The sequence below is a fragment of the Abrus precatorius genome, unplaced genomic scaffold (assembly GCF_003935025.1).
Source record: "Abrus precatorius isolate BTA unplaced genomic scaffold, Abrus_2018 Scaffold10, whole genome shotgun sequence".
In the NCBI taxonomy this organism is placed as follows: Eukaryota; Viridiplantae; Streptophyta; class Magnoliopsida; order Fabales; family Fabaceae; genus Abrus; species Abrus precatorius.
In genome coordinates, this window is record NW_020874292.1 from 1,209,659 (window position 1) to 1,353,837 (window position 144,179).

The 144,179-nt window shown below is 30.9% G+C and overlaps 12 protein-coding genes across 26 annotated transcripts; 6 read left to right on the forward strand and 6 right to left on the reverse strand.

Annotated features, from left to right (window-relative positions):
* Positions 1–1,320: 1,320 nt before the first annotated feature.
* LOC113873004 (ethylene-responsive transcription factor RAP2-4) lies at positions 1,321–3,155 on the reverse strand. Its single transcript, XM_027510941.1, has 2 exons — positions 1,844–3,155; positions 1,321–1,804 (listed from the first exon to the last, which is right to left on the reverse strand). Exons 1-2 carry the CDS (start codon positions 2,654–2,656, stop codon positions 1,634–1,636), a joined length of 984 nt encoding a protein of 327 aa, XP_027366742.1. The 5' UTR covers positions 2,657–3,155; the 3' UTR covers positions 1,321–1,633.
* Positions 3,156–25,852: 22,697 nt separating this feature from the next.
* On the forward strand, positions 25,853–27,800 carry LOC113867096 (transport and Golgi organization 2 homolog). Its single transcript, XM_027502095.1, has 5 exons — positions 25,853–25,935; positions 26,027–26,210; positions 26,912–27,118; positions 27,386–27,577; positions 27,666–27,800. Exons 1-5 carry the CDS (start codon positions 25,853–25,855, stop codon positions 27,798–27,800), a joined length of 801 nt encoding a protein of 266 aa, XP_027357896.1.
* Positions 27,801–29,844: 2,044 nt separating this feature from the next.
* Positions 29,845–35,053, reverse strand: LOC113867805 (uncharacterized WD repeat-containing protein C2A9.03). 5 transcript variants are annotated; one of them, XM_027503300.1, is made up of 9 exons: positions 34,808–35,053; positions 34,566–34,733; positions 34,381–34,467; positions 31,398–31,532; positions 31,198–31,305; positions 31,022–31,113; positions 30,834–30,939; positions 30,652–30,738; positions 29,845–30,558 (listed from the first exon to the last, which is right to left on the reverse strand). In XM_027503300.1, exons 1-9 carry the CDS (start codon positions 34,949–34,951, stop codon positions 30,154–30,156), a joined length of 1,332 nt encoding a protein of 443 aa, XP_027359101.1. In that variant the 5' UTR covers positions 34,952–35,053; the 3' UTR covers positions 29,845–30,153. The 5 variants fall into 5 exon arrangements, with proteins under 5 accessions (XP_027359101.1, XP_027359093.1, XP_027359108.1 ...); XM_027503292.1 differs by having other exon boundaries at positions 31,198–31,308; XM_027503307.1 differs by having other exon boundaries at positions 31,198–31,308; positions 31,398–33,708; positions 34,808–35,049.
* A 2,072-nt stretch (positions 35,054–37,125) lies between these two features.
* LOC113867121 (probable beta-D-xylosidase 7) lies at positions 37,126–45,923 on the forward strand. Its single transcript, XM_027502161.1, has 7 exons — positions 37,126–37,290; positions 41,315–41,749; positions 41,896–42,195; positions 42,374–42,543; positions 42,639–42,736; positions 44,207–44,980; positions 45,334–45,923. The coding sequence occupies exons 1-7, from the start codon at positions 37,126–37,128 to the stop codon at positions 45,921–45,923; spliced, it is 2,532 nt and encodes an 843-aa protein (XP_027357962.1).
* A 5,483-nt stretch (positions 45,924–51,406) lies between these two features.
* On the forward strand, positions 51,407–55,501 carry LOC113846991 (phosphatidylinositol transfer protein 3-like). Of its 6 annotated transcripts, none has more exons than XM_027475803.1 (6): positions 51,407–51,545; positions 52,777–52,872; positions 53,001–53,177; positions 53,521–53,619; positions 53,822–54,064; positions 54,978–55,404. In XM_027475803.1, the coding sequence occupies exons 1-6, from the start codon at positions 51,513–51,515 to the stop codon at positions 55,275–55,277; spliced, it is 948 nt and encodes a 315-aa protein (XP_027331604.1). In that variant the 5' UTR covers positions 51,407–51,512; the 3' UTR covers positions 55,278–55,404. The 6 variants fall into 6 exon arrangements, with proteins under 6 accessions (XP_027331604.1, XP_027331634.1, XP_027331621.1 ...); XM_027475833.1 differs by having other exon boundaries at positions 51,423–51,586; positions 54,978–55,501; XM_027475820.1 differs by having other exon boundaries at positions 51,423–51,564.
* Positions 55,502–55,956: 455 nt separating this feature from the next.
* On the reverse strand, positions 55,957–59,736 carry LOC113846985 (2,3-bisphosphoglycerate-dependent phosphoglycerate mutase-like). The gene is made up of 9 exons (XM_027475792.1): positions 59,640–59,736; positions 58,801–59,074; positions 58,394–58,617; positions 57,956–58,074; positions 57,701–57,857; positions 57,284–57,385; positions 57,080–57,199; positions 56,139–56,196; positions 55,957–56,062 (listed from the first exon to the last, which is right to left on the reverse strand). Exons 2-8 carry the CDS (start codon positions 59,069–59,071, stop codon positions 56,152–56,154), a joined length of 1,038 nt encoding a protein of 345 aa, XP_027331593.1. The 5' UTR covers positions 59,072–59,074; positions 59,640–59,736; the 3' UTR covers positions 55,957–56,062; positions 56,139–56,151.
* Positions 59,737–63,915: 4,179 nt separating this feature from the next.
* Positions 63,916–65,343, reverse strand: LOC113852566 (protein DOWNSTREAM OF FLC-like). Its single transcript, XM_027482880.1, has 2 exons — positions 65,080–65,343; positions 63,916–64,552 (listed from the first exon to the last, which is right to left on the reverse strand). The coding sequence occupies exons 1-2, from the start codon at positions 65,234–65,236 to the stop codon at positions 64,221–64,223; spliced, it is 489 nt and encodes a 162-aa protein (XP_027338681.1). The 5' UTR covers positions 65,237–65,343; the 3' UTR covers positions 63,916–64,220.
* Positions 65,344–70,617: 5,274 nt separating this feature from the next.
* Positions 70,618–71,625, forward strand: LOC113852663 (FCS-Like Zinc finger 5-like). The gene is made up of 2 exons (XM_027482997.1): positions 70,618–71,041; positions 71,219–71,625. Exons 1-2 carry the CDS (start codon positions 70,713–70,715, stop codon positions 71,373–71,375), a joined length of 486 nt encoding a protein of 161 aa, XP_027338798.1. The 5' UTR covers positions 70,618–70,712; the 3' UTR covers positions 71,376–71,625.
* An 11,565-nt stretch (positions 71,626–83,190) lies between these two features.
* LOC113867435 (acetyl-CoA carboxylase 1-like) lies at positions 83,191–99,516 on the forward strand. Of its 3 annotated transcripts, none has more exons than XM_027502763.1 (33): positions 83,191–83,582; positions 84,022–84,085; positions 84,626–85,004; positions 85,363–85,569; positions 85,647–85,808; positions 86,030–86,122; positions 86,211–86,306; positions 86,389–86,562; positions 86,917–87,010; positions 87,108–87,295; positions 87,377–87,427; positions 87,506–87,545; positions 88,494–88,618; positions 88,702–88,818; positions 88,912–88,986; positions 89,083–89,139; positions 89,265–89,369; positions 89,639–89,725; positions 89,808–89,999; positions 90,072–90,260; positions 90,417–90,527; positions 90,625–90,711; positions 90,793–90,969; positions 91,839–91,916; positions 92,008–92,130; positions 92,352–92,621; positions 94,320–94,660; positions 94,905–95,142; positions 95,251–95,606; positions 95,700–95,913; positions 96,342–96,518; positions 96,672–98,825; positions 98,936–99,516. In XM_027502763.1, exons 3-33 carry the CDS (start codon positions 84,657–84,659, stop codon positions 98,990–98,992), a joined length of 6,783 nt encoding a protein of 2,260 aa, XP_027358564.1. In that variant the 5' UTR covers positions 83,191–83,582; positions 84,022–84,085; positions 84,626–84,656; the 3' UTR covers positions 98,993–99,516. The 3 variants fall into 3 exon arrangements, with proteins under 3 accessions (XP_027358564.1, XP_027358583.1, XP_027358573.1); XM_027502772.1 differs by lacking the exon at positions 83,191–83,582 and adding an exon at positions 83,681–83,813; XM_027502782.1 differs by lacking the exon at positions 84,022–84,085.
* Positions 99,517–99,961: 445 nt separating this feature from the next.
* LOC113867461 (tRNA modification GTPase MnmE) lies at positions 99,962–103,695 on the reverse strand. Its single transcript, XM_027502816.1, has 7 exons — positions 103,094–103,695; positions 102,677–103,002; positions 102,498–102,557; positions 102,182–102,320; positions 101,583–101,701; positions 100,812–101,042; positions 99,962–100,414 (listed from the first exon to the last, which is right to left on the reverse strand). The coding sequence occupies exons 1-7, from the start codon at positions 103,671–103,673 to the stop codon at positions 100,220–100,222; spliced, it is 1,650 nt and encodes a 549-aa protein (XP_027358617.1). The 5' UTR covers positions 103,674–103,695; the 3' UTR covers positions 99,962–100,219.
* Positions 103,696–104,717: 1,022 nt separating this feature from the next.
* Positions 104,718–109,637, reverse strand: LOC113867449 (sulfate transporter 1.3-like). Of its 2 annotated transcripts, none has more exons than XM_027502794.1 (14): positions 109,564–109,637; positions 108,988–109,340; positions 108,827–108,875; positions 108,519–108,726; positions 108,172–108,352; positions 107,953–108,018; positions 107,739–107,852; positions 107,523–107,639; positions 107,306–107,432; positions 106,717–107,003; positions 106,430–106,620; positions 105,722–105,807; positions 105,540–105,616; positions 104,718–105,403 (listed from the first exon to the last, which is right to left on the reverse strand). In XM_027502794.1, exons 2-14 carry the CDS (start codon positions 109,312–109,314, stop codon positions 105,260–105,262), a joined length of 1,974 nt encoding a protein of 657 aa, XP_027358595.1. In that variant the 5' UTR covers positions 109,315–109,340; positions 109,564–109,637; the 3' UTR covers positions 104,718–105,259. The 2 variants fall into 2 exon arrangements, with proteins under 2 accessions (XP_027358595.1, XP_027358603.1); XM_027502802.1 differs by having other exon boundaries at positions 109,532–109,628.
* Positions 109,638–125,607: 15,970 nt separating this feature from the next.
* LOC113866041 (low affinity sulfate transporter 3-like) lies at positions 125,608–129,996 on the forward strand. 3 transcript variants are annotated; one of them, XM_027500934.1, is made up of 12 exons: positions 125,608–126,104; positions 126,212–126,260; positions 126,373–126,580; positions 126,667–126,859; positions 127,231–127,296; positions 127,383–127,613; positions 127,725–127,851; positions 128,119–128,405; positions 129,106–129,299; positions 129,379–129,464; positions 129,553–129,629; positions 129,734–129,996. In XM_027500934.1, the coding sequence occupies exons 1-12, from the start codon at positions 125,784–125,786 to the stop codon at positions 129,875–129,877; spliced, it is 1,983 nt and encodes a 660-aa protein (XP_027356735.1). In that variant the 5' UTR covers positions 125,608–125,783; the 3' UTR covers positions 129,878–129,996. The 3 variants fall into 3 exon arrangements, with proteins under 3 accessions (XP_027356735.1, XP_027356737.1, XP_027356741.1); XM_027500936.1 differs by having other exon boundaries at positions 128,140–128,405; positions 129,734–129,928; XM_027500940.1 differs by lacking the exon at positions 126,212–126,260 and having other exon boundaries at positions 125,965–126,104; positions 129,734–129,995.
* Positions 129,997–144,179: the final 14,183 nt, after the last annotated feature.

Genomic DNA, 144,179 nt, shown 5'->3' on the forward strand with positions numbered 1-144,179 from the left:
ATGAAAGATAAGCAAATTGCAAGTGTGCTCCTTTTCCCCCTTTTTTTGTGAATGACATATTATCCTCGCTAACTCTCTCGTATAACGCTATCTTCTTATCTATGGATTCCATTGTGCAATCGCCTTCCTTCATTTTAAATAAAAGCTACTTCGGATTAACTCACCACACATTTATGAGAGTGGGAAGATAAGATATTTGACGCGGAGTGAGAGGAAACCCTCATTTTTTTAATAAAAGTAATCCTTTGTGTGCTTAAACAGTGTTTTCCCTCGTGTTTGACATTTTCAAAGAGAAAGTAGCTATTTTATTTCACATCGCTGGTGTAAACATGAGGGAAAATGAGTAATACAAGTAGGTATTTAAATGAACAGCAATTTTTTTTAAAAAAAATGAATGACTCGCATTAAAGGACATGAAAAAAATATTCTATAACACTAAAGAGAGAAATTTAGAAAAAGAATGATAAATTTCGGTTATCGGGGGAGGGGAAAGGTGCGAAACAGCGAAAGGCTTGAAAATAAAAAATTGAATATAATGGTTCTTGAGCACTGGAAGGTGTTTCTTTGCTATAGCCCAATTCAATGAATTCAACAACTCGAAAAAGAGTTTTACAGCACTTCATTGGATTCCCGACTCCAAGCTAGAATATTATTGTGCTTCGAATTTTTCGTTGAAACCTTTGCCAACTTCCTTTTTTTTAAGGTTTCAAACGAAGAGAAATTATATTTCCGCATTGCTATTCAGTGTTCAAAACGTTGTTAAAAAAAAAATTAATATCCTACACAGTGGTCACCGACGCTGTCTGATTGAATGTCACATGTTTAAGAATGCATTCATAGCCAGTTTAACGTGTGAACGACATTAAGAACTGGGAATGCCAAAATCAAGAGCAAACCTGCTACTGCTACCAGGCTACCCCGTTAAATGTAAATATTTTTTTTCTTAATAAAGGTGTTAACGTGGGAATCACCCTCCTGTAGGAAAATTTTAGATTGTTTTCCAGTGTTTACTCTCGGAGAAGATATCATACGAGAGCACTATTATTGCTATTACAACCCGGATTTGAATCACTTGTGCTTACTCCTTTCAATAGTTTAATTATGACCTGTTTGTTCGATACGCATATGAAGGGAATTGGGGGCTAACGGAGATCTTCAGTGGCTGGCATCAACATATATTTAGAAATTCAAACGTTTAATCTGGCTATAATTTGTGACGGCAGTCTCATTGAAACGTAGTAAAGGCAAAAGTGGTGAAACAACTACCAGACATGCATTTAAATAAGCGTTTATACATCAAGAATATAACTAGAACCAAACTAGTACAAAATCCATATTTCATAATATGAAATGCAAGTAGATTACATGAAGACTTGAAACATAACTGGAGTAATTCTCCCCGGGCAAGCAAGAAAAAAACCAGCTCTGACCCAAGGTAGAGAGAGATTATACAAGATATTAACAGAATATTTATATGTAGCCCTGCAATTGTCAAAAATTCCATTGCAGTGGCCACCTAAGACACTAGACACTAAGACCTACAAATATACTATACTACTAAACTAGACGACGCATGAGAGACCCTTTACTAGGAAAACATGCTACAAACCATATAGAACTACCAAACACGGCTTCACAGAGAATCCCAGTCGATCTCATAAGAGGGGTACTTATGGAGATTAAAATTATCCGAATCACCTTCCCACTGTGGTTCACTCACATCAGCAAAAGTAAGATCCGAAAGGGGAGAAGAACCTTCAGAGCCCTCGCTCTCGGTCGCAACCGGAGACAAGGAAGCTTCAACCTTACAACAGGTTTTCTCCAAACCCTTGTTCGAATCAACATTCTCAGGCGGAGGAAGCTTCGATCGCGACCTTTTGGAAGAGCCCGAAGGCTTCTCTGACTTCCCCTGTTTCTGCAACTCAGCCAAGCCTTCGCAAATGGCTTGAAGCTTGGCATCAACAGAGGAATGAAGAGGCTTGTACTCCCCGAAGTCTCCACCGACAGAGGATCCTTGGTGTCGGAGGTTGGGGAAGTTGAGCCTAGCAAAGTCACCTCGGAGCTTGTAAGCGGCTTTGTCGTAAGCCAGAGCAGCTTCTTCGGCAGTGTCAAAGGTTCCCAGCCAGAGCCTTGTGCGGTTCTTTGGGAGTCTGATCTCAGCGACCCATTTTCCCCAGTGTCTTTGCCTAACCCCTCTGTAAAGCTTTGTGGGTTTTGGAGGCATGCCCACGTGCTTCATTGGGATTGGCTTTGGACTGAGGAAGCTTAGGGTGTTGTGATTCTGCTGTTGCTGCCATGATATATTCTGAAACTGGAATTGAGCCTGGATCTGTGCGATCTGAGATGGGGTTAGGTGGTTGAGGCCAAGCACAGAGCTTGGTTGCTCGAAGCCTATTAGGTTTTGGCTGTTTGATAACCCTTCTGCAAATACATGGGCCATCGATGTTGAGCAACCATCTGTGTAGAAACTAGGGAGAGAAGGAGAAGAGGGGAAGAAAGAAGTAGAAGGTAGATATGAGTTTGTAGAAGGAGAAGAAGAAGGAGAGGGGGTTGAGGAAGGACTTTTTATAAAAGGTTCAAGAACTTCCATTAGTTCACCCCTGAAGGGATCTGAGTGAAATTGTGCGCTGGTGTAAAAATCCATCATAGCTGCCATAATTGTACCTGCGTCTTTCTAAAACTGAAGAACAGGTTTTATGGTTAATTAATTAAGACTCAAAAATTAAACCCAAAATAAAAATCTTTTCTACAACAAAGCAAGGATGATAGAGATTTCTAATAGACAACCTCTTCAATCCCGGGATTTTAAAAAAGAGAAATGCTTTGAGGGATCAAAAATAACCCTCTTGGCTGATTTCAAAGTTGAGAACAAGATGAGGAAAAAATTAAAAATTTTAGAAGCAGATTACGAGAATGATGCGTAAAACCTGGATCTCGTTTCTGAAAACACCTGGCTTTCGAGAAATTCTTCTGGATGAGTTAAAAGACAGACCCAAAAATCTTAGCTTGAAAGACAGATGATTAACAGAAAGGGATTCAGAGAAGCGGGGTGTTACAGAATGGGGGAGGATAAGGAGAAGAAGATGAGAACAAGGATCAACCACACAATCTGAAAGCTCTCAAGAAAATGGAATAAAATAGCTGTTTGTGAGTACCTCTCGCCACTCTTGCTTTTGCCTTTGGGACTCTCTCTCCCTTATATAGCACCTTGTCACCTTGATTACTACTGTTAACCACACAATTAATCCCCTAATTATCGCTGTCATAACCACGGGTTAGTTTCAGCTAAATGCTGGCCATGACGGAAGACACTCACCAATTGATTAAGGTACAGACCAATAAAACAAAGACATCTGTCCCTGACAATGTTGTAATGGACACGTGCCCGCTCAGAACTGGCAGGTGTCGGTGTTTATAACGTTGTCATTTTCTTTAGTTTGTCGTTAAGGATGTTGACCGTATTTAGTGCGCGTTCAGACCAACTACTTATCCTCCTAGTTTTGAATTCTAAATTTCTAATGCATCCGGCTCCTCCACTTTTTTCTATTGCCTCCATTGTACGCTTCCATTCTTCAGTTTAATTTAATTAGCTTGGAAGTTTGAACTTCTGCATCTTAGTATATTATGAAACTCTCTCTGAGTCCACAAGTGAAAAAAACAAATGAATAATTCATTCTTTGAGTGAGTATTGAAATAATTAATCTGATGTTAATGAGAGGAAGATAATATAATCTTATGAGGAGGGCGTCAGTGTCCCAATAGAGAAGTGGGCAGCCGTTTTCTCTTTTGTTTATGGCCAAATAATGAATGCTCAGATTAATTTGATATATGTATCGGTTTGTGTTGGGTTGTTTAATTAATAATTGAACCAGCTTGTGCACTCAAACACTGCCTACTGTTTTTGTTTTTTTTACTTTCAATTGTTTTTTAACGTTATATCAGACTGGAAAGTTCCCTCTTGTAGTAGTTACTGAGAGAATTAGGTCATAGTACTGCTCTTTGAGCCCAAACAGAAAAATGAATGATGGAGGGCCAACCCTGTAAACATGCACGCTATCTTCCACTATCACATTTTAAAAAATTCTTCCAATTTCAAACTATGTAACACACGTATAGATATTTTTTAATCGCGTTAACTAGTTTAATATAAAAAATATATTAAAAAGTATAGTGAATTATTTTAAAAATTAAGTGATGTATTAGACGACAGTAAAAATAATTAATGTTTAAAAATATAAGATTTTAAACGTGATTACGGAAAAATAAGTCATAGAATCAGTAAATGATCATTGATTAAGCATGTAAAAATATTGTATATGTACTAAAAATGCAGTTGGTTGTGGTTTTAATTTGCAATGAATAACATTAAAACCCTAAGATTGAGGTGGGCACGAGGGAAAATTTTTTTGTATAATGTAGCACTAGGTTAGTCTTGACCAATTATACATCTACATTTCTATGTTTATTAAAAAGAAAAATACATAGTAACATGTGAGTGATACTCTGTTAAAATTAAAATAGTGCAAGTGTAATACTTGTTAAAATTAAAATTGTCACATTTATTCCAAAAATGATACTCTATATGTGCTTGAGATGATTAGAAGATCAGTAAGCTTCACTTATATAAGAGGCAAAATTTACAAATATTAAAATTTAAATATGACAATCAAAAAATAAGTGTGTTAAGTGACACAATTTAAGCATATTTTATATTTGTAAGGATGAGACTAATATTGTCATATGTAAAGGCCTAATATGCTAAGATAATGACATGTGGCAAAAATATAAAGAATCATCATTACTTTCTTTTTCTTCTATCTCCCTTCACTCATCTTTTTTTTATCTTTCTAATTCTCCTGGCTTTTCTACTTTTTCACCCTTTCCTTTATCATAAAATTTAATTAATAAAATTACTAAAGAGTGAAAAGGGGAGAAAAAAAGGAAAAAGAGGAAAGAGACAAAAAATGAGAAAAGATAAAAGGAGAGGAGAAGAAGAAAGAGGATGACTATTGATGTTTCTCTCATATGTCACAATTTGAGTGTGTTTTGCCTCTGCAAGGAGGCATCAAATTCTCTCTTATTCTGGTACAAATTGGATGTTCAATTTCATTTTCACTTAAACGAATTTGCATTCATTTGAGCAAATTCTTACACTGCACATCAAGTTTTTTTGTATTAAGTAAACTTTATTTGCTTAAATGCTTTTAACATTTTTTCTTTCTTTGCGGTAAAACTTTTCTTTACTTTCTTAATTTGCATGTCATCCCTTAATGTATTTAGCTACAATTGTGGATGTTCAACTACAAACGTCAACCATGCAGGTATGTTGTTTTGTTTGGGTTGATGTTAATATTAACGAAGGAAATACATGTGTTTAGAGGAAAGAGAAGGAACAAAGTTTATAAAAGTAAGTTTTAATTTGCTTTTAAGTACTCAGCATGATAAGTAACACCCTTATGTAAAATTATCTTTCTTTAACCCTTCTTTCAAATACAATTTTGTTAAGGTCATTTTTTATGCATTGATTTATTAGATTTTTTTTTTTGTTATTTTCATTAATTTAGGCTTACAAATTTTTTTAGAAACAAAATGTGAATCCATTTCATTTCTACCTTCCTTTAAGGCAACATTGACATACATGAAAGTAAAGAAAAAATTTCATGACAAAGAAGGAAATAAGTTAAAAGTGTTTAAATGAATTTTACAAAATCTTGACGTGCAGTACATAAATTCACTTAAACAAAAAATGAAATTAAATATCAAGTTTATATTAGAATGAGAGATAACTCAAATCAACAAATTTTGTCTTATCCTGGCTGAGGCAAAACACACTCCAATTATGTCAAATGATGCAATTATTTCTCAAAATTTCATTTGTTAGGCAAAACTTATTATTTTTTTTACACTTGTTATTCACAAACAAAGCCTTATTTCAATAGTAGGTAAGATTTTTTTTTGGAATTAATATTATACTTGCAGGATCCAGATCCTCTGCAGTTTTAATGGAAATTGCAAACTCATATCTTCTGTAATTTTGATGGAAATTGAAAATCCGGATCCCCTGCAGTTTTTGTGGAAATTGCAGATACAGATCTTCTGCAGTTTTTGTGGAAACTGTAGATCCAGGTCATCTGCAGTTTTTGCAGAAACTGCAACTTACAGTGTAAATTCATTAAGTGAATTTTATTTTGCTTAGCCGAATTTGACAAAAAATGATTTTTATTTAAGTTAAAAAAATTCGCTTAAGGCAGAAAAATTTAAAACTTCATCTCCTTCCTCTTTGAACTATAGAATTTTTTAAGAACCTTTATTTTTTTTCAATGACTACCTAGTTACCAAAAATTCTTACATATATTGTCTCATTAAATATTCTAAATATATTATCTAGTGTGCTACTTGTATTAAGCATTAATGAGGTAGAATCATTTAAAATTGAGTTAAATTATTAAAAATAATGATTAAATTATAAGAATGATGACTTTGAAAAATAGTTGATCACATAATTTTGTACAAATTTTTTTAAATTTTCTATAGTTTAGTGAGTAAAAAGATAAAGTTTTAAATTTTTTTATAATTTTAACTTAAGAAATTTTTTATTTAAACAAAAATCACTTTTTTATTAATTTATTTATGCAAATGTTTTTAACTTAAACAAAAATAAATTTTTTTCTCTTAAATAAAGTTAAATTGTAGATTATAATTTTTGCTTAAATTGCAGAGGATCTGTATTGATACTTGCATGGGGTGATACTTTTCACTAACCCTGAAAAATGAAAATAAAATAAAAATAATTATGTAAATATATTATTTTAAGAATTTGTTTTAAAAAGAATAATTTTTTATAAAAAGCCGGCAGGAGGGGATGAAATCAGAGGCGTTGGTTGACAAGATGGAACTATTACGAGACGATGATGTCACGGTTGCGTAGAAGGGATAGTGAGTGTTAGCGGAGTGGAGGTGGCTAATAATTGTTGACGACCTGGCAGATAGAAACGGGCGGGGCCACTATAAAAGGGTCACTTCACTCATTCACTGATTACCCAAAAACCAACTAACCAAACCAAGGGTGAAGGGTATTCACAATGAACTTGCCTTGCCGCATCTTTAACCATGGTTAAAATTTGCGTTGACCGTGGTTTGGGGTATGAAAGACGCGGTTTACGGCGTAGGATTGAAGCAATAGAACATGGGAGTGGCACGTGGGCACGAGACAAACTCTTGAAATGCGGCGCCAGTAGGTGTGAGTGTGAGCCGCATGACATGGATGGAATCTTGGATTCCACGCTTTGCGTGCATTTCAACTGCTAAGGTACTCTCCGCGCCTGTCGCCTCGCCCATTCATTCAATATTTTTCCTTATGTTTATTATTATTATTATATGTTTCTCCAACCTATTTTTATTAAATATTATTCCCTCAATTTTTTAATTTATCTATGCTTTAATTATTATTTTATTTTTTCAGACTTTTTCTAAATGTTATTCTTTAAAATTATTATTATTTTAAAACATATTTTCTGTTCATTTGTTACATAAATAAATTTTAAAATAAATATTATAAAAATTACAATATTTTTAATAAAAACAAGATAATTAAATATATTTTATTTTTTATCAAAGTTTTAAACGATTATTTTTTAAAGATAAAATAAGTCTAATATTTAGCAATGTTAATATATTAAGTTATATATTTTTATTACAATTATTATAAATATATACATCATTTATAATATCATACAGATTTTTTAAAAAATATTATTGTTATTTAGTCACAAAAATATAAATTCAAATTAGTGTTCTTAAGTGGTCTTAAAAAATGTTAAGTTGGATGGGTTTGAAAAGATTTAACTTATTCTTAAATCGAGGGTCTTAATTTAATTTACTTATTTGTTAACAATTATTCGCTAATGTTCGATTTTTCTAAAAAAAATTTAACGAAACAAATTTATTCAGTTTAAATATTATTATTTTATTTATTTAAATATTTTTTGTGTCACTCTTAGGAATTTAGGATACTGTTAGTTGGTTAAATATTTTTAATTTCAGTTTTTATATTTAAGTTTCAGTATGTAAAAACAACATTTTTTAAAAAAGTATTTATTAATATATTAGATATACAAAAATATATTAAATAAATTTTTATTAAAAAATAATTTAATTTAACTCCAAAGGTTTAACAAACTTTATTAATTATTTTATATTGTTGATATTTTTAATGTATGTTTAAGGATAAACAATGAATTAATAATAATCTTTTAATATTATAAAGTAATTTTTAATATTTTAAAATTTGTGATCTTTAATTTATAAAAATTAAATGTACGTCAATTATTATTATATATTTTGATCATGCATTAAAAAAATATTATAAACATTATACCATTGACTTAAAGGATAAAACATAGACACAATTTTTAAAATTTTAATGCTACTTTTTACAACTAAAAAAAAAAATCTCAATATGTTTATATTTAATGTTGTCATGGAATGATTGTATAAAATTTTAATTTGATTAAAAACACAACAATAAAGTACTTAAATCTTTTTATTAAATAAAAAATTAATTAATTAACAAGAGCGATAGAGAAATATGACCAAAAAAAAAACTAAATGATAATTTTAATAAAAATAGAACGTAAATTAACAATATCTTGTTATAAAAAAGGAAACACTCGTATTTTTCTTCTACATAAAAGTGTAAATTAAGGAAAGACTTGCCTCCATATTAAGTTAGAGAATATTATCGAACTCAATAAAACTGATGGTAGAATTAAATGTCACCTACTAACATATTAATCAGCAAATAACCCAAATTCTGAATTTTCAAGAACAAAAGACTCTTCAAATAAGACATTATTTTATTGTTTTTTATATATAAATAAAGTGAAATATCTTTGTTGTTTTTATTAGGTTTAGAATATAAAAATAAAAATTACAAAGACAAATATACATAACATTACATACAATGTTAATTTCTTTTATATTTTTTTCCCATAAAATTAGTCATGCTATTTATTTTCTTCCCCTATAAACCTTTAATCTATTATTTCATATTTAAACATCTGGTTATTTTAATCGATTTAGTATATAAATTTAGCTGAATTTTTATATAAATTTTTAAAAAATATGATGTAAGATTATAATGTTTAAACAATAAATATTGATATTTTTTAGATAAATGTAGATATTCTAAATGAAAAATTCCGAGTGGAAAAATGCTCGAAATAATTAAATTCGTTAAGTTTTTGAATAAAAAAATAAGTTTAAAGTTACATACAATACAAAACTAAAATAAACAAATAGACTTAATTAATTAGCAATTAAAAATCACATGCAATACAAAGCTAAAAAAAATGAAAATTGCGATAAGTTTTTGTGATCAATTAAATTCCACAAGGTGATCAGACTTAATAAAGATGTTAACTATTAAAATATTTTTTATAATATTATTTTATGAATGTTTTTTTTAAATTAAATATTTTTATTGGAAGTAATTTTTTTAACCGATGGATAAAAACAACAAAATTCTTCTTCAAATATTTAACATTATACGTTAAATTCATAATCACAAATAATCTTGAAATAACAAACTACAATTTTCTTCTGTAACTGTATGCAGTTAGTGTATTCTTTTTATCGTTTAAATAATTTTTACTTAAATAAAAGTATAAAAAAAATACTAATTATAGAGTACAAACTGCGCTTAAAAAATGAGAGAATCCTGATTCTAAAACAACCTTTCCAATTGTTAGTAAATATTTTTACTTTTTTTTTAGTCTTTTTTATTTCACTTATTTTCTAAGCAAAGGATAAAGTAAGATGTGGAATAGGATTCCGCGCAATCATTAGTTCCGATTAGTGTCAGGACTTAGCGCAGACTTTACGAGGTTATTGTTTAGTAAATATAAATTTTAGTATAAATAGTTTTTTAAAATGAGAATACGAAATAAAATATTGCAATATCTTCTCAAACTTTACTTGTTACTATTGCAAAGTATGCAAAGTAAGTTAGTTGATCGAATTAGTTGATAATAAAATATATTTTACAATATAAATTTAAAAGTTATTAATTTGATAGAACACACAAAAGAGAGCTTATTATTATTTTAATTAATCAGAACAATATAAAGGTTTAAAAATTGATTATAAATATTTTACTTTTATTTTGGTAAATATAATAATATATCTTACTTGCAAAGTTGTAGTTGATTAATTTTGTGAACAAAGTAGACAGAGTTTGTAATTTTTAAAATGTTACCTAGTATTTTTTTAAAATTTACTTAGTTATTAATAATTTTTAATGTTTTCAAATAATTTATATTTACATATTTTTAATAATTTAATATATTTCAATTAATTAGTTGATTGAATTTATCAGATAATTCTAATTTAATCCGCTAATTTTACGTGTATTAACTTCTAATCACAAAATAAGAACTTAATTATTCTATCGCATGTGTTTTATTTTATATTATATACTTAGCTGTAAAAATACACATAAATGATATTTTTTAAAATAAAATAATCGGGTATGTCGAATGAAATTTTGGTTAAAAAAATATTATTAAATAATATATATAGCATTTTTTTGGGGGTCCAGAGTAGCATAACTCTGCAAGTTTAGTAATTAGTTTCAAACAATATTTTTTTTCGTTTAATTCCCCCTTAATTGTTCCCATATGAAGAAAGAACAAATGCTGCAGAGTCCACTTTTCTACTGCACGCTGAATTATACAGATTCCTTTCATATTTGTCCTCTTATGAGTCCAAGTAGACCGCACGAGACAATAATTAGAATATTTGACGAGAGCAAAACAAAAAGGTATTAACAACATATTTGTATTACAATTTCAATTAAATTGTATTGTAATTTTTAATACATTCTATTTTAATTTTTTAATTATTATCTTTAAGACAGTAATTTATAAGACCTAATCAATAAATACATGTGAGTCAATTATAGTTTGTTGCAACGATTTTCTAAATATATTTTCTTAAAGAGAAATCTAATTTTATAAATTAATTTTAGTAGTGTGTTTTGTCGCTACCATATTAACTAATTAGAGAGATGATCATCCACTAAAAAAGCTATTAAACCTCGAGAGTTAGCTGCGAAAATTCATTTAGCATAATTTTTTAGTTAATTATTAAAGAAAATTAGCAACAGAGCTTATTTAAACGTATGGGTCAATAAATTTTACACAAAATTATAAAATGACGAAAGAAAGAGAGAACTATCCTTTATAAATGATTAGTAATTTTTTTACACTATATAAACATTATTAAATTAAACAATTTAAGATATATTGTATGATTATCTTTAAAATTTATAACTTTGAAAATAATAAATACAATAAAAGTATAACGTATCGATTTGTATGAATTAATAATAAAAGATATATAAAACATTTAAATAAAAGCATTACATAAAATATATTTTATTTTATATATCTTTATAAATTCTTATTAATTATTAGATTGAATTTTAAGATAAAAATTTAAAAAATTGTAAACATTAAGTGCAAGTAATTAATTTTATTAGATAAAGTAAAATCACACAAAAGATAAAAATATTTTTAATTAAAAATACTATTAAGATAATTTCTTTTAAAAATCTATAAACTTAGAGTTCACTCAAATTAATATATTAAGTTTGTATATTTAAAACATTTTTATTTTATTTTTGCTATGAGAAGGGATTAAAAATCTTAAAACAAACAAACAAATTAAGTTAAAGGCTCAGCAAACCACAAGTTGTTAGTACCCATACTTAAGAAAGAAACAAGGGAGTATAGAAGAGTATCAAAATAAGAGGTAAGAGATAAGAGATCAAGTTCTATCTTAGCTAGACAATTAGCATAATGATTAGTCTCTTTACACATAAATAAATTTAACAAAGTTAATAGACTTTAAAGTCTCTCTAATATTACAAATTAAATGAAACAAAGGGTAAGAAGGCTACTAGATATTCAAAATAAAACTAATAGTCTATTTAGAGTCATTTTCTATCTAAATGGTCGCAATTTATATTTAATTACCAACTGAGTATATTAAAAAATACTCTATAGCTCAGTTACAATAAGAGAAAAAAGTTATAAACTACTGTAAAAATTTGAAATAAATCTGCTATAATTATTATAAAGCAAACCTATAAATAGTAGTCTTATTGACTTTAGATACAGCTTTATTAATATTTAATTTCAATTAGTTTAAGGGAGAAAGCATTTATCTGATTTTACTATAATCAAATAATAACTTAAATATAAGTTTGACTTTGTCTCTACAACAAACCAAACAAATCAGTATAATAATTTTTTTTAACTAAATTGTTAGGAAGGACAATAATTTAAAACTATATCTCATTGATGCATTGTTGATAAATATAATCATAAAGCCTCTTTGAATATGAAATCATATTCTCATTTTGAATAGAAAAAGTCCCTCCCCATATTTTTTATCAATTATATTATTATTAAAAAAAACTCTATATAGGGGATGCACCAGTAAAAATAATACTTTATATAGACAAGTTTATTAATTAATTTTTTCGGTAGAATCTTTGTTTACCACCGCAACTTCAATTTGCTTTTTCTTTTAAAATACAGTTATTTTTTCATCCATTTAAAAAGTTTTTTGAGAAAAAAATTAGAAAATAGGAGAAAACAAATTTTATATTTTAAATAAACATATTTAAAATTAGTATTTTTAAAATAAAATATATAAATTTAATATACTAATTATATATTTATTATCATAAATTATATATACTTTTTTATTTTAAAATTAAAAAATATATCCTTCATTCTTTTCCCCTCCAAAACTCTCACAGTAAACATAAATAAGTTTTCTACTTTTGAAAAATCCAGGGACAATTTGCTTCCCGTTATTAATGCACATGGCGATAAAAATTACAGCTATATTTGTTGTAGCTAAGTGATATATAATCAATGACTAATTAACATATTTACTATAATAATAATAATAATAAGGTCAGATGCATGAATCAAACATTCATATATTTGTTTTATTATTATTCTTAAGAAAAGGGCAAAACAAGCCGAATGAGAGCTGTATTCTGGTTGGTGGGTTTATATATTGTTTTTGATGGCTACATCATATCAATTATCAATTATCACGCAATTTGTTGAATGTCGAACACCAAGGGTGTAAAAATGGATTGATTTCGACGGACTAGATGGAGCCGTTCGATACGAATTTTAAAAATTAAATTTTGATTTTGATTAGGCGTAGAATGTATTTTAAAATTCATATTTTTTTATTATCAACCAACGTTGTCAAATATATTATTTACTTTATTTAGTATTTATTAAAAATTAACTTATAATTTTTAATTAATCTTAATGGGAAAAAAACCTGTTTTATATTTAAAAATTGAAACTTACGATAAAAAAAAAAACATCAATTTAATTTTATTTTTATTCTGTTTTCAATAACTGATTATTTCAATAGCAAAATCAACTTTTTAAAATAATTCAATATTTTATTTTGTAAATTTTTAAAATAATAGTCACTTTTAATTTCAAATTAAAATTAAACTTTTTCTTCTAATTTTATCCTTAAAATAATTATTATTTTAAATTTGATTTTCTTAATTCGCTCTATTTATTTATTACATAAATGAATTTTAAAATAAGTATAATAAAAAATCCCATAATACTTTTAATAAAAAAATTAAAATAAATTTTAATTTTTTGTGCCACAACTTTAAACAATTATTTTTTAGAGATGGAAAAAGCAATTATTTATTCCTTACAAACAAATTCTTTCAATCATAGTCCATTGGCGAGGCTTCTATACATGTTTTGTCTTATAAGTACCTATGTGATTCTGGCACTATGAGATCGAATAGAATAGCATGTTGTGATATTTAGAAAGACTAAAAACAAATTAAAAAATACAACTTAATAAATTAGACAAACATAAAACTAAGACTACATAAAAAGTATGATTACTATATTACAAGTTTTTTAAATAATAAATGAGAGTTTAAATACTAAAATTATGATATTTTTGGAGAGACTAAAAATATTGTTTAGCTTTAATAGTAAAACACAGAAAATCAAAAGATTTAAGGCACACATTCATTTGTGATGAACTTTGTAAAATTATAAACACGTTAAAAAATAAAATATTGATAATAGTATATTGGTGCTGCAGAATGATAATATTAGAATATAATAATAAATTTTTAATTTTATAAAAATATTAATAAAATTTTGAGAGATGAGTTTTTTTTTTTTTAAATTAATCTATAGATTAGTTCATTTGTCATGATCGCAATATATTAATCTACAACTAAATTAACTAAGTATAACTCAAGTTTTTTTTTACTCGCAATAAATAGATTGTGCTGACCAAAATTAAGCATCTTAATAAACACATATACTTTTTAAGTCCAAAATAAAAAATAACATAAAGACATATAGTTTGAATGTATTTTTTACATATTATTTGTAGGCATAATAAATAAAAGCCTAATGTGAAAAGGACGATAATAAAATATTTATAAAATTGTATTAATACTTTTATATTGTCATAAACTTTTAATTAATTATACCTCCCATTTACTCATGCAAACATTATTCTAAGTAAGAATCAGAATAAATTAGAGAGCTGGTTAGAGACTTATCGCTTTGTTCACATTAAAGCTAGGTCAATCCTATCTCCACATAACCCTTTTTGTTTATATTAGCTTCAAAATTCTAATTCCTTTCTCTATGTGGTCCACAATTTAATTTTCATGGGATTTTTACATGGATGATGATTTATGCCCAAGAGATGTTAAGTCGATCTGAAGCATTATAAAACCTCAAAACTTGCAATAAGTAAAGATGGAGAGCATGAATAATGAAAATCTTAATAAGAGCAGGTTAGAATCATTAGTACTAATTTAATTCAACTGGGATATTGATAGCCACAAAACTCACTTTCTTCTGGTTCTTTACCAATCAAGCTTCACCGAGCACACGTTCACAATCGCAACATGCAGTATCTGTAGTGAACAGTTAACGACGTCATCACGAAACGCTAAATTTAGGCAATTCACATGCTTAGCCATCTTTCTTGAAACATGTCACAAGAATTATTGTAGTAAATTACTCCACAACATTATATGGGTTCTTCGTCTTACTAATCGTGGTACCCATAGTTATTGATTGAGACCAAACAATGTCGTTCAATTATCATGTCTCTCTGAAAAAGAATGTCAACGTAATTGTCAAGACAAATACCGACTGAATTATAGGAAGTTTTTACCAAAAACATCTTGAATTTTACTTTGAAAGCAGTACCTATCTTCATCCGAGTTCGAATTTGAGGTATGAATTCGAAGACAGAAGAGATTTATGCAATTCACTATAGCGAGTCTGGATTCGTATTCCATGACCAGTGTTTTAAAATTTATTTGTGGGCCTCACTAGCAACAAGTTGATGGAAATCTAGGACACAATGATACTGTATAGTGTTTAGCAACCACAGAACTGAAGACTAGTTAAGCAAGGAAAGAAAATAAGCAGCAAAATCAAACAAAAGCAGGTAGCCCAAGTCACGAGTACGTCATAGCATGATTGGTTAACTTTAACTTTCATGGTTGATTTTAAGCACTTATAAATAATTTATTTTTTTTTACAAAAATTAGAAAATTTATTATATTTTGAAAATGGTAAATAATTACAATAAAAAATATTATTTTTATTTATTTATTATTTGAAAAGCTGAAATTAACAAATATTTTTTAAGTGAGCAAGTCCAATTGATGGAAGTGTACGTTTCTGGTTAAGAATTAATTGACTTTGTCATGTTGCAACCCGATTTTCAACAATTTGAGCTGGAAAGGTGGGAAGATAGAGTAATGGGTAGCATTGATTGGGATGCTTGCGTTGTTGAGAAGTGTAGGCATTGAAATTTTTGGAGCATTGAGGAAATGGGGTGACAAATCCAGTGGAACCGTCGTTGTCAAGTCACAGGCAGAGATATTTCGATGAGATTTGGTGGGGGCGCAAGTTACTCCAATTTCAACTTTTTCACGGCACTGCACATGCTTCCACATAATCATACCATGTCCAATACCTTCCCCCATTCTCTCTCAAAAGCCTTAGGAGGAGGGGGAAGAAGATGGAGTGGGCTCTCATTGAATGGTTTTGGTTGGAATTCTGAATGTAGACGTAGGACACAAGGCCCATTGTTGAGTGTTGGCAGAGGGAGAACCAACCTTAAAGCTTAATCCATATTTTTTAATCCATGTTGAATTGAGGGCCATGCTTGGAATGTTTCTCAAGAGAGAGCAAGTACCATGCGCCTAAAGTGCTCTTTCTTTGTCATTCTCCTCTTTTCACCACTACTTTTCCTTTGCCTTTTCCCTGTTTCACAAGGAAATGCAACCCTTTCTAGACTAATTTATTTATGACCATGTCCATCGGCTACTTCCCCCCACAGCGTCCCTTTGCCATATGGGATTCACTGGTTAACGGCTTGATCCAGAATTAGCCATTCAGGAGCATACTGTGAATCAATTAAAACATATTATAAATGTAATTAAATGATAATACAATCATTTTCATATTATTAAATATTTATATTATTTAATAAATTTTCATGAAAGATTAATTAACTAACATTTAGTTAAAAAGTTATCATCAAATAGATTAATTTTACAAAATTTTATATAAAAATAAAGCTATCAAATTCCACTACATTTCTTTATTTTAAGGATAAAATATTTTAAAAATATAAATAAATATCATATTTTCTATAGCATATATTTATAAATATTTAAATTATGAAAATTTTACTATTTATAATCGTGATAATGAAATTAATATAAGATGATTTGAAAAAAAAGTATATAAGAATATCACTATTCAAAAATTAAGATAGAGACAATCAATAGCAAACATCACCTATACATACAATTATCACTGTTTTTTTAAAGAAATTAAATCAATCAATTTTTTACGCATAATACGAGGAGTATAAATAAAAATAAAATTTTCATTAACTATTTGAATTCAATTTATTAAATGAAATTTTATTAGATTAACTTAAATTAAGAACAAAGATTAAAAAAATAAATAAAACTGATAGAAATAAACATACACCACTAAATACGTGTATTAACTTGAAGGAAATTGTTTTATCTTAACTTGTGATATCAAATTCAAGTTTTAGTGAAAACAATTATATTAAATACTTAAAAAAAGAAAATTTAATCATTCATTGTAAATAGAAAGTGTGCGCAAATGTACATGTTATACTTGAAATGAAATAAATTGATTTAAACTATTTGTGTGAAATTGAATGGATAGTATCAATTTCTTACTTATCACTTTTTTACGTAATACAGTTATGTATTATTGAAACTATGAATACTCATAAAATAAGTCAAGGTAAGTTTATTTTAGTCCTCTTACACGTTTAAATTTTTTAATTTTATTTCGATTTTAATCTAACATGACTATGATTGAATAATACATAAGACAGTACAAATTAATTGGATCTATTGATATAATATATAACTTTTAATGATATTTATAATTAAATTATAAAAAAATATTTTCCAATAATTAATCGAGTGGAGTAACACAATTTCACATCTAATAAGTTACATATTTAACTTTTCACCTGTCTTCTTGAGATAAAATAAATATCAATCCTCTTCAATTTTAATGACTTTCCTTATCTTGAAATGAATTCGCGTAAACACCTCTTACAATTCTGTAAACAACAAAAAAGCATAGATACAAAGTCAATCTTGATGATTTCCGTATACACTACAAAGAGTTAGAATAGAAAGAGGCACTTAAGTATATCTGATAGTTCCGTATACACTACAAAGACATAGGTATATCTTATGGAGTACTTGAGGTGAAAATATTAGATTGGCAAAGCTTGTGGGTTTGAATGACCATCTTTACATATTTCGGTGTTTTTAAAGAGAGAAGGGGTTTTGGTCAAGATTCAAGAACAAGAGCAAAAATGCTGGGACCATATATGGGAGAGCTTCTTTCCCCATTGGCATAGTAGTTTCAAAGTGGGCCCTGAGGCTTGACCCAAACCTTCACGACAATATGCTCCAAATATGTGTATGTTTTTGGACAAATGCTACTAATGTGCCCATGAAATATTAACATAATCTTTTGGGTTCTTTTGTCAGCATAAGTTTATGAGAAGTGTGTTGTAAATGTATTGGGTTGGGCCAAACAAGAAAGTGGATTGAACTTATCAAGCAAGGTTACGTAAGTTTGAAAGTATAAGTGGCATTTATCATTTCCAACAAAAATGAATCGCATTTATGTAAGACTTTAAATGTCTCATGTGAGGAGCATGTGACTTGTCTAGGGTCTAATAAGTAATTAATTAATCATTAAGGGCTAAATTGTAATTGAATAAATGAGAAGCAGTTTTATAAATTTTAAATAATTGTTGTTTGAGGAAAACAGTGATTGAAACGGTTACGATTAAGAACGTGTGAAACGGGTCCTCTTTCTGACTGTAACGTATTCTCTTCATTCACCATCAATAACGTAGAGAGAATAGAAGGATAAGTACAAGGAAGTAGAAACCGCGGTTTTTCTCCAACATTGAAGAAAAATCATCAATATTTAATTGTTTCTTTAACGATGGACATATGTTAGTCAATTCGTTTATCTGAGAATCATGATATTTCAAGTTCCAAATAATTATATACCTTTTATGTTAAAAACTTACATGTGGTATCAGAGCATCAGGTTTTGAAATTTGTGATTCTTCATAAATAATTTTCCCAATTTTATAAACCCTTATTTTGAAATTGAGAATTTTAATTTTTGCTGCACGTATGAACCTGAACCCGTGATTGTGTATTTGAAATCAACATTTTCTGAGTATGGTTGCACGAAATTTTATGGCAAATAATTTGTTAAAATATTATTATCTGCATTATTAGCCATTCAATTACCGCATATCGATGTCGATGACCTTTGCTCAACGTAACATGTATTTCATTGGCATTGAAATAATAGAATTTACTTTGTATGTTAATTGGCATGCACAATATGATTTCATAATTATACAATTGAACGATTGTCGATTTCAATGTGTCGTACAATAATCATATTATAATTATTTTTTGTGAGGTTTCAAAGTATGTGGTTACGAGACGTTGACTGAATTATTTGATTGGCAAGAGTTCTGGAATTTGTTTATGAAATTAATTGATTGCCAATAGCAGTATATTTCCATTATTGATTAATCGTTAATTACTAGTTACTGATTGTTGTATAATTCAAAGGTTCATTATATGATTATTGTGATTGAAAGTCAATTTGTTTTGGGATTATAGTATGTGATGAATTTTGTTAATCACCAAAGTGATCAAATTCATAAATTTTATTTAATTCCAAATTAATGATGATTCATTTTAATTACCTATAGAATAATGGATGCTAAATATATTATTATTGGCTTATAAGTATGTATTGAAATTCATTATTATGAGACATTTCTGGATCACCCAAAGGTTGATTAATTGTTCTTATAATCAATGAGAATAATTATAAGTAATTTGTATGTGCCATTAATTTATTTATATACCCAAAGGTAGTAGATATTTCTAATTGATACATGTTTTATTGCCAATTTATTGTGTATTGTTAGCATCATTAAATGTCATGTATTCTGATGTATCACCCAAATGAGAACATTAGTATGCATTTAATATTAAAATGTTTTGTGTGTGTAGTGTGTGTATTTATGTCTCAAAACACTTATGTATGTTTTAATTATGCAGTAAATGTTCCCAATATTCTACACTCTAGCATTTCGTCTGTGCCAGTTTTTAATGGGCTTAATTTCTCTAACTGGAGTGAGCAAGTTCAATTTCACCTTGGTGTTTTGGACCTTGATCTTGCTCTTCAAGAAGAGAAGCCTATTGATATTACTGATACTAGCAGCAATGAAGAAAAGACCCATTATAAAGCTTGGGAAAGATCAAACAGACTTAGCCTGATGTTCATGCGAATGAATGTAGCAGAAAATATAAGGACCGCTCTTCCCAAAACTGAAAGTGCGAAATAATTTATGAAAAATGTGGAAGAGCGCTCCCAAACTGCTGACAAGTCTCTTGCTGGGACATTAATGAGTATACTAACCAACATGAGGTTTGATGGTTCGCGTACTATGCATGAGCATGTCGTTGAAATGATGAACATTGTTGCAAGGCTTAAGTCCTTAGGCATGATTGTGGATGAAAGCTTCCTTGCTCAGTTTATTCTTAACTCATTACCGACTGAGTATGGGCCATTTCAAGTGAACTATAATGCCATGAAAGATAAATGGAATGTGCATGAATTGCACAGTATGTTAGTTCAGGAGGAAACACGGCTAAAGAATCAAGGAAGTCATTCAGTCTATTACGTGAGTCATAAAGGACATCAAGGAGCTGGAAAGAAGGTTGTAAAGAAGCATGATAAGGGCAAAGGGCCATTGAAGATTAATGAGGCCTCTGCACAAATCTAGAAGAATAATGATAAAGATAAATGTCGTTTATGTGGAAAATCTGGTCATTTCCAGAAGAATTGCCTGAAACGAAAAGCTTAGTTTGAGAAAAAGGGTAAGCTCAATGCTTATGTATGTTATGAATCAAACTTAACTGAAGTTCCACATAATACTTGGTGGATTGATTCTGGATGTACAACTCATGTTTCTAACATAATGCAGGGATTTCATTCGATCCAAGCCATAAACCCAAATGAAAGGTTTGTGTTTATGGGGAATAGAGTGAAAGCTCCAGTAGAAGCTGTCGGGACTTATTGCTTGATTCTTGACACTGGATATCATTTAGATTTAGTGGAAACTCTTTATGTACCTACTATATCTAGGAATTTAGTTTCATTATCTAAACTTGATGTTATTGGATACTCTTTTAATTTTAGAAATGAATGTTTTAGTTTATTTAAACATAATTATCTCATTGGTACTGATACTCTTTGTGATGATTTATATAAATTAAATTTAGATGGTTTGTATGCTGAAACTTTCTTAACTCTGCATCATAGCATTGACACTAAACGTAGTTTAGTGAATGAACGTTCTGCTTACTTGTGGCATAGACGTTTAGGCCATATATCCAGGGAAAGAATGGAAAGACTAGTAAGAGGTGGAGTTCTTCCAGACTTGGATTTTACTGACCTAAATATTTGTGTGGATTGTATAAAAGGAAAGCAAACAAAACACACAAAGAAATGAGCCACAAAAAGTAACCAGCTTCTTGAAGTTGTGCACACTGATATTTGTGGACCTTTTGATGTTAATTCTTTCGGAAAAGAGAGATACTTTATTACTTTTATTGATGACTATTCCCGTTATGGTTATGTCTATTTGCTGCATGAGAAATCTTAAGCAGTGGATGCCTTAGAAATTTACTTGAATGAAGTGGAAAGGCAATCAGACAAAAAGGTGAAAGTTGTTAGGTCTGATAGAAGTGGTGAGTATTACGGAAGGTATAATGAAACTGGACAACATCCAGGTCCATTTGCTAAACTCCTTGAGAAACGTGGTATTTGTGCTCAATACACAATGCCAGGTACACCACAACAAAATGGTATATCAGAAAAGCGTAATAGAACATTAATGGATATGGTTAGAAGCATGTTAAACAATTCTTCTTTACCCTTATCTTTGTGGATGTATGCTTTGAAAACTGATATGTATCTGTTAAACAAGGTTCCTAGTAAGGCTGTTCCAAAGACACCTTTTGAACTTTGGACTGGTAGGACTCCTAGTTTAAGGCACCTGCATGTTTGGGGTTGCCAAGCAGAAATAAGGGTTTATAATCCACAAGAAAAGAAACTGGATGCAAGAACTATCAGTGGTTATTTTATTGGTTATCCAGAAAAGTCCAAGGAGTTTAGATTTTATTGCCCTAATCATAGTACAAGAATTGTTGAAACTGGAAATGTTAGGTTCATTAAAAATGGTGAAATCAGTGGGAGTACAGATCCACAAAATGTGAAAATTAAAGAAGTTAAAGTACATGTTCCTGTGACTTGTGTTTCTAGCAATAGAGTTGTTGCTCCTTTTATTGCTACACCACAACATAATGAAGAAGAGCAACATAACACTGAACCAGTGATTCAAAATGAACCTATTGTAGAAGAACCACAAGAAATAACATTAAGGAGGTCTCAAAGAGAAAGAAGACCTGCTATTCCAAATGATTATGTGGTATATCTACATGAGTCAGAAGCTAACTTAAGCATTAATGATAATGATCCAGTTTCGTTCTCACAAGCCATAAGTTGTGATAATTCTATTTGGTTAGATGCCATGAAAGAAGAGTTAGAATCCATGGAACAGAATGGTGTTTGGGACCTTGTAAAATTGTCAGAAGGTTGTAAGAGAATTGGTTGTAAGTGGGTCTTCAAGACCAAACGTGATTCTTATGGTAATCTTGAACGTTACAAGGCCAGACTTGTTGCTAAGGGTTTTACTCAAAAGGATGACATTGACTATAAAGAGACATTTTCACCTGTCTCACGAAAGGATTCCTTTAGGATTATTATGGCATTGGTGGCCCATTATGACTTAGAATTACACCAGATGGATGTGAAAACTGTCTTTCTCAATGGAGATTTAGAAGAAAATGTTTATATGGATCAACCAATGGGATTCTCAGTTGAAGGAAAGGAACACATGGTGTGCAAATTAAAGAAGTCAATATACGGACTCAAGCAAGCTTCTCGTCAATGGTATCTAAAGTTCAACGATACTGTTGTATCCTTTGGATTTAAGGAAAACACTGTTGATCAGTGTATATATCTAAAGGTCAGTGGGAGTAAGTTCATATTTCTAGTTCTGTATGTTGATGATATCTTGCTTGCAGCTAATGATCTTGGTCTTTTATATGAGACTAAGAAGTTTCTTTCTAGTAACTTTGAAATGAAAGATATGGGTGAGGCAAGCTATGTGATAGGGATAGAAATATTCCGTAACAGATCACAAAGACTATTAGGTTTGTCTCAGAAAGCATATATCAATAAAGTACTAGAGAGATTCAGAATGAAAAAGTGTTTAGCATCATCTGTTCTAATTCAGAAAAGAGACAAGTTTAGTCTCGCACAATGTCCCAAGAATGATTTGGAACAGAAACAGATGGAAACAATTCCGTATGCATCTATGGTTGGGAGTATTATGTATGCTTAGACCTGTACCAGGCCAGATATAAGCTTTGCAGTTGGGATGTTGGGAAGATACCAGAGTAATCCTGGATTGGATCACTGGAAAGCTGCGAAGAAGGTTCTGAGATACTTACAGGGAACAAAAGAACACATGCTTACATATAGAAGGTCTGATCACCTTGAAGTGATTGGGTATTCAGATTCAGATTTTGCTGGATGTGTGGATACAAGAAAGTCCACTCTTGGTTATGTGTTTCTTTTAGCTAGAGGAGCGGTATCATGGAAGAGTGCAAAACAATCAGTTGTTGCTGCATCTACCATGGAAGCTGAGTTTGTAGCATGTTTTGAGGCTACAGTTCAGGCTAACTAGCTGCGGAACTTTATTTCAGAACTTGGAATAGTCGACAGTATTGCCAGACTACTGAAAATTTATTGTGATAATTCTGCAGCAGTGCTTTTCTCTAAGAACGATAAGTACTCTAAGGGTGCTAAGCATATGGAGCTTAAGTACTTTTCTGTGAAAGATGAAGTACAGAAACATAGAGTATTAATAGAACATATTAGCACAAACCTTATGATAGCGGATCCTCTGACAAAAGAGTTGCCGTCCAAGACATTTATTGAGCATATTGAAAATATGGACATTATTGTTTATGATGATTGTTAGATGTAATGATTACATTTTATGTATTATGCACTTGATACTCTGAGCTCACTTATGGATATGTTTCTGATTACCTGTTTTCTTATATGCATACATGATTGTATTGTGATGATGATGTAAACAGGTACCGTCTTGAATCAAGATATTATGTTTGACCAATTTTGTACTTCTCACTTACTGGTCACATTAAGGAGAATACTAATTTTGTAGTACATGGAAGGAAATATGTCGATTAAAGTGATGTACAACCGCCATGACTCAAATTAGTTCTTATTCTTAATTATGATTTATGATATACTCAATATATGAAATAATTTAGTCATGACAATGCGCATTATGATGATTTAATCTTTTATTTATTAGACCATGATATTAGATAATGTCACATGAGCCAAGTGGGAGAATGTAAGACTTTAAATGTCTCATGTGAGGAGCATGTGACTTGTCTAGGGTCTAATAAGTAATTAATTAATCATTAAGGGATAAATTGTAATTGAGTAAATGAGAAGCAGTTTTATAAATTTTAAATAATTATTGTTTGATGAAAATAGTGATTGAAACGGTTACGATTAAGAACGTGTGAAACAGATCCTCTTTCTGACTGTAACGTATTCTCTTCATTCACCATCAATAACGTAGAGAGAATAGAAGGATAAGTACAAAGAAGTAGAAACTGTGATTTTTCTCCCACATTGAAGAAAAATCATCAAGATTTAATTGTTTCTTTAACGATGGACATATGTTAGTCAATTCGTTCATGTGAGAATCATGATATTTCAAGTTCCAAATAATTATATACCTTTTATGTTAAAAACTTACAATTCATCGTAAAAGAGTGTGTTAGTATTTAATTTGTCTATTGATTGGCATGTGAGTTTGATGTTGGCAATTGGATTGTACCGGGCTAATCTTACGTAGATCTAGCTAGGTTGAGAAAATTCCAAATTAGCTAGTTTTTGAAGTCTCAAATATAAATTCTTCCTGAACCACCGAAATAAATATAATTCAGAGTACCATGAAGAGAGAAAGAGAGAGAGAGCAGTCGTAAAATACAAACACATTACCATTTGGTTTACTGTTTCATCTTCCGAATATGGTAGCTCATTATAGGACTAGCCGAAATATCATATCAAAATTAGGAGAGAGGAGCTGTCCTCATTATAGTTGTATTCAATTCAACATGCGCTCCCCTCACTGGGGGCACGTGCGTATGTTCACCGTCCATTCATTATTGCCGCTTAGATAAATCTTATAATGCATACTTAATGCCTTTTAATTCTCTCCACTCTTATCAAGTGCTTTCCTTCGCCACAATCAGGCTATTATGGTATTCAGAAATGTTAACACAGAGTTCACGTAATCGATATGTTTTTAAAACTGACTATTTATTAAAAATGTGTAGTTAACATTTTGGAGATAACCCACAATATCAAAACTAATATAAGTTTGATTTGGATTGATGCTACTGCCTTGCTAACATAGTAGCAGGTACAGTTCTACGTACTGTCATCTTTTTTAGCTTCAACTTTTAGAGAGACTCAATCACAATATTAAGTTGATAAAACTTGCAAGTTTTAGAGAATTAATTCACTATGATTTTAACTTTTGACTCACTTAATGAACTATTTTTTGAGGCCCACATTTTCCTTTCAACCTAATATCCCAACTTGTAGAGTTAGCAGCTAGCAAATAAAGACTAGGATGCAATTGAGGAATATAAGATGTAACCAAACTAATCGGTTGATCAAATAGATAATACTACTTTGTTATGCTCCACCGAGATCATAAGTGCTTACGTTGGTTGAGTAACGGTGATGTGTTAAGATCAGCTACTTGCTTTAATGAAAACAAATGAATAGAACAAAATTGCCAACTTAGCTGGGTAGCTTATAAAGCCATTCTTCACTAAAATACCCAATGCGTGTATAGAAAATTGCTTGTTGATCTATTGCTGAAAGCCTTGAGGTGGGATATACTGTTCTATTTTATCAATATTGCTATAGTTTATTTCAGAACAATGTGTATTGCTTTGTTTCTTTGGCAATGCCATCCAGTGTACCCTTTTCTTCTTCTGAATAACAGAGATGAGTATCACAATAGGCAAGTTCTTCTTTACTTTATAAAAGTTTTTAGTACTAGTTTGATTTGTGGAATATGTATTCATTTGGGTGTTATTATTATTTGGATGAAGGCCTACAAAGCCAATATCTTGGTGGGAAGATTGTGATATTTTGGGAGGAAGGGACGAAATAGCAATGGGAACATGGTTGGCTTGTTCAACAGAAGGAAGGGTGGCTTTTCTTACCAATGTTTTGGAGCTTCATACCCTCCCCGAGGCCAAAAGTCGTGGAGATTTACCCGTTCTATTTCTCAAGGTATATTTAGACACACTCACACCCTTCAAGACTCTCTTGTAAGTACACCGTACCTAACATAAAATAAGTGTACATGAAGAAAGCGACAAGAGATAAGTGGATCCCTTGTCACGTGCTAATTTAGTCGTTTGGTACATCAAAACATCACTGTCACAAGTCACTGCTTCAACTGAATGATTTTGTGTACAACCAATTTGCACTAAGCTTAAGTCAATTAACATTATTGTTATAAATTTTTCTCACGTTATATTTGAAGTGATGATGTGTGTTATTACTTCCTAGTAGTTGGTAATATACAAAAATTGAGTAAGCTAATCACCTCTATCCAATTTCTAACTCACTTCAATTAACCGCGCATGTTTCTAGTTTCAATAACACTTCGATAATATCAGCAAAAAACCACTATCCTTATTTCTGATGCACTTTCCACGGAACTATGACTTCGGTTTTCATCTTTCCAGCACAAAGAAAAGAGAACAATGAATAAGAATAATGGTAAGCTGGGAAATTTTTGCTTTGCCAAGAGACTCATGGTACCGTTTTTGGCTCTAGTTTACATCTTAAGACACCCCAATTCTTCTCATATCTCAATCTTATGTATCAAGTATAACTGTGCAAATTAACTTCCAAACTGAATATTGTTCAAATTTACTAATTTTTTTGGTTTTATTTTTTGTACCCATGTTGATGAATAATGGCAGAGCAGCAAGCAACCCCAAGAATTTGCAGAAAGCCTAAAATCTGATGCTCATTATTACAATGGGTTCAACTTAATCGTGGCCGATGTTGTGTCCAAATCAATGGTGTACATATCCAACAGGCCAAAGGGACAACCTATTACCATTCAAGTGGTTCCACCAGGGTTGCATGTACTTTCAAATGATAAGCTAGATTCTCCATGGCATAAGGTTAGTTAATATAGTTATTACACCATCTCTTTATATTAATAAAATAGAAATGTCATTTTCTCATAGATTGGGAGAGGAAACATGAAAAAACTGTACCTACTAAAGTTTTTATTTGGGGGCATTTAGGTTTAGTTAAGCACTTATTTATTAATTTTTCTATACGTGGACTTATATTATAAATATGAAAAATAATAGGCTCCATTGATATTGACACATGGAAAAAAGAAAAAGCAGTAAAAAATGCTAATTTGAGTAACTTTTTTGCAGGCTCAGCGCCTTGAATTCAGTTTCAAAGAAGAAGTTAGCAAATATGGGGAAGCTGAGATACCTGTGAAGGAGGTGATTCAAAAGCTGATGAAGGACAGAGTTAAAGCTGACAAAAGCTTACTACCTTGTATATGCTCACTTGATTGGGAATTTAATCTGAGCTCCATTTTTGTTGAAGTAGAAACACCATTGGTAAGTTAAAAAGTGTACCAATGTTAATTCATTATTAATCATGGAATGGAACCATTGACTTATTGACCAATCCTTTCTACATGTATAGGGTCTATATGGCACTAGAAGTAGTGCTGCCTTAACCGTAAGATCAAGTGGGGAAGCAAGCTTTTATGAGCATTATCTCGATAACGGCAAATGGAAGGAACATGTCATCGATTTCCATATCCCCAAGACTATATAGAGCTGTGAAGGATGAAGTAGCCTAGGCATAAGCAATATGTAACACAATGTTAGCTTTCCTATGCTTCAGTGATGCAATTTATTATTCATATTTATATAATTGATAAGATATGCCATCAATAAGCACGGCTAGTAGAGTGCGTGTAACAAGATTATAATGAAATAGTCTTAATGATTCATAACATGTAAAAGAAGCAATTTCTAATGGGAGCCTTTGTGGATTTTGCTAATAATGTCTCATTAATAGCAGCAGCAACGAGCCTCACCGATTTTGAAGTTGGGGGTTATTCTAACTTTGCAACCCAACACCTACAAATGGGCCCTATCAATTTAGATCTCCCACAAAACTCATTTCCTTCAAACTAAAATGGAGCAAAAACGCAAACTATAAAGGGCCTATGTTCACATCACATTAATATAGCTCCGCAATAAGCCTACAAAATAGGAAGAGTGTGGCTTGTTCCCTTTGGAAATTTATTTTCACCAAAAACAATATCGACTTTGTCTAATGTTATTTTAAAACTTCTGTCATTGACATTTATATTTATTAGTTTTTTAAGGATTTCTCATATTTGTTACTAATGCCGAAAATGAATCGAACAATACGAGTTTCAGAAGAATACATTACAAATTGAAGGAAACAAATCACTTGCCGTTGAATGGTGATTAGTTTTATATTTTTTTTTATATATTATCAAATACAAATGTTAAGATAGTAAAATACAATGCATTTGGCATTTTCGAATGGATTTATTTTAGTACTCTTGGAATGTATATTTCCGCTCTTTTAACGTAAGACACTTGACCAATATGAGTTCTATTTTACTCTCCCTTAATGGTTTCGTGAGGTCTGAGAAGGATAGCACAGGTGTAATATCGTGAACTAAATTAAAACTAAAATAATATCTTTATAGATACCAATGAATCACGATGCAATACTAGTAAACTAATGAGTCGCTTCCACCTGTTGTGAATTAAGAATCAAACTTGGGCTTATCATCCAGGAACGGAACTCGTTCGTTCCAACGATACAAATGTTAATTGTTTGCAAAAGCAGGACGGTAGAATCCTAAATCCTGACGAAGATTTTGCCACCACCTCGCGTATACCTAATTATTGCCCATCTATCATTCTCTTGAAAATGACCGCTCGTTCTTAAGTCGGTTTCAAAAGGGACTCAACAACTAGTCAATTTTACAATTTATAACTAACCATCTGCTATTATAACTTCGACTTTTGAACAGATTCAAATCTTTCATTCACATTCCTCTAATCAGATATGGATTTACGATTACAACATTTCCCTTTGGTCAATTTAATTTGATGATATCTACAATAAAATTTTCGTATAATTAATGTAATGGGACATCAAAAGGAACAGGGTACTCCTAAATATTAAAATTCAGCCATTCGCAGGGGTTAGGGGGTTTCTTGCATGACTTAAATTATTGTCGTTTGCATGTGGATGGGACCTCTATTAGCCAGTGACTTCATCTTTCATGACAGGGCCATCAAAGTTATTGAATGAACGTCAATTCTTTATTTGTTTGGTCGGTAGTAAAATAATCAAAATTTGACATTTGGACACACAACTGTTCGTCGGCTTTAGAACAGTCATAAGCCAATTGAGTCCAATATGAATAGTATAGAATATAGATATTTAAAATGAATTTAAGGTATACCACGTTGCCTGCATCGACGGGACTACGCTTGTTTCCTTTTCCATCCACCGCCCGCTCCGACCCCTAAAAAAATGAGCTTAGGATATTACCCGCTTCGAATGTATTCGGTCTGTTTAATTTTCTCTGTTTTTGGTCAAATTGATTTTAATTCATATATTTACATTTAAATAAAATATATAACGACGAAGACAAGAAGAATAGTGGTCTTCGAGACAGATGCAACAGAGCTTGTTTCAACGATGGAAAAATGTGTTTTGGTGGGATGAAATTGAGCAACATCTGTTATTTCAACCTCGCTGCTAGTGGTAAAAATGTCAACTGCCTATCCATTCATTACTCAAAGAACAGGAAGACATTCATGTGGTAAAAATAAGTTTAAAGCAAAATAGAACGCTTGATTCCATAGTTTTTACAAACAATAGCAAGCACGGAAATTCATACAAAGGCAAAAATTAATCTATCATTTGAGCTCTAACTTTAAAAAAAAAAAAAAAAGCTCACAAGAGCACAAATTTACAATTGCTTCTCCACAAAATTTAACAGAAAAATAACCCTGTAAAACATCTCGACAAATCAAATTTTCAACCTAGTCAAGAAATCCTCTGATGGATATGCACGTGGAGCAGATAGCTGTACATCTTGAAGGCACTCCACTCCATTAAAACATGCAGTCTAGATAAGATAACTATTGTGGCGTTTTCTGATGAACTCTAACAAGCTACCATAGGTTCGGTCAGCAATACCCACAAATAGAGCCTCTGTGTCCGGGCTAAAGGATACACCAGCAATCTCGCCAAATAGATCTATTTCTTGACCTTGTACATAGCCAGAATGTGAGTCAAAAATATGAACGAAGTCTGCTGGCTCAGCCATGGCCAAAAACCGTCCATCAGATGTGAATTTTAAGGCTCTTATTGCACCCATTCTTCCCTTTAGCACAGCTATAGACTCTGAAGGATTCCTTATGTCCCACAACCTACATGTTGTGTCCTGATTCCCAGTGGCCAATATTCGTCCATCTGGGTGCCAAGCCGATGCAAAAGAGTAGTCTAAGTGCCCTTTTAGGCTCCCTGTAACCTGAGTAATTCCATAAGATATATAAAAAATCAGAAATCGAATAAAACATTAACGACAGTAAAACCTAAAAAACAACTGCAATATTGAACGTACCTTTCCGGTGTTAGCATCAGCTATCAAGCACTCCGTACTGTCCCCAAGAACAGCCAACAGCTTTCCATCCGGACTAACAGAAGCATTCTACAGAGTGACGTACGTAAAGGTAATTGTTATTTGCATAAAAGACTTTTAGAGTTGAAGACTACGTAGCAGGAATATCAGTTAATGACACTCACATTAACAGACCAATCATACTTGAAACACCCAAGAGAAGAAAAACTCTCCACGTCAAAAACCCGAACTTGGGAATCATTATTTGCCGTGATGGCCCTCAACGACCCACTGCAAAGTGAAGGTTCGGTTAAACCAAATCAAAACGAAAAATCAAAATTTCAAACTTGAGGTTCTGCATTTAGCTGCTTACATTGGATTGCGGTAAACATCAACAGCATTGGTTATGGCATTATCATCTGTAGTTATTTTACCGCAGAATGCTACTCCCGGATGACTCAAATTCTGGTCCACAAATAATTCACACACATTTAAAAAAGAGGCCTTCATATAGTTGATTATTATATTGAAAGAAATGATCTACCATACCTTGCAAATCAGCTCACCCTGAAAACCACCCGCCACCGTCAGGTTTTCCTTAACGGTCATGGTGCTTATTTGCACTCTGGAGACAGGCTGAGCCAAAAATCCATGACGCTTCTACAACAGAACATAAGAACACTCATATCCAAATATCCAATGCATTGAGTAGAAAAGAAACACATCTGATTAACTAAGTGGTTACATACAAGGGTTGGAATAATTGGTTTGGCTACATTAAGCACTTCTTTACTCCTTCGTAGTATCGAGGACCAATGCATCACTGAGTAGTTTTGCATTAGGTATACATCATGCTTTGAAGTTGCCCACAGCAAATTCCTCAGCTGCACAGACGTGAAAATGGATGACATCAATATCGACACCCAATTGGAAAAGAGAAAGAGTAGCATATAATTATGGTAAACAACCACCGATATCAATCTAAGCCTCATACTCCAGCATTGAACATGACCCGTTAATTAGAAATGTTTCTATCAAATAATATAACTGGTAGAATTAAGAATAGTAGTAGGGTATACCATGTCAGAGTATCGTGGTATGAAGTTATTGTATTAGTACATTGATTGTGATTTGTCTTTGTTCGTATGTCTATAATTTGTACTTGACTTAGATTACCAGTGTAAAAAGAGATAAAAAGGTCAGTGTTTTGCACAGCAAATTCTCTTTTCCCTTGTCCATAATAATCACTAAAATTTCAGCACTCTATATTCCGGAATGAGTTACACGATTACAAAATTATGCACTTATGAGTAACTGAAATCCTATTTTGTTAATTGGATGGCAGGAATTTTAATTGTGGCAGATGATATTGGTCTTAAAGCACAGAATTATATAGATAGTGGAGAAGGCCTTGTATCTATGAGTCAAAGATGGACATGAGGACGTCATGTGTGCCAGTGAGAGAACAAGGAAAACAGACGTAGAACAGAAAAGGCTTGGGTTTTAAAGTGTAAATACCAGAATGGTCGTTCCAGATTGAATATTACAATGTCATGGAAATAAATAATCACCAATATATGCAAAGTTTATGATCCCCGACAGGAAGGCAAACAAGAATACAAAACTTTCAGAGAAAACTTGACCATAAATGTTTCCAACAAATTAACCCAAGGGCTTTACTATGATTTAGGAACATCTACGTACTAGAGCAGTAATTAGGTAATAGGCTATAAAGGAGGAAAAGAACTACATAAAGTAAACAGTAAATCAGTAATTAAATGATAACTAATCTATATACAAGATGATCCTAGAAATATACGGCCAAGCATGAAGAGGCAAGGCCTCTTTTGACAACAACGAAATCAACACTAACTAATAACAGATATTGTTAGAGCCCTCTCAAATGTGGTTAGATATTTTCCTATCATACCATAAAATAAGGTCCTGCCAAGCTGCTCACTTTCCACCTGCTTTAAAAGCTGACAGAGAGAGAAATAGAAGGCCTAAATGTAGAAACAGGTTAAGCAATAAATTAAACTGCAGAAACAAATAATGCTACAGTCACTACGTTAACAGATATATATGAATTACAAAGGCAAATAAAATGCTTGTATAACGGAATGATCATACATAAAAAGTAGTAAAATAATAAAGTGAACCACCCATGGAGGTTCAAAATTATTTGAAGGTACAGAAAATGGTACAGACTATGGACACCTTAGCTTAAGAATTATTAACTCACAGTTGTTGCTGCATTGTTGCAGTTATAAGGGGCTATTCTACAACTGTATAAGCATAGAACTTACCAATATTACTTGTAAAAAAAGAAATAAATCCTTGTGACACAACTGCTGATGGCATTGCCCTAAGTTTTATTTGTAAAACAAGAAATAAATCCTTTTGACACAACTGCTAATGGCATTGCCCAAAATTTTATCTCTTGTAAATAAATTTTGAGATAAAAGGAACTCGAGACGATTTTTCGACCATGGAAACCTTTCCCCTCCCAGCTTTCGATAAAAGAGAACACCAATCCAGGACTAAAATATTGGGCTTCAGAATCCAAAATAGATTGTTGATTTAACCAAAATTAAAGTAACGTGGGCCAACTTTTACAGGGTAAGACTGCTAATTCCACTCAAAAGCAGTACAGGTATTATACATTACAATGAAACGTGCACGAAATCATTATTAGCAATCCATTTCAAACGTGGGAGAAGGTGGTGCAAAGTCGACAAAGCTCTGTTAGCATGATTCAAGTTGTTGCATGTGGATGTGGATAGGTGGCTGTGTGTGCACCGTCTTTATGTTGCAAGAAAACACATAATATAGATGGACCAAAATCTTTTCACAAGAAATCACCAAAAATTTAAGAATATCAAATCATACCATAGCCTTGATGCATCCATATCCATAAATTAGCATGAAACCGTCTTGTCTGTAGAAAAGAATATCCGGTGTCTATTGGAGATAATTCTTTTGAAAATTCTTTGTTTCTTAACAAAGAAAGCTGAATAACAACTAGGTTGAATAAGGCAAAAAAAATCCATTGAGAAACATCTGCCCAAAAAAACGAGGATTTCGGAATAAAAAAATAAAAAATCCCAGATTTAAAAGCCTTCAAGTACGGCAAAATATAAAGACCCTGCTGAAACATAAAGTAGATTCGCATTTTTTTATAAAAGACAAATCCGGGCATTGCATAAATTAAACCAATACAGAATTGTTCAAAACAGTTATTTACGTAATTATCTTACAGATTTAAGTGAGAGAAAATTATTTTCACACATTAATCTTGAAAACACATCAAACACCAACTTGGTTGGGAGTTTGTACATATAAAATACGAAAGAGATTAAATCCTTTTATAAAGGAGGAAGCCTTTAATTCCATCCGTGCGTAAAAGAACAACACAAATTCCATAATCCTGCAAAACTAGAATACCAAAATTATGCATCACAAAACTTTTCACCGTCAAAGTAATTAAAGCAAACAATCCATTTATCTGATAAAAACGGTTCATAAAAAAAAATAGAAATAAAAAAGTCAGCACTATAAGAAAGATAATAACACATCAGACAGATGAACGCAAACTTACGATGTTTCGTTATTCAATGACAATAATATATGCGTTTAAATGGAACAAGTAGCAGCTAATGGCAAATGAATCATCCCAACACCCCCAAATGTCCTGGAATTAACATAGTAAGTGGCGATGAACAAAGTCTCTACCTGGAAATGCACAATTGTCGATTTGACAAGCCTTGTATTGAACTGGAAATCATAGAAGGCCTCCCCCTTCTGCACCTTCAAACACTCCTGCAAACCCAGAAAAAAAAAAAAAAGGTTTAGCAACACGACACGAAGTGGTATTTATTTGTAACAAAGGCGTGAAACCAAAAAGCATAAAAAGCGACCTTATCGAGGTCCTGACGAGAGCGCGAAAGGTTCTCGTAGTTCTTATACTGCTTCAATCGAGTCTCGCGATACTTGTCTCTGCTAAAATTAAGCCTCTCCCACGGAATTCCCTGAATATCTTTCCCGTTTCTCGCTTCCCAAGCAGACGTATCCGTCTTCGCATTAGTCTGTTACAAAATCTCACCATCATCTCACCGATAGACTAAGCAAAATCTTTGAAAGAGTTGAGAATGAAATTTACCGTTGCAAAATCATCTTCAAAGTCGGAGTCCTGAGAATCGAAATCGGAGGTTGGTTGAGGAACAATGTCGTCGTCTTCGAATTCAGCGACGTCGAAGTAGTCATCGAAGACGTACTCGAGATCGTCGTTGTTAAAGTGCTCCATGATTGTTTTATGTTATTTTGATAGACACAGAAAGAGTACAAGGAGAAGTGATAACGAAAAGAAAGTGAGAAGAATATTTCGTTGCGTAAAGGGCGGAGAGCGAGAGGAGTGAGGGGTGTTGTACTTATAGACAGTGAAAGAAGGTTAAGGAAGTAGGAAGAAGAAAGGAGGTTGAGGGAGTGGGGTCCATTGGCCTTGCGGTATTAAGAGGAAGTGGAATCCGTGGGCTGTGCTGTGGGCTCCGTTTAACCGCCCGTTACTGTTCCTCCTCTGCCGTTACTTCTCATCACCTCCACGCCAGGGCCTTGGGTTGGCTTTCATTGGTGTGAACCCCTGGGTTAGTTAACCTAATTAGATATGGATAAGTTAACCCATCCCATTTATCCTTTACATATACTAGTCAATGAGACTTGATAAAATAACACAAGTTCATTAGCTTATGCATCCAAAACGTAAAATTCAACACGCACTAAAACCGTCATAACCCTATCTAACTTCCATGGCATCACTGCCGTACATGTGTATGCGTGTGAATCAAAAGTCACGCAGAAAGTGTTTTGAATTTTTCAAAACTATATTAAGGACACGACTTTGTACGTGGATGATTTTTTTTAAGTAAATTACCATATTTGAGTTTTACGTATAAAAAATATTATTAAAAATTTTAATCTCACCAGAATTTTATGTAGTCGTATTTTAAAATTTTAAACTTAATTAACATAGAATGCTCTCATATAAGCTGATTTGTGCTTTTAGACATAAATTTTAAACCTTTATATTCATTGATTATTCATCATGCATATTCATTAAGATGAATATTTTTAAAATAATATTTATTGAGCATATTATACTTTATTGATATTTGTTACAACAAACACAAAAAATAACATTATTATAAACACTTATTGCCAAGTATTATAAAAATTGTGGAAAATCAAAGGAAACTGCCACTTTGGAGTTCAACTCAAGATAGTCAATTTTTAGGCTTATGTTAATTTTATTTGAATTTTTAAAATTAAAAAAATTATAATCGTATTTTTAAATAGGAATTTTTTTAAAAATCAGTTAAAATATTTAAATTAAGCAATAAATGCATAATCATAATGCATTATAATAAATTTTAACACGACAATAATAATATAAATGAATGCATTATTATTATTATGTTGATGAAGGGAAGAAATTGAGAGAGAAAAAAAAACAAGAATATTTAATAAGAAATATAGTGAAAAACATTATGTTATTTAAATGAATAGAATTAAGACAGAAAATACAGAAGAATCACTTGTTTAGATAAATGAAAATTAAGTGTAAAAAGAAATAAATAATTGTCTAAACATATTTATATATTTTTTAAAAATTAAATTGAACAATTTTTTTATTTTTATGGTGTTATTTTTTATATTTATTGTTATAAAAATATTATTTTATTTTTCAATAAATTTTTTATATTTTAAAATAAACTAAAAATGTATAAAACTTGCTATTAGATAACAGCTTTGTTTCTATCAAAATCGCGCTAATCGAGGCGATACAGTATTTTGTTAGATTTCACAAAATTATTTTCTTCATTTTTCACTTCGGACAAACTTACAACACCTAAAAACAAATTTATTTATCTTCTTATCTTTCCGAGTCTCCGACATGTCAAACAAAGCATATGTGTAAGCTTGAGACATACAAAGTAACCTCCTCATCCCTGTCACGGTGTCTTCTCGCTGCATATTAAACAAAATAACATTTGGATTTTTCAAAATATACTTGTCATTTGATACTTTTAAAAATTACGCTAATGTATTATCATTAAATTACAAATAATTTTAAAGTTACTGACTTTACAATTATCTAAATCATCAAATAAAAATATTATTTTTTTATATTTTAAACAATGAATATATTTCAAATTTAGCATTTACTTTATACAGAAATAAAAAAAAATCTAAAAATATATGTTAAAGATAAAAGAAACTCTTAAAATATTTAAATTATTTAATTGAATGTAATTGTAAATATGGAGAAAGTGTTAGCAAATGTAAATAATGAAAACATAAATAATCTACTAATTACAATTTTAGTATATGAAAACTTACGTGAAAATTGTGGGTGAAAGAAACGTTTGAAAACAAGTTTAGCATAGATTGGAAAAAAGTTGAAGAGTGGTCCCCATTGAACCAATGGTTACTTCGGAAGGGGAAATGGAATCCACGAGTGGCGATTTGAGCAGTCCACGTGGCTGCCTGAGAGCACAGTTGAAGAAGCCTGGCGATCAGAGGTTTCGCCACGTGGCCGAACGTAGAACGGCTGGTCCACATACTTTGATTTCTCCAACAGCTAACACCGTTTACTCAGCGTTTATTTAACCATGATTAGTTTTGTTGAGTCGTTGACCTTAAAATCACGCAGCTCTGACCTAGTCAGTTAGCCTTTGTTTCACCGCCTCATCCCAGTTAGTACGAGGACCTTAGTATAATCAATTGTTTATTCAGCTATATCTTTTATTTATTTTTAAAGTGTTTTTTATATAAATATTATATATAAATGTTAAATATTTTCATCATTTTATTAAGAGAATTCACAAAATTAAAGGATAAAAAATATTTTTTTAAAATTTGACCCAAATTGTTTGAAAGAGTTACACTAGAAATCGATAAATTTTTAAAAAATTGCGGAATTCTCTTAAATTAATTTAGTCTAGTTCAATTTTTTGATATTAAATATTATAATTTTTAGAAAAAAATATTTTTAATATTTTAATATACATTATTAGACACATGTTAAAAAATATATTCAAAATTAATGAACAGATTAAAAATAATTAATATACTAATATCTTATATAAGTAATATAATAAAGTTGTCCATTAAAAAAATAATTAATTCATCCAAATTGTTTCGTTTTGATTTAAGTTTTATACTACAGTTTAACTAAACTAAATTGAACTGGAAGTATTTTTAATAGTCCAATGAAATAAAATGAAATGTTGTTTTAAATAGTCTAAACAACAAAATAGTTTTAAAATCATTGAATGATAAGCTTTTCTTCACTTTTAAATTAAGGAATCAAGGATATTAAGGCATGATTAAAATGCAGCTATGTGAAGGTCTAGTGCCATATGTAGTCATCTTGATGCAATCAAAATAAAGTTGATTAGCTAAAAGTAATGTTTAAATATATCGTTAGTTTTTAATTATTTATGTCGATTTTAATTTTTTATATTTTAAAGAATTTGATTTCTTTTAGTTTTCACAATGTTAATTTTTTAAAGTTTTGTCATGATACAATAAAAAACATCACTATATCAATAAATTCATTGACATAACTCATCAAAATATTTTTTATTTTTATTTGAATAATTTTTATAAACAAACTTATATTCTAGGAGCCATTTGAGTTTCTTAAAATAAGTCTTATGATGAATTTTACGACATAAATTATTGTATGAAAAATGAATTAAATATTAAAGGTATCCAAATTTGTTATGTGAAAAAAATTACTAAATCAAAATTGAATTAAATTATTGATCAAAAACGTATTTTATTAAATTAAAATTTTAGTTTTTACTAAAAATAGCACTGAAATATTTTTAAAAAATTACATTTAAAATTTATTATTAATTAAGTATTTTATTATTTTGCGGTCCAAAACGTACATAAAATCACATTAACGGAACATTAAACAAAACAAAAAAAGTTAGGGAAAAGCGGAGGTTCCTTGCGATTCACGGAAGAGAAACGGTTGGAATGAATTAGTTTTATATATATATATAAAATCAAATAATTTATCCTATATGATAATATATGAGTGTACTAAAAGATTACTTGTTATAATTATTTACAACATTTTAATAACCGACACTGGAAAGCACTGCCAACTGCCTAATTAGATAAGGTAACGAAGAAGATTAATTAGATAGGGAATTTTAATTAATTTGGAGTTGATGGGACACATTGCACTCAGAGGGGGTATTTTATTCAATTAATATTTTAACTTTTCGAGGCAGATATTTTTGAATAATAGGTTAGTTTTCAAGGTGTCGTCTCATAAGAAACTGTCTCAAACTGTTCTAATGTTTGATTTTTTTCAGAAGAGTGATGGTTCTGGTTCCATCAAATATCATTCATTACTCTAATTTGATTAACTTTCAATTTTACTTACGTTAAAGACAAGCTTTCTATTAATTAGAAAAGAAAGCGTGTCATTCTTTCTGAACTTGAAAATGGTAGCAATAAGATAAAGTGTCAGCAGCAATTGCTACGAGTCCATACGTTGTCATTTGAATAAGATAAAATTTAAAATAATGGATTTTTCAAAAATAAAATAAGTTGAAATGTGAAAAGTAAAATAAACCTTATTTTAGTTACATATTGATGCTGCATTTTTTTTCTCTCGCATCAACCTGATTTTTTTTTTTATCCAAAGTATTAAGGAATAAAGGTGGCTGACATGGGCCACTTTTCATCATCTTTGGGTTTAAACAGTTGTAGTCACTACCAACTTCCATGCCCAAGCCCGTTCGTCGCTGGAATTAAATTATTGGCTGAAAGCCCACTCTTTGAAAGGAAAAAGAATATTGACAAAAAAAAAAAAAAGGAAAGGAAAAAAATAATTATCGTTCTTTTCTAGCTCATTGGCATTTACAAAAAGTAGTTTTATCTAAACCAAATTTATCAAATATTCAAATTGTAAAATGCTACAACATTTTGTAGATTGAGATATAAAATAATAAATAAGCGGTGATGATAAAGTTAATTTAAGAATAATTATTGTCAAATTTTTTATTTAATATTTATTTATAAATATTAAATTTCATCAATATAATTAGTTGATTATTTTTTATTAAATATATTAAATTTATAACAAATTAATTAACACTTTACAAATAATATTGTATACATTTTTAAATATAAATAAATAATTACAAAATTACATATTTTTAATCGTATATTTTATCAAAATTTAGTAGACATAATTAATGTATTAGTATCATATTATTTAATAGTTGAATTAATACAAAATATTTTTATAAGAAGTTTTTGCTTAAAATAATTATAACAGAAGTATTCTTTTATGTCACTTAATTTCTATCTTAAAAAAGTATTTAACTTAATAGTTTAAGTTTCACGAGATTTGATCCTCGATACAGTATCAGAGTTTTAATCAATTAGTCAAGTTACAGAAGTCAAGTTAAATTACAGTGTTATTTATTTAAATAATTACTCATGTATTTCTTATGAACTTTTTCGAGTTATAAAATAATAAATAAGTTTAATATTTTTAGAATTTAAATGAAATGCATTAATAGTTTTTTTTTTTTATATTGTATCAAAATTACGTTCACAGACAGAATCACAGTTAATTTTTTTATGATATACACACAATTTATATATACAATTTCACTATAAATTCACCTCTATTTTATAATTTTGAATAATTATTTTTAAATAATAATATTTTTAAGAGTTACTCTTATGGTTGTTAAATTAAATTTTTTCCTATATTAATTTTTTTTTTGTTAAATTAAATTTAAATTAACTATAATTAATACACGTGATGTGAAATAATTAATATAAACAACTTTTTTTTTATTAATATCGATTAAAGACAGTATATTACTCAAAGCAATAAAACAATATCCCTGACATTCTTAACTCGATATATGTTAACGTATGTACATTGCTTTTAAATTTTTCTTCGTTAGACAAACTAAAATAGTTTACTGCTTTTAAAATTTTTATATATTCATTCACGTCATTATCAATTTTATTTATCCCTCTCAAACAACATATCTGATAAAATTTTAAAGTATTAATATATTTATTTGTATTTATAACTATTATATTTTAACTTCTAATAAAGTTTTACCTGTTGATTATACATTACGATTTATCCATAGGCATGAAAAATAGATATTCTTATAACTTTATCATAAAAATATTTAATAAATTGATTCAAATTTATAATGTCATATTACATAACAAATAAGACTTGTAAAATGCACGTGGCAAGAGTTAACACACGAAACACTTTTCGTGTACGACTTTTGGAGACAATTTAGTTTTGTTTTATTTTATTTTTACTATACTTTTGGGATATACAGAGTACAAATGTATATATGATCTCAATTTTTAATTATTTAAATAATAAAACTGAATTCAGTATTTCATATCATAATATTAATTTGAATCTAATGTTTACAATTAAAATGAATTTAATAATTTAACAAACAAAAACAAACAATTCTATTGAAAAGAACTGTACCATAAAATATGGTATAAAATGAAAAGAACAATAATTGAGAAAAACAACTGTAACACCACGTTATAGCTTGACATTGAACACCGATAGGTGGGTGCATTACTGCAGTATCGGTTTGAGGGTATGGCCCTCTCAGTCTCAGTCTCAGTAGCCTTTACCTTTACCTTTGTACCATTAATTTTCCTAACTCTGTTCCACGCCAATGCCCAGTTATCTGAGCCACCATTCGCTTGCGATTGGTCGAACCCATCCTCCAGATCCTACCCCTTCTGCAACCCAAAGCTTCCAATCTCTCAACGCACCAAAGACCTTGTTTCTAGACTCACATTGGATGAAAAACTCTCCCAACTCGTTAACACAGCCCCTCCCATTCCGCGACTGGGTATTCCCGGTTACCAATGGTGGAGTGAAGCACTGCATGGCGTTGGAAACGTTGGTCGTGGCATTCGCTTCAATGGCACCATCTCCTCTGCCACTAGCTTCCCTCAAGTTATCCTCACTGCAGCCACCTTTGACTCCCACCTCTGGTACCAAATCGCCCAGGTCAGGACTCACTCGTAGTTACCATTAAACTATGTTAGAATTTTAATGCACAATTTTAATTTGTCATTAAGGAAGTAACGTGTGGATTTGTTATCTAATTAATTATTTTTTTAAATTTATTTTGAATTTGATGTTCTGTGTTGAAGGCAATTGGAGTTGAAGCGAGGGCTATCTACAATGCTGGGCAAGCTATGGGAATGACATTTTGGGCTCCGAATATTAACATATTTAGAGACCCCAGATGGGGGAGAGGACAAGAAACAGCTGGCGAAGACCCATTAGTGTCTTCTCACTATGCAGTTTCCTATGTCAGAGGCCTTCAAGGAGATTCCTTCAAAGGAGGAAAATTCAGGGGTCATCTTCAAGCTTCTGCTTGTTGCAAGCATTTCACGGCTTATGATTTGGACAATTGGAAGGGCGTCGATCGCTTTGTTTTCGATGCTCGCGTAAGTTGTCATGTCACACACACACTCTAGTAATGTTTCAGGATTGTATATTCAATATTTGCAATGGTGGGTCTCTGATTGATTTGTATATGATGATCATGGGGTGGTTAATGCTTGTTTACTTTATCTCTTTTTGCCTTTTTCTGAATGTCCGGTATACATTATTATTATGATGTAGGTTACTTTGCAAGATTTAGAGGACACATATCAACCTCCATTTCAGAGTTGTGTACAGCAAGGACGAGCCAGTGGGATAATGTGTGCTTACAACCGCGTCAATGGGGTTCCAAACTGTGCGGATTTCAATCTCTTAACCAAAACCGCCAGAAAACAATGGGGTTTCCATGGGTGATTAATTAGTCCTTTGTTTTTATTTTCTAATTCTTTTAAAAGCAAGTGTTAATTCTTTCATAAAATGGAAAGTTTATGGGTGAAACAATCAGGTATATTACGTCGGATTGTGGAGCAGTGGGGATCATACATGACAAGCAAGGGTATGCAAAATCACCAGAGGATGCTGTAGCTGATGTTCTTCGGGCTGGTATGGTGGCACCCAACCCTTCGTTGTCGTTATCATTTATCTTTCATTCCCTTGCTTTAGGTGATAATAATAATAGCCATCATACTACTAATTACTAAATCTTGGCTATAATTGAAATCACAAAGTGAAATGGGTAATTTGTAATTACCTGATCGCAAGTTCCTTTTATGCTTTAAGCCTTTTTTTGTCGGTTATCAAGCCTTTGGATTTTATCCTTAAGCCTAAATTAATGGTAAAGTCTTATGGTTAGGCCCACACTACCAGGCTGGCCCCAGTGCCACTACCCATTATCTCATCTTGGATCTCTTTTATTTTGTGACAATTATTTTTTTATTAAGTTTAGGGAAGGGGAATTATTCTTTTTCACAATTATCCCTTTTTAAAGTTTCTTATATCAGTTTTCTATTTAAAGAACGACCAATTGCATAACTTTTACTTTACTTTATATTCAAATATATGTTTTTCTTTTAAAGCATTTAAATTTTATCTCTTCGGCTCAATCTGTTCTTGTCTATATGTCTTTCTTTTTCTCGATTTCGCCTACATCAATGAGCCCCCAAAGAAGACTTCCTTTCAGCTAACCTTCCACAGCCGTGAGTGTCGATCATTCTTCTTTACATGATGACACTTACGTCCTTACAAATTAAAATATTTACACTTGTGCACAGTAAAATGTCCAATTGGAGAGATAATCACGAGTCATCATTGGACACGATTCCACAGTTAACACTCTTTACACCCAAACAGAAAAAGATAAATGTCATTTTTGGGCCATGATTTTCGTATACATATTTTATAAATCACACACACTCTTGAAACTGGCCCAATTAAAATTGGGCCCAAACCCTTTCTCGTGAGTCCAGAAAGAAACGAAGAACCTGCTGTTCTCTCTTTAGACATGCGGTTGACAAAAAAAAATCTTTAGACCTGCGCTTTTTTGTTTTTTGGTCGTGGACCCACGCTTCTTTCGTGGAGCTGCTTGATTGCTTTGGACCGAAAAGACCAAAAACGTATTATAGTATTTATACAACTAAAGCTATTCAGGTATAATACTTCCATCGACTTAAATAAGTTTTTGTTCTAATAAATATTGTGTTTTTTAGAATTGATCTCTATAAAAAAGATTTATTAGTATTTAGTCTTTAATAAAAAAACAAATTTTTTATCCTTTTAATTTAAATACTAATAATTTTTTTATAAGAACTAATTTTTAAAATAATATATATAGGTACTAAAAATTCTTTTAAACTACCTAAATCTATTGAAAATGTTAACTAGTACCTTAAGAGTACTGCTTAACAAATTATAATTTTATTTTTTTTGAAAAACCAAAAAGTACACCTACTCTATGATTTTCAATGCATTTCAACACAATTTCTAACAGACCATAAATCTGTTAGAAAAGATATTAAGCAATTAGGTATGTATTTTCTAGATTTCATGCGATGCTTAAGTTTATCAAATTTGCAGGGATGGATTTGGAATGTGGTTCTTATTTGACAGACCATGCAAAATCAGCAGTGCTGCAGAAAAAATTACCTATATCTGGAATAGACCGTGCTCTTCACAATCTGTTTTCCATTAGAATGAGGCTAGGCCTGTTTGGAGGAAATCCAACCAAGCTCTCATTTGGCATGATTGGTCCCAATCATGTGTGTTCCAAAGAGCACCAATATCTAGCTCTTGAAGCTGCAAGAAATGGCATTGTCCTCTTAAAGAACTCTGCAGCACTTCTCCCACTTCCAAAAACAAGCCCCACTACTTCCTTAGCGGTGATAGGTCCCAATGCCAATGCTTCTCCGCTAACTCTTCTAGGAAACTATGCTGGCCCTCCTTGTAAATATGTCACAATATTACAAGGGTTTCAGCACTATGTTAAGAATGCGGTTTATCACCCTGGCTGTGATGGTGGACCAAAGTGCTCTTCAGCTCAAATAGACCAGGCAGTTGAAGTTGCAAAAAAAGTTGATTATGTGGTGCTAGTTATGGGGTTGGATCAAAGCGAAGAGAGGGAAGAACGTGATCGTGTTCACCTTGACTTGCCAGGCAAGCAACTGGAACTCATCAATAGTGTTGCCAAAGCCTCTAAGAGACCAGTTATTTTGGTGATCCTTAGTGGAGGGCCAATAGATATCAGTTCTGCCAAATATGACCCCAAAGTTGGAGGCATCCTCTGGGCCGGTTACCCCGGGGAACTTGGAGGCGTTGCACTTGCACAGATTATCTTTGGTGACCACAATCCAGGTGAATTTTCCTTTTAATTGTATTATAAATAAGGGTCTCTTATATTTCAAACGTCTTTCATTTTAACTTCTATATCAAACTTTTCGTCACTGACTCTGTGAAATTTTGTTTACTTTTTTAATTTTTTTTCACTGTATTTTTACAAGGGCATCAAGGACTGAAGTAAATGATGTTTTGAAACATTTTGCAAAGATAAGGATTAAAGTGACTAATAGTTGTAATGCCAATGAATTAAGTGGAGGTTTACTTGTATTGTATCCATGAACTAATGAACAAACATTAAAAGGCCTAGTAGTTTACATATTCAAGTTTATTATTCAAATGTTGTGCTGTTTGTCATCAATACAATGCAGGAGGAAGATTACCAATGACTTGGTACCCAAAAGATTATATCAAAGTACCAATGACAGACATGAGGATGCGAGCTGATCCTTCAACCGGTTACCCTGGGAGAACTTACCGATTTTACGAGGGTCCAAAGGTGTATGAATTTGGCTATGGACTAAGCTACTCAAAGTATTCCTATGAGTTTGTTTCTGTGACACATGACAAGCTTCACTTTAACCAATCATTCACTTATATGATGGTCGAAAATTCAGAAAACATCAGATACAAATTAGTTTCAGAGTTGGGTGAAGAAACCTGCCAAAGCATGTCAGTCTCAGTCACGGTGAGAGTTGAAAATCATGGAAGCATGGTGGGGAAGCATCCTGTGTTGCTATTTATGAAACCAAGAAAACATAGAACTGGAAGTCCCGTGAAACAGTTGGTGGGTTTCCAGAGCGTATTGCTAGATGCTGGGGAGAAAAACCATGCCAGATTTGAGCTAAGTCCTTGTGAGCATCTTAGTAGAGCAAATGAGGCTGGTGCTAAGGTAATAGAAGAAGGGTCTCATTTGTTGCTCGTGGGTGATCAAGAATACCCAATGGATATCATTATCTGATGCTACGGATTTATTCTTCAATAAGGTAAAGCATGATTCACTTTGGGATTATGAGACCATGAAATGTATTATAATTTGATTCCTTGGTCCACGGTATTCGCATATGAAATTCAAATGAACAAAGCACCATTTCAGTATTTTGCATGTAAAAATTGGTCCTCTTGGATTATGGACCCCGGATAAACCCGGTCACTGAAATGAACCCTATGCATCATCTAATAAAATTCTTTTATCCTTTTCATTTCTGGATACTGCTTCATTTGTATGGTCACAATATCGTGGACATTCCACGATACTTGTGTTCCATTGTTCATTCTGAGGAGAACAAAATTCCGTTTTCTATCTGTTGTAAGCTTTCGATCTGTTGTAAGCTTTGTTAAAAGTGATGTTAGATAGGCCCAAGTTCCCATGAAGCAAATATTATTACGTTTATTTAACTAATTTGTTTGTATGTAGAGCATAATTCAATCTTTGAATATATTGACTTGTTTTTAATTTTGTGCTTTCGTCAACACTCAACAAGGATAAAAACTACACATGTATTAGGCTAAAAGTCATGTGATTAGATAATTTGATTTCTAAATGTTGTTTTTTTTTCTTCCAGATTTGGCCCTAAGATATTTTGAACGGTTTGAATTTAAAAAAATATTTTTAGTTTTACTTCCAATTACAAAAATAACACTTTTTTTTAAGAACTGAACAGCTAAGGAAAAAACGAATTACGCTAAAAAAATTGAAGATATGCTGAATGTTCAAAACTATTGCGGATGATGGATAACGATGCAGTAGTGGGGAGTGTAACACCAAAGTGGTGGTGGGAGGCCTCATTCAGGAGTTGAGAAGGTTTGGTGTCTGTCGGTGAATAAACAAATACATTATCTTACTATGTCCATATTTTATCGTTTAAATTATAATTATCGTTATATATATAATATGACTATGATTTGGTTGAATGGAAAGAGAAACATAAATAAGGATGCATTTTTTTATTTAATTAATGAGTAAAAAAATATTTTTAAAGTAAAAATTTAATTTTTTTTTTCTCTTCTTATTCTCTCTTCAACTTAAATTGTAATTTTTTTTACTCTCCTTATTTTCCTTTTCTATGAAACAAGGCGAGCGTTGGTCTTTACTTTTCTTGTAGCTGACATAGGAAGACAAGAGTGACACATATCCGTATTATCTTATTTTCCTTTAAGGTGGTCGAGAAAAAAAAAACACATACACTTTTAGCAAGTATCCAAATAAGATTATCACTCAACATAGAAATGTTTAGACGTATTATTATTATTATTATTATTATTATTATTATTAAGTAGTTTAGATACCCTACATAATCTGATTAACATTTGACATACAGTCTTTAAATTGAATATAGTGGCATCTATAGTTATACTATATCGTACATTCCCAAGAAATTAGACTCCTGTAAAGTAAGAATTGCACTTTTAAAAAGTTTAAAACTATAACTATTAATTACAAAATTAATAATTATAATTGTGGCAAAGTATAATCACATACTAATTCTGTTGCTATTTATTTGCAGAAGAGAAGAAAAATATTGTTTTTATTTATGTTTATGTAAAAGTTTTAAATAATACAATTTGTTATTTTTTTTCCACTAACGTCCTTTTGTTTATTTTTAAGTAGTTTAAGAGTTAAAAATTTACTAATAAAAGATAAATTAAAAAGATTAATAATTAATTCTAATAAAATAATTATTTTTAATATATATATATATATCTTTTTTAAAAAATAAATAAGAACAAAATACTATATAATAAATTATAAAATTTGAATTAACGATTGTAATTATGCACTTTCTTCCTTAAAATATATTTGCATAAGACAAAAGTCTCTTTTTCACCGTGTTTTCAATATAGATTAATGTAATAATTTAATAACATATTTAAAATCATGTTAAATATAAATAATAGTTAAAATAAATATAAAATTATAGCTAATTAAATGTGAATTTAAATAATACTAAAAACTTTAATTATTTCTGCATTTTGAACAGATTAACAAAAATAAATCACATGTATCCAAATCAAAATTTAATGAATTAGAAACCCAATTTTCCACGTATGACCAAACAAATGGTTACATTACAGAAGAAATTTCTCCTCCCCACGGCTCTATCGTACGGTGACAAACCAGCCACGAGAGACTACTAATAAACTGGTAGATGACAATTACGTCATTTATGGCTTTAACTTCAGAAAAACGAAAACTCAATGAAACACGTATTGTTGAGTGGTACTCCATTCTGCGTACCAAATCAATGGAACATAGGGAAAATCGCAGAGTAGATAAGGATTTATTACATTTATTAAAGCTGCACCGATTAATCAGTCGAGTTTTGAAAAAATGTTTAATCTTTTTCTGTTGCTTTTAGTTTTATTAGGAACTATACTTGTTTTAAAGTTCACTATACTTCCTTAAGCGCCTGATTGATTTTTCATTGAAAATCATGAAAATTGATTATTTTATAATGAAAAATTTGGAACCTTAATAATCGATTTGTAAATCATGATAACCTTTGATTTTAATTTTGAAAACTCGATCCATCGATCGTATTGGATCATCCGAAAAACAATCAGGCACTAAAAGCATTTGTCAAAGACGATATAGAGAAGTAAAAAATTTCAACCTATAAATAGGTGTTGTATTTATGGTGCTGGATTTTGAGAGGAAACCCAATTACTCTGACAACAACTCAGGTGATAGATATTTAGTTATTATCAATGTAAAATTGATGCTTTTTTTGGCAAAATTTGAAATAAAGTTATATTGTTGTTTTTTAAAATAAAAGTGTGTCAGTGCACCAACCTTTTATTGTTATTTTTAGTATGTATTTTGACTTTTTTTTATTTTTCATATTTTTAAAAATATTTTTTAGACATAGGTAATTCCACACATGTACTTAATTTGTTACCCGCAAAAAAATAAAAATAAAAATTCTCTGGTAAATTATTAATATACAGATAAATTGACACAGTCTAACTGATAATGTGTCGGTAATGAACCAAAGGCCCCAAAACAGAATTTATTTATGAATAACAAGAACCCCACTAAAAAAATAAAAAAAAAACTAGCAGAGATAGAGATGTTTAAGAATTGATTCAAACACTACCAAATGATTCAAAATTTATCTAAAACCTGATTTAGATTGAGCCTTAAATTTTCTTAGATGAGTCTAAACAAAGCATGAATATATATATATATATTGGTTCCTATAAAAAAAAATTTAGTGCATACATATTTCAAAATTATTAACTTTAGATTTTATTTATAGTTAAATGATAATATGACTAACTTAGATACTGTTATGTGTCACTTTTCCATGAAATAAAATTAGTGAAAGGAACTACAATCAATATATATTTTTAAAATATAAAATAAAAATTATAAAAAGTAAGGTTAAAATTTAATATATTTTAAGGAAAAAATATTTAAATTACACATATACAAAACTTTAAGAATTGGACTCAACAAGCCCTGTGCCTTTTCTTTTCCTTTCAGAATCTTTTAAAATATTTTCTTAATTTAACTAAGAATACTTGATAAATGTTTTTGAGAAGTATAATTTTTTTAAAAATTTAACATATTCAAAACTTAAAATGTATCTATTATATTTTAAAAAATTAAACTATTTATCAAAAAAATATTAATAGTATTTGTTTGCATTTTTTTTAAAATATTTTTTAATTTAAAAATGCAAACAAACATGCTCTAAATATTTTAAAATCTTAATAATAACTTCATTTTTGTTTTACCATTACGTTTCGATTCAAGTAATGACGAAGGCACTGAAATTTACACTTAAGTATATGCTTGTTTATAAACTAGATAAATAATATTGGTCCAGCACATAAAGTGTTACAGGTTTTGGATGTTGCACGTGGAGACTTCACCACAGGAAATCAATAAATATACCTGAAACCTACCAACAATTATCCATAAAAGTTAAATGCATAATCAGTCGGTCTTTGTAATATTTTTTAATTAATTCCTCTGAGTAAAAATAAATATGAGAAGGTTAATGGATAATTTTTCTTTAATCTAAAATATACTAAGTTTAAGAGGTATTTGAAAAAATTATATATATATATATTCTGTTCATAGATGTCACTGGCCCATAAATGGTGAGGTTTGAACACAAAACACCTAATAAAACAATTCAACACACACACGAATACAGTGAAACTTTACGTCACTGGGTCAAATTTTTTGAGTTAATTTTATTATTTTATTGATTATATATGAAACGTATGACTTAATTTAGTTAATATGTTAATTTGAACACATATTATCCTAAAAAATATCTAATGATATTTAAATATATTATGAGATGTTTTGTGTCTTCGAAATAACAGTGACACAATATACATAACAAAAACAAGTTGAATGATAATTAAAAAAATTTAAATTATATTTAATATTTTTCCTTATAAATAAAAAATGAATTTGCAATACTATAGTATTTAATATTTGTATTTATTATATTTCCTACTGATACGTGTAAGAATCATAATTTTGTTCTTATTGTATGTAAAGTAACATAACTTAGTTTTTTAACATTTAAAAATCGTATAAATTATGTAATATACATATTTTCATTTTTTAATTATTTATTGTAAATAAAATTAATTTATTATAATGAAATGCATGAAACAAAAGTATAATTAGCAAATAATAAGTATCGTGATTACGTTTCAACAACCACTTAATTATACAAACTGGTTGATGGACAATTAATGTAGTTTGTACACAGTTTAGGTCTTACTATTAATTAGTATCTTTAGATTTTTGGCTAACAAATTATTAAATAATCTTTTTCTATTAAAATTATGGAGTGTTAAATGCATATTAAAAAATTGATAAAAATATATTAATAATATGTGAAATCATTTTGACACTGAATTTCTTAACTAATAGACTAATTAATACTTTATAATTTGATCTTCAAGAAAATTGAAACTTATAGTGTGTGATACGGAGTACAAGACATTACTGGATGAAGAGAATGCATTTGTGAAATTCTTGCAAAAAGAAAATATTAGCAATATATTTTTAACACAATTTTAAATATAAATTTTGTAATTAACTTATTTTTTAAATTGTTAAAATATTTATTATATATATTAATTACTTTTAAATATTATTTTAATTTTTTGAAATAGTCTAGTCACATAGTTTATGTTGTATTGTTAACATTCTTTTAAGGTGATCCTTAATATAAATAAACAAGTAAAGATGCATTTATTGTTAACTATTTTTGAAATGTATATATCACAATCTTAGTCAATTCTATAAATTTAAAGGTAAAATATACTTTGCTAATCATTTTGTAGGGTTTATATAGGGTATAAGACAACCAGATATACCCATACTGTTCTGAGCATTTCAACCCATAACTTTCAACTCACAAGACATCTATCATATGGTTGTGCCATTAATCACTCTCAATTCCAATAATACTAACTACTCATTTATTATCTTTTGTTTTCACATGCTGAACACTGATTGAATTGGGATCACATTAAGATCGGGTCGAGTTATGAATGTAACTGTGGAGGTGGCATAATGCATTTAAGGAGCAGAATCACTCTCCAAAATGTGAGGACGGAAGCACAAGGTTCACTGTTTATTGTTTTCTGGTATCCACTTTCTAAACATTGTATCGCTCTTAGCATTTTATTTCCATTTTTCTCTCTACTTCTTTCCTACAAGACATTTGGTTTGTATCTACCATCTCCATTTACATGCTTAGTAGTTGGGCTCTGTGCTTAGTTTAGTCTTCAATATTACGTTAATCTTGTCTTGTTTTTGGCCTAAGAACCCCACATAAGATGTATTTCAATTGTACTATGTATTGCTGTTGTTAGTTTGTTTTAGTTTAACTTTGATTTTCTTATTGGTTAAGTTTTTCATTCTGCGTGCCTTACGTTGCAAAGGGTATACGTTTACCTGTTAAAAACAAAGTACGAGCGAAATGTTGATAAAATGTTAAGATTCAGAAGTAATCTAAAATTGATTGTATCTAATATACTTGAATAGTATTGAACGACTTGTATCTGTGTATGCGTGTTTGATGTGGTTTTTTTTTTTCAGTTGTCAAATTTTTTATTTTGATTAAAAAATTGTATTATTTAACTATATAATCGCATATAATTTTTTAAAAATAGGTAAATAAACTGTTGGAAAACACGGTAGAGAGGAGAAAATGAAAGAAAAATCTATTATTGTCTGAAGGTGAGAGCATGCATGGAATGAATTGTGTATGGGGGAAGCTCATATACTACAAGACATCATCGAAGACTTAGCCCATAACCACTTCTAACAAATGAAACGAACTTGCTAACAAAATTGACCAAACTAACTACGGGTTAACCGCTAAACCACTAACTATGGTAATATGAACTAATTAACGGAAGTGGCTATAAAATGAATGCCATATTTCAGTAAGCAAACTATATCCCAAGAACCACTTTGATTCCTCAAAGTTTAGCTTCGTTGTTCCGAGGATGGCTTCCATTTCCTTAAAGGTAAACTTAGTAATGTTTATAGCTTGTAAGAGAAGCTGTAGAAACACACTTTTAATTAAAAACTACAAAAAGTATGATAGAAAATTATTGAATTATTAGTTAGAATTAATAAAATAAGTGTGGAACTAACGTAATTTTTAATAAATTTTAGTGTGTTAGATGGTTTGTGAGAAGCGTGTCTTTAGTTTGTAATTAAATAGGAATTTCAAAATGAGGTATAAAATGTAGCACTTCTTCATTCTTGGCTGTTGTTATTGCGATAAATTGGTACTGACATTGCAGTGTTCATTGTTAATTTTTAGAAAGTCTCTACAGTGAACACTATGAGTGAAGGTCTTCAAAAAACTGCTACCAACGGCCACGAGAAAATGTTAATATCACAAGAACAGCAGGCAATGGTAAGTCCAATTTATTTTGCATTCTTAGTATATTCAGAAAGGTACATATATTTTTGTTGCTTTTGAAAACATCACGTTACAATGTTTTGGGTAAAGGAAATAGACTATAATAATTTGGTTTTTTCCAGATCAGTGAGATGCGAAGGTTGATAGGGCCGTTATCAGATAGGGCATCTCTGTATTGTTCTGATGCAACCATCTTAAGATATTTAAGCTCGCGAAATTGGAATGTCAAGAAAGCAGCTCAAATGTTGAAACACAGCCTAAAATGGAGAAAAGAATGCAAACCTGAAGAGATCCGCTGGGTGAGTTACTGCATGTCTTCACTTTCTCTTATTATTACTTTCAAGGGTTTCGAGAGATCACATCTATTGATGCGGTCAAAGAAAAGCTTATATTGCATGTTGATATGTGTCATAGTTGTATAGCTGCTTCTGATGATGTTGACACATTGTTCAGCCATATTTACTTGCCTTGTTTTGGTGACGATATCTATTCAATATTCTCATTGAACCAGCAGTAATTGATTATGTTGACATACTGTTCGTGATCAACCGAATCTGGTCCATTATTGTCTCACTAGGAATGCGTGATTTGGTACTTTATTCTGTTAAATGTTGTTTGACGTGTATTTTTCATCAAATGCAGGAAGAGGTTATTAATGAAGCAGAGACAGGGGTAATGTATAGAACAAATTATTGTGACAAGTATGGGAGACCAGTGATCGTAATGAGACCTTGTCGCCAGGTGTCTTACGAAAATCGCATTTAATCTCTGTCATGTTTAATTTAATGAAGGTGTAATCATATAGAAGTCAGCCTCAGTGCTTGTAATGAGTGAAAATGGAAGAACTACCTTGTTCAGTTCAATTTTCAGTTGTAGAAAACACACTTGATCCATGTTCTTGTTTCATTTCTAATATCATTTGTGGCATTTATTTGTACTGCAGAACTCAAAGTCACTAAAAGGACAGATGAACTATTTTGTATACTGCATGGAGAATGCGATTTTGAATCTTCCAGCACACCAGGAGCAGGTGGTCTGGCTGATTGATTTCCACGGTTTCAATTTGTCACATGTATCATTCAAGGTGGCACGTGAAACTGCCCGAATACTACAAGAGCATTATCCAAAGCGCCTGGGTTTGGCAATACTCTACAATCCACCGGCAATCTTCCAACCATTCTTCGCGGTAAATAAATTAAAGGCCTTTCTACCACTTGTATATTCTTGATCATGTCTATATAATGTCCTGCTTTGCTACAGGGTACGTTTGGGTATAATATTTAGGATAATTTATACATTTACTTCGGTTACATATTTATAAATTAGTTTTTATATTTTAAAAAAATTAAATTTTAAAATATATTTGATTTCTTTTCTAAAATAGTTTTTTTTTAAATCAAATAAAATATATATTTGCACTATATTTTATTTTTAATAATAATTAAAAAAAGAAATCAAGCATGCTCTTAGTTTTTAAACTAATATTTTGTTATGTTTTAGTTTTTGTAATTTATGTTTTAATCTATGCTAATATAATGACTTTAGTGATGTAGTAGAACAAATTATAACAAAATACTTATGTAAGTACTAATACATAAATTTTTTTTAAGCTTTAAGGAGAAAGACTAATTCATAAACATGTCAGATATAATAACTAAATATGTATCTTGACTAATTATAATTTTAAAAGAAGTTGCATAATTTGAATTTAAGTATCCTAATTAAACATTTGTGCAATTTTTGTAAGGACAAAACCTATATTTTTAATATAATATATTAATTTTATAAGATTTTTTATTATATTTAAGATATGAAATTACATTATTATTTAAAGATGGGTAAGTATAATTTGGTCTCTAAAATTACACTGTTGTATTAATTTTGTCTGTAAAATTAGAATTTTATCTTTGAAATTTAAAATTTTGTTTAACGTTAGCCGTTTATGTTATTTTGCGATAATTTTTGCTAGTACATACTGTTGATCATTAAGTTGTGATGTTAGCTGCTATTTAAGAGTAATCAATAATAAAGAGTGAATATTGTTGCTAGTACATATTGTTGATCTTTAAATTGTAAAGTGAAAGAGTGAATTGCTGCAGATGGTAAAGCCCTTTTTAGAGTCTGAGACCTATAATAGAGTAAAGTTTGGTTACTCCGACGATCCCAACACAAAGAAGATTATGGAGGATTTGTTTAATATGGATAATCTTGAATCTGCATTTGGTGGGAATGGTGGCACAGGAGTTGACAAAATTAAATATGCTGAGAGAATGAAAGAGGAAGACAATAAGACACGTTCGTTCTGGACACGTGCAAACTCTCTGTCATCAGTCTCACAAAATGCAGATTCTGATGCTTCTAATGTCGAGAAAATAGACCGTTCCCCTGTTCCTAACTGATAAATACATCTTGGTTACTCAAAGGGACAGAAATGTCGTGGCATTGGAATGAGAAATACATGCCTAAATCTTTTTCACGAATTGTTTAGTCAACTGTAATGCCACAAGATGCTATGACATTCTAGTTAGAAACCTAGATAGATTCAAGACACCTAGTATCAGCTTCATGTATGATTTATGATGAGATCCTAATGGTTTGAAAAGCTTCGGAGCTTTAAAACAGGCATATGGAATGCATGCTAACCCATTGGCTTCTTATGTGATTGACAACATTTTTCCCCAAAAGCAGGTCTAAATTAAGTAATTTTAGTATGCTAAAAACAAATAGATAAAACCTGGTGCTGCAACTTGTGGCATCAATATTAGTTTTCGTATCATCATTGTATTGTATATGAAAGGAGGGAGAAAATGAGATGGGTTAGATAAGGGCAATCACAAATAAGTAGGATGTTTCCATGACAAAACTTTCAAAATATCCAATAAAAATCACATTATAACTAATTTACAATTATAATAACGGACCTGAACAAGTATTACAGGGCTTCCACATTTATAAGATGCCTCAACCACGGGCTTATGAAAACCATCACTCTCTCGCAGTGAGATAATTATACCTAAAAAATGGGAGCTTGTCTCCAAATATACTGTCTGAAAACTGTACTTAAACAATCCAATAGAACCTAAGTGCAAATATTCTTTGTACTTAAAAGAGTGATGCTAAGAGCATCTCCTCCGTTTGATTGTGATTCAACTGTGACGCTTCCGATTAAAGATAAATGTATCTCCTGAAACAATCAAAGATAACGGAATGTAACGTATTAAGAGAGAAGCAAGAGAAGAAAAGAAGAAATGGGTGGTTACCTAAAAATACATATCATTGGAACATCTCATCCAATTTCTGCCTGTAAAGAGCTAAACGCTGTGACAAAGTAAAGATGTCAGCGCCTTGCCAAATTAGTTAAAAAAGGAATGAACAATGGAACGTAATTTTAACATTATAATGGAGCATCAATCCAAATAGGAAATGATTAATGACTAATAACAGATCAACGCTGCCCGAAAGTTCCAACTTCATCCATACATGACACATATATTTCTAGTACTCACTATCAAAAGGCAGTCAGAAAAATGAGGAACGACTGTCACTTTTTTCTGGTTCGAAAGTAGTCTAGAAACTCAGATACAACTCACTTTGTTATCAAATTTTTGTACTTATTATTTTCAGTCACTATTACGGATTACCCATGCCAATCAGCCGCACTAGATGAAGACAAAGGAAAGATTTTAATCAAGAAAATCAATGGGTGACGATGCAAAAACTTTCTATCAGGATTTGATTTATCATTTATCTATGGAATTCTTAGAAAGATGAAGCCAACAATTTCTCCTAGGAAGAAAAGGGGATTCAATTCAAACTATTAGCCATCAATAATGAAATTCAATTCATATCTATCTTGTAGGTTTTCCCAGTATAAGATCCCCACCTTCAGTCTTATACCTAGTTGTTGAGTTCAAGGAGATTAGCAAAGAGAGTTTCTTAGTTAAACAATAAGAACACATCAATACAATCGTAATAACATAGCACATAACAATCCAATAACATAAAGACACAAAACAAATAATTTCACAAGCAGAACTATTTTGGTGTTCTATTCTTTCTATTGCTAGAGGACTGCAAGCGCCATTGGCCATTGCAGTGTTCCAGACAAACAATATCTATTCTTAAATCAAAACTTCTATAATTCATTAAAACCAAGCATCCTAAAAGGGATGAAATATAAAAGCTGATATAAACTGCATACCTTAGTATAGGCATAAACTCCAGCTTCAGAAGGTCCTATGGGACTACCCCTCCTAATGAATCTTCCCTCTTTGAAAATATAAAGCATGGGAATTCCAGTTGATAGTTCCAAACTAATGACCTGATGAAAGGTGAAAGGAAAAGAAAATGACTATATGTCATGAGTGAATTGAAGAACCACAATAATTCTGAATACTACAGTCACCTCTTGGGAAGTTAATTTGTCGAGATACATGATAATGGATCTCAATGAATTACCATGGGCTGCAATCATAACATTCTTTCCTGATAAAAGTTGAGGTTCAATCTGCAAGATTGATGTCAATGGGATCAGTCTCTTGTCAGTTTAATATGATCACGATCACTTCAACCATACCAGAAATTTGGCCTTATATCAAGCTACATACATACTTCCTCCACAGAAACATATAGCAAATATATAACTGAACTATTAAGGCAGAGCTAAGTTGAGAGGAACATCTAGTTTAAGGATTCACCACATTTGCTGGAAAACATAAACATCAAACTTAATGCAGAAAAATGAGGGGAGGGGGGGGGGGTATGTAATTCTGCTAATCATAATTTTTTTTAAAAATGAAACAAAAACTAAATTTCCACCTACTTGGTCTTTGAAATAGGCAACCGCTCTTTGAGCACACATTTCCAAACTTTCACCATTTGGAGGAGGAATGTCATAACTCCGTCGCCACTCATGGACTTGTTCTTTCCCATATCTGTCTGCTGTTTCTTGCTTATTGAGGCCTTGTAGTTCTCCATACCTGAAAAGACAACAATTATAATATGCCAATCATTTTATGTTATTCATAACATTCTACAGCAGAAATTGAAAACACCGGAAAAAGAAAAAGATCATTACATTCTTTCATTTAGTTGCCAAGCTGATATGACAGGAATGGACTGCTTTTTTGTGTCTTCACTATAAACTTGACTCCATGACCTTGCCTGTTGACTCTCATCGTGCATAATGATAGGGACCTGCAGGGAAGTTGATTGTTAATATTTAGAAAATGACATTTGAATACTATGTTGCAGCAGATAAAAATATTTATTTGAATGATGTATATGTTTAGTACGCTACTAAGTTCATAGTCAGCTATAAAAACGGCAAAACCTGTCAATTTTGCCATTAACTAATTTTCTGCATTACGGTGCAAGACTGCTAGTATCTTTTCAATTAAGCACCACTGATTTGGAGTATGGCAGGCTTACTACTATGCTCTAAGCTTTCTAAGGAAAAAATAGCTACATATTGTGTCACTTTTGACACCTTAAGATAATTATCCATTCATCTTACCTTTCTACGACGATGTTGGGTCATGGCAAGCATAGCTGTCATTTGTGCACGAATCAAAGCAGATGTAAATATGACATCAACAGGAATGCTGCTAATTCTTTTTCCAGCTTCAATTGCCTCATCTATACCCTTCTTGCTTAGCGGGACATCAACACAACCCGTGAATAAATTCTTTTCATTCCATAACGACTCACCATGTCGAATAAGGATCAAAGATGCTTCATCTGAGTTGGAACATATTGAACAGCTGTTAGACAAAATCCTTAACAACTTGAACTTCTTGAAGGTTGTTGCCACCTCAAACTTTGGTGAATCCAACTTCAAGAAGCAATCAACATGGACACGTTTGGCAAAGAAGGAAGTCCAGCAACAAATATAATTGACAGACTGAGTAGAGTTTATCTTACTTGATTTCTTGTAAGTGTCTCCGGTGTTTCTTCTTGAAGGGGATGACACTGGATCAACCACTGATGTTTGGGAAGCTGAAGATTGACTTACACTACAATTCCTCTGGCCAGAGTGATTACTTTCTCTCCTTGACAAGCCATTACTACTGATAAAATCCTTTGCCACCAATCTTACTGAAGTTTTGCTAAGCTTTTGGTGATGATTAGACTTATTCAAATAAGAACAGGACTGCAAAGTGCCAATACTCCGGTGATATACTTCAGCAGCCATTATCTGAAAGGTTGAAAACAAACAACGGAGTAAGACAAAACAACTTAATGTTGCCAATTCAAGATCAAGGCGCCAAAGCCAGGTTGCTGTGGTGCACAATAGATGCGGGTAGAATGAAGGTTTAGTTAGTATCATGATGCACCCTCAAAAGTTTGAATAAAGGAAACAAGAAAACAAACGCACACTTGCTTGCTTAGAAGAATGTTCAATGCCAGATACAAAAACTCTACCTAAAATCACAATCTAAAACTTCATTGGAAAATTAAAATTCTGCCCGGCATTCAAACATCCCGTATTTATTTAAAAAAGGTTTCAAATAAAGATATTGCCGATCTATAAAAGGAAGAAACAGTGAAACAATAGAAAGCCCACATAGAACTTAGATACGTATATTTAAAAAAAAAAACGAAAAAATGAATTTTTATTAATTTGAAAAAAGTACTAAGTCGAAAACCATGAAAACAAATGGAATCAGCATACCCCAGATGCAAACAATCAACGAAAAAAGCGAGAGAGGAAGATAATATAATGCTGTGAATAGAGAAAATGGGGAGGAGCATGTATTTACCCGGTTTTGTATAGGCGTGTCGAGGAAAACGATGTGGAGGCAATGATAAAGTGTGGAAAGTGAGTTTATTTCGAGAGAATGTAATGAAGAAGTTGAGTGGAACAAAGAAGAGAAAGAAACAGGGTCGATTTTGGAGAGGGAAAGGTAGTTGTAATTGTCAAATTGTCACGAGTCTCAACTGGCATGAATTGACAAGCAGGTCAATGGGGAAATAGAAATGGGTTTGGTGGTGTCCGAAAAGTGGCATATATTGTAGGACAAGAAATCCAAGTCCAAAGGAGCTGCGTACATTTTTACTTTTTTGTTTGTTCTTGTTTTTCTCTGCCATTCTATTTTTTAAAGATTGTTCAAACTGTAGTAATACATTGGATGATAATGTCAAAGAATTTTATGCTTACAATAGGCCCCTTTTTCAAATCTCTTTCCCTCTGTGTCAATGGTGAGTGAATTTGATTTTTTTAAAATACTCCTTGAGTGGATAGTAAAAAAAGCACGTGTTATTTGAATTATATTTTAATAAATTAATTCAATTGATTAAAAGTGTAATTCATTTATCTGGCCTATTTTCCATGGGAAAGCATTTTGATTAATAAAATATTATAAGAGCACTATTACACTAGTTAAAAAAATAATAAATAAAAAATTATTGCAAGTTACTTTAAAATTATGATAAAGTGTATTAAAAATATTTTTAATAAAAAATTAATTTTAATTAACATGTGTCTAAATACACATAATAAAAAATTTGGTATAATAAGGTTTTATTAAAAAATCTCATGATATTATTGAATTTAAGATATCAATAATACTAACTGCTATGTTTTTAATAAAAAAAATTATTATTTTTTATTATATGCCTTTAGTTACGCATTATAAAATTGTATATATATTTATATGATTATTCTAATGCATAAAAATGGTGGTGATTATTTCAATGCACATTAAGCTTGTTTAGTTTTGCGTATATTTAATTTATTCATGTATTTATTTTTATATTTTTTGCTGAAAGTCTGCATGGAGTTATTATTTGTTTGTGTCTCATTGCACAAAGAAAAGAAAAATAAAATAAAAATCCCAAACCTCCTCTAGTCCCTCTTGTTCTGTCCCACTTCATTTTGTTTTGTTGTACCAAGATATACTAAAAAGGAAATTAGGAAACACCTAAAAAGGCCTTCAGAGTGTGAAAATTAACATCACCACCAAACACCATCACCGGACACGTTTTTAGGTCTACCCAAAGTACTTTGAAGGCCAAACTCGCCACCAACCCTTTCATTTACTTTTTCAATTCAACAACACTGAGATGAAGGCCTTGGAAGTTGAAGTTTTCAAAGCCCATAAAATAACAGCGATCACAACCACCACCTCACATTGCTTCCTATGGCTGCAAAGGAATATGCTCTCACATCATTTGATGCACTAAATTTTTAAATAATTAATATATAATATTTTTTTTATATTTATTTAAAGTTTACCTTGATTTTTATCTCAATTGTGTCCCTTTAAAATCATTAAATCCTTTATTAAATTTTATCATAAATATTCAATGATGAACAATTACAATTTACAAATATAAAAAAATATTGAATATTTCTAAAATTTTACAAATCGTCTTATAAGTAGGATTATATATATAATTAGCATTGTCTTGTAAAAGACACTGGAAAGAGTAAAACTTTTCTCTTTTTATGAAAATACTCTTTTAATAATAGTAGAAGACAAACTCCATTGTGAATTATAGTATAAGAATAACCATATGAGCGTTCAATTTTCACAACTATGAAATCGGTGTCTTTGGTCAACCACTCACCTCTTTCTATTCTATTCAATTTTATCGCCCTCTCTTATTCAAGTGGGTTCATCAAAAGCCAAATGAATTCACATAAGAAAATAGTTGTGTTAACGGGAAACAAAATTGGATAAATGTATGTGTATCAAACCGTGGACAATGATGGAGCCATGTCTGAACAGTTTAAACAGGGATGCATACCAGTATAGTGGTAATATATTATTGGGTTGCTCAGCATTCCCATGCACGTTTACTTTGAGTGAGAACTCAATAAACTATTGAAGAAGAAAATTTGTGTATAGTCTCGAAACACTGATGCTGAGCAATACGCAATTTTTTAAGTCCATGTTTAAATAAGTTGATATTTAATAAGCATGGATAAATTTTCAGTTAATTAAGTTGATCTGTAAATCAGTTTGTATATATGTTCTTTCAAATTTTGCTTTATTGTTATTTTATATTTTATTTTTTAATGAATTAAACGGGTTAGCCATGAACCAGTAAATTTAACTCGCTTATAACATATGGATTATGCAAACCTATCCATACCGGCCTATAATTAAACATGTCACACACAAACCCATAAACTTGTCATTTTTTGTGAGTCAATTCCTATCTCGAAGTCCAATAAAATTCAAATTAGTTATCACTTTTTGAAATCTCTTTTTATGGACGTATCTAAGGAGCATTCGTGGGCCTCTTCTGATGAATAATGGGCTAACTTACAGTCTTTTACCCATCTCATATAAGATTCTAATGGGCTTAGTGGTTACATACTTTGTTCGACTCTTTCTTTATTATTATATGCTAAGAAAATATTGAACAGACTTTTAAAACTAAATCTTTTGTTGTTTGTTGTTAGTGGTTGCTAGTTACTGAAATACTAGCAGGCGTCGCAAGCTTTTATTCTCCGGATTATTTATTTATACATGGATTTTTAAAATTAATATACCAAAATATGGTATTTTTAAAAAATTTGTGAAAATAAGAAATTCAAAAATAGTCATTAAAATTTTTAGTGTAGGTGTTGATAAAACAACGAAAATTTATGAAGTTTCAAAAATAATCACTAGTGGTTTTTCTAAAAAATATATTAAAAAATTATAAAAGTCAACTTGCTCGTGACAATTTTTTTTTTTGAACTCCAATGGCAATTTACAAAATTAATAAAAGATTTAAAGTACCAAAAAAACACCATTGTCAAATTTTGACCCGTATTTTAATAATTATTCTCAAAACATTTTTTTTTTTTGGTAATTTTATCTTTTTTTTTCCCATATATATATATATATATATATATACCATGTGACCAACACGCCCAATGAATGATACAATGGTTGATGGGATCCAAATTGCAAAAAAGCGAATCTAATACAATCATTTATTTCAATACGGTACTACTCAACCTATACCTAAGCTCATGTTCCAAAGGTAGTTCCGTAATACTTACGCCTTTCAGTTTTAAATCATCATCTGACATATAATATACCAAAAGAAATTAACGTATTAAAATTTATGGGAGACATAATACAAATTATATTTATCTTAAGAAGTATTTTAATACTTATCAAATAGTTACTTGATTGCCTAAAAAGTAATATATAACATTTTCTTTTTGGGCCATAAAGTAATATATCGATTCCCACTCCAGCCCAGGACAACGATTTAACAGAATGGTTCGCTTATCCTAAGTGTGTTTATAATCGAGAAAGCCGAAATTAAAAAATCATTGAATTTTAACTTTAAAATAGTCACTTCAATTTAGTTTTTAAATTTTATTCATAAAATCAAACTAGGTCACATACACGCTTCTAATTTAATAATATATTGATAATTTTTTTATTTTGTTGATACATTCACATAAGCATGACTTGATGATGTACTTAAAAAATAAGCGAGAATAATTTAAAAATCCTCAAAATTCTGAATAACTAAGAGCTTAGGTTTTCCTTGAATAAAATTTCGAATTCGAAAATATTGTGTAAGAAAAAGATAACGTTAATGAGAGGTGAGTTTTGTGTTAAATGAATTCATTTAGCTTGACTTAAATTAGTTTAAATTGAAAATAAATTTTTGAATATTGAGGGTCTAAAACAAATGTAACATACCCCATGGACATCCTCAAATGACACAAAACAACGATCCCATTTGCTGATATTAACAATCCCCATTCAGAGATGTTGAATTTTTTAACTAACTAGTGTGTATATCGTAAGCTAATTTGTTATTTACGTCTGTCGACAACGACGTCATTAACTTCTAGCCGAAATTGATAATGATTTGATCAGGAAAAGAAAAGGTAAAATTCCATTTGATTTTAAAATAATCCATTAGGCCAAACTGAACCCAATTAAAATCCAAGTAATTCGAAATCAAATCAGACCAACAACATATGGCAATCTTCAACAGCCACCAAGGGCTATTAGCAAAGGCCAAGAGTAAAAAGGAACTCGCTCACTCAGATTATTGATTTATTTCACATTTGTGCCCAACTATAATCTTCAAGTAAAGAAAGCCAATCCAAGAGTGACCCTTTCTTACAATTCACTCTCGACGAAAACAAAATCCCTCTTCAAAATACGCAGATATAGATAAAAGAATAGTTTATTACAAGACACAAAATATACTCCATCCTCAAGTCTAAGACAGATCTTGATGTAATAACATATAATTCAGCAGGGTCCATTAGCATTAACATATAGCATAAATTGAAAATGTCGAGATAACACTCCACATCAAGATTGAATTAAATAGACATTAGAAACCCAAATACAAAAGCAGATACACTCTGATTAATTCTCATTATCGAACTCCTGGTATTGCCTGAGGATATCTGCACAGCCCGAAGCAACCTCCTCCGACATGAAGCCCATAGCATTGACGAACCTATCATCTGAGGCAATGCCATTGTAACGTGTAAGAATAACCCGTGCTTGGTCACGCCCTGGAGTGGCTTCCGTACACTGAGAGTGATGACTGTCTACAAGCTTGGCATCACACACTTCATCTGCGTGATCCTCATTCACCCAAATCTTGTATGATCCTGTTCGGTCAGTCCACCCCTTCTTCGAGTATACAACCTCGTTCGTAACCCTGTTCTTGCATTGCAATTCAACCTCCGCACCTGCAAACAAGCATTAATCAAACAAAACTCGTTACATTACGTAGTAATAAGTAGCAACAAAAAAAAAACATAAGGGGTAACATAGTAACTAAAAACAACACTCACTCACTAGTCATATAAAAAAAAAAAAAAAACTTTTTAACATGATAACTGTAACAAATCACCAGCTAAAAAACAAAATTAAATTCTGGGACTTGGTTATCACATCCTTCAGACTGGATAATCTAATTTACAGCTACTTTTACCGCCAGATCTGACAGCCAGTAATACAAGAAGCTTGTAGCGAATAATGAAATTCGAAATGAAATACCCCATTTCCCTAAATTACAGTTTTTTTAAGTGTATAAGAATGAAATTGAATAAGAGTTAAACAAAATAAAGAGCACATGAAGGAAAAGCTCAAAACTTTTACATTCAAACAGAGATTGTGTTTAGGGAACAGATCTGAGGTTTGGTGTAGTATAAAATAAATAGTAGGCGTTTATTTTTAATTAAAAGAAATAAAGAGGAAAAGGGTTAGCAGTTACCAGCAATGTAGGTGGTGGCGGAGGTCTCAAAACCAGCACGGCAACGGTCACAGTAGACTTGACCCTTAACGCAAAAAGGGTTCTTGGCTGGGCGTATGGCTACAACCATCGCCGGAAGAACGCACATAGCCAACAATAAGACTACCCTCGAAGCCATGATGAGAATCACAGATAGAAGCAGCGGCAGAAGAAGAAAAAGAGAGTATGGTTGTGAATGAATGGGCACAGAGCAAATTGAAATTGAGGATTTCAATAAAAGGGAGAGTCTTAGTGTGAAGAAGCTGGAAAAATGAGGCATAAAGAAAAGAAAAGCGCGTGGTATATGTTCAGATGTATTGGAGAGCAGCGTAAAGGAAGGTGGAATCGCAGCTAGGAGGTGCCACGTGATTATGATGGAGTGTTATTGGGTTGATGGGGTGACGTGGAAGGGTGTAGAGAATAGGGAGCATAGAGGAAAAGAAGTGTGGCGGTGTTGGGTGATTATAGTATAATGTCTGCAGCTGGCGCTGTCGGTGCAGCATGTGACTATGCAAATGAACACAAGCTGTTGGGGCCTTTAGATGAGAGTGAAACTAATCAATCTATTAACCGCATCCCTCGCCGGAAATTTTGCTTTCACTCTTCTTTCACTTTTCGGAGAGTTGAGTAGCCTTCAATCAAAGTCCCTGGGATTGAATTATGGGAGTTGACATATTTTTTCTATTCAAGTTTTTCAAAATTTGATAATAAAATATCAACATTAATTTTAAGTAATTAAAAGTGCTGAGTTTTTAATTTAAAAATATTACATACAAAATATACAAATATAATAAATATTTAATAATAAACGTTATTTTTTGGTAAAAATAATAAAAAAGTTCTTTTGTGTGTTTAAAATTAATCCAATCTTAACATATTGCAATTAATTTTAGTGTCTTCTTGACTAGTGTCTTTATTAAAAAGTATTAAAAATCATGTTGAGAACGCATAGAAATCGTGATGGCTGTGCATTTAATTACATTTTTAATCAAAGCGTTATTCTTTTAATTTTTTTCATATGTTCATAGAATTTTTATTTTATTTTTTTGCCATCAGAACCTTTCGGCAAAGCAAAACCTTTTGTAGCTTGTAGCTTGGCCCAATTTAGCCACCATGGATGGGCAACATTGCATGGGCCTAATGGAATTGAAGTGTGTGCGCAATGGACCTGGTATGACGAAGTAAATGGCCCATCCATTGTAATGGACTTGAAGGGTATGCTCCATGGCCTAATGGACACACGTTTCGATGGGAAACACTCCAAATTATTATCATGTCAAGCCTGCAAGAATGAATTTCTAAATTTGAAAACAAAATTCATACCTTCAATCTTTTAATTTTTTTTTTAACATGGTCCTTCAACTATTATTTATTTTATTTAAATTCTCTGACCTTTTAAATGCATTTTAAATAGAATCGTTTTTTAACTAACTAAATTATGTTAATATATTTTTTTTCTACTAAATAATTGTGTCGTCTTTTACGTTGTTGTCTTCAGCCTTTTCTTTTGCTTTCTCCCTCCTCTACTCCCTTTTAGGTTCTATTCTGATTCACATTATTGGTTTGATTTGGATTGTGGTGATGAGTTTGATCTGCAGCTTGAATTATTGGTTCAAGGCGACACAGTTTTGGTCTGGCTTCGGTTTTAACTCTACAGTTGGTGTTATTGATTGGAGGTGACGGTGATGTGATGATTCGGTTCCAATGTTGCATGAAAGTTTGTGGATGCTATAATGGTGGGGTTGGATAGCTATTTTGGGTTGTGGTGTAACGACGTCGATTCAGAGTGATGGTGATTGGCAGTGGAATTGTCTTTGTGATATTATGGCTTCATGAAAAAAGTAGGGCCCAAATGAGAGGAAGAGGAGGAACGAGGAGATGGAGGAAGAAGAAGAATGCCGTAAAAAATATTCAACCAAAAATTACGAAAAAAAGATGTTAACGAAGTTGCCTTATCTTTTACTACTACTTCTAAATAATCCTTCGCTAACAAACTTATATGCATCTTTCTCTCTCTCTTTTCCCTTTTTTTCTGAAAATTTTAGTTTATTTAAAAATGTTAACCAATATTTGAAAGCTAGTGAACAAAGAGATTTTATTAAAAAAACCTAATACTGTATTTATTATAGTAATTTTTAATAAAAAATATTAAATTATTATTCTTTAACTATTTACTCTTGTAAATTTTTCATAACTCTCGAGTAATATTTTAAACGATCTTATTATCTTCAACTCTTAAAGTTAGATTTAAATATTTAAAATAATTAATGTTTATCAAATAATATTAAAAATATAATGCGTTTTCAATAAAATATCATTATTATTTAAATTATATTTTAATAAAATATTTACAAATAAAACTTTGCTAATTATTGTGTAGAAAGTGACATATTCGGGCTACGGTTAGGTTCGTCCTCTCGCCTTCCTGTGTGAGCTGGTTTTTATGTGTAGATTTGACGCCATGAAGAAGTGGACCATGGATCAAAAGGAGAGAAACTGAGAAGGTTAAAGGCATGGGGAGGATTAGGATTCCTTCGTGTTACATGATTCTATGTCCTGTGTTTTTGTATTTTTGTTTAAGCGAATAATTATTCGCTTAAATAAAAATATAAAAATATATAGTCATGTTTGCTTAAAAAAATTGAGAAAATCTCAATTCGCATGAGTTTACCATAATTAATTATATTCCCAGAAGTAGTATGTTATTTGCAATACTTGCTAATCATTGCCATTTGATCGAGTCTCAACAAATATGTATAATTGAAATATGCGCCTGTCATCCAAAACATATAGTGCTTCATAGGGGGTTTTAGTCTTGAGGAGCATACGGCAGACTTGTTTCTCCAAGTTTTATATTGAATCTTAAAAAAAAAACCTAAACTTATTAGTTAAACATTTATTCTACAAATTCTTATCATAGAAAAAATTATAACATAAGATTAATTATAAAATTTATTAAAATAAATTTAAAAAGCTGAATAATAATTTTTTTTATATTTTTTTCCCTTAAGTTGTTCCAAAACGTTTCAAAACTTATACTATAACTATCCACCCAAACAATAAACTAGCAACCTGAAGAAAGCAACATATATGTAACTTCCTATAAGATTTCTTTCGTGGATGAAAGTTAACGGTGATGACATGGGAATGAGGTGATGCAGTGGCAGCTGGAGGAGGATATTTAAGGTAAAGGAGGCTTGTGGTGGAGTGTGATTTGTTTCTCAACATATTCACTTGCTTGGTGTGCGTTCTGCGACTATAACTCCTAACACGAATATGCATTTGTGGGGTTTGGGAATTTGGAAAGTGGCGTTTCATGCAAGGTAATGGTCACCTTCCATGGTTGATCGTTTGGTTTGTGGATTATCCGGCTAGCTAGTTGGTGTCACTACTTCCATTATTGAGTGAAATTATCTTTCATGCTCAGAGAGAATTAATATACAACCGGTCATTCATCTTTCTTGACCATTCAATTATTTCACGGTGCATGGTATAAAAAGCCAATAATTAAAGGACATTTGTATTTCAACTTTTTGAAAGATGAAAATTTGATCTCAAGAACGAGAAGAAAAAGTGGTGTGGGAATACTTTTTTGGGTCATGATGTAAAAAAAGAATGTGGTATACTAGCACTGCACACCCTAAAAGTGAAAATGGAGGTGCATGAACCCCCCAACATCAATGGTGCCATTTTCTAATGGAGGTACTATCCAAATCGAACAAGGCAGCCACACGAGGGGAGCACTTCTAGTTGTAGCCCTTTGGGTTGGCTGTTGGCTGTCCTCCAAGAGCAACATTTACATTGCATTTTCTTCCTCTCTATTGACAAAATAAGCTTTCCATTCATTTTAAATGATTGATATATACTTTTAAACTAATCTGAATTATATATTTATAAAAAATAAAAGTTGATTTTATAACTTTAAAACAAATAATCTCTCCAAGGTTACGTTCTCTGCCAAATTCTATATATTTATAATTCTCTGTTTTACAATAATAACAACAAAAATAACGAATTACATCGTATTGTTGACAACGCAATGTCCCCACTATATCATATTTTGTTAGAATATTGGTCAGTGCTTCCAGCTGAGGGAGAAATCACTTCTTTCTCCCACCCTTTCTCTTTCTCAAGACGGCATCCTTTCGAGTGTCTCTTTTCCTTACAGTGATATAGTGCTGATCTTTTTGTGAAACAAGTTTAATATTTAAATATTTAATATATATATATATATATATATATATTAAAAGAGATATAAAAAATTATCTCTCTTGAGCTGTATACAACATTTTTCGTTAAACAAATGTAGCACAATCCTTGGTGTCAATTAAATTAATTTTAATATTAAAATTTGACAATATATGTAATATTATAGACAATTATTTATATTTTTTTAATTTTTTATGAACACACATCTTAAAAATATATTTCAACTATAAATAAAACACCTGAAAGTGTCTTTAATGGTAATTAAAGAAATTCTCTAATCAAGCCAAGCCCGTATACAATCAAGTTAATATACTGTTCATATGCGCCATTATTTTTTAATGTAAAATAATAATTGAAGCAATATATTGAACAATGATTTAATAAAATAATATTTTAAATTTTAATAAATAAAGGCTATGACATAAGAAACAAACTCAATATTTAACCATTAATATATATTTCTTTTGGCCATTTTATAATAAATGTAAAATTTTAGATATATTAAATTTTCATTCTTATTTTATTATAAAAAATATATTAACAAATCACCAACTCATTTCTCATGCAAGTAGATGCATTTAGTTATTTAATATACATCTCACCAATAAAACTATTTAATAGTATAAGTATTTTTTAAATAAATATAAAATTATAATATAAAATTATTTTTTAATAATCCTAATAAAGTAATAATGTTCCTTATAAAAAAGAAAGATATATATTTTTGGTAATAGTTAAATGAAAATATCACAATCAAAGTTTAGCTATAACTATTCATAGCTCTTAACCCTTGGGCCGAGATTAACATTTTTACTAAAACATATATTTAAAAAAAGTTGAAATAAAATTAGAAAGAAGTAATTTAACGAGTCATAATGAATTAAATTTTAAATAAGAGTTGAATCGTAATTATCGGAAAAAAGAGGAGCATAAGTGATATTTGAAAGAGGAGGAGTTACTAAATGCAGTAGATTCCAAACTTTCCCGCAATGATGTGAACATTGGGTTGGCCAATGAGACTCCCCCAAAGTGACTTCTTTTTTGGAGACCCGAAAGTATCCCAAGTTCCCATTCCAATTGGCATTTTATAGGAAAATAAATAATATTAATACACCTCCAATAATCAAAATAAATGATGGTTAGTGAAAACGAAAGGTTGACGCCAGATTTTATTTCTCGTTAATCATGTACATCACTCTCATCGCAGAATCAACGGCTCAGATTCACTCCTCGGTTTTAGGTTCTTGTTTGTATTAATCTCCCCCCAAGCTCGCCGTTTTCTTCTCCACCCTTACCTACCTCTATGTAACCTTCTCCCACACTCTCTTCTCTTCCCTCTCACACTTCACAGCATAAATAAAATTGTTGTTGTTGAAGCACAAACAAAAAAGAAAAACAAGAAGACAATGATGTTAGGGAAAAGACCTCGTCCTCCCATGAAGAGAACCACAAGCATGTCAGAGATAACCTTCGATCTGAACACAACCTTGGACGATGATCCCAACAACTCCTTATTAAACCCGCATGGACCAGGAGGTTCCGATGGGCCTGGCCCATGGCCCAATCACCCCCCCGTTGGGTTCAACGGTTCAGATCAGAGTAGGGTTTTGGCCACTGTTTCGCCCAGAAACCATAGTAGACATTCCCCGGATTTGGCACACACCCCTGACTTCTTACGCGCTTGCTTTCTCTGCAAACGCCGTTTGGGACCCGGCCGTGACATCTACATGTACAGGTACTCTCTTCTTTTTTTTCCCTTGTTTTTATGCTAATTTTTTCTTAATCCTATGTTTCGTGTCACCTACGTGTATTGTGTATTTTGAATTGGTTGATGTTCAACACAAGCTTAATCAGCTACGCGCTTTTTATAAGGCTCTGTATTAATTGAAAATTTTAATATTGAAAATTGTAGGGGTGATAGTGCTTTCTGCAGTCTAGAATGCCGCGAAAAGCAAATGAAGCAGGACGAGAGCAAGGATAAGTGTTATGTGGCATTGAAGAAACAAGTTGTTGTTGCGCCTTCTGGGTCGCAAGTAACTACCAAAGGCGAAACCGTGGTTGCCTTGTAGTGGCAGCATCGCGAACAAGATTGATGCAATATCTATGCCCTTGTCCTTTCGTACCTTAATTAGTAAATATGTTCATATATATACTTAGGCTCTCTCTCTTTCTGGGATCTTTTTTCCTTTTTTATGGCTAAGTAATTTTCATAGTGGCGCTTTTTCGGAGAGTGGCTTTTTGCTTGTGAATGGGCAACGTGGGTCAGTATTTTTGAACTAGTACGCTGTAGTTATTTCCATGGGATTTTGAATCGGAAGTGAAAGAAACAAAATTTGTAACCCGTTTTGTTTTAGTATTTCATATTTCGCATCGTCGTTGTGGCTCAATTTACTGGGTATTGCCGTATTGGTAATAATGGGATCGAGAAGGCTTTACGGCGTCATTGTCACTACTCCACTGAGTTGGTATGTTTGTAACAGGTAAGTTGCGTAAGCTGTCCCCGAATTTGATATTCCAGTTCTTCGATTTTTAATTTATTCTTAGGGTTTCTCCAACTTACCACATTAGTCTAACTGGAATAAGCATATTTATTTTCACTTCAAACAAAACCCCCCTATTGATTTTCAATAATAATTTCGCATGACATGCTCAATCTACCGAATCTTTGTGCTGTCTATGTTATAACATTATTACGTATCGTAACAGTACTGGCAATTATATTGTATAATTTTTTGCTTAAGAAGAATAAAGATAATAAAAAAAAGAAAAATTAATTTATAATAAATTTATAGTTTTCTGTTATACTATTTATTATTTATCTCCCCTTTTTTATATCTTTTTTAATGGGTACGTTCAATTTACTGTCCATGAAACATTTTCCTTCACCTAAGGCTTGAAATGCAGCTTGCAACTTTTTCTTTGCACCCAATCAAAGTGGTATCTTCCATGCAACTCAAAGTATGAACAGTTGTGTATAAATTAATGGGAAATTTTATCGTACTTTAAGATTTGGTACCTTTGTTCACTTTATTTTGGCGAGGATCCCTTGACAATGTTAAGCGCTTGGCAACTTGTCAAAATAATGTAGATATAAAATTCAATGATATCATTCATGTTAAGATATATATCAAAAACATGCTTGTCAGAATATTATATTTTATCAATTATTTAAAATGTAAATATTAAAATTTTAAAGATAACATAATAAATACTTTTTCTCCTTAATCAATATTTTTAAAACATTACCCCCAAAAAAATAAAATCTAATGCAGCATATAGTTAGGTTCCCCGGCCCCTCCTCTTTAACTGCGTATACAATCTTTACACACAATTTGTTTAAAAGAACGAATTGAAAAAAAAAATATCATGAAGAAACTGATACATTAGAAAACTATTGGCTTATTGGATTTGAAGTGATCTCATGAAAGAGGCTGCATTAGGAGGGAATCTGTAGCTTAGTCAGCTTTGCATGAAATTGGTCCCACTTTGAACAAATACTAACAGAAGAGACCCCAATTTGAGAGGGAAATAAGAAGACAGAAGAAACCCCAAATTTCTTTTAATTTGCCAACAGAAAAACACAAGAAACCACTCCTTGTAAGGACGGGAAGAGAAGGCACCTTAGCCTAAATAGATGCGTGTTGTGGGTGTGCCGTAGTAGGGGACCACACTAAAGTATCCTTTCAAATCATAATTGTTATTTTCACTTATAAGTTTGTAAAATATTGTAAGTATTTTAATGTATAAAATTCGAATGAAATTATAGAGCCATTTACAAAAACATTTTTTTTATTATAACATAACGAAGCTTCACATGTTTTTGATTTTGGTTTTATTTTTAATTTAATTACAATTTCCAAAAAAATAATTTATTAAACACTCATTGTTACCTATGATAAATCTCCATCTTAACTATTCTGTTAAATAATAGTGTGTGAATAATTGTTATATATTGATATAATAGTTTTACGTTAAAAGAACTGCGTACCATTTAATAAAATAATTCGAAGGAAGATTATTAGTGTAAAACATAGTGAATTTATTAAATTAAGAAATTAAAATAAATAAGTTTAAAAGAGAAGTTGTCTAAGTTTAAGCCCTAATTGAACATAAAATATTCATTTGGCATTATGCATTCCAAGAACTAAGTTGAAGGACCTGAAGGTTGCGTCTGTGATTAAAGAAAAACTGAATAATACTTAGTGATAGAGTTAATGTTATGAAATAAATTTGCTTGTTAAAAATACAGCATTTCTATTTTGTAGAAGATATTTTAAGAAAGAGGAATGATTGGGTCCAATTTTGTGTTTCACAGAATCTGACTTATATATATATATATATGACATAATATTTTTATTAGTGTAAATTTAAAAACTTATATTAAATTTGAACTTTTTATTTGACTTACATCTAATAGCCAATAAAATAATAAATTATAACGTATTAGATGAAAATAAAATAAAATATTCAAATTTAGTATAAGAGTTTTTAGACTTACACCAATAAAAATATTTTTTTCCTATATATATATATATATATAAAGTGAATCATGTTATAATTGTTTTTTGTATCCTTCTATGTCATGACTCATGACATAATTATTTTATGTTGGTAGAAAATGTGAGGGAGTCATTATATTCTTAAGGGCAAGTTTGTATGAAATTGACTAATTGTAATTGATGTACGTTGTTTATTGGATCTATTGACATAATTTTATTTTTCAAGAGTTTAATCATATTTTTCAGTCAAAATAAAAATCCATTTTTTATCAGAATCATTAGAATGAAAAGTTTTTTATTTACAGTGCCAATTACCTAGAGCTTTTTAAATTCATTGAATGGCATCATAAATATTTCAGATAAAAGTTTTAAAATGTTTGGTCTTACGTCAGAAGATATAAAAGCGTGCAATATTTAAATCTCTATATATTTGGAAAAAATTTAGTTCGACGAACATATTTTACAGTTAGAATATAATCGAGAAGAAAGCTTACTACATAATTAAGAACAAAAAAACAATCCATATGAAATTAAAATTACTGTGGAAGAACGAGTTGCTAACATTTATTTTGTGAACGACGATCTTATTTAAAATATATATATAATAATAATAACACCTGCTAATTATAAAAACGAAACTTTGTTATTTCTTATCTTTTGCTGCTTTTATATATTTCCTTGATAAAGAAATGGTTAGATCGTAATCTACATTTGAAAAGCAAACTTGACAGTGAACTCGAGAACAAAGTTAAAAATGCAGGTAATTTAACTTTTGAAGGTCGATGTTCCCCGATTTACGGTCACTTTGGGGGACAAATCTACTTGGATCGAATAGTATCAATCGCTTCCCACAAACTTTTAATAAACAATTTGGTCTATGGCATTAATATAACGCAAGTATATGTTTTTGTACCCTTTATTGTATACATATGACATGTGTAGCCTTGTTATAATAATACTCTCTCTTCCAATGCACCCGGGCTCGTCATAAATGACCACTTATCAAAAGAAGAAATATGCATAATAATTAGACAGATTGATTTTTTTTTGGGAACTATTTTTTTAATAGGTGAACATATAATAAAAAATTATAAAGAAAAATTAATAATAAATTATTATTATTAATTTTTTATTATGTGTTTAATGACTCATTAAACAAATGTTTTTAAAAAATAATCTCTAGAGTTCACTTTTAATAATTTAAAATATCTATTAAAAGTTATTCACGGTATAAAAATTTAAAATTTAAAATTTAAAACAAGTTTTAAGTATTGAAAATTAATGTAAGAATTAATATCAGATTTTTATAATTTTTTTATCTTCGGTTTTTAAGATTGAGTTTTAAAAAATAATAGATTTTATTAAAAAATTTATTTATAATATTTTTTATGCATTCGGCTCTGATTTCAAATATATTGTCATCGTTTTCTGTCGGCATCGAAACCCACGGCTAGGCATACTCGCAATAATTGCTCTAAGATTTTTATTTAATTTTAAATGTTAATCTTGGTTTTACAATTAAATTTAAGCAAAGAACAGTAAGTTTTTATTATAAATTACTACACTTTTATAATATTATTTTTAATATTTAAATTTAATTTTAAACGTAAAAATTAATGATAATTTTAAAAATAGAAGACATCACCAAAGTATACACATACAGACGCATAGACATCATCAAAGTACATATTTTAGATGCACGATGAAAAACAATTAATATTAATTAGAATACTTAATTAATTATCAATTATGTTAAACTTCATCGGTCGAAGAATTGTTGCTTTCTCACTGGGCAGGAGGACTTTGGGTTTCTTTACTTGTCTTTGTGGCCCGCAGTATGATGCACTTGGGGCTTGCGGTAGCCTTTTTAATTCTGTTTATCATCATATGGAATACAAGCCCTTTCAAAATTGGGCCAAGGAGACGTTAATTGTTAAGTTCTGAGAATTAGGTGGTTAGGTCCTTTTATTTACGAGTCCACATTCTGTCCTATTGACCATTGCAATATAGGTTGGGATTTGGATTAATACGGATTACACTTGTTTATATCGTATGTATTTGGGCCCATTAACTGGTGGCATGTTTCATTATCTCTGCGAACTAGAAAGAACAAGCTGAGTCTATATTGGGTCCCCTCATTTTGTTTTTGTTTCTTTGGGGGACAAAAGACATTCCAGCCACACTCATTCATTATTGTACGGCTTGTGACTTTGTAAATGCATTAGTTTATGACGACAAAATAAAAGGTTAATGACAACACACAAGGTGTACAGAAAAAAAATTATATACCAAAATGAAGTATAGCAAAAGTTTATCATCTGGGCCATAATTATTATACCAAAGAAAATGCAATTAAGGCCCTTTTCGGTTTGCAAAATATATGTTGTACATAATAAAAGGGAACTCCTACTTCTTCGGTATCTTCCAAACCACCAATAACTGACGTGTTTATATTAACTTTTGTTTTAAAAAATTTCAACCTTTTAACTTTTTTTTATTCCCAAGTCTGCTCTTTACACTAAACAAAAACTTTTCACTTTCTCAAAGAAGAAACTAACTTACCCAACACGTTGTAGTTATGTAAAAGGTCATTTTCAACTATTACACAAGCTGACTGTGAAAAGTGGAACATCACCTGCATTATTCTTTCTTCTATTTATGTTTCTTTTTCTTAATGTTGTGTTTTTTTTTTCTCTTCCTTTTGGTGGGAATTTTCAATATATTGATGTAGAGTGTGCTTTTTTATGTTCTTCTCATACGTTTGAAATTCGAAGAATAATTGCTAGGCATATAGCAAAAATTTTATTCGAAAAGGATGTGAAGAAGATCCCTTCCGCTATTAAGAAGTTTTTAAAAAATTTGAAGTAATACATTTTACGAGAGAAAAATTTGGAATTGAAAATTAAAGAGAGAAAATATAATTATTTTTAATAAAAATCATAACTTAGTACCCAATTTCAACTGTTAAAAAAATAATATTAAAGAATAAATTAAAGTTTAAATGTTAAAAAATATAAGGTTCAAGTAGCAAATATGAAAATTTGGTCATTTAAGAGGTAACTGGGCTCATTGCCTGGAAAATAATGATACGCTCAAAGGTTTTGGCTAAATAATGGTAAAGTTGAGTCATTAATGCAATGTGAACCGTGGACATGCGTGAGAGTTCTGTGGGCTCAAAGCTGAGAACGACACTTATCCATAAAATTATACGCTTATAGCTTCCGCTTCCCAACTGATTCCTAAAGTTCCTTAAAGGAGGTTTTGGACTTTTGAAATTAATCAGCACTAACTCAAAGCCATTATTGTTGACCCCAAATCAATAGACCATAATTTAAGGTGCTTGTTTTAAAGTCTTTGATAAAAATAAATTTAAATTGTTAATTATAATTTAAACAAATTAAATATTAGTGAAATTTGATACAATTGATAAATTTGCTAGCTTAATATACCTTATCTACGAGTTAAAACACGTTAAATATGTATTTTTAATGTTTTTAATTACTTCAAAATAAATATTAAATATTTTTATTTTAAATAGAAAATGTTTTATTTCTAATGAAAAATATTTTCTATTTCCCCTATATACTTTCATATAGTATAAAAACTATTAATAATTTTGGTCTACGATAAAAGTGAAACTAACTTAAATCTTATTTATAACAACAGTTAATATCGTATTAAATTTGAATACCTATAGTTTAATATTTATATGTTTTAAATTTAATTTTACGTATAACACACGGATAATATTACAATTACAAGCAATCTTTGGGAGTTAGGTCAGATAACAAGTAGATCATCTGGACATAAACAATTAACCTTGATAACATATATACTCCTGTTCAAGTCATCAAATAGGCACCTAAATAAAAAAATAAAAAAAAGTTATTACAACCATCAAATTATAGCAATGTGCGTTATATTTGTTATTATTTATATAGATTAATATAATATTTATTTTAAAAATATAAAAAATAATAAAAATTTTATTGTACTTTTATAATTATTTAATTTTATTAATTTTAACACAAACAATTAAAATAATATTGTTCATACCTAACGCCTGAATTTTATGGAGATTCTCTTCACTTAATAACTTAAAAATTGATATTTAGAAAGATTATCACATGGGGGATCTGATCAACTGCCATCAGCTGAACACAAAGCCTAATCATAGAGTCAACCAAACATTAAACATTAGATTATTTTTATTTTTAACTTTTTATACACTTATAAATACTTTATTTATTAAGTGAATTTTATATTTAAAATATACATATATTTTAGTATTATTTTATAAAATACTTTATTTATCAAGTTCCTCACAGAAGTGTGAATCAGTAATTAGAATAAGAATCAAAGGGAATCAAGCAGTGGCATGGGGGCTTATAATTTCAACGTGATTCTTCGGTTCGGAACAATTTTAAATTCCAAACTTTCAAAACATACAATAAATTGATGATACATTCGTACGCATCATTTTCGCTTTAGCACCCGCGCGTATATATATTTCAATTTTTGTTAAATTTTTATATTTATATTTGTTAATCATTTTTATAAAATATAAAATGAATGAATTCAACTGTTAAATAATTTGATATCATATTTATTATCATATATATATATATATATATATAACTTTACATAATTTTAATATTTATAAGTATTATATTTAAAATTTAATATTTATTTATATTTTTAAAATATATTACCCGTTGAAATAAAAATGTTATATATTAATTAATATATTTATTTTTTTATAAATTTTTACAAAGCTAATTTATTTGAGAGAAAGACAAAAAGCGGTTTTCAATAAACTTCTAGCAAAAAGGATACATAAATAAATCAAACATATATGAAAATGCAATACATTAATTAATAGTTTTATTTTTTTATAAAATTTTATAAAATTAATTTATTTCAAAGTAGCTCTACCAAGAGAGACATATAAATAAATCAAACATATATTAGAATGAAAGAAATATAAAAATTATATACATACGAGACTATATAATTAAAAATAACTTATAAAGAATTAATTAATATTATTTTTATCACAACTAAATATATCTACTTTTCAATAGTCTATCACTTAAGAATTTTAAAGTTATACATGCTTAACTTAGATCAACTATTGGATAGACAACTTGCAAGTTAATCTGTCCCAAGTCTATATATTTAAAATTGGATCACGCTAAAAATTCAAAACTATTTGGCTTTTCAATTTTAATGTTAAAATTTTTATTTTTTTTTCAGGTATTTTTGGTCAGTATGATACCTATGCCTGAACATGACTTTAAATATCAAAGAATATGCTATCCTACATCCCAATGTTTTTGTCTCGGAGCTTGCATAAATTGGCTTAGCAGATGCACATAATAAGATATCTTCCGCCGAGTGATGGTAAAGAATATTAGTCGTCCAAAGAGCCTCCTTATATTTGGCTGGATTTCAGTACAAATCTCTTTCCTCGATTGCAAGGTTGTGATGTTCCATTGGGAAACCACATGGTTTGCAATTCATCATCCCTCATTCTTTTAGTATGTCAAGTGTATATTTACTTTGACATATGGATATACCTTCAGATTCTCTAGCAAGTTCTAATCCAAGAAAATATTTAAGTGTGCCCAAGTCCTTCGTAAAAAAGCAATTGTTAAATAATTCTTGAATTCTAGGCAAAAAGCATGATTGTTGACTGTTATGACAAGGTCATCCACGTATATGAGAATAGACAAAAAGGTGGTGCTGTTAGAGTAGGTGTACAAAGTATGGTCTGCAGGACTTTGAACAAACCCTTATTTGACCAATGCTTGAGTGAGCTTTGTATACCAAGTTTTAGATGCTTGTCGTAAAATATACAACGATTTTCCCAATCAATAGACAAGTTGACGATTAGAAACCACATATCCTGGGGTCGATGTCATGTATACTTCTTCGTTAATGTCTTCATGTAGAAAAGCATTTCTCACATCCATGTGGAGCTCCCAACCTCTGGCTCCTGCAACTGTTAATAAACATCAAACTGTAGTCATCTTTGATACTGGAGCAAAGGTTTCTGTGAAATCTTGACCTTCTACTTGTGTGTAACCCTTTGTGATCACCAACTTCGCTTTGTATTTATCCACCCACCTTTAGGTTTATATTTTATTTTATAAAACCTTTTGCAGCCAATCAATTTTTTGCCTACAGTTAGCGACTCCAACGTCCAAGTTGCATTGGTTTCAAGGGCTTTAATCTCTTTAGTCATTGCATTGTACCACTGTATATGTTTAACTACCTACAAGTGATGTTTTGGCTCATCATGTGAAGTGATGGTAGCAAGAAAAGCTTGGTATTTTGGAGAAAACAGTTGTAACTCACATAATTGGGTGATGTGCATGATGGGTTTTTAATAGTAGCATGACAATAATAATCCTGTAAGTATTTTGGTGGTTGTCTCGAACGTGTCTCCAATACTACTGTTTTTGCATTTGTGTCATTCTTCCCCTTACGTGAATTATGCAGCTCGTCTATCCTCTCCATTGTATCAGGGGCATTTTGAATGACATTATTTGGTGTGGCATTTGGACTATGTATATCAGTGTAAAGATCTGTGCTATGAGTGACCTTAATGGCATCATTTTCCAAATTTATTTGGTTGTTTGGAAATGTTGAGGTGGGAACTAATTTTTCTTGTAATGCAAAGGGAAATATGTTTTCATAAAACACTACGTCGTGTGATACCGAGAATTGTTGTATGTGTGGGATCATATACTAGCCATCCTTTTTGACCTTGTGGGTACCCAATAAAAATGCACCTGTGGGCTCTAGTATCAAACTTGTCCTTCATTTTGGATGAATTCTTCCCATAATGGAGACATCTAAATACCCTTACATGAGCATAAGACGGGGTTTTTTTGGTAGAGAAATTCGTATGGCATGATCCCTTCAGTGGCTACTGTTGGAATTCTATTAATATGAGATGAGTCATTACCAATACACATTCTCCCTAAAAGAAAAATGGAAAATTGGCTTGAAACCTTAGTATTCATGCTACATTGAGGATGCGTCGATGCTTTCGTTCTACATGACCATTCTACTGTGATGTTTTCACCTAAGAAGTTTCATGAAAAATACCTTTTTTATGAAAGTTTATCACATATAATTTCTTATGTTGTACAATATTCCACAAGTTAGAAAAATCCTTTATATAATATTATCATTTATATTAAATATTTTATTTATTTAATGTTTAATTTATATTTAGTTATAAATAATTTTACCCTATTTTTTGTGTGTAAATAAAACAGTTTCACAATATATTAAATTATTAAAATATATGATTTTTTAAACATTTTTAATATTTGTTATTGTTTTTATATTTTTAATTACACATGATACAATTTCATATATCACCATGGCAATGAGCATATGCCTATTTGTTATCCACAAATTTTGGATAAAAAATGAAATTAAATGAGTATTGTACTCAGACCTTACTTATGACCATACTTAATTATCATCTTACTTAATTAAACAAAATATATTAATTAATTTGATATAATTTTAATTTTTTGTGAGAATAGATCCTTACTACTCTGTTTCTGCCGAACTGATCTAATTTATTATACATTAAATTAAAGAATTTTTGTTAAATTTAGTTTAAAATGTTACATTACATTTAAGTATCTAAAAGTAATAATTTTTATTAAAAATATTTATTATATTAAAATTATAATAATATAATAAGTATTTTTTGATATTTATTAATTACTTAAACTCAAGTTTAAATATTCAGATTAATAACTTTTTAAATTAAATTCCTGAATGTTCATTGTCATAACCACTTGTTCAAGTGGCTTAGGAAAGAAAACGTGGCAAAGTGTGGTTTAAATTGTTAAGATGTCTAGAGTGCAAGAATTAATAAAATAGTTGAATATTTAAGGATCTTATTTGACTCTTATTAAGTATAGTGTTATGAAAATTATTTTGCTATAAGAGATAAACTTTCTAATTAAAAAGTTAGACTAAAATAAGTGCTTTTTTTCCTCCCCTGCCTACAGGGGTTTTTTCCTTGTAAAAGTATTGTTATTTTGTATTTTTTTATAAATTGAAAAAGAAAAAAATTTTTGGCCAATGAACATGTGCATAACATAAATCGAAAATTGCCAAAAGGAATCCTTTCTAAGATATAGGAAGAGTCACAATAAATCTGTGACACAGAATATCAAACTAAAACTGCTCTTTTTTTATTATGTTTCGACACTTAAAATGGGTCATCACCTACCCACTACAAATTGGAACATACCAAAAAAGTAAACAAAGTCATTCTCTCATGCCACAAAGCACGCAGTTCAAACCTATCAAATTAGTTTGCAAAATTCTGGGTCTCGAGTCAATTTATCTTGTTTATGAGTCTCTTTTACCCTCAATTTGAAATATAAATGTGATAAAATTGATCAAAATTAACTTTTTGGTGGTTTGTTGTTTCTTTGTCCCACTCTACCGAATAAACTAAAGCCGAAAAACAAGGGTGCTAGAGAATGAGAGGGGCGAGGATGTCATGAATAAACTTAACCGCCAAACATAACAGAAACCATGCTTTATTGAAACGCTAACTTTGCTTCTCTGTGAATATAAACGACAAAAGAATTTCTGTAGCGCAACCATAATTTTGATTTGACAGATTGTTAAGTATGTGCAAGAAATATTTTCTTATTTCTTACATGTCGTTTTCTATTAAACGTATGCTGATCTTTATTATCATTATCTCTCTCTATTATACATTAATCATGACCATTAAAATATTAAACTATATTGTTTAGGTAAAAGAAAGAAACCTTGTTTTATTTATAAGTAAAATAATCAATGAAATTAACATTTTTTAGTATTAGTGCAGTACATTTAATCATTTAACATTTTAAAAATATTAAAATATTCAATAATATTTTTATTAAAAATAATGCATTTATTATATTAAAATTATAAAAGTATGATAAATATTTATTTTTCATTAAAATTTATTACTTTTAATATATATTTTTTTAAAATTCATCAAAGAATTTACAAGAAAAATAATATTTATTTTGATAATCATTATGTCTTTTAAGAAAATAAAGATAACTTAGTATATAAAAAAATAAAATTAAAACACACATTTGATATTTATAACCAACACTTATTTATAAAATATTTATAGTGTCATAATGATAAAAATTAAAATATAACACAAAATTTTTAACTAAAAAATCTAATTTTTAAGAGAATGTATAAGCTAGACTAAATATTGATTAAAAAATAAAAAAAAAATGGAAAAATAGGTCTGTGAGCCGGTAAATTTACAGGATTAGCAGAATGCATTTATTAAAAAAGAAAAAAGAAAGGGAATTGGAGTGGTCGAAATGGTTGCTGTAATTGATGAAATTGGAGCTTCCATATTTGACTCAGAAACTGATAGGAGAGGGAGGGTTGGTGGACAACACTAGCGAACAAAACAGGTCAAGAGAGCCACCTCAATCACATTCCATTCTATGCCATGCCATGTTATGTTATGCTGGATTCATTGATCATGTGACTTAAGCCCATTGCTTCTCCTTCCCTTCCTACCAATTGCTTTTTTACTCAGTTAGCGTTACCCATATTTGAATTACAGCTAATTTGGTCTTTGATTGAATAATCACGCCAGCCACACAGAGAGAGAAGAGAGAGAGAGGGGGTAGATGGGAACTACTACTACAACAACAAGAGGTGTGGCCGAGGCAGGTACCACGTGCAGCTTTCATTGAAGAGACCCACCAGGTCCCAACCCAAACCAAACCTACTTCCTTCAACCCCATCCTCAACTATTTCTCCCTCTGCTTTTCCTTTCTGCATGATCACTCTTCACCTTCACCTTCACCTTCACCATTTACATGCACTCCACTCTTAATTCACCTTCATAAGCTCCCAATGCTTCTCCATCACTCCCTCACCTATTTCCTCTAAATAAATTTCAATTCTTCATTTCTTAGTCACTGTTTCCTGCCCAAGGTCTGTGTCTGACCATTTCTCCTCCTTCTTCTATGCTTCTTTACACTTATATATATTTTCTGTATACTCCTCAACTCCTTTTCTTTTTATTCAAAAAAGTTCGAAACTTAGTTGAATTCTATGTGATTTGTGAAGGAAAGGAAGGAACTTTTATTAGAAATGGTTTTAGTTTGGAAGCTCTAATAAATTTTTTTTTGTTTTTCTTTAGGTGGGTAGGTGACACTTTCTGCTGTGTGCTGAATCGGAAGGTCGAGGGGTAATTGGTTGAAAAGGTTGTGAGTTATCATTGGATACTAGCCCTTTTTTGTAAATGATGTTTTCTCCATACAATCTGAAAGAAAGAGACTAAACTAAACTACTAGACTGTGTTTGGATGTTAATATCTTGCAGTGAAAGCTGCAGGTTTCGAAGGATTGGGTTTGCAATAGAATTTTACTGCTGGAACCTTATTTGCCAAAATGAGTTAACCATATGAGCTACAGTTCTCAGTGCTTCCAAAATTGAAGTTTCTTACCAAGTCCTCTTGTGGTTGACTAAACAGAACCTTGCATTTTTTTGTTTATTTGTCCATTTTCTTTTACTTGATGCTGATCTTGCCAGGAGAAGTTAAGATGGATCTTGAATTGCTTAATTATATGCTTTATATTGAGTTTCATCTACAAAAGAAGCTTGATGGATAATTTTTCAGAAAGTTTCCAGGATTTTATCAGTGAATAAGAAATATAAATTGAAATTTTTTTCCCTGAATCTTAATTATTACTTGAGTTTCATATATCTTGAACTGCTGGTAATCTTTTTTTTCAATTGTGCAGTACACAGGAGAGACATTAAAGGAGAAGAAGAATGGCTGAGCTTGGTCGTGGGAATGGATACATAAATGGTGTTCTACCAAATAGGCACCCTGCTACAATATCTGAAGTAGATGAATTCTGCAACGCCCTTGGTGGGAACAGGCCAATTCATAGCATATTAATCGCAAACAATGGAATGGCAGCAGTCAAGTTTATACGCAGCGTTAGGAGCTGGGCCTATGAGGCCTTTGGCACAGAGAAAGCTATCTTATTGGTTGCCATGGCTACACCAGAGGACATGAGAATCAATGCAGAACATATCAGAATAGCTGATCAGTTTGTGGAAGTACCTGGTGGGACCAATAACAATAACTATGCGAATGTGCAGCTTATTCTAGAGGTGTGTGGTTTTGACTTCATGAGACTTTGTACTTCAAGTAGATGTCAGAGCAGATTTTGTTTAGAAAAGTAGATAGTGGCAAAGTACAGAAGGCCACTTGTCCTTGGAAATGTTTATTTACATTTTTCTGCCTTTTATAGAAGTTATTGATTTGAATGTTGTCATCAAGGAAACATACTTTTAGACTTTTAAGCAAAAATGTAACACATATCCTGTTAACTAAATATCTTTCTTGTTGCCTTTTGTTCAATACAACTTATTCTTATTGTTTAGTGATTTCTGTGCTTATGTAGTTATGACACTTTTTGATCTATACAACTTTTATATTGTGCTTACTGGCATGCAATGTACTTCCCAGATGGCCGAGATAACTCACGTTGATGCTGTGTGGCCTGGTTGGGGTCACGCATCAGAAAATCCTGAGCTTCCAGATGCATTAAAAGCAAAAGGAATTGTATTTCTTGGTCCTCCTGCTATATCTATGGCTGCGTTGGGAGATAAAATTGGTTCATCATTGATTGCTCAGGCAGCTGAAGTGCCAACCCTTCCATGGAGCGGTTCTCATGTAATTTTCAATCTCCCATTGTAGTGCATTTCTTTTGAAGGGATGCCCATTTGTGACATTGAAGTTTCTTCTTGCAGGTGAAAATTCCGCCTGAAAGTTCTTTGATCACTATTCCCAATGAAATTTATCGCGAAGCATGTGTTTATACAACAGAAGAAGCAATTGCAAGCTGTCAAGTTGTAGGATACCCTGCAATGATCAAGGCATCTTGGGGTGGTGGTGGTAAAGGCATAAGAAAGGTATGCTTCTTGCATGATCAATACTATAGCATTTAGTAAATCTTATAGAATTCATGCTGTTAATCTTGTAAGATAATTTTGTCTTCCAGGAGTATATAAATTATTTTCAAATAGAAAACTGCATAAAAACTTATAATAATGAGAAGATTTATGTGCATCTTATTTTGGCATTATTTGTTTGGCAAAGCTTAGAAACTAAAAGGTATATGGATACTTTTTAGGTTCATAATGATGATGAGGTAAGAGCATTGTTCAAGCAAGTTCAAGGTGAAGTTCCAGGCTCACCTATATTTATAATGAAGGTTGCGTCCCAGGTTAGATAATTCACTGAACTTTGATCTGAATGAGCATGATTTTTTGAGTCTTGCTTGTATTCTGATGATCTGTTTTGTTTCTAAGTAGAGCCGGCATCTAGAGGTTCAGTTACTTTGTGATCAGTACGGAAATGTTGCAGCTTTGCATAGTCGTGATTGCAGTGTTCAAAGAAGGCATCAAAAGGTATGGAATTTTTTGTTGCTGCACCAGATTACCATGGTGAAATGAATCTTACAAATGGCCTAATGAATCATCTGTATCTCAGATCATCGAGGAGGGTCCTATTACTGTAGCACCCCCAGAAACAGTGAAACAACTCGAACAGGCAGCTAGAAGATTGGCTAAATCTGTAAATTATGTTGGGGCAGCTACTGTTGAGTATCTTTATAGCATGGAAACTGGCGAGTACTACTTTTTAGAATTAAACCCCCGGCTACAGGTATGTTTTGGCTCACATCATAATTATTTGTTTCACTCTCATGACTTGACTAATTCGCCTTTTGACCTTGGTTCTCCATTTGATCATGATTAATATGTCAATATCTTCTTCTAAAAAAGCATAATGCTGCTTTGTTATTCTGCTTAGAATTTTTTGGTAACCGGCATTTTAGGCTAGTTGTTAAGATTGGAAAACGCTTCTGTAAATTTTTTGAGATTTTATATGGCAGTGAGTAATGCGTGAAATTAGTTCTTCCTATCTTCCATACCCTGTTATGTTTTTTTTATGTTATTATTTTTTCTTTTTTTTTTCCAACCATTGTCATTGATTGTTTTGCAATTAATTCTTATATAGGTTGAGCATCCTGTTACTGAGTGGATAGCAGAGATAAATCTGCCAGCAGCACAAGTTGCCATTGGGATGGGTATCCCTCTTTGGCAAATTCCTGGTACAACTTCAGACATATTCATTGCTATTATTTACTTTCTTCTTGTTTGCTAAGTGATTTGATTTCTCACATCTATTTTGGGTGCCTCACTTAACAGAGATAAGGCGTTTCTATGGGGTGGAACATGGTGGGGGCAATGATGCATGGAAGAAAACATCAGTTTTAGCTACTCCTTTTGATTTTGACAAAGCAGAATCTACGAGGCCAAAAGGTCATTGTGTGGCTGTGCGTGTGACAAGTGAGGACCCCGATGATGGTTTTAAGCCTACAAGTGGCAAAGTGCAGGTTAATCACAATCTCCAACAACAATATCTTCTTTTACTTCATTCATCCCTTAACTTGTACTGAGTTTAAGTATCTGTACAGGAGCTCAGCTTTAAAAGCAAGCCAAATGTGTGGGCATACTTCTCTGTTAAGGTAAGTATTCTGTTTCTTTATTTGTAGGTGTAACTCAAATGTTGGGGTGCTAAATTTTGTTGGATTATATGTTTGCAGTCTGGAGGAGGAATTCACGAATTCTCAGATTCCCAGTTTGGTGAGTAGTAACTATTAATTAATTAAACAAATTAACAAATTAGCTTTATTTTTCTTCAAATGCTCAATGTTGTGAACTTCAATGTTGATATATTAATGTATAGATCTTTTTTTGTTCATTTTAAACTTATGCATCTTCTTTTGATGCATAATGAGCAATACACCTTCCCTTGTTTTGAAAAATATGGGTAATGTTGGAATACATAACCTTATTAGTAGAGCAAGAGCTGAGATGTAAAGTTGGGTTTGGTGGGAGGTTGAAAAAATGGAAATTTAAATGCGTGTCAGTTGGTAAAACCTAATTAATATGAGATATAATAAATGCGGGTGCTTTATGTCTATATGACTAGCTGATTTGCACATACATGTGGGTGCGTGCACATTTTGTTGATAATAGTAATCAATAAGTTTTTCCCCCTTTTGTGGCATAATTTTTCCTAGCATGCAGTGGCTGTGTAATTGACAGCTGATATTCATCTCATTTTTGTGTTGGTTGTCATACTCATTACTTTATTAGTGTTGAAATGTTTCATTAGAAGGGATATTAGAAGGACTATAAATCTCCAGGAGGTATATAGGGATCTCTATAGAAAAAAAAAAAAAACAACATGAATGGCATTTCACAGGTTGCTGGGGTGGAGAAGGAGAAAGGTTATGTCAATGGGGAGCTAGGGAATAGGGATGTTTATTATTCTGAGCAAAGAAGCAAAAATATCTCATCCAATCAAGGCTTTCTCACAATTAATGAGAATTTCTGATAACGATTTAAAATGTTGATTCATCTGTTTGGTAATTTATTTACAAGAGATTGGTGAACTTTGAACTGTTGGGTATCAATTCTCCATAACATTATTTTCTTTCTTGTTCGTACATTCCTGTATTTACATAATACCCATACTATCTATAATTTACCTTATACTAACTTCTAATATCCTATATTTTTCCTCAGGGCATGTTTTTGCTTTTGGAGAGTCTAGGGCGTTAGCAATTGCGAATATGGTTCTGGGGCTGAAGGAGATTCAAATTCGTGGAGAAATCCGTACCAATGTTGATTACACCATTGATCTTCTAAATGTAAATTACTCACACAATGACAGATTATTTTATAAGAAGTGTTTAAAATGCTGAAGTGACATTAGTACAATATTTGATCTCAGGCTTCAGACTACAGAGAAAATAAAATTCACACAGGATGGCTGGACAGTAGAATTGCAATGCGGGTTAGAGCAGAGAGGCCTCCCTGGTATCTTTCTGTTGTTGGAGGGGCACTCTATGTAAGCAAACTTATTTTTATATCCTCTTCTCTTTGAGTTTTGTTAGTTTCATATTGTGGACTTCATGATCTGTGCTTCTTCCAATTAATACAGAAAGCTTCTGCTAGCAGTGCAGCTTTGGTTTCAGACTATGTTGGCTATCTTGAAAAGGGACAAATCCCTCCCAAGGTATTATGTTTAAATGGGAGGAACTTATAGTTCATAATGCATTTAAATCCTTTCTTATTTTCTAGCAATGCTAATTTTAGTTAATAATTATGACAGCACATATCTCTTGTCCATTCTCAAGAGTCCTTGAACATTGAAGGAAGCAAATATACGGTAATTATCGTTATAAATGTCAATTTGATGGACATCTTCTGTTGCCTGCTAACCTTTTTTGAGACTTATGCCATCATAGACAATAATCAATATGTGTAATTCATATCTTGTAAAACAATATTTAGATTGACATGATACGAGGTGGACCTGGAAGTTATAGATTGAGAATGAATCAATCAGAGATAGAAGCAGAGATACATACTTTACGTGATGGAGGTTTGCTGATGCAGGCAAGTATTTGTTCTCTGAGCTACCTATGAATGTGTGTTTTTGTAGTTCTCCCCATTAAAAAGCTATCAAGTCAAATTAATACTATTCCATGGTTTGTGAACATTGTACATTACTATTTCATTCATAATTAGAAATTTTTTTGTTATAATTTCTTTTGTATGGACATAAAATTATTGCTGATCTGGCTTCTATATGCTGCATCTATAACTGGCCTTTGATTCTATATCTGGTTCTCAAGTTCTTAACTGGTAGTTTTGACTTGTTACAGTTGGATGGAAACAGTCATGTAATATATGCAGAGGAAGAAGCAGCTGGAACTCGCCTTCTAATAGATGGAAGGACTTGCTTGCTTCAGGTGAAATGAGTTCATTTTTACCTTAAGAATTCTTTTTCTTTTGTGGTTTAGGTAATTTCTAAACCTCTTTTTTTATATGCAGAATGATCATGATCCATCCAAATTAGTTGCAGAGACGCCATGCAAGCTTCTGAGATATTTGGTTGTGGATGACAGTCATATTGATGCTGACACACCATATGCTGAAGTTGAGGTCATGAAGATGTGCATGCCTCTTCTTTCACCTGCTTCTGGGATTATTCATTTCAAAATGTCTGAAGGTCAAGCAATGCAGGTATAGTATTCTACATAGGGAGTATAAGTGCTCAAATTGAAAGAGAGTATAAGAAAGAATCATCTTTTGCAGGCTGGTGAACTCATAGCAAGGCTTGATCTAGATGACCCTTCAGCTGTAAGAAAGGCAGAACCGTTTAATGGGAGCTTCCCAGTCCTGGGCCCTCCTACTGCAATTTCTGGTAAAGTTCATCAGAAATGCGCTGCAAACTTAAATGCTGCACGGATGATTCTAGCTGGTTATGAGCACAATATTGATGAAGTGAGTAAATTCTTCACCTTGTTCCATTTACACTATAATTTGACAGTATTTGTAGACAATTATGATTCATCTATTATGGATAGGAGATGTTTATATTATGTTATTATTTTGAGACTTGTGTGCTTGTCTTATTAACAAGCTAGACATCTATCTTAGGTTGTGCAAAGTTTGCTCATTTGCCTTGATAGTCCTGAATTGCCTTTCCTTCAATGGCAAGAGTGCTTGGCAGTTCTGGCGACCCGTCTTCCCAAAGATCTGAAAAATGAGGTAAGGAGTTTGAGAGGATTTGACCTGGCCAGTTTTTTTCTCTGGTTTAATATCTAAAACATGATCTGACCTGGCCCTAAACTATGTGGTTTTTCAGTTGGAATCAAAATATAAGGAGTTCGAGAGGATTTCAAACTCCCAAATTGTTGATTTCCCTGCTAAGTTATTGAAGGGAATTCTTGAAGTGAGTTGCTTTGCCTGAATTGCTCATAATGATGTTTTCCATTCTAATGTGAATATTTATGAGGTGTGTTTTACACTGAAGGCTCATCTTTCCTCGTGTCCTGATAAAGAAAAAGGAGCCCAAGAGAGACTAGTTGAACCTCTACTGAGTCTTGTTAAGTCTTATGAGGGTGGAAGAGAGAGCCATGCCCATATAATTGTTCAATCCCTTTTTGAAGAGTATCTTTTTGTTGAAGAACTATTTAGTGATAATATACAGGTTAGTATGATTATTCAATTGCTTGTATTGTACTAATATTATGTGAGCAATTTAATCTGTTATGACCTTATGACTCCAACCCACGTAGTTTTTTTCTGGGTGATGTTAAAAGAATCTGATTCGTTGTTTTTCTGTATTATTGTTTTAAGTTTTTACAAGATTTTAATTGATAATTATATGCTCTTTCTTTATCTAAATCAAAACTGTTTCATTTATTGCCTTGGATTGCTGCATATAAAACTAGTCAACACATTTTAGTTTTCTTTATTTGCTCGTTCATTCCAATGTACAAATGTCTGGTTTATCATAGAACAAAATCTAATTTAGGAACTTATTAATGCTTTTTTTGAATGAGGATTGAAATAGGAAGAAATGAAATGAGAAGGAAAGAAATAAGATGTTATTAAAAAGAAAATAGATTAGAAATGATGTATTGTTTGGATGGGTTAAAATAAGAAGGAAAGAAGTAAAAATTTTCTCTTCACTTATTTGGATGAGTGGAAAAGAGGTGAAAATAAATAAATAAATAAATGATAAAAAAAAATTATAATACTTAAAGAAATTTTTTAGTTTTCTTTATTATTTTTCATATAAAATTATTTATTATGCTTAAAAAAGAAAAGGGTTTCCCCTTTCACGTTTATTTTGGGGGAAGGGGGGAGAATGGTTTTTGCATTGGGTTTCACATGATATTTCCATCCTTCACGTGTTTCCGCATCCATCCAAAAAACAGAAATAGCATCTCCTTATTTACTTCTCCTATGCCATTCCTTCACATTCATCCCAAACAAACATAGTACCTCTTCTGATAGATGTTTTCTTTATCTTTTAGTTTTCCAGAATATTCATATTCCTTTCTCTTGATCCAGGCTGATGTGATTGAACGTCTGCGGCTACAATACAAGAAAGATTTATTGAGGATTGTAGATATAGTGCTCTCTCATCAGGTATAAACTTTTATAACATGCTCAGCTAGAGTGTTCTGCTTCCTTGATGTCTTATACTGCAATTATGTTAACTGCATTTCGTTGGTTTCAGGGTGTCAAGAGTAAAAATAAGCTGATACTGCGACTAATGGATAAATTGGTGTACCCCAACCCAGCTGCCTATAGGGATCAGTTAATCCGTTTTTCTGTTCTCAACCATACAAGTTATTCTGAGGTTGGAAATTACCTTAAGAGATTCTGACCAAGATGAAAAATATAGTTCTATGTTGTTCATCATGTTATATTTTTAGGACTCATTGCATCTCTTGTACTGGGAGAGCATTGTGAATATATATCCTTCAATTATCTACTTTTCTGTTTCATTTTTGTGGATGATACTTTTAATTTCTTTGGAACATTTTGAGCAAAATCCTGATTTGTAATTTCATGATACAGTTGGCTCTTAAGGCAAGTCAACTACTGGAACAAACTAAATTGAGTGAACTTCGATCCAGCATTGCTAGAAGTCTTTCTGAACTAGAGATGTTCACTGAGGATGGTGAAAATATTGATACTCCTAAGAGAAAGAGTGCCATTAATGACCGAATGGAGGACCTTGTGAGTGCTCCTTTGGCAGTTGAAGATGCCCTTGTGGGTTTATTTGATCACAGCGATCATACCCTTCAAAGGAGAGTTGTAGAAACTTACATACGCAGGCTCTACCAGGTATATGCTTTATGACTAATTTCACTATTATTATTTTGACTTAATTATATTCTTGGTTCCTATAAATATTGAATATTTTGTGATAAATTCTTATAAAATTTTTCGTTACGATTTAGCCCCTAAAATGTTAAAAAGTTAGAATTTAGTCTCTGCCATCAACTCTCCTCTGTTTAATGCTGGGTTGATAGACAGAAAACCAATTCAGCACCGACACATGACATGCTACGTCATTTATTTTATAATTTTTTATTATTTAAAATAAATATTTGCAAAAAAAATTTTAAACATATTTTATATATTTGCAAAAAAGCTTTCTTCTTCCTCTCCAACTCCTCTCCTCAGCAATAGGGGTAGTCCCACCTCCCCCCACATTCAACCTTCAACCTCAACCTCCACTCTCACCCCTTTCTCCTAACCCCACCCTTTTTTCCTCCTCCACTCTCACTTCCACCCCGTCCTCTTCCCCCACTTCATTCCAATCTTCTCCGGCACCTATTTCTCACTCTTACCCTTTTACTACCCCACCATCTCGCACCCCTTCCATCTCTTTCTTCACTATCCACCTGAACTCTAACTTCCACATCTTTTTCGCTACCCACACTCCTGTTACCAAATCCCAAACCCTCATCACATCTTAATTTCAACCCCAACTCCTGTACCCCTCCCTTCTCTCTCTCCACTACCCATCCTAACTTCAACCTTCGCACCTCTCTCACTACCCACACCTCCCGTTACCAAGCCCCAACCTTTACCCATATCTTAATTTCAACTCCAATTCCAAATCTCTTATTCTTCCCATCTCCTCCTTTAATACCCACCCTAACTTCAATATCCACACTCCTCCCATCACCCAACTCCAACTTTAACTCTCACACCTCTCCCGCTACCTAAATCCTAATTCTAACCTTAGAGGAAAAAACATAACATTTTTTTATATGCAAAATTTTAAAACTTTAACTTTTCTCTTTTCTTTTTGAGTAAATAATTTCGAATGTTGGTAAGATGCAGAAGTCCTGTTGAATCCAACACAATCTTAATGAACATAAAAGTGCAATATATTAATAATAAGTATTGTGAGAAGGTGAGAATTGGAGTTATAATTTGGTGGGACGATGGGAGTGAGATAGCAGGGTGGGATAGCGATTTAGGGGAGGGGGAAAGATTGCAGTTTAAGGAAAAGGATGGAAGAAATAGAAATGTGGGAAAGGAGAAGGGGAAAGGAAGAGGGTAGGAGTGAGAACGGAGGTGTGGGGAGGGAGAGGGGTGGAGCAGCAGAAAGTAGAAGGGGAAGAAGTTGGGTTTATTTATAATTTATATAAAATATGTTCAGGGATTAATTTGTAAATATTAATTTTAATTAATAAAAAATTAAAAATTTAATTGACGTGACAAACCACGTGGTGCCACGTGACAATACTGAGCTAACTTTTCGTCTGTAAGCTTAGCACTTAACAGAGAAGAGTTAACAGTATAGACTAAATCTTAACTTTTTAACATTTTAGGAATTAAATTTTAACAAAAAATTTTATAAGAACTTATCATAAACTACTTAATATTTATAGAGACCAAAAACATAATTAAGCCTATTATTTTTTTTTTTTTTTTTTGCTTTTCTTTGTGTTTTGTCTTGCCTTAGGGGGGGGTGGGTGGTGAAAGGAATTATCACATCCTTTTCTAACTTTTAATATTTGCTATCAGCCATATCTTGTCAAAGGGAGTGTCAGGATGCAGTGGCACAGATCTGGTCTTATTGCTACATGGGAGTTCTATGATGAGTACATTGACAGGAAGAATGGGGTTGAAGACCAAGTTTCAAATAAAATGGCAGCAGAGAAACATAGTGAGAAGAAGTGGGGAGTGATGGTTATAATTAAATCTCTTCAATTTTTGTCTGCAATTATCAGTGCTGCATTAAGGGAGGCAACCAATAACCTTCATGAAGCACTTACAAGTGGTTCTGTTGAACAAATTAACCATGGTAATATGATGCATATTGGATTAGTGGGCATCAACAACCAGATGAGTTTACTGCAAGATAGGTATTGTTTCAGCAACTCCTCATACTATTTTGAACCTTTTTTATTTTTTCAATTTGTTGAAACATCGAAGGTTGTATAGCTTACATTTTGTTTGAGATTAATTTTGGTTCCAGTCTTTTAGCAATAAAGGTTTCTTATATCCTGTTGGTTTGACAATTGGGATCAGTACAGGACTAATATTGTTTTGTTGAGCTACTGATCTGAACCTCCTTTGTCTTGACAAACAACATCTGGTATTTTGCAGTGGTGACGAGGATCAGGCTCAAGAAAGAATCAATAAGTTAGCCAAAATACTCAAAGAGCAGGAAGTAGGCTCTACTATACGAGCAGCAGGTGTTGGAGTAATTAGCTGTATCATACAAAGGGATGAAGGACGTGCCCCAATGAGGCACTCCTTTCACTGGTCAGCAGAAAAGCTGCATTATGAGGAGCAACCTCTGTTGCGTCATCTGGAACCTCCGCTATCCATTTATCTTGAATTGGTTAGTTGTTTCATGGTTCAAGTCTCTTGTTTTACTTTGATAGGTGGGAAAGAAGCAAATTCCACTAGTATTCTTGATCTCAAACTCATAACATTTGTCGGATTATAGGACAAACTTAAAGGCTATGAAAATATACGTTATACCCCATCTCGTGATCGTCAATGGCACCTGTACACAGTTGTGGATCATAAGCCAATACCAATTCAAAGAATGTTTCTTCGAACACTTTTAAGACAGCCCTCCTCAAATGAAGGATTCTCTTCGTATCAAAGGCTGGATGCAGAAACATCTCGTACTGAATTGGCTATGTCCTTCACTTCAAGGAGCATTTTTAGGTCCTTGAAAGCTGCAATGGATGAGTTGGAACTTAATGCACACAATGCCAATATCAAATCTGAACATGCTCATATGTACCTCTATATCATACGCGAGCAACAAATAGATGATCTCGTGCCTTATCCCAAGTAATTATGGCTACAAATTTGTCCACATATATTCTTTTAGCATATGATAAATAAGCTTTTATCTATGTCTTACATTTTGGATATTAACGACAGGAGGATTAACGTAGATGCTGGGCAAGAAGAAACAACAGTTGAAGCAATCTTGGAACAACTGGCACAGGAAATCCATTCATTTGTTGGTGTAAGAATGCATAGATTGGGGGTTCTTGTGTGGGAAGTCAAGCTCTGGATGGCAGCTTGTGGACAGGCAAATGGTGCTTGGAGGGTCATTGTAAACAATGTGACTGGTCATACATGCACTGTACATGTAAGTCATTATTTACTTAAAAAATTTGAAGGAAATCTTTCCTGCATGCCCCAACTTTTCCATTCAGCTTGTCAATTCAACTTTCTTTTGACAAGGAAAGTAGGTGAGCCCCTTGTCAATTCAATAATGAATACAACTGACAGCTGACAAGGAGCATTTTTTTAAATATTTGATAGAGAAATGATTATTAACATCAAGTGCTAATTCTGTAGTCCATACCTTAATATATTATCTTCTCTTGATATCTGAAAAATTGCTCAGTATTCACCATGAAACTGACCAAATATGCAAGGACAGGGTAATCTTCAGCATTTACTGTTGAACAACATATTATCATTATTAGCTATATCTCACTTTCTGTATTTAAAGGATTATTAATGGAAGTTATTTGTAAATATTGATGTGATTCTTAATTTGTATAATTTCAGATATATCGAGAAATGGAGAATTCCAACACTCATAAAGTGGAATATAGTTCAGTCACAGTAAAGGGTCCACTGCATGGTGTACCTGTGAATGAAAATTATCAACCTTTGGGGGTTATTGATCGAAAACGTCTTTCAGCAAGAAAGAACAGCACCACGTACTGCTATGATTTTCCCCTTGTAAGTGCTATTTAGTGGATTTATTTGAAATATAGGCTCCTTGTCTCTGCATGTTTGTATGGGGCATGTATGTGTGTGAGTACCCCTTTTTTGTAAAGATTGGATAACAAGATAAGTCAAACTATATCTTCTGAGTTGAAATGCTTCTTGCAGGCATTTGAAACAGCCTTGGAACAGTCATGGGCATTCCAACAGCCAGGATTTCAACAAGCCAAGGATAAAAATCTTCTAAAGGTAACAGAGCTTAAATTTGCTGACAAAGAAGGAAGCTGGGGTACTCCTCTTGTTCCTGTGGAGCGTCTCCCTGGAATCAATGATGTTGGTATGGTAGCCTGGTTTATGGAAATGTGCACCCCTGAGTTCCCATCTGGAAGGACAATATTGGTTGTTGCAAATGATGTGACCTTCAAGGCTGGTTCTTTTGGCCCAAGAGAGGATGCATTCTTTCGTGCAGTAACTGATCTTGCATGTGCTAAAAAACTGCCTTTGATTTATTTAGCAGCAAATTCTGGTGCCCGATTAGGTGTAGCTGAGGAGGTCAAAGCATGTTTCAGAGTTGGTTGGTCTGAGGAATCTAATCCTGAACATGGCTTTCAGTATGTATATTTAACACCTGAGGATTATGCTCGAATTGGATCATCGGTCATAGCACATGAATTGAAGCTTGAGAGTGGAGAAACCAGATGGGTTATAGATACCATTGTTGGCAAGGAGGATGGCCTTGGAGTTGAAAACTTGAGTGGCAGTGGGGCCATTGCTGGTGCTTATTCAAGGGCATACAAGGAAACTTTTACATTGACATATGTGACTGGCAGAACGGTTGGCATAGGTGCTTATCTTGCTAGACTTGGGATGAGATGCATTCAGAGGCTTGATCAGCCCATAATTCTTACTGGTTTTTCAGCATTAAACAAACTTCTTGGTCGAGAGGTATACAGCTCTCACATGCAACTTGGTGGACCTAAAATCATGGCAACTAATGGAGTTGTTCATCTTACAGTTTCTGATGACCTTGAAGGTGTTTTTTCCATTTTGAAGTGGCTTAGCTACATTCCTTCTCATGTGGGTGGTATGCTTCCCATTGTAAAGCCCCTTGATCCTCCAGAAAGACCAGTAGAGTATTTTCCAGAAAACTCGTGTGATCCACGTGCTGCTATTTCTGGAACTCTGGACAGTAATGGAAAATGGCTGGGGGGCATTTTTGACAAGGATAGCTTTGTAGAGACACTAGAAGGATGGGCAAGGACAGTTGTTACAGGAAGGGCAAAGCTTGGAGGAATCCCTGTGGGAATTGTTGCTGTAGAAACACAGACTGTAATGCAAATAATACCTGCTGATCCAGGCCAGCTTGATTCTCATGAGAGGGTTGTTCCTCAAGCTGGGCAAGTGTGGTTCCCTGATTCTGCAACCAAAACAGCCCAAGCAATATTGGATTTCAACAGAGAAGAGCTCCCACTTTTCATTCTTGCAAACTGGAGAGGCTTTTCAGGTGGGCAAAGGGATCTTTTTGAAGGAATTCTTCAGGCTGGTTCAACTATTGTGGAAAACCTTAGAACATACAAGCAGCCCATATTTGTATACATCCCAATGATGGGAGAACTCCGTGGTGGGGCGTGGGTTGTTGTTGACAGTAGAATCAATTCAGACCACATTGAAATGTATGCCGATCGAACAGCTAAAGGTAATGTCCTTGAGCCTGAAGGAATGATTGAGATCAAATTTAGAACAAAAGAATTGTTGGAGTGTATGGGTAGACTTGATCAACAGTTGATAACTCTGAAGGCAAAATATCAGGAAGCCAAGAGTAACAGGGACCTTGAGACCTCTGAATCCCTACAGCAGCAGATTAAATCCCGTGAGAAACAGCTTTTGCCTGTGTATACCCAGATAGCTACCAAATTTGCTGAACTGCATGATACTTCCTTAAGAATGGCTGCAAAGGGTGTAATTAGAGAAGTTCTGGACTGGGGTAATTCCCGTGCTGTCTTATACCTGAGACTGCACAGGAGAATTGGTGAGCAGTCGCTGATCAACTGTGTGAGAGATGCTGCTGGTGACCATCTGTCACATTTATCTGCTTTGAACTTGCTCAAAGACTGGTATTTAAATTCTGATATTGCCAAAGGTAGAAAAGATGCTTGGTTGGATGATGAAGCCTTCTTCAGGTGGAAGGATAATCCTGCAAATTACGAGAATAAACTAAAGGAACTACGTGTCCAGAAAGTGTTGTTTCAATTGACAAATATTGGGGACTCAGTTCAAGATTTGCAAGCTCTACCTCAAGGTCTTGCTGGCCTTTTAAGCAAGGTAAAAGACTGGAACTTTTCATTTCATTATTTATGTTGTTTTTATATGGTTCCTTTTAAATATTTAATTTTTATTATTTGCTTCATCATATCTTGGAAATTATGGTGCAGTTGGAGCCATCAAATCGTGTGAAGTTGACTGATGAACTACGCAAAGTTCTTGTTTAGGAGACAATACATGCTCTTGTTATGCTTATGATTGAGTCATCAAGAATCATTTGAGTCATTGAGGGGTGGGCATATAAATGTACCCATTTTCGTTGTGTCGAATCCCTTAGCGAAGGGTAAGCTGGTAGCAGCATCCCTCAAAAGGATACTCTTACTTGAGGGATCCGTTGCTTCAAGGTGTAAATGAGTTGAGTCTTGGATATATCCTTAATTATGCAGGTTGAGGATCACAACCAGCATCTCCATGTTCCGTCTATTTATTTGCTGGTTGATTGATTCTTTTTATATATTTGAATAAATATGCAATAATGTGTAACATTGATTTTCTCTGCATAACAAAGTTTTGGGTAGTCGATATATGCTTTCCATCAGGTTTTAAATCTCCATTGGCAGTAGATTCAGGGAAAATATTAATCAAACTATCAAGCTTGCCAACAATTTTTGTTTAAAATACCTTGTAATCGATTTGACGTATGCAATTGGAATTGTAGTTCAAAATTCATTTTAATTGTCAAAATTAAACTGCAAAATTAAAATTGGTTTAGGTTGTAACTTTTATGTTTTGTGTTGTGTAAAGAATTGGAGTGTAAAGCTATAATTTTAAGTTGAAGTATAATTCTGTTGTTTAGATGTAAGAACTAGAATTTGAAAATAAAATTATTTAATACTCATTTTTAAAATTTAAATAATCTGTTAAAGTAAAGAAAAAATATTAAATAAATTCCTAAAGATGATAAAAGTAAATAGTTAATAATTTTTTAAGCAGCAGTGCCTTTTTTTTCATTTTTACTTTGTCATAAAGTCTTCATGTCATGTCCTGAATTTTCATTAAAAAATTAGATGAAACACATTGTATCCTTTATTGCTACAGCCACCTCCATTCTCATACTGTTCTTCGGGTGAACCTGACGTCAATTTCCATGGTATCCTAATGACTTCGGTACCAAAAACTTTATTTGAATCAGCCAGAATATCACTTTCTACCCCATATTTCACATTCATTTGAACCGTTGATATAAAAATCAATTCAACAATGATCCCGGGCGAAAAGAAAAGAGAGGGTCAGGCGATAATAATAGTAAAATATACAACAAAACTGATCACCACGGCTTTAAATCCATGGAAAAGAGATTCAGTGACCAAGACAGAAATTAGGATCCTATATATGATTGAAATGATGTAAACGAAACAACACTAAAAATCGCCAAGCACATATAGGGAGCCTTTCTATTTACCAATACAGAACTTGCCAAATATATTTGACAAAACTTCCTCCGATATATCTTCTCCACTTATCTGTCCAAGGGACAATGCAGCATCCCTCAAATCAATTGTCCAAAAATCCAGAGGTAGTTCCTCCTTTATTGATGACAGTAACCTTGTAAGTGCTTCTTTGGTCCGAACAAGTTGTTCACATTGTCTCTGAATCATCGTTATATCAGCAAGCATAATCAAGACTGCCCCCTAAAAAAGTTTTTTTCTACTTTTCTGTCGTGTGTGTGCATATGCGAGCCTTATGCCGTGTAAGAAGTAATGCAGTAAGATACCAACGCTTGGGCTATTGCTTGGTTGAAGTGAAAATGGAGTAAAAGAAAATAGAAATGTATATAGACTTTGTAGTATCTAATTACATTTTTATTTCCATCTACCCATTTTCAACGTAACTAAGCATAATCTTAATGTTTACCTCTAGTTCAAGTTTACCAAATAAAGATACATGGTTTCAACAGTTTATTGACTCCTTCCCTCGCATTTAGAAAGGTTGAGAATTGACGCTAAGATTTTGAGAGAGAAAAGGAAAGCCAAAATGATAGCTTACCTGATTTACGGTCCATCTGCGACCCCCAGCAGGAATGCCTTCAAGACCCACTATCTCTAATACTGCCCTCTCTAAGTCTTGTAATCCTTGACCAGTAACAGCACACGTAAACACATGTTTACTGAAAAATTTATGATTGTGACAACCATTGACCCATTCAGTATCGTCACGAGGTTTACAATCTATCTTGTTTACCACAAGGATTACTGGGGTCGATGAAACAGTTGATCCCTGTTTTGACAGCAAAAAGATTAAAGAAATATTGTAAACTAATATGTATATTTTCTCACAGCATGGTAGAATATAATACTAGGTACCGAGCTAATATTGAAGGGAAGATTTCAGGTGTCATGTAATATTTATATTTAAGATTCTTATCCTGTAAGATGTCAATTGTTTTGGGGGTAACTACAGGATCTAAATGGCCTTTCTGGAGACTTTGTTTTGAAGACCTATGTTGTTGATCCCATCTAGCAGGAAAAGGCTTTTATTCCTGTTGTGGTAACTATAGGATGCCAATATTTTTAAGGTCGCGTGCCAATTTATCAAGTGATACGATAAATAAAGAAAGATATACCTGCAGTAAACTATCTAGTTTTGTACTGCCCAGTCAGTACCAATATCTTGATATTAGCTTTTTCTCACAAATGTAAAATGATGAAAATATTTCTCCATCAAATAAAAGGATTACATTTCTATATAAATCAAAATAATATTAAATATCATGAATAGATAAGAAGAAAAGGGAGAAAAAGAATTATGTGGTCAAACCTTAGTAGATTGAATCCTTTCAAGAAGTTTGGTGTCTTCAGAAGTCCACCCTTCAACAGCACTCACAGTCATGATAATTAAATCAGCACCCCTAGCAACTGTTTCAGATCGCTCAACACCTAGTGTGAAAATAGAAATATAAATCAGTAATGAGATTAAAGTAGCAAAACACCGATATGCATGCAACAAGATACATATAAATATCGCCAAGTCATATCAGGCAAAGCCTCTAATTCTATATCTAATTGACTTCACTAGATTTTATGGATGTTCCATGTAAATTTCACTTCAAACAAGTGATAATTATACGCGAGCCTATGTGAAAATTTTATGTTGCTAATGATATTCGTTAATTTAAATTTAAAAGAAAATGCATTCAATCAAATTCAAGAAATCATAAAAGACTGAATCGCGATGTGAAATGATAATAAAAAACGCATTCAAACAAGTTGCAGACACTATAAATAACATCACATTTGACGGGACACCTATTTATCTTTATAGCCTACAGCCTAAGTACAGAGAAGTGAAGGATGGTGCAACAATATATATATATATACATGTCCGAAAGTTAAAGGAGACAAAAAACGAAGCCTCACCAATCTTTTCCACAATGTCATCAGTGTCCCTGATGCCTGCAGTATCAAGAAGGGTTATAGGAATGCCACTGACACTGATACTTGCTTCAATCACATCACGAGTGGTTCCAGCAATTTCAGTAACTATTGCCCTCTCACTCTGCATGCTACAAGAAGACCATGCTCAATAAGTTACACAATCACAAAGTTTTATTTACGTATGTATTCTGCCCCATAAATTTAAATTACGCTCAAGGTTAATATCTACAGAAAAGATTCAGTAAATGGATAAAATATCAAGTTAAATTATCGAAAAAGTAAAATGACCATGACATACTTTGCTCCATGCATTAAGAAGGCTTGACTTGCCAACATTTGGGCGCCCAACAATTGCTATCTGCAAGAGTTTTAAATCGAGATCAATAATAATAGGAAAAGCAACAACAGTCATCACGAAATTCACATAAAAATAGTACCACATATAAAACATTTATTAAGAAGAGCAAAGTTCTGTACCTGCAATCCAGATTGCAGAAGCTTGTCATAATTTGACGTCTCCAATGCATTTTCAACATTTCGTGACATGTCATAAATTTTATTCAAAACCATATTCAAATCTAGAGGCGGCATCTCATCATCAAAATCCAAACGAGCTTCAATCTCAGTGAGCAACTCAACGCACTGACGCCTCAACGATCTCACAAGAGAAGAAAAACCACCCTGAATTCCCGCCAGTGCAGCATCAGCATCAGGCACAGATTTCGCATTGATCAATCTCGCAACATTCTCAGCTTGAAATAGATCCAAACGACCGTTTAAAAAAGCACGAAGAGTAAACTCGCCTGAAAGAAAAACACACCGATTAAGTATCTGCAAATGTTCTTGTGAGTGAGAATAAAGCATTATTAGGATTAGACATAGACACACACAAACCTGGTTGAGCAAGCGTTGCTCCTGCTTCCAAACAAGTTCTAAGCACGCGACGAAGACACACTTCACTACCATGACATTGAAGCTCAACCACGTCCTCGCGAGTGTAGGACCTAGGGGCTAGCATCGGCACTGCCAAAACCTCGTCGATGACGTTGCCATCGGAATCTAACACGACGCCGTATTCCACAACGTGGCTGGTGGGCTGCCACGAGTTTCTGGCGGGCCGAAACACTCGGCCCACAATAGAAACCGCACGAGGGCCCGAAAGTCGAACGATTCCAACTGCAGCAGGAGGACCCCCCAACGATGTTACGATGGCCGCAATTGTGGTTGCAGTTCCAACCTCATCCACACTCTCCTTCCACCCCAACCTCTCATCTTTTTTCACCATTACCCTGTAATTGTCTGAACATGTATTAAGAGCACGAGATTTAACAGTTTTGGAGGATTTAGGGGAAACAAGACGCTGCCACGTGGCTCCCGGATTCAAAATCAAGCGCGGTGGTGGAACGAAGTAGCTGTTACTGTACATATTTATGTGTGTGTGTATGTGACGAATCACCACACGCAAACCACCCATTCTGTTCGTTTTGCTCTCCGCTCTCAGCGCCTGCTACCTGTATTTTATCCCTCCATCTTATTCTTCGTTTTCCGTCCACCCTCACCATCTCAGGCCCATTCTCATTCGCATCTATGCTCCAATGGGCTTTGGCCCATCACCCCTCCAAACTCTCACTCACATAAACCCAACAAAAACATTTATAAGTTAAAAAAAGAAAAGGGCTAATCATATTATTTTGTAGGCCTGTAACTGTAAATGTAAGAGAATATTATATATATTTTTAAAAATTAATAGTTAAATTTTTTTTAATATCTTAAATATTAAAAATATTTATATTTTTTAAATAAACTACTAATTCTACTTATATGTTAATATAAAACTAACAGTAATAATTGTTATAAGAGGATATATAATGTTTTCTTAATTTTTAAGGCACGGTAATTATTATTATTTTTTACATGCCTTTTTAGTCTTATATTTGGAGTGAATAATGTCAGTGAAATTTTTAAAGGAGCACTCAAATTAATTTAAGGACAGTGATTAAGCTTTAAGACTACCTCTGACCATTATTGGTTTGTAAATATGTATTAATAAAATGATTTACTTGTCGCTTCAATTGGTTCCATCAATCCCTAAAAAATAATTCACCCGCAGCCCTTATTGAATGGGTTGTGACCTTGTGTTGTTTACTAGTCTAATGCAGGTTCTGCACTTGTGTTGTTTATTAGTCTAATGCAGGTTCTGCTAATTATTATAAAATGGAACAGCTCAAGCTATCCAATTTAACGACCTCGTTTCCGTTTTTCGTATAGCAAATCACGTTGGCATGTTTACTAATCATTACAAAAAACAAAAAGCTTTCGGAAAAAACAACTTAGCCCATTGTTAAATGTTTCTTGCAGCTTTTATATATATTCGAATCTGACGTTTGATTACTTTTTACCATTTTCAAAAGACGGTACTTTTTACCAAGTGTGCTTGGATGAATCTGGCTTTGTTTTGCCTCTTCGTTCATGCATGACCAAGAGCTAACCAAGATAACACTTGAAAAACCCACCAGTAGTGTTAATCTTATCTTCTACTATTCTCATTCAAACCTCAAACTAGTCCCCATTACAGCAAGAATTTCTAACATGAAATGGAAGAAAAATACACACAACTTGTCGCCTTTATTTTTTAATTTATTAGGCCGGCAATGGCTCAATGGGAGAGGGATGAACAGCTACAGCTTCCCCTTGTGAAAAGAGACCATTCTTCATAAGAGACTCGGCTAGATTCTTTGGACATCAGAGTAAAAACAAGGGATGAGTTAATGCTCATTGCAGTGCACAACTAGCGCACCTTAATTTATGTATCTTCTATTTTATATTTAATTTCCCCACTTTAGGATAAGGATCTTGGAGCACTAACTTGCTGAGTTAGTATCAGATAGGCCACTCTACTGTTTTGTACTGGCTAATTGAAGTGACCATTACCTCATCCTTCACACCTTCGTATATATTATATATCCTTGACTAGCTACAAGCAACTAAGCAAAAATTAAGGCACTGGTGTCCACACCCACATCATTTCATTTATGCATTCCATTTTGTTTTTCAGATTTTTCATGGGTACTCAGCCAGCTTTGGAGAACAGTATGATACAGCCTCTGCAACAGTGAGGAAGATCTTGTCCTCGCCAATCGTGTGTGCAAAATTGGATGTGTAAAGCTTGTTTGTCACTGCGGGGCCAGGATTTGCAAGAACAAGCTGCGCAAAAGAACGAACTCTTTTTGTTGGTAAGATATAATATACTAGTCACATAGTATTATTTATGAGTTTGAACTGTTTTCTAATAAATCATGCGTATATATACGGATCATGCTAGCAGTCATAAGTTGGTTACCTCAACACCCCTCTTCTCAAGACTTCTGTGTAACTCTTCAAAGGCTTGGATTCCACTGGTATCGATGTCAGTAACGGCTGCAACAAAGACACCAAAATTAATAAATAAAATCACAACCCAAAAATGATATTTTTACTCGAGGAATATAAGGTATAACAAAGCACAACAATAGAGACTCTCACGTGACATTTCAACTATCAAAAACTGGATTTTTGTGTGGTAGTCTCCTTTCACTTGTTCTTCTTCATCCATCAGCCATCTTAATATCCTGCAAGAGAATGGATCTTAAGCGTCACGTTCTAAATTGATCGTTGTTCAATCGTTGTGTATATGAGAAAGGGGAAACATTACTTATTTATGAAAAATAAATTGAAGTAAAATTCTGCAAATTTAAGATGCAAATCATGTCCAAATGTAGCAAAGTGGCCATACCAGTCAGATTATTCGAACCACCCAACCGATTCAGCTTTCTTTATTTTGTCACTAAAACCCACTTGCTTTTCCCATTTAAAACCCTAAACCAGTTTTACTCATTCTCACCAGATTTAAGACCTAATTGTAATTGTTAGATTATTCTAATACTAACGCCACAGACATTTCAGATATTATATAATTATTTAACTCCCATAATATATTTAATTGTGTATTCTTATGAGCAACAAATTAAAAATTGTTGTCCTTTTGCATCCACATATAAATTTCGTCTTATGATATTTATAATCATAACTCGTGTTCACTGACATGTTTTGATTCACACATTTGTCTTCCTTAGGCTTTTAGATTATTGCCAAAGAAAAACAAAAATTCTGTAAAATCACTGTACAGGTTCCGGGTAAAAGAAAAATTCTTATCTGTCAACACGTAAAAATAAAGGAGGAACACGTCTTTACCTTTCTTTAACATAATTGGAGTTGGAAAAATATATTGCAGAATCGACTCTTACAATCAGTACACCTGGAACCTTACTAGCTTCTGGATATTGTTGGATGTTTCTATAGACAGAAGTCCGAGGAATATTCCCCAGAATAGCAGTTCTGGGCCTTGTGACTTGTAGTAGGATCTTTGCAAAGGATATAGAGACCTGCCACAGCATGTAGCAATAACCAAGTGAACAAAACTAATCTAAAATTAATTTGACATTTTAGAGCTTAAGATAACTAAGCGTTATAGTAATTACAGCAATTAGAAGTCCTTTCTCAACGGAGAGAAAAACAACCCCAAAGAATGCTCCCATGCAGGCAATAAAATCAATTTTATCTATCTTCCAAATTAAAATTGCTGCCTGATAGTCCACAAGGTTGATGACAGCAGAAATTATGATGGCTGAAAGAATGGCACTTGGAGTGTACTTAAAAAGAGGAGTGATGAATTGCAGGGTTAAGAACACAACTGCTGACATCACAATGTTAGAGACTGCAGTTTGGCAGCCAGCCATGAAATTTACCGCTGACCGAGAGAAAGAACCTGAAGGTAACAACAATGACATAAATCACAGCCTAAAATAATTAGTCTATACGAATCAACTGACCATAAAAGATAATTCTAGTCCCAGATTCTTTTCATGTTCATATAGGCATTAAACTCCATAGTAATAGACCCAAATTTCCTTTTCCAAATTTTTTTTTTGGTATTTCCATGCTTAAAGTATATGCTTATCACTAATTTTTTTTATCAGACATGACTACTTATTAGTTATTACATCTTTTCTTAAACTTGCAATTTATGACTAAAAGTAATTATATTCCTAAATCTGGTCTCAAGCTTACCAGTTGCCACATAACAGGAAGTCATCGAACCAACAACATTCATTGCTCCCAATGCCACCATTTCTTTGTTTCCATCCAGTTGATAGTCCTTCATAGATGCAAATGTTCTTCCAATTGCCGTGGCTTCCTAACAACCAATGTGTAATGGTTTAATTAGAACTACTGAAGTAAATTGCCAGATACTCTTCAAGAGACTATTGGTGTCAAATTTGCTTACGGTCAATGCTATCATGCCTGCCACGACGCCAATTCTGAAACTTTTCCCAAGGTATTGACCGTTAAAATATAGTTCTTTAACAGATGATGGGTTGATCCCTTTATGTATGTGTCTTACCTTCACACATCAAATGACAAAAACGTTATGTCACTCTTAATCATAAAATACGTTATAGTCAGCAATATTTAGCACGGGATTGGAATTTTATATACTTACTATTTCTACTCCTTGCTTATCTGCGCGGGTTATGAATACAAAAAAGGTGGACAATACCACGGATATCAATGGAGCAATTGCTGGAACCCAGAAGAATCTCTTGTTCTTCTTTCCCTGATCCACATCATATGAAATAAAAAGAAAACAATTTACCAATTCCTTACCATTAATTAAGGAATAAAAGTGAAATGAATAAGGGGGTCTAATGCTTTACAATATATTTGGCGAGCAGAAGAAAACCCAAAAAACTAGCTCCGATGACTATAGTTTGCCAGTTCCACTGCATGATGATAGGTATTAAATTATTAATCAACGTGTTTTACATGCACACCATTTAGAAATTTTAATTTTAGGCATGGACTTCTTCAGAAGACTCTTGCTAATTAATAATTTGCATGTATGTTAAAAAATGAGTGATAGGAAGAGAGTTTACTCCATGATGGGCTGTTGAAAATACTGAACGCAGCACCGATACAATATCAGTTTTTGTTGTGAACAATTTACTTTTAATGCCAAGGAAACCCTTTAGCTGCTGAAGGGCAATTGTGATGGCAGCACCCCCCATAAAACCGACAATAGCAGCATGGGATAGAAAGTCAATCAAGAATCCTAACCTGATTGAGAAATAAATGATTAACAACGCACCCATAAGATTGTCATGGAGTATGTTAAACAATGTAACCTTCCTTGCAGCTGATAGCAAAGGTACAGGACATAAGCTTTAGTGGTTGGAAGATTTAACTGCAAAAGAGCATTGGGTGATACTTGGTAGTATCATACCTAAGAACACCAAGCGTTGCTTGAGTAATTCCAGCAAAAAAGGTGGCTGTAAAAGCAAGTCGCCGATATTCTTCTGCATGTTTAGCAGGATCAATCTCATTACTAAGTAAGGTCCCCAACAAGAGAGAAACCACAGCCACTGGTCCTATTGCAATATCACGAGAACTACCCATCACAGCATAAATCAATGGTGGAACAAAGCTAGAGTCTGGAAAGGAGTAGAATGAACAAAAGGCAATAAGATCTCAGTTCAACTTCCAAAGAAAACATGTGGGTAGTTTGAGCTGTTGATGAGAGACGAGTCTTACACAGTCCATACTGAGGATCCAAATGTGCAAGCTTGGCGTATCCAATATCCTGTTTTTCAAGCAAAGTGTTAGAAGCCTGAACCTCAAAAATGGGACATGAAATATGAGTTATTCTCCTGCTCTTTAAAAGGCTTGAAATCAACACTGTAAAATGAAGTTACCTGAGGAATGCAAAGACTTGCTATAGTGAGACCAGATATAATATCACCCCTAAACTTTTTAAGGTTGTAACTTCTCCCCCAATTAAGTATTGGGAATATGGCCTCAATACCAAGAATGATCTTCTTTGATTTAGGTTGATCTTTGAAGGATCTTAGAGGATCATCAGCAAAGAATGTTTCTTTTATAGTGGCTTGGAATTCCTTGAAGAGGTTCTGTCTCGGAGGAATTGCCACTTTGTGGACGTGTGGTGCGTGACCATGTGAAGATGACATACTTCTCTCATCCATCTCCTTTGTTTCAAGGTATTCATCAGCAGGAGGACCCATTGAAGAAATTAACCGTGACCTTCAATCTGTAGTAATACATATTGGAAAAATAATGACTCCTACGTGGGTGATCAGTAATCACAAGAATATGGTTCATATCGCATGCAAAGTCTACTATGTTGCTTAGTACTTTGTCCCGAAACAAAATAAGATATATAATCAGGGACGTAATTTGGAATTTAAGATGTTGATTGATGATAAGATGGCTTATACTAACTATGAGAAATAATTCTGAAATGTTTACCCAACCTTAATAGAAGGGAAGGAGATATGTGACAGAAGATTTGAATGGTCACTGGGCAAGCTGTAACGCCTTCTTAAGCAAGAAAATCGCTATGAAGCTATTGGATTATATAACTTCGACGACTATAGCTTTCAGGTCAATGTTCTCAAGCTGAAATTGAAAATTTGACAAAATTATGTGTGAACAGGATCCGATGCATGTCAAAATCATGCATTTACAATGCATAATTTTCAATCCCGACCAAATTACCTTGGAATTCACCTAAAGTCAGATGGTCATCTAGCAATTGATAATTGTAGTACCATAAGAAAAATTGCGGGGAATACGAGAAGTATTGTCTAGGTAGCAAACTTAGTAGCAGCAAGAAATTCTTAAAATCATTTCACAATCTGCAATTACTGTGCTTCTTTCTTTGAAAACCACGAAGTCAATGAAATTTAAATAAAGACAAAGAAAAAGAAGTTAAACATAGGTCAGTCACAACCATTCATAATGGAAATGCTAGCTCTTAAATGTTGATTGGTAAGCCTATGAGTAGGTTTCTTTGGTCAAATCTCTAGACTAATTTGATCAATAGAAAGATACCTAGGATATTAACACTCTCAAGCTGTCTAAAGTTAAAAAAATAAATCAAAGAATCCAATTAATATTACAAGAGATTGCCAAATTTTGTATATATTCAATGAACAGTAAATAAATGGTATATATGTGCCTCTTCACTAGCACGAGTAGGAGTAAATCTCACGCACAAGTCCCTCTCACTTGAAAGCATAGATACAAAATTCTCAATTATCATCCTCTATGCATTTAAATTTAAATATAGTACAAAACATGTCATTCTCAAAAAAGATTAGAAAGGAATCAAATTCTTAAACCTCAATAAAATTCAATAACCATAAAGTCATTCAAAATAAACATAAACAATATAGAAAACCGTGTTTGACTGTCCAATGGAGCACAGTAGTTTTACTTTGTTGCTTACTAATGTGGAGATAGATCATTAATCCTTCATGTTAAGTATAATACTAGTATATTAGCAAAAGTTCTCATCAATGTAGCGATGCAGCATTTACTTTCTCACTATATAACATGGATGCACATGCAAGTTACATAAAACAGAGAACAACATGAACGCATCCCTTCATTCAGAACTAGACGGAACCAAAATCTGGACTTTTCCTAAATCCTACCCTTTTTGAGTTACGAGTTATGAACCACCAAGTGCTTATTCCAAAATCGTAAATTTGGAGAATAAAGGCTAAAATAGACCCCCAAAACACCTATCCTTCCTAAGCTTCTCATGCAAGCCATTGATAGTGGAGGATTCCAAATACACTAATGCCAAAAGATTTCTTTTTTTCTTCACAAATGCACTTTAACTCTTCCCGTGTCAGAATTCGTGTAAAGCACAAACGGAGACTGACCAACAACCCACGGAAGTGAAAAAACAAACAAACAAACTAGTATATATGGTATATAGATGAAATGGGAGTACCCAGAAATGAAAGAGTTACAGCTTGGCTTTCCACTCCCAGAATCAATGGTTCTTCTCACGTGTCTTTCTGAAAAGCCTCCACTTTTGCTTTTGAACGTGAAACCCATGAACGTAGTGCAGACAAAGTGACAAACACAGCAGGGCTCGGGAATGGAGCAGTTATATTAAAGAAAACAAACCAACAAAGTGTGACACAGTTTATAGATAATTCGCCTTTAAACATGTTGAATAGGATTCGATTTCCAGTGATCCTATGCATGGAAAAGGCCTGGTTAAAAGAGATTAAAAAAAGCCTATTCTATTCCATGATTTCTACGCTTTGATGAAATCAATCTCTAGCTGTCCCATGGGTGCAAACAGCAATAATTATAGTAATGCTGGTTGTGATCACTTGAATCACAAGTTGATAAAAGGTTGGGTTAACAAATCGTGAACCTCGAAGGAGAAGCCCAGTTTGATTGGCGAGAAAATGTATATCCAAATGAATGACAATGAGAGCAAAAAAAAAAAAGTGAGAGATCAATAAAATAAGGTTAAAGCGCTAATGTTTATGTCCCCACAATGTCTTTACGAGGATGCTGCGCTTTGTGTACAAAGTTAATTCGATTATTACAAGATTAGAAAGAAGAGGGTAGACATTCACGGGCTATTACAAACACACGCCAGGGTTGTAATGTTATTCATCGAAACGCGGCAACGGCTATGAAATTGAATAGTGAGAAAGAGAGTTTTAAAAGTGGTTGGGTTGGGTCAACGGTGATTGGTGTGATCTTCTTGCGTTGGCTTTGCGGGGGACCCCACACGTGTAACACAATTTGAACTTTGCACAAGGTCGACATCGCGTCCACGTTCAATGTGCCAGATTACCATTCCTTACCTTTTACTTTTCAAACTTTCAACAAACCCTCACTTCGTTTCTGTCCAAAGCAGCTTTCTAACTTCACTCAGGTTACAATTGTACTGTGGTTAAAGAATTTCAATTTTCTTTTATAATTTTCAATATATTTTATATAAATTTTAATAAAAATTATTTTTTAGAAATTTTTTATTTTTATAATTATTAAATATTTTTTAATATCTTTTATATGTTTAAGAAAATAGATTCATATTTTTATTTAATATTTACTTTATAAAATAGTAAAAAATAAATAAATATGAGGTTATGATAAAATTTTATTAATTATTTATTAAATCCTTGATCAATGTATTTACCACAATGATTAGTAATATTTTTATTTTATTTATTTTTAAAATACATTCAAATTTATTATTTTATTAAAATTATTTAATAAAACGTTTAATTTATTTTTAGCAATTTTTTACTTTTAAATTACTAAATTTTTATTATTGTACTTAAATTTTTTGTGAGTAAAAAAGTATTATAGAAAATTAATAATTAATATTAAAAATAGTAAGTTGTTATGAAAAAAATACAAAGTATAATAAATATTTTATTTTTGATTTTTTTTATGTTTAGATGATTAAAATTAATTTTAAGATTAATATTAAATTAAAAAAATATTAATATTATTAAATTTTTATATAGATGAATAAATAGAAATGTTTTTTACACTGATAAATAGAAATATAGATAATAAATGTTAACTAGTATTTTAATTACATGATCAATGCATTTTTAACAAATTTTTTTTTAGTTAACTAGTCGACGCTCTTTAAAATTTACTATTGATTGTCAACAGCCTTACTAAAATAGTAGTAGAAATCAGAGAATCATTTGCATGATTTTTCGTGAAATTCAGCTTGTCTATTAGGCTGAAAAGGACCGTGAGCCTAACCTCAATCTATAACCATAAATAAAGATAATAAAAGAGGTCAATTCAGGCTTAACTTGTGATCAATTATCAATAAATAAAGGGGTTACTTGTTTTTCTCAACATACTACAATTTTCTTGAGAAATCAAGTTATAATCTAAGAAAGTAATCATCCTGGTATATTTATCCACTAATCAGTTTAATAATATTTAATGTTACCGATCTCATTTTTCAAGATTAAATTGATTTGTTCAAAGAATCAATTCCACACTTCTTTGGTCAATTAATTTAATATATTTATAAAAAATAATATAGCATTCAAAACAAAATGCAAGTAAAATTAGGAGCAGACACAGTTCTAATTCTAAAGTTCAATCGTAAAAAAAATCAATTATTAAGTTAGATTTTTTTTCTTAATTTTTCACTTTTACAAATTGTTGATGACTACGAATTTAAGGAGTATAAAAAGTGGTCTTTATTCTTTTTGTAATTATTCATATTAAATCCTCGCGATAATGATCAAACTTCCTCCTCATTTTGTAGCTTAAAATCAACGATGTTACAACATTAACACAATCTAACGTACATTTAAGCTCAAAGGGAATTTTAAGATAATAATTTTTAGGGTATAAAACAAAGACTTTATTTAATAGTTAGGCCGACCATGAAAGCCCGTTGCAATGGTATAACAAAATTAGTATAGATAACGTAAGTTAACGTGTTATATAACTATGGATAAGTTAGTAAAATAATGTGTTATAGCATATTTTAAAAGTTACGATATTTTTTTTAAATTTTGTAAATTAAAAATATTAAAAATATTAGATATTTAAAACATATTATTTAAAATATATTTTAAATTAAAAAACAAACTAATTATAACAATTTTAAATGTGAGTTTTTTTCTCATTTACATGAAATTAGTTATTATTCTTTCAAATTAATATTATTTTATCTTTATTTTTTAATCTACTTTGACTATTTTATTTATGTTTTTAATTATTAGTTTGATATATTAAATAGTTGTAATTGAAATTTAAAGTTAAGAAGCATAACATCTCAAATTAAAATATTGAATAAAATCAAATAATTCTCAAACTAACAGTCAATTTCTTCTTATTCTACTTAAATATTACATTCAACACATGATTTTCTTATTCTTTAGATAGTATTTAAATATGTTTCCAAAATCTAACAACTCAAATAATCATATTTTTTTTGCATCATTATACTTTAAATTGTAATCGTTGTAAGTAGAATTAATAAAATTATTAAATCTTAATTTTAGTCTTTAAGTAAATTTATTTATTTTTAGTTTTTATAAAATATAAAAATAGTATAGTTTTAGTCCCTCGTCAAGAATTAAATTACATAGATTTTATATTTTGTAGGGACTAAAATGCAAAATATTTATCAGATTAAAATAAAAAAATCATGAGAATTAAAAACATGCTTAATTCTCTTATAACTTTTATTTTTTATTTGATCTTTTTAAATATTATGAAATTTTTTATTTAAATTATATAAAAATTATAAATTTCTTATTTGATTTTCATGAATACTGTAAACAAGGCACTAAATAAAAAATATATATCATAATATTTTAAAATGACCAATTGAATGAAAGTTAATAGAAAAAAACCATCTTGTAATAAAATATTTTATAAGAGAGATAATTTTAAAATAATAAAAAAGGACCACATGAAATATTATAAATAATTTAGAGATTAAAATTTTAATAATACCTAAAATATAACATAATTTCTTTAATTCCAAACAAAAAAAAATCTAGCTGTAAGTGTTAGAACGTTTAATTTATATTTTTAATAATGTTTTATATGTAAATTAATAATAAATGTATCAATCATGCTATTGAGTCATGTGATATAATTTTAATAATTATATATACCATACTTTAAAAATTTAGACATTTCTATATATATATATAATATTTATTTATATTTTAAATAGTATTTTATATGTTAAAATAAATTAGTAGCCCAACAAAATCATTTTTTTTATAAAAGAACTTTTAAAAGGAGCATTTATTCTCGAGAAATAAACTCTTTCAAAGATGTGTCTTGTCACGTTGATCGTTTGATGCATATACTAGTTATTTACAAATTATATAAAATTATGAGCTTGGATTTTAAATTATTGATTGACTGAAATAGTGATCGGCATATTTTAAACCTTGTTGCTTGCAAATTTGAAAGGCTGGAATTCGATATATATCATTTTTATATTAATCAATTGTATAATATTCAAACTTAATGTAATACGCCAATATAATTGAAAAACTTTCAGTTACTTAAAGATGTTAATTAAAGCTTGCATTTTTGTTTGTATATGAAAACAAAAAATCATGAGACGTAAAAGTAATCTTGATGATCTATGCATATTAAGAAAATTAGTCCCAAACTATACCGGGAAGATATTTTTAATTTGAAAAAAAAAACGTGATCATGAATTTATTTATGTATGAGCACTGTAAGATATATTTAAGTAGACTGATAAATAATTCTTTTCTACTTTAATTGTATCAGTAAATAAAAATAAGTAACATTTAATTTTAAAATAATTTATGAAATTTAATATTTTCACACTATGATATGAGTACATAATAAAGAAACGCTATTTTTTTAACCGTATTTTATATACATTAATATAATCTTGTTAAATAATAAAAATGTCTGTATTTCCACTAGCATCGATGCTTTTCTTAAATCAGTAATTGACCTTAAAAAGTTCTGTCTAATAAAAAATAAAACAAGAATATCACTTATTAAAAGAGTTCGAAATGAAAAATTTAAAATATTATTTTAAAATAGATAATAATTAATGTTTTAAAAATATTAATAAAAAATAAAAAATATTATACAATTATTAATATATTTCCAATAAAATTTTAATAAAAATATGATTAATTTTTTTAATTAATATTGTAAAAATTATAATTATCAATAAAACAGGGATGTGAAAATGAATGCAATAATTAATAGAAAACCCATTGATTGATAGGCATCGCATTATAATCTAACCTGTCCAGATGACTTACTTGACTTGTTAATTTTGATAAGGTGGGTTAGCGGTTTAAAACTTATCAATTAGATTAATCTATCATTTTCTAATAAGTCACGTTTTAAGAAATTAATAAACAATTGAATTTTAATAAAAATTATACTATTTAATAATTTTAATGCAGTAATTTTTTAATAATTTTTCAATGTAGCTAGAATTTGGAGAGAGAGAAAAAAATAAAGACTGAGGCAGGATTAACACATACCTAGCTATTTCATATATATAATATTTAATATTATTTACATAGTTGATTTTGCTCTATATCTATATAATATTACGTTAAAAAGATCATGCTAGTTCATATTTTATCCAACAAATTATCAGATCTGTCTGTTTTTTTATTTATAATTCATCAACAAATTATCAACAAATACCAAGTGCAATGCAATTAATTGACATTTCACACCAAAGGGACTTGTAAATTTATAATATACAACGACATCACCTAAATCCCCGTTTGCTTTAATTAAACTCAAGTTTTGATCATATTTAATAATTTAAAATGAAATTTAATAAGTTTGATTTATTTAGTTTTAGATTAAACAGACACTAAATCAATCGATACAGCTAATTAATGCACTAACACATGATGTGAGCTTGATTAAGCTTCCTGATCGCACCTCAACTCTCGATTATCCAGTCAGCTTTGCATAAACCAGTGCAACTTTGAAATGTTTCTCGTTACATGTTTCTCATATCCATTTTAAGCAGAAGATATTCATAACCACTATGATATGAAATTGAACTTTTATCTTTCTTAAAAACAAAAACATCTACGCAGAATTTGTCTCTTAGCTATTTCTTCTTCTTAAAGTTACTGGTTTTTTTTAAAGGATTGTTTTTAAAATTATGTTTTGTTTATTTAACTTTTTAAGGAAAAAAAAAGGCCAAAAAAAGGTTACTCAATGTACCACATGAGCCTGACAATAATGACAATGATCCACATCATTGAAAATATTATTGGAACAATGTGGTACTCTTCTTAATTAGTTAGGATGCTCTTCCATTTCATCATTTGAATGGGGTTGCAATGATTGATTTTATTAATGAAATAATGTCCATTATTATAACATTTAAATGATATTATTGCGTATATGATGATTTTTTTAATGATCAACGTTAAGGGGTACTAATCCAGGTGACATGATCTGCTAATAATTTGGTAATTAATAGAATAAGTTGCTAGTATATAGCGGCCGGTGAGAGTGACTAAGATTATCGTGAAGAAATAGATGTAAGTCAATATTTATTATTAGTTCTACGATGGGGTTGGAATGGTCCCTTTCCTGAAATCACGAGGAGGAAAAGCTAGGTTTTAACGATCGACTTCTTATACTTGATATGCTTTTGGTACATAGATTTTTTTAACTTGTATAATATTGTATCTGATAAATTAGATATAATAAAATTTTATTTTTTAGTAATATTAATAAATTTAATTGTATATAATTTTATCTTTTTGTCTCATATAATGTTAAACTTGTGAAGAAAAGTGTTATTTAGGCAAATGTTAAAGTATTAGACTATTACCTAAATCAGTAAATAAATAAATTAGTTAAAAAACTTAAATCTATTTATTTATAATTTATAATATCGTTTAGTTTAATTGATTAGAAAAAAAAAGCCGTCTAGTGTAAAATTTAATAAAAGATTATATTTTGGATTGACACATGTGACACGTGATAAGAATTATATATATGGTTCCGCTTTCGTATACACATGCAATTAAAAAAGATAAGAGGAATAAGTTATCAGTATTTTAAACTAAATTAGTGTGGGGTGGCGAATTTACGTTTAAAAAATAGGAGCTATACTAAATACAGCGACGTTAGTTTCTAATTTAAGAGATTCAAACTTTCTTTTGTTATCTGTTTACTATTGAAAGAGAAATAATGACGTATTTCTTTTATAAAATAATAACAAATTAGTCATTACCGTCTCCATTAAAGTGTCAAACTTTGAGCTGAAAGAGGAGAAACTAACTAAAGGTCATAAAACACTTGAATACGTCTGGACTAAATATTAAACTTATCAATTTAGAATATCCGATTTGAAATGGTCTCAGTTCTGTAGACAGATATTCAAATTTCATAATTTAAATATATTAATATTGTCCTTGTAGTGTGAAATATACATTACATGTGTAATGTGTGTCAAATTACTGCAATATGTATCGTATTTACAGTAGTCAAATTTGTTTTTTAAAAAATAAGTATCATTTTTGTGAGGGACAATATTTATCGTTGATGTAGAAAAAATTATTTTAGACAGATAATTTTTTTTTGTATTATTTTGGAAATTTCTTTTTTCTAAAACTTTATTAATAGCTTAAATGATAATCAATTTAAAATAGGAGAAATATTTGATGAATTATCAACACTTTAGTTAAAGTCAATAAATAAGGCGTCAATACATCTCGTCGTTGCATCCTAATCTGCTCCTGCTGACTTGTGACAAGTGACAATAAAAGCGGTAGTATATTTCCACACCGAATATGAGTGTAAAATGGACACAGAGAAGAGAAAATAAGAAATGTGATAAAAATATAAGTATTGGTTACAACCGAGTTTTTCTGCGCAAACAAAAGCACCAATCTTGACTTAAACTAAACAAGATCAAGACAAGCCCCAACCAAAAACAAGAATACAATTAAGACCCCACCAATTTGTTCACTTAAATTGGAATAGACTCCCACTAAAGCTGCAATCATTCATAAAGCAAAGCATCTTTGAATTTTATTGCATTGGCACATTTACACAGCCCCGTAACTCCAAAATATATCACAACGTATATTACAAACTACATGAGTCATCCTATTTTAACATGACCATCCTGAAAAGAGCTAGAGCACTTGCTCCTGTAGTTACCACACACACATATATAGATATATATTATAAAGTTGGCAGAATATTTTGGTATATGAAATGGATTTATATATTTTGAATTACCGTGTTGGAGATATATGGGATGAGAAGAACTTTAATCAAGCGGTGAAGTGACAATAAAGAAATGAGGCTAGCTTTCAATACGTAGTTGCAATCAAAATTTCAAAATTTCAACATGCATTCTCCTATAAACGAGGGAATGGATGGGTCTTTCAATTGAAGTGGCACAGAGAGAATGAATGCATGTATGTGGTGAGGGTCAAAGAGTTGGAGGGAATAATAGTTAGTGGGTCGGTTTTAAAAGTCATAGTAACATAGGGCGGTAGTGCTCGTATGTCTTTTCACAGCCATTGAGATTTGAGAAACCAGAAGAACCAAAGGGAGCTTAGATAGGGGACCATGGCAGATGCCACAATGCTCTCCCTCCCAACCTCCTCCATACATACTCTACTGTCAAATTTAAGTGGTGCCACTACCACTCCCACGCTCATAATCTTTCTATCAACTATCATATTCCCACATTTATATATAAAATATTAAAAATTATAATATCATATAATTTATAATAAATTTTATTGTGTGTAATATAATTTTAATTCTTTAAAGTACATTATGTTTTAATTTTGATTTTTATAGAGTTGTTTATTTTATATTAGTATTATATTTTAAAATTTATTAATTTTATTTATTAAATAATAATGTGACCAATTTAAATATTTTTACTTGCTAACTTTTATATTATATAATATTTCTTGTGAAGTTATATAACTAAAATAATTAAAATAAATACTTTATAAAATCAAAATAAAAACATTTATTTTGTTTTATCTGACTTTCTTTTATGCATTTAACACCCATTGCCATTGAAGGAGTGTCAACGGATGATATTTCCATCTATATCCACATCCTTACACTTGTCACTGCTGTGGGGTGGTGTGCTTTATGCGTTTGATATGACGCAATTTCGTGGGTTTTCATGGAAGTCTTTTCTTGCCTCAGCTTGGGATGACTCCAAGCACGCATAGTCGCATTAGTTCACTTTCCAAAAGGCTATAAAGTTAATCAAGCATCAAGTGGTCCGTGCCTCATCTTTTTATTATTATTTACAGATATTTAGGCATCTTAATTACCAAGTAATTAGAACTTAAGAAATTAACGACACCAACAGACTTAGGACGAAATGTAACAAAGTTATATTAACAAAACTTGATTTTCATTAAAATTTCAAAATTTATTTTAACTTTAACTTAATATTCAATCAATTAAATTTATCTACGTAAATTCTTGCAAGTTTGCACTACGTCTTTTGGTATTAAATAGCAGCTTTGTAAAACTTATAAATTGAATTTTTGAAAAACAGATTTTTATAGAGAAGAAATGAAAACACGGTCTAAAGAGATGAGTAAAAACTCAAATTGGCTTGAATTTTTGAAAAACAGATCTTTAGACAGACGAAATGAAAACACTGTCTAAGGAGATGAGTAAAAACTAAATTTTCGCAACTTGTGGAATAAAATCAAAGTACTTTTATCTTATTCCACTTAATAATTTTTTATAAATTGTTATTCATGAAAGCACCTATTCGGTTGTTCATATCATAATGGCATGCGATTAATTATAGATTAGCTATTAAGTGTTAATTGGGAAATAATTTTACTGCACACGCACAAGCATACAAAAGAATTTAGTTTATTGATTATATGTATAATGAATATACTATAGTAAGAAAATAAAAAAGTTCTTAACTAATTTCTTTACAAAAGGGATACTTTTTGACTTATAAGTTTATTTTTTAAAAATATTTTATAAATTAAACTTGTTTTTGAAGTGGGAAATTAAAATTATATTTATTTTAAATTTAATATAAAGTATACTATGATACTTTATTCAAATATAAAGTTAATTTACTTTTACCTATTTATATTAAAGATAAATTTATTTGTGTGAAATATTTTGTTAAGTTTTCACTCAGGCAAAGAATATTTTATTTTAAGTGTATATATAACCAGAGGTCAGATATCACACTTCTAGAACGTGTCCACCAATTCCCATGTCTCAAACTGTAATATTACCTAAATATTGATACAAGAAAGAAATTAAGTCATGTCAGCAAAAAAAAAGCAATGGTCAAGAAAAACGGTTTTGACTTGAGTTTGAGCTGGAAAATTGTTTAAATTCTTGAACAGTTTGGTTAAACTTGCCACTACTAGAAGATTAGAATTGTACTTGTAATTGAGCTGAATCCTTGGGATAATGTGAGGATCAATACGAAGTAATGGTCGTGCTCCAAATGATTGATTGTGTACTCGAAATTATAATAAGCTTTTGGTTTTGTCTATATAAAATACAAATTTCAGGTTGCAGAATTGTCAATAGGGTCCCCAGTATATGGCTCATAATTGACATTTAACTCCCCAAATGGAAAAACCTTATATAATGACTATTGCATTTTCGTCTTCATCTTGCATGAACTTTATTCTAAGCATCTATCGAAACTTACAGGTTCGGGCATTGATTCCTTTGCGATGGGCTGGAATCTCAGAGCTACTTCACGTGAGTGAAAGAATTTAAAGTTGCTGTATGAATAGTTTGCATGCAAGATAAATTTGTTGTATGAAAAATCAGCCAGTAAAATTTAAGCAAATTGATTTATGGTTTATTATACATATTATGGATATACATGCAAAGTGTCAATGGATGAATAAACATAAGTTGAATAATTTATATCCGATTGATGAAACTCTTAATTACCCTTTTATGAAAGTACCAGAACCCTAAACATCATGGAGCCCCGCCCCATTCATACATGCAAGAGTGACTTTTGATGAGTAAATATACGTTAAATAATTTTTTAATCAATGAAACTCACAATTTTATACGTAAACATACATATATATAATTTTAAAAAATATATTAAATACACTTTAAAACATTATTTTTGTTAACATTTTATACCTGTTTCAACTGATTATATTAAGAGTATGATCACACCATTACTCATGTACTTAGCACCATCATTTTAGAACTTGTTTTTTCAATTGAAATTTGTTGAACATGTTATCGGAATACTAGTTAAAAAAATTAAAATAAAAAATATGTTGGTTAATCAGCTAAGATAAATTAATAAAGGTCAAAATATTTTTAATTAATAAATATTATTCTCTATACATTCTTTTACAATATTTTTAAGACTTATTATTTTAAGCAATATTTTGGTACATGTTTATTTTTAAGTTTCATTAATCTCGTTCTTTAATGTTGAATTTAAATATTTGAAAGCAAAATAGTAATAAAAATATAAAAAATATTTTAATAAAATTCTATTATTAATAATTATTTAAATTTATAGCTAAGAGCCAAAAAAACTCAGCAAAATTTGATCGAAACTGTAAAGGTGGAATAGGGAAATGTCAGTGTGCCACGTTGGAAACTGTTTATTTCGTGTTTTACACTCTGCTCTTCAACTATTTCACCCTGCCCAGATACCTGAACAAACGACAACCCCAGCTTTGGACACAAGCAATTTGAAAGGCATATAATCAAGAACGTGCATGCATTGATACTACAAAAAATTTGAGCAATTATTAACTTAGTATATATTTTATTTCTCAAAAACATTATTGGCTTCTAGTTTCATAATTTTAAAAAGATTTAATGTTAAATATATTCTGATGACACACACATATATTTGGAAGATAAAAAAATGAGATTAATTTATACAAATTAAATAATAGATTTGATTGAATGTGTGGTGTGAATCCCTAGTTGACCCGGCATCAATCATTCTTTTTTTTAATCCATTTTATGTTCATATGTATTGCACTTTGATAAAAAATATGTATTGCACTTAAAACTTATGATTTACGAAATATAATGAATATATTTATTTACATCAAAATTATTTTTTAACTTTTAATATGGCATTTATTATTATTTTTCTTTTGTTCATAATAAGTATATAAAATATTTAAGAATATAAATAGAGATAAATACATAATTAAAAATAGTATTATCTTAAATTTTTAAGTAAATATTATAATTTTTAAAAATTATTAAATACCTGTAATTTTAGGATATTATAAATACAAACCCTTAAATTTTTTTGTCATTTATATTTTTTTTATAGGCAAAATAAATCTTATTAAAAAGAGTTCAAGGGGAACTTAAAACCCATATACACAAAAATTTACTTACTCAGAGAAATAAAAAGCAAAAATATACTTATGCAAAATTAAGACAGATGCAATTTCGTGGGTTCAAATACCAATCAGCTAACATAATAGCTTCTTCCTTACTAACAAGTGATAACCATTTCCAGGATCTCAGAATAATAAAATCTAGGACTTCCCTCTCATCCAAAACACCATTGGAAAATATAATTCTATTTCTATGCAATCACAAAGACCACAATGTACTTACCTAAATAATTAATAAGCATATTTCTTCTCTTTTACTACAGCCAACACCAATCCAAGAAAGCAAGTGAGTCGATAAATCTGAAGGCAAAACCAGTGAGAATTTAAGCCAACGCATAGTAAAGTACCAGATTTGAGATGAAACTGAGCACGTTAAAAATAAATGAGTTGGAAGTTCCTCCAAACCATGACAGAAACAACAAGTTATATCATCAATTTGAACTCCACAATCAATCAGTAAATCTTTACAAGGAAGTGCATTCAACAACAATTGCCAAGAAAAAACCAGACACTTAAGAGGGACCTTCCCTCTCCATAACCTTTGCAAAGCATCTGCCGTACACTGATCTACACTATTAAGACCACCAAAAAGTTCAAATAGTCATGAATACGTAGATTGCACTGAATAACAACGTGAAGAATCTGCCCTCCATACCCATTTATCTTCTTGTAGTAACTTAATAGAAATTCCATCCACAAGCTTCAACAAAAGATTAAAGCTCGAGATCTCATGTTGAAAGAGTCCTCTTCGCCAACTAACATTTCAAACCCATCTAGTGCCATCATGAAAACCATTCTCCAATACACGTGATTCAGCATTTCTCACCACTGCAAATAATCGCGGAAATGCTTCACACAATCGCACCCCTCCTACCCACTTATCTATCCAAAAAAGAGTGTGTAAACCTGTACCCACACTTCTATCAAACTTCTCATCCAGCCATGAATTCCCTTGATTAATAACCTCCAGCAAATCACGTCATCACAAAGAACATCTGTTGTGAACTGATGAACGCTGAAGAGAAGAAGCTAATCTTCCATATCTAGATTCCAACACCCGCACCCACAATGAACTAGAACAGTTAACACCTCGCCACAACCATTTACCAAGAAGCGCCCAATTAAACCACTGCACATTCCTAATGCCCAAGCCACCATTCTTCCGCGGTCTACATACAGTTTTCCATTTCACCCAGGGGATTTTAGATCCATCCTTAACACCCTTCCATAAAAAATTCCGTTGGATAGTGACAATTTCCTTTATTACCGACTTCGGCACCTTAAAAAAGAATAACGAGTGCAATGGCATAGAATTAAGAACGTCATTAATCAATGTCACCCTACCTTCAATCGATAAATACCTATGCTTCCATGACGCTAACCGCTTTTTAAGAGCCTCTAACACACCCTTCCATGCACTAGGGTTTCTCGGATTAACACCTAACTGTAACTCGAGATACTTTAATGGGAAACTACTAATCTTACAATGTAGGAACTCCGCAGCCAAGTTTTCAAAGTCATCACCAGTGTTAATCCCCAATACAAAAGATTTATGGAAGTTAATTTTCATACCTGACATTAATTCAAAGCTACGCAATACTGCTTTCAAAGTTCACAAATTCTGCACTGAAGCCTCTCCCATAATCAATGTGTCATCCGCAAACTGCAGCAAAGAAATATCTGGTCCCCCTTCCCCAATCGTTACACCAGAAAACAGCCCACAAGTCACTGCCTTCCGCATAAGAACTCCTAACCCTTCCGCTGCCACAAGAAAAAGAAAAGGGGCAAGAGGAATGAATATTGAAATAATATAAATACTAAAAAAGTTAAATTCTTTTGTGTAACATAATGAATATTGAAAATAAAACTAAATTAACATATAAAAAAAATAAGAATATAATTAAATCAAATTAAAATAAAGAAGTTCATTTTTTAAAAAGAAAAGTCAAATCCAAACTCGGTGTAAGCGTCAAAGTGCAAAAGTTCGATTAATGGAAGTTCAGAACAGGAATTAATTGCAAAACTCAGGTGCACAATTTTCAAAAATTCCCCGCTCTCAATTTAATTTATTTGAAAAAAAAAAGTTTTTGCCTATTTGTGGCAGCGAAATTAGTAGTCACATGACAAAAATTATTTAGACAGAAAAATTGTTAATGATTTATTTTTAAAAATAATAAAATAAATAAATAAATCTCATACTTAAGTAGGATTAAGCTAAATGAATAGTACTTTCAAAAATAATATTAATCAGTGCCTTAACAGCGCTTTCAAGACACTGATTAATGAATAGAAATAAAAATATTTATTAAAAAATAAAATTACACTCATTTTTAGATTTTTAAAACTTATTTTAATATATTATTGATAAAAAAATATTATTCATTAATTTCTTAATAAGTATTCTTAGGATACCAATTAATAAAACTCTACTCTAAAAAAGAGACATCATTAAGGCACTGGTCAAATAATTATTAAATAATTTTTTATTAAAGATGTTAATAAGAGTGGTTAATAATTTTTTTAATAAAAAAATTATTTTGAGTTCCTTACACGAGAAAGGGTGAATAAAAGGGGATTTATACTCATCATAAACTTTAGAGATTAGCCAATCAAAGTGGTGCCACAACTATCCTCTCTATGAAAGCTTGCTGCAGCCGCTTTCAAACAAAGCAATCATCCAAACAAATTGACCCATGTCAAAAATAGTCATGTAGGTGCTATTGTACTGGCATGAATAATGTTACATTAAGTACAGCTAGCATACCAGAGTTCAACCAAACACTTCACACACAACCATGACTTCACTTCCCTCTGATGATTCCACTATGAGAGTCATAGAGCAAAAGCACTTTCACCTTGAGGATACTAATGAAATAGAGAGGTTCCAATGGGTGCTCAATCCTCCCAACCCACCACCTCTATGGAAGAAGCTATTTAGTCCACTCAAAGATACCATGCTCTTTTTCTCATCCAAGAACAAAAATTGCATTGGACATGCAGTTTCGTTCTTGGAGTGTTTATTCCCAATCCTTAATTGGTTCAAAAATTACAAAGCTTCCAAGTTTAAGGATGATTTGCTAGCAGGTTTAACACTAGCCAGCCTTAGCATACCTCAGGTATTTACAAAGCAGACATTACTTCTAATTTCATGCAATGCATCATATGTGGAACATTACATCACATTCTCCTCGGCTTTTTCTCTAATTTTTTTCTAATGTTGCAGAGTATTGGATATGCTAATTTAGCAAAACTTGATCCTCAATATGGCCTCTGTACGTATCCGACACTAGTTATGTTTATTATATACTATATTGGTGCATCACTATAGAAACATGCTCAACTAAAAAGCTTCAATTTTTTTTTCTTGGTCTTAATTGAGTTCAGACACCAGTGTTGTTCCTCCTCTTATCTATGCTCTAATGGGGAGTTCAAGAGAAATTGCAATTGGACCAGTAGCTGTGGTGTCGTTGCTGCTATCCTCTTTGGTCCCAAAAGTGGTAGATCCTGCTATGGATCCTGTTGCTTACAGAAACGTTATCTTTACTGTGACCTTATTTGCTGGAATCTTTCAAGCTGCATTTGGAGTTTTCAGGTGTTTTCCTCGTCTGTTTCTGAATTTTTCTTTTAAATGTGTAGGTTTCTTTATAGAATAAGTAGTTAAGCGTCCAAAATCTGCAGGTTGGGCTTTCTTGTGGATTTTCTTTCACATGCTGCACTTGTAGGATTCATGGCTGGCGCAGCCATCATTATTGGTCTTCAGCAGCTCAAAGGGTTGCTGGGCCTTAATCACTTTACCAATAAAACTGATGCAGTATCCGTGTTGGAATCTGTATATAAGTCACTCCATTATCAAATTACATCAGCAGAAAAGGTGAGTAGTTCTTGCCAAATGTTTTATGTTCTTGGATCGGAAGAATTTAATTAAGGGTCTTGTTAAATAAAAAGTAATTTTTGATTGGAAATGATTGTGAAATGCATTGAAAATCATGTGGGTGAGTATCCTTTTATGCTTTTTAATAACAAACTTCTACTTTTAAGTTAACATTTTTTAAAACTAATTTCATGAAACTTTGTATAGCTGCCCATTCATAAATTTGACCTCAGAACCCCATTATTCTATTGCTGGTTTTGAAAAAAAAAATAATAATAATAACGAGGGTAATAAATTATAAATCTTTAAAGAAACAATTTATGTGGTCTTTGTTTATACTTGACATTATTCTTTTTTTTTTCCATTGACAGTGGTACCCTCTGAATTTTGTCATCGGGTGTTCATTCCTGATTTTCCTCTTAATTGCTAGATTTATTGTAAGTAATGAAATTTCTGGCATCTACATTCCACTAACGTCACCTCTGTTTGAATTGAGCTTCTGATAATGCATATGTCATTTCAGGGCAGAAGAAACAAAAAACTTTTCTGGTTTCCTGCAATTGCTCCTCTTCTATCAGTTGTATTATCAACTTTAATTGTGTATTTATCAAAAGCTGATAAGAATGGGGTGAATATAATAAAGCATGTCAAAGGAGGCTTAAATCCAAGTTCGGCTCACCTGTTACAATTCGATGGTCAATATGTTGGTCAAGCAACTAAAATTGGATTGATTTCAGCCGTTATTGCTCTAACTGTATGCTAATTTATTTGTTCTTTTTTACTTTTTTTCAATTAGTTATTTCTTTTTCTAAACTCTTAAGTTTGTATCTTCCTAATGGAAATATGAACTTCCAATTCAATTCAGGAAGCAATAGCTGTTGGTCGATCTTTTGCTTCAATTAAAGGATACCATCTTGATGGGAACAAAGAAATGCTAGCAATGGGATGTATGAACATTGCAGGATCTCTCACTTCATGCTATGTGGCAACTGGTGAATTTTTTTTTTCTTCTTTCTTTTAATGATTATGCAACTAGTATGGAATATATTTAGACATTTATTTACAAATTAATTTTGCATATAGAAAAATACAACAAACTTTTATTATTATCAATGTTATCATATAAGGGATTAAAACAATAAAACATATTTTTTTCTAAAACATATCATTTTTTTAAACATAAAGATTAATTTATAAATATATTTTATTTATCGATGCATGAAATTTGTTTATATATAGTTTGTGGATCACACGTGCAGGTTCTTTCTCAAGGACTGCAGTGAATTTCAGTGCAGGATGTGAAACATCAATATCAAATATTGTGATGGCTGTTACTGTGCTTCTTTGCCTTGAATTATTTACAAGGCTTTTATACTACACTCCTATGGCCATACTTGCTTCTATCATTCTCTCTGCACTTCCTGGACTAATTGACATAAAGGAAGCTCACTATATATGGAAGGTTGACAAATTAGACTTTCTTGCTTGCATTGGTGCTTTCTTAGGCGTCTTGTTTGTATCAGTGGAAATTGGTCTTCTTATTGCAGTAAGTAGTAGACCCCTTTCAAGCATTATGATACATCGCATTTTTTTTTAAATAATATATTTTTTTTTCTAGTAAATTTTTTAAAAGTTATTAAAACAAACATTAAGTTGAATCCTATAACACAAGCAGACATAAAGGTACAAATGATTAACAATTTGCACAAATAGAAGGGACCCAAGTTGCCTCAAGCTGGTAGTTAAATTACGCAAGGTTAATGGCAACTAGTGTAGAATGGAGTTGAATGTCTGACACGAAATCTGAATAGTTGAAAGGCTTAGTGGGTTCCATCATCTCACAATTTAACTTGGACAATTGTGTTGTCTTGTTTGGTAAGTGCCGTTCTTGTCGGGCTTCCAGACTGGACTCTGGCCCACTGATTTGGCCTCAGACACGGCTTGACAAGCTATTTTTTGTTAAGGTCATCATTTCACATTAACTGAACTTTGCAAGAGTTTATAGAAAATTTATAAAAATACTTTGTAATGTTTTAAAGTCAAAATAAGAATTTTTTAATTTAATTTAATAAATTTTATCATAATTTGTTATAATTTATTATTTAAAAAAATATTAAACAAGAGTTTTGTAAAATTATTTATTGGGATGCCCCTTAAAAATCAAATTCTAGCTAAATACGTAAATTGCATGTATACAATCAATCAATGTTGGTGTCTCTGATTGAGATGTATTTGTGTTTGGGCAGGTGTCAATCTCATTTGCAAAGATACTAATACAATCAATTCGACCTGGTATAGAAGTTCTAGGTAGAGTTCCAAGAACAGAAGCTTTTTGTGATGTTAGTCAATATCCCATGGCCATAAGCACTCCTGGCATCTTGGTGATTCGCATAAGCTCTGGCTCACTCTGCTTTGCCAATGCTAATTTTGTGAGAGAAAGGCAAGCACTTTACGATATTATTTGGAGAGTTTACATTCAGTGACATAACTTTGAAATTGAAATTATTCAATTAATTCAGAATTCTGAAGTGGGTCACGGAAAAAGAAGGCAAGCTTGAAGAAACTGCCAAGGGAGTGGTCCAAGCAGTAATCTTGGACATGACCAGTGAGTATCAAAAGTCATTACTTTAGTGCCAAAACATGCATGGAATTTATCATTATAATAACAACCTTATGAATGATCCCTTTGATAGACCTGATGAATGTTGATACTTCGGGCATCCTAGCATTGGAGGAACTGCACAAGAGGTTGCTTTCTCGTGGCGTACAAGTGAGACTAACACGAATTTAACTTGAATCTGTATGTTGGGACCTAACAAATAATGTTTGATGTGGTTTTGCTGATTAACCGGTTTTGTTTTGGTTGGGTTTCAGTTGGGTGTGGTGAACCCGAGGTGGCAAGTAATTCACAAGCTGAAAGTGGCACACTTTGTGGATAAAATGGGAAAGGAATGGGTTTTCCTAACTGTTGGTGAAGCCGTAGATGCATGTCTGGCCTCTAAATTCCCGGACCCATGATTTGGGGCCTTGTCTGTAATACAGTGCATGATTGCATGATTGCCTGTCTAAGTCCGTAAAGTGGTGCATTACATTGTCTTACGTAAAATGCAATGACATTTGGGATTGTGTTTGTGCCCTCTCATTATTGAAGTGGAATTGCCAAATTATTATTTTACGGAAAAGCTCCTATATACGGACAATTTTCCCTAGATTCACACACGGGTAGAATATCAAACAATCAAGTATAAATAAGGCTTGAGAAATTGAATTTTTTATACAATAAAGAAAAATAAAACGAAAAGAAAAACATATGGGTTAAAATAGTTAATATAATGGAAACAAATATTAAAAGTAAGGGTGGCATTCATTTATTCTAAACTTCGATTAATAATTTTTTATAACATTAAATTTTATTAATTTAACTGTTAAATAGAAAATTCTTATTGAATAGATTTAGACATAATTTGGGTAAATTTTAAAGAAATCTTTATAAATAATTAATATAATAAATAAATAAAAATTTTAGGTTAAAAATAATCTATCTCCTTAAATTTTAGATAAATTAAACAAGAAAACTTATAAAAAATAAAAAATAAATATAAATTTTTAATTTAAAAAAAGAGTTTAATTCTTTTTACTACTTATTATTTTAATCCTATAAATATTTATTGAGAAGTTTCTACAAATTAAACCTAACTTTATAACATTTTATTTAAGAATCACTTAACACTTTACCAACTAATTTCATTATCATGTATATTATATTTTTAAAAATATAACTATAATATAATATTTTTGCAAATGTTTAATTCATCTACACGTTTATTTGCATGATAATTAATATAATGTTATATGATATTAAATAGAATAAATGTCCAAGACTGATTACTTTTTATTTTTTTATCTCTTAATTTTTAGTTTTTTAAAATTATCTATCATTTTTAAAAATATTGTTTATTTTAATTATGATATTAACTTAAAATAAAAGAGTAATTAGTTAACAAGAGATAAATATGTATAATAGGAAATCGAAGGACAATTAATAAAAACGAGAACATTAAATATATTCTTTAATTTTTGTACAATATCTTAAAATGATAGATAAAAAAATGATTTTGAAATAGTTTTAAATTCTCTTAAATTATTTTCTCACAAAATTTCCTATTTGTTAAATAAAGAAAGAAAATAAATGTATTTTATGTTTTTAAGATTTTAAATACATTAATTTTTAAATTAAAAAATTAGTAAAAGGATATAACAAGAGGATATAACATTACTCTGATTTTTCTGCAAACATTTGCGTACAAAATTCCTACCTAAGTGCAATGGAAACTCGTAAAATAAAAGAAAAGGAAATGTATGAATAAGATTTTCGTTAGAAAAATTAAACTGCGGGAGAAGATCCAATTTGTGACAGAGTATTATGGTGGGGGTATACTATTAGTTTTCTTTCATTTTTACTAGTAAACCAAACACTCAACAATAACTTATTCATCTCTTTAATATCACCTTTTCTACAAATGCAGTTTAGATGACAAAACAATCACACCCTTGATATTATCTAATAAAGGAGAAGGGATGCTTTTACTTCTCTTGTTTGGTTTCATCGATTAAAAAATAAAGTGTATATATAAATTAATAAAAGTATTGCATTTAAAATGCTGTGAGACTCAGTTTTTTTTTTCTTTTCATGAAAGAGGAAGAGGATGAAAAAAATAATAATGAGACTCACGAAAATAGTATCCCTTTTTAGCTTCAAATTGATGCCAAACAAAGGATGAAAGTATTACTTGTTGTAATTTTTATCTTCTTTGATTCCTATTGACGGGGCAAGATGTCAGTGTCATCCATGGGATAATCAAATATCACAAACATCTGTACTCATCAATGGTTGTAAATGCACGTTTTGAAGGGATTAATTTCCAGATATTAGAAATACCTTACTACACACAAAAAGGTATTAACTGTAGCTTGCAGAAATGGTTTAAAACCAGTTGCTACATTCAGAAGCCACAAAATTATGAAAAACCACACATTTAGTTTATGGTCACGAGAATTAAAAGATCGGGCCTTCGGCCCAAAATCAGGTTTTAACGCAATATCATAAAAAGGCTGTATATGGACACACTAAGCCCATATATAATATCATTTGCACATAAAAATTTGTACATAACTTTTTTGGTGATTTTCCCCCCAGTTATCAAATTTTATATGTGCAAATAATATTATGGAAAACTAAAAACCTTACTACCAAGTTTTTGATAAAATTTGAATAATAATGACTTTTTAAAGATACAAACTGGCCTCATCCAATTCAACTATTCTTGAGAATTTCAGGCACTTGACGTTTCTTTGAAGTAAGCCAGGCACATATTAATTACCTGCACGAAGGAAATCACCATTCCGGATTAATTCCGAGCTACTAAACTTTGAGCTCAAACTGTACATGCTTGTAATATAAATTTTCTATAATGATTTAATATCGCAGTAATTAACTAATAAGAATATTGCTGAATGAAAAGACAGTTTAGTAGCAGGATACTACAAAATTTAGCAACTATGTTTTCAATGATTTAGAGGAATGTAATTACCTGTTGGTGGTTTGAATAATCTAAGATGGGGGTCAATTGGAAAACCATTCCTCTCATATTTCGGGTCATAGACGGCGTTCATAAATTGCCTGAAAATCAAAGTCACGAAAGTTTTCAGTTATCTCTACATTCAAGTAGCGAGAGGTAAATGATTGAAGTGATGCTAAGAAAATGCAGTGATTTTGTCTATAAGTTACCCCATATGAATTAACTAGATTTTGTCTATAGAAAATTAAATAAAAAACTCATACTATTTTCAGTACATGGTCTTAACTTTATTAGTCTGTTTAAGATGTGTTTATTTCTCTTATAGGGTAACTTAACAAACCCAAGAGCATCATATAAATGGGATATCGAGTTTTGGAGTCTACCTTGGAGCAGAGGGCAAGTTTGGGAGGTTAGTGTTCTGATCTCTATTCTCTACGCTGTGAGGAGTCTTTTGTGCTTCTTGGGATTCACGGTTTGTTCCAACTCTTCTTTTTTCGGAAGACACCTTTTGAAACTACTCAAAACAAACCAAGCGGAATCACTTTATGGGAAATCTCATTTTGGTTTCAGTCATTCAATTAATCACAAGAAAACTAAAAACAACGTATTCATGCATGCATGGCTAAGTAAAATGAATACCTTTCCACGTTGAGAAGACGCCTCTCCTGCTTCACGACGTTTTGGGGGACGACCACGACGTGCCGGTTCATAGTGTCCCTGTAGTGCAACATTACGCATTTTCCAATGTTTTGTTGTTTTTTAAAAAATTGGAAAGGATAAAATAATGATACACTAACAAGTTCTTACAATTTAGGTAAGAGATAGGAAAGGAACATAAAGTTCTAGATAAAATGAGTGATAAGGTAAAAAGAAAAAAAAATTGCAAAAAGTTGATTTAGAGATTTTTACCCTTTCATTTTGCAAACCCATGCTTTGATTTTTCTGAGCAGAGGAGTTAACCATTCGTTTAGGATTCATATGTAGTATTCTGAGAATTGCCTCCGAAGGTTGCACCCTATGCACCATCAACCTCATTAATTAAATAAAAACATGAAGTAAATAGACTTGGCTCTCTCCTTATATAAGCTCTTGCATGAATATGTTTGTAGAGCTTTTTTTAATAAGAATATTACAATTGTATTGTTCGTCATAATTATCAATGCCTCAAAAATCAACAGCAAAAATATTAGAACACCTTCAATTTTCACTAATTTGAGTATATGAGCATTGTAAAGAGTAAGAGAAATCATAGATATGAGTTGAAGTAAATTACGGAGTTGATGAGGATTCAGGACGTTTTCCTTTGTCGCGTTTGGTAGGGACTTCATTCTTTGAAACAGGTGCCGCCACTTGTTGCGTGCTAGGTAAAGTTCTTTTATGTTAATAATAATAATAATAATGAAATTTTTAATTTGTTTTATTATGTAAAACATAATGTAACATAAAATATAAACAATATTATGATAGTAAAATCAGATTATTAAGAATAACATAAAAAATTTGATACCTTAATAAGCGTGCAATCTCAGCTTCGTTTGACCTAAAAACTTGTGAACTTGGTCCTTTAGGGGTCCCTGGGAAGCTGGCAGACCCAGCTGAAGGTCCATGCAATGTGTTGCTCTGCCCTCGTTGATTGGGAGTGTTCATCCTTAGATAGTGTTCATTTATCTGATCTGGCACACCCTGAGACCTTTATTTGAAAATTAATGAATTATTAATTGTTATATAGAAATTAATCTCATAAGTAATTAATGATAAGCATAATTAATCATTGTATATTTCATTTTTTTTATCTATCACACTTTAAGGGCTTAGAAATTGAGGATATAGACTTAACGTTCTTGTTTTAATTAAAATTATCATTTATTTTTCCATTATAGCCCTTTATCTCTTTTATTAATTAATTAATTATAGAGTATGATTAATATATATATATATATATATATATATATATATATATAATTAATGTTGTCTTAAATTTCCTAACAAGTGACAGATAAAAAAAAATAGAAGGAATAAAAGGTAAACATACAAATAATTAATGATGAGCATTTCAAATCAGTGCATTACTCGTTGCTACTTCTCTTATCTTATGTTATATGTCTGTTTAATTATTTTATTTTGTCTCAAAATATTTTTATTTTAAAAAATAGTTTAGTTATATTTTAAGCATACGTATACATCTATTGATATCTCATTTAAATAATTAAATATATTAATAATTATATATTAAATTTTTAATAAAATTATTACTCCAATTAGACAAAATCATTTTATCATAATAAATTATACAATAATCATTTTTTAAGTGTTTATTATCTTAGAAAACAAAAAACATAAGACAGACAGGTATAGGTATCCAAATGTCACATCAGCCATCAGTGAGAGAAAGTTATGGTTATTGATAAAGGTTGCTTACCTTGGGAGTTGCATGGAGGTAACACTTTGTTGTCCATTACCATTAGACATCATCGTGGCTTGAGGAAGAGGATGATTATCCTGATTATCATGCAACTGGGAATACCTGCAACAAGAGACACCATTTAACATAATGAATAATATGTCACTTTTGATAAATTGATATAGTTCTTCATTTTTAAAAAAATTGAAATAGTTTAATAATTTATATATCAATTAATGACATTAATTATTTTTTTAATTTTATTAAAGCCTTTTGACATATTTACAAAATTAAAAATAATATCCATAAAATAAAAAAGCAAATAAGTAAATGTAATTATTTTTTAAAAAATTATGGACTTCTAATTTTTTTTAAAAAGTTATATATAAAGCCCTAGATGACTAATATTTTTAAAATAATAACTTTACAAAATGGAAATTTCAGGTCAAAATCATTTCATGGGTAGGAGGCATTGAAGATCTAGGAGTCAAAGGATTTGGTTGTTGAATATAATTAGCATGTGAGAATGCAGAAGGAGCTGTAGGCTCAGGCAGCATGAGTTTATAACCATGAGTTTTAAATGTATGGTTCCTACCCAAAACAAAAGGCAATGATAAGCTTAGTTACTTTATTAAATGGTCAATATGTCCATGGTATGTAATTTTTATTTAAAATCGAGTTATTAAGAATAACGTGAAATACTACCTAGATAAAAAATATTTTTTTAGACATGGCTTGATTCAACTGTGTAGTGAATGACTGGGATCAACTAAATAAATAATTAATAGATAATAAATGCTGAATAGTACGAAATTATTTTGTACAAATATGCACATAAAATGTAAATATCACACATTTTTTAATTTTTGTTAAATTTTTTTGTATATTTAATTAATAAAAAAATACACATATTTTGTAATTTATTCATAATTCAAAACCATTAGCACTCCTCTTAATAGATTGTCCATTTTTTTTAATTAACTTTTTAATCAAGTGATTGCAAATGCAATAAAAAGGAGAGAATCATACTGCATGTGGGTGGGGGCGAATTGTAAACCATAGTCATTGGGAGCAGAAATTTGATCATTTTGGAGCCTTCAAAATTCATATTCAAATGAGGGTCATTAAAATTGTATGAAATATCTAAACATAATAAATTAAGTTGAAATAAATTAATACAATTTTATTTTAAAATTTAACTCTATAACTAGACAATCTCTAAAACACAAAATTCTGGGTCTCACATGGACCGAAATACAGTCCATATGTGATACTCACAATTTTATGCATAAGACACACAAAATTGTGACTCGTAAATATAATAAAAGAATAAAAAAATAATAGATAATAAATATTATAAATAATGTCATTTGATGGAAAGAGAAAAATAAAAAATGACAAAAAGTATTAAATAGATGCTAAGCCAGTTTTATTTTAAAATTATGATAAGCATTAAGTAGTATATTAAGTCAAACACCACCTCGAATTCCACGTAGGATGAGGGTTACTGATGTCATTTTGAAGCGAAAATAATGCAGATCTTGGGTTAGGGATAAGTTGTCCCCTTGCATGTCCTGTTTCAATCCCTGGCCCTGCCTCCATCTGCATACAAGTCACGATATGGATGACAATACATCAATAAGGATCACAAAAATCAGAGTCTTATGTAATGCAACGTTAATTAGATGTCGAACGCGTATCTTCTGTGATTGTACTCACGAAATTTGGTTGGAATAATGCTGGATTAGAGGATGACTGGTGAATGATTCCACCGAAATTACAGTTTTCCATTACATTTGGCATCAACGATGGATTGCTCGGATTGTGTTCGTCAGACAAGCCAATACCTTCAAGCCTACAACATAAGAATGCAAAATATTTATGCACACAAGATTAGTAATAAAATAGTCTGTTTATATTTAAAACTTTTTATAAGACAAAAAACATAGGCACAGTTCATAAACTGATGAGAAAAACTTACATTTGCAAATTCTCATTTTGCATGTGAGGAATTTGATTTAAGCTACCCCTTTGGGTCATATCATGGTCTTGAATCGGTGCAACTGCTCCTTCCAAGATCAATCCCTGCTAATCAAATTTTTTATTAAAAAAAAGTATGCTTACTTGTCATAAGAAACATTTTAAGGTTAGAGATATAATGAGTTGGATTATACAGAGTAGCAAGTTAGAACTACCTAAATGACCATAAAAAAAAAACAGAAGGGCGTTGAAGTGAATATGCATAATTGGAAATGGATTTTGCAAACTGCTTTTGCAACATTTTTTGTTGCATTTGTTTAGTTGAGAGAGGGAGAGAAATTGTGTATAAAAAAGTGTTTTTTTTTTTATCATAGTTATAAAAATAATGTATAGATAACATTTTTAGAAAGCAAATACAGAGAATTGAAAGAACAGTATGTAGTTTACAACAACATTAAAATGATATAAATTCATCATGAATCATTAATTTACCGCAAATAAAGGGTGGCCAGAGTGTGTTTCATTCTGTACCAGAGCTGAAGAGTTTGGCAGTGACTGAGGCAACAGATTAGGATCTTCCATAACAAGAGGGGGAACCACTGCACTTTCAGAAATGTAAGAGATTGTGTTTGCTTGGTCAGATGCAGGCTCAGTGGGTTGGACTTGATTTTTTATTTCAACTGCTGATCCCACCAACTCATGAACCTGAATAGTATATATATACACACCCAAAGGAACAAACATTCCCAATGTGCACAAATAAATATTTCTAGATTTATTAATATGTGCATTGTTTATGTCCTCAAAATAAAAATTTTAAGTAATTCTAGAAAAATAATGATAGTTGTTGCAGTATACTTGAAAGCTTAAGAAAAATATAGATGCAATAAATAACTCTTAAAGAATTTGCATATATAGATAGATTTATAAAATTAATTTAAAAATGTTAGAGGATGAGAGACAGATTAGAGCTTACTATGGGGGTAGGAGCATCAGCCAACTCAGCAACTGGTTCCACAGCATTTTGGGTAGGAAGAGTGTCAAAAATACAAGATTCTAGATCTTGTTGCTGCCTTTGTTCCTGCTGATTAAAACAAACATGTTTTAAAACTAAAAATATTCATTTTTTTTTAAGTTGCATTAATTTTTTTAAGTAAATTTAAATGCACATTCAATAAGGAATAATAAACAAAATCTATCAATGTTAAAGTGCACCAAGTCAGTACCATTGTTGAACTCACTTCAGACAAATCAGTGTGGAGGTTGTCAAATGTTAAAGGTGTTGGAATGTTATTTAAGATGTCATCCTCATTCCAGTCAATGGACACACCTAGGCTGTCTAACTCAATCTTCACGTCCATGTCATTCTTATTACACCACCCCATTTGTGTTTGACAAAGAAAAAAAGAAAAAAATATTCAGTTAAATAATAAATTAAAAAAAGAAAGTAAAACTATTTTAATAGCATTTAGTAAATTAATATTTTTTTTCTTGTACGATGCATGTGCAATGCATAATATAAAATAAACTTTGTCAGTTACATTTTTTATTATAATTTATGTATATAATATAAAAGATTTTGTTATTGAATTTTTTAATTATTCTTACAACATAAAAATAATAAAAATAAAATATTAAAAAATTATTTTAAAAAAACCATGTATGTGAAATAAATGAAAAATTAATAAAATAATCAATTTTTGAGAATTTTAAAAGAATATCACATGACAATTCAACCACAAAAATCACTTGAGAGATAATATTGATATGATTTTTAACCATGTTTTGTTATTTAAAAAATTTATATATTATCATTTTTTAATTAAAGAATATAGAATCAAATATCTTACTATAATTTTTAATAAATATTATTTAATAAATGCTTAAGTTTTATTTTAAGCATAGTGATTAATAAAAAAATTAAAATTAAATAATTTTTATTATCTCATTTTATAATATGCAAAAAATTGTATAAAATTAATATAAAATATGTGGAAAAATAATATCAAATAATATAAATATCTCATTAATATGCATAAAATAAGTATAATGAGTGTCTTGTAGCTAGCATTCTGCAAATAATTTTTTGTTTCAGATGATATCGGTGGACCCAAGCAGCTTGTGCCGGAAAAAAAAACGCGTGAAGATACAACGAGGATTACGTTGACTAACTTAAATACGTACATAAACAAACAAATTTGTTAAATGTGGGTTTATTTTGAATATATAAAAATAATAAATTTTATTATTAAAATAAAAGTATTTATTTATTTTATATTTTAATATAATAAATAATTTTTACATTGCTTTTAAAGATTAATTTATAACTAATTTTATTATTTATTTTTTAAATATTTTTTTAAGTAGAAAATAATATTACATATTTTTAATTATATCACTGAATGAAAATAAAAAAATAATTAACTGATAAGAGACATTTAAATATAAATAAAAATTAGATAATAAATTTTCTAAAAATAGAAATATTATATTTATTTTATATTAAATTTTTAAAAAGAAAAATTAAAAAATGAAATAAGATTAAAATGTTCTAAAGTAAGTTTATTTATAAAATAAAAATTATTTACTATTAATTTAATTTAAAATATATAATAATATGAACTTATAAAAATTTAAATTAAATATTTTATTGTTATTTTATAATAATTTTATTTTAGAATTTTTTTAAAAGAATAAAATAAGTTGACTTTTTCTCCTACGAAATAGAAAAAATTTATGACAGTTCTAAAATTCAAATTAGACCACCTTACCTTATTCGTGACACCTAAGTTTAAAGTAGGTCCATGACCAAAAATAAAATAAAATTTAAAACACGTCATTATTTTTTAATAGAGCAGTTTTCATTGTTTTCAGAATAAAAAATGTTTTTCTTTGTGTTTCATTAATTCAAGGGACTTAAAATATTGTTGATGTGAATCAAAGTTTCTCTTCAAAATTGATTTTACCGTCCATGTCAAATTCTTATTCAAACAATGTGTAATATGTATTAAATATTTTAAATAAAAATGTATGATTTTATTTATTTAAAATTATTTTTAAGAGTGTTAATAATACTTAGTGATATAACAAAAGAAATAGATAATACTAATTTGCATAATTAAGGTGTGAATAAGAAAAATGTCTAGCTAAATAATTAAAATATTTATGCCAGGCTAGTGAACAAAGAAAGAAAGTATAAGATATACCACAGTTCAGTTTTCCAAAATTTTAATAAAAATAATTTAAAAAAATTAATGTTGCAAGAATTAATTTTTAAAAAATTATGCTGAAAATGATATTTTGCAAATATTTTTATTTTAAAAAATTTATTTTAAAGTGTAAATATATTTTTAAAATTTAATAAATCTCATATCTAAAATAAAGTTTATTTACATTAAAAGCAAATTTTTTGTGTGTGTGTTTCTCTTCAACTTAATTTTATGAGGATATAGTTTTATTTAATTTGTGAAATTGCTTAGTATATCAGTTTTGCTCAAGATTCATATTGTCACAAGAATTAAAATAATAGCCCCTTATATTAAAACTAAGAGAGGAGATTTTTTTCCTTCCACAAAATGCAGTTTAAAATTATTGTAAATTTTTAAAACTCACTTTTAATACACTCTATGAGGATATAGTTTTATTTTTCGATGCAAATATAACTTTTGTGATAACAAACAAGATCTAAGTGTGTGATGACATGAAAAGGACAATGAATGGAGGGAAACCCCCATTCCCGTTTAAGCATATTAACGTTAGTTGAAGTACTGGTTTTTCTAATGCAGTTCAGTGGGATTTTGCTCTCATGATAAAGATTGACCAGTCAAAACAAATATAGAAAAAAGAAAGCATCAAAACAAAGGGCTAGGAGATTCCTATTTATATGTTTAATTGTAATGCCATGCAACAAGATGCTATTAATTTGCTTGCATTAGGCGGTTGAGTATAATTACCTCAAAATTAGACATTTCTTGCTTAAAAATGGGATGTTCCTGTTTCAACCCTGTAAACCACAGAAAGAAAAAATGAGTGGCTGAAATGTATACATACATCTGTAAAATTTTTTTGAGAAAATGATGAAATAGTGCTATCTTCCATGGGCTTGTCATTTGCTTCAACTAGAAAAAATGGGTATAACAATGACATGATAAGAAGGGAAAACTAAGCTCATAAATTTCCCATCCTCCAAATCCAACCCAAAGAAAAGAAGTAGAAATTGTTTTAGGTCGATTTAAACAAAAGAAAGGAACAACTATTGTACAAGACTCCTCCTCGAGCTGCTCCAACGTGACAATGGGACTCGACGAGCTTAACAAAATAACTCCAAAAGGCACAAAAATGGAGGAGCTTAATTAGACATAAGAAATAGGAAAGGTAACCTTATGACTGTGGGACATCTAAGGTTCAAAGTTTACAACTACAACTCTAAACCTGAAGTGAATACTTCTTTCAAGCCCATTGTTTTATAAGACAAAATTCAGAAACAGCCATAAGGAAGTGTTAACTCACTTATTTCTTATTACTAATTTTGTTGGTTAGCAAGTTAATTATAAGATTCAGAAGCATTGAATTACTTATTAAAAAATTCTACTAATTAATATTAATTTATGGGTTAACAAAAAAGAAAGTTTTTTTTTTTCCTTAAAAAAGAAGAAGCCTGCTGCATGAATCACCCGCCACAAGGATAGTATAAAATAAAAGCATTACTTTTCTAAACTGAGTTTTAAAATATTTTGTTTACCGCTTAATTATTCATATTTGCCAATCTACTTCGTTTCATAATCAAGAGAACATAGATAAAATAGAATTGAAAAGGTGATAAAAAAAAGACTAAACTAATTAAATTAATAATAAAACAGTTTTGATATAATACAAAATGGGAAATGTATATTGTTACTCTTATTTAAAATTTTTATTTAGTATACTTTTTTTATTAATAACTTACAAACAAAACAAAATTCGATACAAAGTTAATAGATAGTTATGTCTCTTATAAGAGTTTAATTTTTTACTACCTATATAAAAAAAATTATATAGAGAAAAAAACTTACTTTAGTAGCTTTATGTTTCGAAGGAATTAGTTTTGAGTTATCGACTAAAAAATATTCTGAATACATTAATAGTTCATATAAAAATTATAAAATTTAATTAAGTAGAAATGATAATAAACACATTAAAGTAATAATAAACATTCTTTATAACATGATAACATATAAAAAAGAATGATGAAGATACCCATACATTATGACCAAAAAATTCATCACTTACAACAAGTAAAGCTCTTATCAATAAATAGGTATAGATCTAATGATAACACTACCAAAAAATTATATATATATAGGCATGTAAGTATCAAACCTGTACCCACACACACCTGCACACATACTTATACATATAATCAAAATTAAAATAAAAAAGTAACTATTTTAAATGTTGTTTAACTTTAAGTAACTTTAAATGTTAATTGTCTGTACTTATCTAATATTTGTGTAAACACAATTCTCTTACTACATATGTCTCTCTCACACAAATAAATAAATAAATATAATCTTTTTTCAATTGAGTTACATCACAACATATTTTCAATTAATAATTTTTAGTTTTATAATTAACTATAATCTTAAAATATTTTTTTATTTTTCTACTACTTTTATTTATTTTTATGTTTTATTTAAAATTATAACACCGTATTAAAAACTATACTTTATATTTGTATTTATCTATCTTATTTATTACTTGATTTAACTGTGTTCTTAAAGAATTTCAGTTGGGTACGAATTTAGTTTCTTTTCTTTTAAAAATTAGGTATATTTTGTATCTTATCTATTTTTTTATTTAAAATATTTAAATTCTTAACTTTTTATTCTAAAATTTGGGGTTTACAATGGAATGAAAAAAATGTAATACTTTATAAATTTAAAAAATTAGAAAACAAAACCTGATTTAAAAATTTTCACAAACTGTCAGATTAGGTTTTAAAAAGGAAAATATTTAAAATAAATTTATTTTGGATAAGTTTATATTTTAATTGATAAATTTTAAATAGAAAATAATTTAATAAATTTAATCCGTAAAAATTAAATAAAAATAATAATTTGAAAATAAAATTTTTAATATATTTATTATAAATAAATATTTTTCATATAATCTAAAATATTTAATTTTTACTAATACTTTTTTTTTTGCCACTCAACCGATAAAGGAAAATATTTGAACCTGCCCAATCACACAACTTTCTCCATTTAGCAACCAATAATATTATTTATTTATTTAGAGAAAAAGAAACTATACAAATTAAAGAAACTAATCATTTTGTTATAATTAATTGATAAATTTCATAGTTTATTCCTTATTAGCAAATTTTTACTTATAAAATACTAAACTAGTGTAAATGCCTTATTTATATTGTACTTAAATTTCTATATGAGTAAAAGTGTATTATGAAAAATAGTAATTAATATTATTTTAAACTTTAATATGTACAGATAAATAAAAAAATAAAGGCAGTATTTTTATTGATCTTTCCTATTATTGTAATATTCTTTTTATTATTCTATAAATATACATGAAGTTAAAAAGAATATATATTTACTATTTTAAAATATAATTTTTTTATTTATATAACAATTGCGATAATTTATATGAATAGTAAATAAGAATATTTTATAATTATTTGTTTTAATTACATGGTTTAACATTAACTTTGTTAATGTGAGATTTTAGCGTAAATTTTAAACATCTAAGAAATGATAATTTTTTATTAAAAAAACAAATATTAATTATATTACGAATAATAATTTTAATAAAATTATGTTAATATTTTATATTAATAATTCATTGTAGAGTATTCAATAATAATTGCTACAGTAAGCGTCAGTTTTTCGAAATGTCAGTCAAGTTACTAATAGTGTCATCAACAATATTAAAAAATTCATAACAATCAGGTTTAAAATTTTTTAATTAGGTTAAATTACAAGAAATTGAATATTGTATTAAAATTGAAATTATAATAAGTATTTTTTATATTAAAAAATCAATTTAAACCAAACCGTAAACCGTCCTCGATCGATGTATTTGAGAGAGGAGTGGAGCTTCCAACACTCGGTTCAAGATTGGGAAAATAATTTTTAGACTCTTTCGGTATATTTGGTGGTATAAATTAAATAAAATCACAATATTGATTTGAATTTATCTGTCAGTATTTTTTTAAGTAATTATCATCAAATACATGTATTAATTAATTGGTAGAAATTATTTTATGTTAATCGGTAGTCTCGAACAACATTGTCTTTAATAAAAAAATTATTTCTATGTCATTAATGATATATTTTTAAAAGAGTTGTTAAAATAGTAATTTTTT

Coding starts and splice junctions, on each gene's coding strand:
- LOC113867805 (XM_027503292.1), bottom strand. CDS start 34,951: ATGGAGCACTTTAACAACGACGATCTCGAGTACGTCTTCGATGACTAC. Junction 31,533..34,380: donor CGACAATTGTGCATTTCCAG/GTAGAGACTTTG, acceptor ACGTCTGTGCAG/CTGAGGAATTTGCTGTGGGC. Junction 30,559..30,651: donor CTGATGCTAACACCGGAAAG/GTACGTTCAATA, acceptor GGAATTACTCAG/GTTACAGGGAGCCTAAAAGG.
- LOC113867461 (XM_027502816.1), bottom strand. CDS start 103,673: ATGGGTGGTTTGCGTGTGGTGATTCGTCACATACACACACACATAAAT. Junction 101,043..101,582: donor AAAGGATTCAATCTACTAAG/GTTTGACCACAT, acceptor CTGTCAAAACAG/GGATCAACTGTTTCATCGAC. Junction 100,415..100,811: donor GCAGATGGACCGTAAATCAG/GTAAGCTATCAT, acceptor ACGATGATTCAG/AGACAATGTGAACAACTTGT.
- LOC113867449 (XM_027502794.1), bottom strand. CDS start 109,314: ATGGGTCCTCCTGCTGATGAATACCTTGAAACAAAGGAGATGGATGAG. Junction 108,727..108,826: donor GGATCCTCAGTATGGACTGT/GTAAGACTCGTC, acceptor ACTCCTTTCCAG/ACTCTAGCTTTGTTCCACCA. Junction 107,004..107,305: donor TTCCTGTTATGTGGCAACTG/GTAAGCTTGAGA, acceptor TGTTACCTTCAG/GTTCTTTCTCTCGGTCAGCG.
- LOC113846985 (XM_027475792.1), bottom strand. CDS start 59,071: ATGGCTGCTGAAGTATATCACCGGAGTATTGGCACTTTGCAGTCCTGT. Junction 57,858..57,955: donor TGGCAACTAAATGAAAGAAT/GTAATGATCTTT, acceptor TTGTCTTTTCAG/GTATGGAGAACTACAAGGCC. Junction 56,197..57,079: donor GAGTTTATGCCTATACTAAG/GTATGCAGTTTA, acceptor ACTTTGTCACAG/CGTTTAGCTCTTTACAGGCA.
- LOC113852566 (XM_027482880.1), bottom strand. CDS start 65,236: ATGGCTTCGAGGGTAGTCTTATTGTTGGCTATGTGCGTTCTTCCGGCG. Junction 64,553..65,079: donor CGCCACCACCTACATTGCTG/GTAACTGCTAAC, acceptor GCTTGTTTGCAG/GTGCGGAGGTTGAATTGCAA.
- LOC113852663 (XM_027482997.1), top strand. CDS start 70,713: ATGATGTTAGGGAAAAGACCTCGTCCTCCCATGAAGAGAACCACAAGC. Junction 71,042..71,218: donor CGTGACATCTACATGTACAG/GTACTCTCTTCT, acceptor TGAAAATTGTAG/GGGTGATAGTGCTTTCTGCA.
- LOC113867096 (XM_027502095.1), top strand. CDS start 25,853: ATGTGTATTGCTTTGTTTCTTTGGCAATGCCATCCAGTGTACCCTTTT. Junction 26,211..26,911: donor TACCCGTTCTATTTCTCAAG/GTATATTTAGAC, acceptor GAATAATGGCAG/AGCAGCAAGCAACCCCAAGA. Junction 27,119..27,385: donor TAGATTCTCCATGGCATAAG/GTTAGTTAATAT, acceptor ACTTTTTTGCAG/GCTCAGCGCCTTGAATTCAG.
- LOC113867435 (XM_027502763.1), top strand. CDS start 84,657: ATGGCTGAGCTTGGTCGTGGGAATGGATACATAAATGGTGTTCTACCA. Junction 90,528..90,624: donor CCAAAGATCTGAAAAATGAG/GTAAGGAGTTTG, acceptor GTGGTTTTTCAG/TTGGAATCAAAATATAAGGA. Junction 95,914..96,341: donor GTCATACATGCACTGTACAT/GTAAGTCATTAT, acceptor GTATAATTTCAG/ATATATCGAGAAATGGAGAA.
- LOC113846991 (XM_027475803.1), top strand. CDS start 51,513: ATGCATTTAAGGAGCAGAATCACTCTCCAAAAT. Junction 53,178..53,520: donor AACCTGAAGAGATCCGCTGG/GTGAGTTACTGC, acceptor CATCAAATGCAG/GAAGAGGTTATTAATGAAGC. Junction 53,620..53,821: donor TAATGAGACCTTGTCGCCAG/GTGTCTTACGAA, acceptor TTTGTACTGCAG/AACTCAAAGTCACTAAAAGG.
- LOC113867121 (XM_027502161.1), top strand. CDS start 37,126: ATGGTTACTTCGGAAGGGGAAATGGAATCCACGAGTGGCGATTTGAGC. Junction 42,196..42,373: donor GCTTTGTTTTCGATGCTCGC/GTAAGTTGTCAT, acceptor ATTATGATGTAG/GTTACTTTGCAAGATTTAGA. Junction 42,544..42,638: donor AAACAATGGGGTTTCCATGG/GTGATTAATTAG, acceptor TGAAACAATCAG/GTATATTACGTCGGATTGTG.
- LOC113873004 (XM_027510941.1), bottom strand. CDS start 2,656: ATGGCAGCTATGATGGATTTTTACACCAGCGCACAATTTCACTCAGAT. Junction 1,805..1,843: donor AGCTTCCTCCGCCTGAGAAT/GTTGATTCGAAC, acceptor ACCTGTTGTAAG/GTTGAAGCTTCCTTGTCTCC.
- LOC113866041 (XM_027500934.1), top strand. CDS start 125,784: ATGACTTCACTTCCCTCTGATGATTCCACTATGAGAGTCATAGAGCAA. Junction 129,465..129,552: donor AGTAATCTTGGACATGACCA/GTGAGTATCAAA, acceptor TCCCTTTGATAG/ACCTGATGAATGTTGATACT. Junction 129,630..129,733: donor TGCTTTCTCGTGGCGTACAA/GTGAGACTAACA, acceptor GTTGGGTTTCAG/TTGGGTGTGGTGAACCCGAG.